Below are 113,613 nucleotides of genomic sequence, written 5' to 3' on the forward strand. Positions count from 1 at the left end.
TGGCAAGGGAGAAAAACGAAGGCCAAATTCAACAGCCTGGTGTGACAAGGCCGTTGAATATTCTACAAAACCACGTATAACTTTTGATGGGCTACTTATGTAGGTGATCTGGAGCCATTTTGGTCTCACTGCGTGAAATGTCTTAGGAGGAGATTATTTAAATAGCCTAAAAATGGAAAAAATTGACACCTTCAATTGAACATAGTTGACTTCCTGTAGGGTTTCAGGTATGGGTCCAGAAGAATTTTTTTGTACGTCTTACGATGTTACATGAGCCTGCACAATTTCAGATATGTAGATAAAATGGAGCTCCGGGGCTACGCAAAAAACATGGTATTTCACAATATTTCCAGGTTCCACTAGGTGGCGCTCTAACGTTTAGGGACTTTATGTACTTTATGAAGGCTTTCCAGGGGAAATTTGAGATGGTTCTGCTCAACCACCTTGGAGCTGGACCTCAAAGTGTCAAACATGACATTTCCTGCTTCCACTAGGTGGCGCTGCGACTGTCAGTAAATATTATCATATGTATGGGTTCAGGGGCGGACCATCATCCTACTGCAGAAGTTTGATCCAGATTAGATAATGCAGGTTTGAATGAGAGTCGATCAAAATTTCCTGGCGAATGGTCGAAATTCACTGTGGTGTCACAGCCATGCCCTCTGGTGAAAGCTCACTATTTTTGAAATTTAGATTACCCCCAGTGTGTAGATAAGACAAAACAAATATGAAGTTGATAACATCCAAAACCTCTGCGTTATTAGAGAAACTATAAGGGCAGGAAATCGCTAAACTCAGCCATTTAATTCAAAATTGTGGACTTCCTGTTGGATTTAGGCCATTGGACCCTGTGGTCTTTTTTGTTCATCTGGACATGTTACATATGTGTACCAAATTTCATACATGTACGTGAAACACAGCAGAGGGAATTGATCTAAAGGTGGTGCTGTAGAGCCATTTTGAACGGGCCATGCCTGAAACCATTAAAATACATAAATTTTCACCAAACCTGACGTGTGCAAAATTTCACAAGTTTTTCAGCATGTTTAGGCCCTCAAAAAAGTAATTCATTTGCCTAAATGTCCAAAGCAATTACAATAGGGCCTTCGCACAGGTTGAGCTTGGGGCCTAATAAATTCAGGTTCTGTGTTTAACCCTCAGCATGTTTCTACTGTTTGTGTTAAAAATGTTTTTGTACACACTACAATTTGATGTATTTTAATAACAAACATAAATAAATTAGGAATAAAAACAGATGTGTTAAATGTTATTAGCACAGTTTTTCCCGTTTTCACCCCTGAATCCCCTCAAACACTCTGGTCGGCATTTATCTGTAAGGTCACTGTTGAACTTATGAAGCTCCATGGCCGTTTCCTCTGAAGGAGGCTGGAAAACTTTGTGTTGCTGAGGGACAGCAGCTCACTTCTGTCTTATGACAGTGATACTGAGGTGGTTGTTGAGAATTTCCAGGAATTCTCAGTCTGTAACGCTGCTATTAGCTGCTTTTAGCCCTGTTAACTGCTGTTAGCCCTTTTAGCAGCTGTTAGCAGCTGTTAGCCCAGCTGCTGAAACTTTCTTTGAGGTGGATCTAATGTTGTGGCGACTCAGACACTTAGCAGATAAACTCTCATATATTGTGAAAATGTAATCAGACTGTTTATCATGGGAAAGTGTTTTTATTTTTTAGGATATTCAGCCTAACATTAGCTGGCATTATGTTAGCTTATAACCAGCTGTTGTTGGTTAGCCGGCTCCTGTCAGCTGTCCGTAAATGGGAGTCCCAGCTCTGATCATACCTGTCAAGTCTCCCGCTTTGGCCGGGAAGCTCCCGTATTTTACCCCTCTGTCCCGCCATCCTCCCGTATTATTATTTTTGTGTATTTTAATGTAATAATTTTTAAAAAGCATTCCTGTGGCGCTCCAAACCGAATTCTGTCACTAGCCTCATGAGAACTGCCACCTGCAGTAGCCTGGGTGGCAGTTTTCGTGAGGTTAGTGCAGACAGCTGGAACAAACCCAGAAAAACAACTGGACCTTGCCAACTTAGCGGTTTTTCAGACCCCCGTAGTGACTTTTTTTTCCCCAAAAAGCGACTAGCAACAAACTTAACGACTTTTTCCAGTGACATCGGCGACTTTTGGAGATAGACTGGAAACCTGAAATCCTCCGCTGTCGCCGTGTTTTGTGTACGTAAAGCCTTCATACTGCGTCCCTTTGTACACTTTAGCATCACCCAGACCTCACTTTGACTCCACCCCCCAACCCCCAGACCTCACTTAAACACAGAGCCTGCCCACCCGCTCCCTCCGCTCCCATCCCCGGTCCTCGCTTTGGCCTTTATCAACCTTTGAGACAGGCGACAGCGAGTTTTCTTATACAAGTTGGCAACAGTGGTCCAGATAAAGGAGGAGGGTTGAATGTAGCTAGCAGTCTCACCCCACAGTGTTTTCATTAAATTTGATATTCTAACATTAAACAATACGGGACAAAATTGATCGATGTAATGTGGTTCTAGGCAAAGCATTACAATTAAGTTATTTCATAAAGCTCATTGATAGTTCTAAACATATTTATGGTGTTTTTCTTCACTTTTTGTCTCTCCAAAGATGTTATTCCTCTCTCCTACAGCCTCGATTGCAACTAAATGCAAATGACCAGTTATGCAAATTAGGTGATGACATCATAGCGACTTCTATTTTCAGCGGCAGAAAATTTCCTGTATTTTTAAATACAGAACTTGACAGGTATGGCTCTGATCTGCCGAAACTTAGGAACTGCCATAATATTGGAAATAAATAAGCATGAGGTGAGGTGTAGATACTGATTTGTTCTCATGAATCGCATCAGCAGAATTTATTGTGTCAGCTTTATTTTCTGAGAAATGCTGTGTTGCATTGAGTTTAGCAGTGAAATAATGACACACCTCTCAGGTCATCATCAGTTACTTTGTTACTCAGTTTTCGTTTGTTTTCTAGTCAAATGTGGCTTTTATGTTCACTGAACGTGTTATTGTTCGCGAGAATATAATTCTCAGTTACTGTGTGTGAACCGAACCGTGGGGATTGGTACCATTGCAGTACTTGGCAAACATAAACTGTCATAAGACTTGTTTCCTCTGCGAGGAATCCTGCTAATGTTGGAGACCGCAGCATCATTAACCTGAACCTGAGAAGGTACGCTGCATATACCTGGACAAAGAAAAGCTTTTTTCCTGGAGGTTAAACTTCCGCTAAACATGCTCAGAGTTTCATGATATTACAGTTTCATTAACTGCTCAGTTCGGGTCAACGCCTCCGGCTGCTCCTTCAGGGTTTGGACCCGAGTCTGGTGCTCCTCTGATGCTACTTTTCCACCACCGAGGAGCCGGTGCTCGTGCCAGTGCTGGTGTCAGTTTCAGTGAACTGGCGAAACGCTTAAGAACGGGCCCGCGTTTCCACCATGTATCTGTGAACTGATCCTTTACGTATAAGTGTGAGCGGGTCCTCGTCTGGACATGGAAGCACAAACGTGGGAGAACACGCTCCCCTTTCTGTGCTGCAAATACGTTTTAGGGTCCAAACCAAACTACTGCAGCATCTGTGTGCAGCACAGAGGGAAACACAGACAGCGATTACAGCAAGACGACAAGTACGCACTTTGTGTCCTTTTATCTGTGATATGAACTGATACAAAGCAGCAAGTTCAGCCTTAGAGCCCAACCTAATTCACAGCCATGAAAATCGCTTCGCTTTTCTCCTGTAATACACATGTAATATGGTAGAAAACTTGATGTTGAGACGGCAGAGTCACGCCCTTCTGCTGCTTTCGTCATGCGTTCTTGGTTCGACACCAGCTAGTTTGCGGGGCCGGAGTTGAACCCATTTTTTGGCCGAGCACCGAGTGCGTTTGGAAAAACCGCTGAACGGTTCAAATACTGGCACCGGCAACCCGTCTGTGGAAAAGTGGCCTGAGTCTCTGTGCTGCTGTTAGACAGGTGTCACAGGTAACAGGTTTAACCCTTTACCTGCCTCTGTGTGTGTGTGTGTGTGTGTGTGTGTGTGTGTGTGTGTGTGTGTGTGTGTGTGTGTGTGTGTGTGTGTGTGTGTGTGTGCAGGGCAGCAGGATGGCAGACGACCTGGACATTGAGGCGATGCTGGAGGCTCCGTACAGGAAGGTGAGTGTCCATTTGTCCTCTGCTCCCAAGACCGTCAGCCGGACTCTGCTGTTTCGCCCGCTGCTGCTCACCTGCTGATCACCTGATCGCCTCACTCATCCGGTTGCAGAGCTCAGCAGAGCTTACACGCTTTCTAAAATAATTCATGAACAGTTTCATTGATCACGCAGTGAGCTGTAAGCTGAATGAAACTACATCTGCTCAGAGTTTACTTGTAGAACAGCTCTTCCTCCTTTACCTGCTCACAGGTTTAAGTTTATTGGAGAATCTGACCACATGTCCATTGTGTGTGAACCTGGCTCAGGGATCCAGACTGAGACCAGGACTCTGCAAGTCTGGACCATCTGCTGCAGGAGTCCCAATTCTCTCTGTGGCTGCAGGGCCAGACTCCACCTGATGGTGGTGCAGCAGTACCTGACAGCAAAGGTGTGTTTAACACCACAGATTTTATATGCAGTCCGACATGCTTTAGATTCATATTTAGAGAAAAGTTTTTATTTTCTGAGGGCAGCGAGAGGAGCTGCTGGTCTTAGTGAAGCAGACCTACTTTTTTATTACAAATGTTAAGCAGAGCACAGGACTTTTATTTTGATAAACCTGTAACAGGACAAATAAACACAACAATCTGTTTGTTATTCCCACACGTGAATATGGATAGCAGCTCCTCCTCTCACCTGGAGCTCTGAGCAAGCAGGCAGGTGACCACAGAGGAGGTTGGGGTGTGTCAGAGGTTAGCGTCTGAGGGCGTGGTCCGTGTTGTTAAAGTGTCTGTGTTACACTAAATAGCAGAAATCTGTACTTTGTCCTGGTATTTGTGACATCAAAAACAAACTAAAAATGATCACAGTCCAGCCAGCATCTCAACCAAAGTCAGGTCATACACTGCGTTTCCATTAGTATCTACTCAGCATGGGTCGACTTGACTCACCAAGGTTTGTAGGCATTTCCATTAGTACCTGGTACCAGGTACCTTTTTAGTACCCACTCAGCCGGGGTTCCAAGCGATCCGAGGCAATCCAAAAATGTGACATGGAAGAACAGCATGCCACTGATTGGCCAGGGAGTGTCTTTACTAGTTGAGTATTGAGAACGACTCCGTCACTAAAATCAACCCGCCATTTAAAAAATCCGACAGCAAGAAAATGGAGGCACGCAAAGCACTGGTTGAATGCCCAGACCGACAGTTTGCAGTGGTAGTTTTGCAACAGCAGAGCCATCTGAAACGTGCACACAGCATACATATTTTAATACTTAACAATGATAACCTTCATCCATTAAAACAGTGTACGGGGGACTCATGCATGAAGACGATAGTCAACTGGCCTTAGCTGTGTTAGCTTGCCTCTATCTCATCCATTGCTGTGCTGTGTTTTGAGTCGCATACAAATTACGTCAAGAGACTACTGCCTGCATTGCTATATCGACCCCACCCACACTGAGGTGGTACTCAATTGCAATGGAAACACAACACGACTGTGGCGAGTCGTGCCGAGTTGACCCGCGCTGAATAGATCCCAATGGAAACGCGGCAACAGGGCAGGAGGATAAGCAGCGTATTTCTGTCTCCCCAGCAACATCCTTCTGAGGGGTCCCGAGGATCTGTGTGTGTGGGGCGGAGTTAATAAACCTGAGAGAGCCCCTCAGTGTCATCACACAGCTGAGCTACCCATGAGCACTAATCATCCCAAAAACTGTTGATGTTCAGCTGAAACATGTCGTCACAGTTTTCCTGGATTTGAATGTCGCTCCGTCCACCAAAGGAAAGTTTTTTTGTTTTTTTTTAATGTTGGGTTTTATTTACTGAAACTTTGTTATTGTTTATAAAGGATCAAAAATATGAGGGCGGAGCACCGACTCCAGTTTGCTGACACAGACACTTTAACGGTATAGGACAGCTGATATTGCGGCCGGATCAAGTGACCAAAAACAAATCAGTGTCTCGAATTCCCGGCGATACCCCTGTAACCGCCCACTGCCGCTGTCATGCAGTAGCAGCTGGATGAGGTGTTTGCAGCTCCAGATGTTCAGGCACCGCTGGCGCCCATGAGCAGCAGAGTCCGGCTGACCCTGCTGCTGCTGCTGCTGCTGCTGCTGCTGCTGATGATGATGATGATGATGATGATGATGATGATGTTGATGATGGCGTCCTTCACAGACTGTCATGAATAAATGCCCATCTATCTCTCTTTGTAGACTTGCCTAACGATTTCTCACCTCTACTCCCCTGAAAGCCACTGTGATCTGTCTCACACAGAAGGTAGTAAAAGTCCCCATCATGCATTGCTGTACTGTGGTCCCCATGGTAACATGACTATGGTCCCCTTGGTAACACTGTCTCCTGGTTCTGATCCGCCCCCTCATTCCTCCCCTTCCCAGTGAGGCAGAGCAGAGGATTCTGGGAGTTGAAGTTGAACAGTGAGGAGTTAGCTTAGCTTAGCATCCTGAGCAGGGACAGCACAGGTCAGATCCTGGTCTGAGGGCAGGACATGGGGTGGGCGGGGCTTACCTGTGCCCAGGTGAGCTGTGAGAGTGAAGCAGCACTGCCCTTGCCGACGAAACGTCACGATTTAGAGTAGCAGCTCTGCAGGAAGTCTACAGGTGTGGTCTCACGCAGATGTGACCTCACACAGGTGTGCTTTACATGTTCCAGTTTAAAGGACCATACAGCACATTTATTCAGTTTTATCAGATTTTATTTATGTAGCACCAAAACAGCAGTCACCTCATCGTGGTTTATACGTTAAGGTAAAGACCAACAACCCTGTATGAGGTCATCAGTTGACGGTGGGAAGGAAGAACTCCCTGTTCAGTCATCAGATCAGGTTTTAGACGATCAACAGGTAGCTGGAGTTGCACGTTAGTAACTTATGAACGTTTAGTTTACATGAAAACTCTGCTGTCACTGATGAGTGCAGCGACATTTAATCGTCAAGTCGTGAGGCACCCAAATATCTCCAGTTTAAACCTCAACGGGTCCCTGAAGCCCCTGAGAACCAGACCAGGATCCAGGACTCAGACTCAGATCAGTGATCAGTGATTAATGAGCTGGGAGGAGCATGTCAGACTGCCAGGTGTGCTCCCTGTGCAGGTGAGGGTCTGCCTCGTGTCAGTGTGGTGGGTCTGTCATTGGTTCTGTGGTTCTGGTTCTGGGCTCAGTGAGTGACTAAGCATCCTGTCTGCTTCAGGGCCCCTCAGAGGAGTGTCCACACACCCGGAGACCAGCTGGACTCTGGAGTGTGTGTCTGCTGCCGCCGCCGGAGCATCACCGGCCGGCTGCCGGGCTGCAGCCACACACACTCTCACACACATACGCACACAGCCCCTCCCCTTCCTGTTTGAATGACACTCATTAAACTGTTCATATTCTCTCTTGTCCCCCCCACACTCCCTGACACCTCCTCATGCTGTTCTCTGTCGACCCCGCTTAGGAGGACGCCAAAACCTCGAGCCCCAACGGACAGGAGGAGCATTCCAAGAGGTACTCACCTGTCTGCACGCTCACCTTTTTGTCCTGATTGCTGTTTCAGTCCTTTGAATTTTTTTGTTTTGTTTTATTAAATGTGCATAATAATAATCCAGGGTCTGTCATCATAAACGGGGCTGGCTGTGGTTCATGAACTGTGTGCTGAGAGGAAAAGCTGCTGTTCTCTCTTCTTTTGGCTGCCTCCATCTATCCCAGCAGCCTCTGTCACACCAACCTTCTGCATGTCCTTTACTGTATCCATGAACCTCCGCTGAGCCTTTCCTCCTGCCTGGCAGCTCCAGTATATCCATCCTCAGCCTGAGCTGCCCCTCTGATGCACCCATTTAAAATGAATGGAGGCACCAGCTGATCTGTATTTTGGTGCTGATACAAACGTACTGTAATGCATAATTCAAGCAAGGTTTAAAAAATAGTTTGATAAGAAGTAAGAGACAAGGACTCCCTTAGATAATTTATTTTTAACGCCTTTTTGCATAAAAATGACTGAAAACCGTCATTAGTGACCTGAGAGCATGCTGGATGGGAACTGGAGCCATATTTAAACATAATCAGGTCAGTCACTAAAGAGTCTGATTCAGTCTTTAAGAGAAGGTAGAAATGCAAACCGGTGTGACTTTAGAGCGTCCCTCTATGGTTCCTTACATTAAAGCTTACTCGGGTGTTCATCCAGCAGGCAGGACGACCGGCTGAGTGTGTCAGGATCTCTGAGAGCTGCTCAGACCTGAGGCGCTTCAGACAGACAGGAATGCAGTGAGGACAAGCGGTGTTTTAGACCGAGTGACCGTCAGGCCGTGCTCTGATTTGCTGCTGTATGTCTGACAGGAAGAAGCGCAGTCGCAGCCGCGACAGGAAGCACAGCCGCAGTCGAGACAGGAAGAAGAGCCGGAGTCGGGAGCGTAAACGCAGCCGAGACAGACGGAGGAGTCGCAGCCGAGAGCGCCGCCGCAGCAGAGAGCGCGGTGGGCGCTACAGAGACCACCACAAGTAGTGAGTTACTTCCTATGTCACCTCAGGGGCACCTCCTGTCTGAGTTTAACCTCACACACCCATTACAGCCACTTCCTGGTCTTTTTCACATTAAAAGCTGACATAGTGAGGAAAGCTTTTAATTTGAAAACCATGGAGGAAATCTTCAGAGTGACATTAGATTAGTCACACAGGGTTTTAGCAAGCGGTTGGTCACCCGGCACTGCTCCAGGCTGAGAATTTCTTCCAGTCAGATCAGTCATTGGAAACTGAAATCATCAGGAAACACAGAGGCAGCGTGTCACTCATCTAAAACCATCTAATCAATCATTGAATCAATAAACCGATCAGTCACTGTGTGAGCAGCTCAGCACTGAGCTCAGTGAAGATGAACAATAGAATCTGCAGTAGAACTCTGTGTCTGTGTGTGTGTGTTTCAGTCGGAGGCGGTCGAGGAGTAAGAGTCCCTTCCGGAAGGAGAAGAGTCCAATCAGGTGAGAGCGTCGGGCGGAGTCTATCCACCTCACAGGATCTATAACACGTGTTGATAATGTTTTTTCTTCTTCCGCAGGCAGCCGATCGATAACCTGACGCCAGAGGAGCGAGACGCTCGGACGGTGTTCTGCATGCAGCTCGCCGCTCGGATTCGACCCCGAGACCTGGAGGAGTTCTTCTCCGCTGTGGGGAAGGTGAGCAGTGTTTACTTCCTGCTTTGCATCCTGTGGCAGGAGCTGCCACGGCAACAGCTCAATGTGTGTGTGTGTGTGTGTGTGTGTGTGTGTGTGTGTGTGTGTGTTTGGGGGGGGGGGTGTCGCTGCAGGTACCTTCAAATACTACGTTTCCACTGCCGAGGTGCCGGTGCTGGTGTCGGTGGAACCTGGTGGTCTAAAAGTTCCGCTCATCGTGCATTTATCCTGTGACACAGTGAAGCTTAAACCTCAGACAGAAAAATGTGAGAAAGTATTCAAAAGAACCAAAGTGTAGTCCGGTATAGAGAAACCAGTGATCAGAGCCTCTGTGCTATCCTTTAACCCGGCCTTTTCTAGCCACTGGTAGGATTTCTCACCCACTTCCTCTGTGTCAGTGGTACAGCCCACGCAGGGGCTCGGTCTTCCTCCAGCCAGAATGAGACCCAGATGCTACGTTTTTTTTATCTGCTTTTAGGAGACCAGAGATCAGAGCCAGTGACTGTGAGAACGTGGCTGTTCATTTTACTGTCGGCTGCACCGCGGTCGACACCCTCAACACCCCAGAGGGTTATTTAACCTGAACTCTTCTCAGCAGAGCTGCTGCTGCTTTTCATCCACAGTCTTTAAGAGCTTGAAAAAAAGGCAGATGGACTTCTTGGACATTTTTGAAGATGTTTCTTATCAAAGAAGTTCTTCAGTTCTCAAACCAAAAGGTGGAGAGTCCCAGGTATTTAAACCACAGTGAGGGCTGTAACCTTTGTAGGTGGTCGTTGACCCACTGTTACTTATGTGAACTTGAAAGGGAAAAAGCCATTGACCCCCTACATACCACTGCCTGTACCCTGGAGATGCTACACCCTGTACTTCCAAAGATCCACAGAGGAGGAGTCCCACTCGGGCCCATTGTTAGCAGTATATAAACCACCTTTTTTTTTCAAGCTCTAAAGACTGAGAACCTGGATGACTGAGAACCTCCACAGACATATTTTCATCCACAGGTAAACTAAACCAACTTGTCCTGTCTCTCTTCCCTCAGCCCAACCGGTCACAGTAGATGACCCCCCCTCCCTGAGCCTGGTTCTGCTGGAGGTTTCTTCCTGTTAAAAGGGAGTTTTTCCTTCCCACTGTCACCAAGTGCTGCTCATAGGGGGTCATTCTGACTGTTGGGATTTTCTCTGTGTTATTGTAGGTCTTTACCTTACAGTATAAAGTGCCTTAAGGGGACTGTTGTTGTGATTTAGTGCTACATAAATAAACAGGAATTGAGCTGATCTGTTGGTGGGCAGAAACTGCCTGCTGTGGCTTAAATACCAGACAACATGGAACGGTCATTAACATCATCAGAGCTCACCTCCACCTGCTGCATTACTTTAAAAAAGAGGAACAAGAGGAGCTCATTGATCCTCAGAAAAGCTACTGAAGCAGACTTTGATGTGGTGAAGGACTGAGGTGGCCCTGAGTGATGTTCAGCCTGATGCCGGAGCTCCTCTCACTGTTGCTGGACCAGCCGGCCTCGCCATCCCTGAGGAGATATGTTCAGGTGTGGAGAGGAGGAAAGCATCACAGTGAAACTTCAGAACCACCAAATCACTGTTCCTTCATCCAAATCAGAGTAAAGAGTTAAACTCCTGTGAACCAGGAGCTCCATTTGACCTCCTGAGGGTCAGAGCTGGAGGAAGTGCACTGCCCACATCTGTCGTCACTCAGAAGGTTCAGGATGGTTGGAAACTGAAGGTGGTGCATTGTTGGTGCATGTTGGTGCAGTAGGTGGAAAGATCTGTATGAGCAGCAGCACAGACAAATTCTGTCAGTCACAGCGTTCAGTTAACCAGATTCAGCACCAAAGTTTTTGATGACCTTCCTCTTATTGATCAATCGCTGCAGCTTCAGTGGCTTTACTCTGATTACTCTGACTCGTTGTTGTTGTGGAACTGCTCCTCTGTTCAGGTTAGGGATGTGAGGATGATCTCAGACAGGAACTCCCGCAGGTCAAAGGGCATCGCCTACATCGAGTTCGTGGAGGCCAGTTCAGTGCCTCTGGCCATCGGGCTGACGGGACAAAGGCTCCTGGGTGTTCCCATCATCGTACAAGCTTCACAAGTACGTGCACACACACTCACACTTATGCCGCATTTCCATTAGTACCTACTCGGCACGGTCCTGTTTTGTTTCCATTGCAAGTGAGTCACACCTCAATGTGGGCGGAGTTGATACAGCAGCGTGGTCTCTTGACGTAATTTGTCTTTTTTTTTTTTTCTTTTGTTTTTTTTTTTTTTAAATGGCTTTCTTGGATAGTTCTTGCAGTGGACAGAGACAGGAAAGCGGGAGGAGAGATAGCAAGACTTGTGGCAAATAGTGACAGGACTGGAACCTGCGCCAACCACTCCGCCACGCGGGATACATGGTCGCCTGCTCATGCTGTGAGCCACCCAGGCTCTTGATGTAATTTGTATGCGACTCAAAACACAACACAGCAATGGTTGAGATAGAGGCAAGCTAACATAGCTAAGGCCCGTTTACTATCGTCATCATGCATAAGTCCCCTGAACAATGTTTTAATGGATGAAGGTTATCATTAAGTATAACCCTATACCGCCCAACATGTCGTAATCGACTCCGTGTACTTCAAAAAGTGCTGCCATTTGCATATGTCCAGAAACAATTACTGTAGTAATACCCTATATTGGTTGTGAAGTGCAGTTTCTCAGCTTTCAGAAACTGTTGGAATTTTTCTGATAGGACAAACGGTCACGTTATTACGGTCATTCAAAGTTTCTTTGATCAGCCACCTCAGACTCGGCGTTAACCCAGCTGTTCACAGGTTTGCTGCAGCGGCGATCGCCCGGCAGTATAGGGTTATAATATGTATGCTGTGTGTTTCAGATGGCTCTCATGTTGCAGAACTACTGCTGCAAACTGTCGGTCTGAGCATTCAACAGAGCCTCCCCGTGCTGTGCCCCTCCATTTTCTTGCTGTCAGGTTTTAAAAATGGCGCAGTTGATTTTGCTGAAGGAGTCGCTCTCATGACTTATCTAGTGACACTCCCTGGCCAATCAGTGGCATGCTGTTCTTCTGTGTCACATTTTCCAAAAAAAGTACCTGGTACCAAGTACTAATGGAAACAAGGCAATATATACACACACACACACACACACACACACCCATGGAAACATCCTCACTTTGACTGTTTCGGGCTGTGTGTGTGTGTGTTCAGGCGGAGAAGAACCGAGCAGCTGCTGCAGCCAACAACCTGCAGAAAGGAACATCTGGACCGATGAGGTTGTACATCGGCTCGCTGCACTTCAACATCACCGAGGAGATGCTGCGGGGGATCTTTGAGCCATTTGGGCGGGTGAGACACACACACTCAGGTGTGTCTCGCTCACAGGTGAGGTGGTCCTCTGATGATGATTGTTTGTGTCTCAGATTGAGAGCATCCAGCTGATGATGGACAGCGAGACGGGACGCTCCAAAGGATATGGCTTCATCACTGTGAGTTCTCATTCAGTTACCTTTATTGATAAAGCAGTGATTAACACAGCACTGACGGCGAGGAGCCCTCTGTTCAAACCGGCCTCATCGCCATCATTCATTCGTCCCCCCTCCTCTGAGTGAACAACCTGTGGGTCACCTGCTCACGTTAGGTCAGCAGCTTCAGGTTAACCCGCTGTGATGTGTCAGGAGTCACGTGACGTTCTCTGTCAGTTTACAGATGCAGAGTGTGCTAAGAATGCTCTGGAGCAGCTGAACGGCTTCGAGCTGGCTGGTAGACCCATGAAGGTGGGTCACGTGACCGAGCGCACCGACGCCTCCACGGCTTCGTCCCTCCTCGACAGCGATGAGCTGGAACGCACCGGCATCGACCTGGGAACCACCGGGAGGCTGCAGCTCATGGCCCGGCTGGCTGAGGGTGAGACTGAGACCGCACCTGAGCACTTAACTACTGACATTACCTGTAACGGTGACTGTGTGTGACCTCTAACCTGTGTGTGGGTGTGCGCAGGTACCGGTCTGCAGATCCCTCCTGCTGCTCAGCAGGCTCTGCAGATGAGCGGCGCCATCGCGATCGGAGCCATGGCCGCAGTGACAGGTAACGGATGCTCAGACGGCTCCCGATGAGCCTGCTGCTCCGTCAGCGTTCACTGACTTGAAATCTGGTGGACTGTTTCAGCTGCCATGAATCCAGCCATGAACCCGGCTCTCAACATGAACATGAACTCTCCTGCTCTGAATCTCCCGTCTCAGCCGCTCGCCACTCACTGCTTCCAGCTGTCCAACATGTTCAACCCCAGCAGGTAAATGCACACCTGTCTGTGTGTGTCCACAGGTGAGAGCAGCAGGGTGAAGCAGAGTTTAGAGTGAATGCTGAGTGCGCAGGTGTGTGCTGAACCTGAAATGTGTGATAACTGCGACTCTGAGATTGTTCAGTGTTGTGTGCTCTTATTTTATAAAACATATTTTATATTCTAAAAACTGCTGACAGCTGAAGGAACTGCTGCAAACCCGTACGAAGGCTCATTTATGCAGAACTAACAGTGAATCAGTGCTGTGCCCTCTGAGTGTTAAACACACGGCGGCTCAGGTGTCCGGCCGGCTCTGAGGTGCTTGGAGAAACTGAAGAGGAGGAGGAGGAGGAAGAGGAAATGGAATGAGAGGGCGGAGCTGTGGGACTCACTGATCTGTGTGTGTCTGTGTGTGTTTCAGTGAGGAGGCTCCTGGGTGGGAGCTGGACATCCAGCATGATGTCATAGAGGAGTGTAACAAACATGGAGGTGTTGTTCACATCTACGTCGACAAAAACTCCACTGAGGTAAAAATGTGACCTTTGACCTTCGAGTCACAGAGCAGGAAGTACAAAAAGTTTTTAATTTCCTGCGATCTGAGTCAGTGAACCGCAGGTTCAGCATGTACTCGGTGAGCTCCTCGTTGCCACTGCGGGAATGTCCCGTCAGAGCGCCCCCTCTGGTCTCGGCTGGGCCGCTGCAGGTTAAATCTGTTCTATTGACTCTTCAGGGGACGTTCCATGCATCAATTTGTTTTGTGTTTCCACATTTTTCCACAAATCTGCAGCTCTGGGAACAGAAACAAGGTCGTTTCTGTTCCCAGACTGGTTTTCAGAGGCCGTCTGCTGCTTTCTGTTCATTTATCAAAAGAAAAGCAAGAGAACTGCAGAGCATCCCTCAGACCACCACATGGACCAGAATAACAGGAAAAAGGAAAACAGAAAGATTATGGCCAAAAAATGTTCCTCCTCTTAAAGAAGAAGAAACTCAAAGCCACAGATCAGGACTCTGGTCCAGAACGTCAGGGTGGGGTGGGCTTCTTCAGAATCTGGTATAATAATCTCAATAGTGTGGTAATAATCCCATAATAATATGGTAATAATCTGGTTATCATGCAATCTGGTAATAATCTGATAATAATCTCAACAATCTGGTAATAATCACAAAATAATCTGGTAATTACCTCATAATAATCTGGTTATCTTGTAATTGGTAATTATCTCAAAATAATCTCGTAATATCAAGAATCAAGAATGCCTTTATTAGTCCCACAAATGGGGAAATTGCAGTTAACAGAACATCCATCCAAAACAAAAACATAACACAGACAGGGGGGGACAGATGTCTGAGGTCATGCAGCCGTTTCTCAACGGCGCTACCTTTAGCAGAGAGACAGAAAGAGATACATTGGGATAGTTAGGTTCAAAAAAATCATCTCATACTGTGTTCATAAAGAACACCTTACGAGGTTCCAAAAAACACCTCAGCAAAAAGCATATTGCACATATAAAGCCGGGATAGCAGTATGGTGGGTAAGGTCAGGGTCAGGAGGGGATGCAGACGGAGACGAGAGGGTGGGGGCATTGTGGAGCCCAGATGCCAGCTCCCAGGCAAACAGTTTGCTGATAGTGATGGAAGTTCATCAGCAGCCCTGGTACACCAGATCCAGCTTCACAAATCACAGAGAGGGCTGAGGGGGATAGCGGCCTTCACACATAGCTCTGGAGAGATATGATTGCCAGCCAAGGCCGGCTAGGGAGCCGAATTCTGATAATGCAGGTGTTGTTTTGGAACAGGCTGCTTGTTTTTTCAACAGCCTTCAGTCTCACTGGGAAACCATTCAATAAATCCAATAATCCAAATTCATTAGTTACCGTCCTCACTGAGCAGAACCGTACCTTATCTCCAGATCGAACCCCTCTCACCTGCTACTCCCCAAGTCTACGGCTCAGGTTCATCAGGCTTTGAGTCTGAGTCTGTACCATTCTGGTCAGCCCATCCACCTGGGTCGGCAGCCTCTGCAGATGTCGAACTGCCGTCCAGGTTTTCTTGATTTCACGGTAAATCAGGTATCCTCCGAGCCCAAACAGAAAAGATACCGCTACCAGATAGCCAAATATGTAAGCGTCTTCCACGTCTTCCACCTCTAGGGCCGAGAAGCACACAGGTCTCCACGAGCTCCAAGAGTCGATGACGTATCCAACCGGGTCTGTTCCACTCGGACACGCAGGCTCCCCTTTCCCAGATCTCATAGTGGAAAAAATTCGATCCATGGTCTTGAAGGCCCAGTTTGCCAAATCCATATTGCTCTCAATCTTATTCTTATTCGAACAGTGTGCAAGAGACGCTCTCACAGCAAGCAGCAAGCAGGAAAGATAGGGAGGGCAGGGAGAGAGATAGAATGCGACCGTCCCCGTCAGAGGCTGGAGCAAGAATCTGGTAATTATCTCATAATAATCTAAGCTGTCGGCTTTAGTTTAATCATTAAACGTGTGGAGTTTGTTGGGCAGATGTCAGAAGCTAAAAGTTTTTATTTATTTTACTGATTCTGACTTTAATTTCTTACTAAAGTCATTGTTTTCCTTTTGTGTTTTTCAGTTTTGTGTGGTTTATTTTTAATTTCATTGTGATGACCTTTGGCCTCTGCTGTTTTCAGGGCAACGTCTACGTTAAGTGTCCATCGATCCCGGCCGCCATGGCCGCCGTCAACGCCCTGCACGGAAGATTCTTTGCTGGTAAGAGTTTCAGTCATGTGACCTGTCTGTGGTCAACCAGTCAGAGAGCAGCTCTGACACCCTCTCACCTGTCATTCCAGGTAAGATGATCACGGCGGCGTATGTCCCCCTGCCCACCTACCACAACCTGTTCCCAGAGTCCGTCACTGCCACGGAGCTGCTTGTCCCACCCCCACGCCGGTGACTCACCTCAACACTGCCCTCTGATTGGACACTGGACTTTAGAGCCAGCTGGTTGTCACACATGCTCAGTGTGGTTCCTGAGGTCTGCCAGCAGCGAGGCTGTTTGTTTGACACAAACAAGTTGCTTGCTCTTGATTGGCTGGTTCCTGACACCATCATTTCTTCCTGTTGTAGAGTATCCAAGCCCCCCCCCCCCCCCCCCCCCCCCCCCAGTATTGTCCAATGATTGAGCTCTGTGAGCTGCGAGGGGGCGGACTGATGATATGCTGTCAGCTGATTGGTTTGCTATTTAAACGTTTTTGTAAACGAGGTTTGATTTTGTAAAAAATTGTTGATTAAATTTTATTTTCAGTCATTCTGAGCTGCATCTTTTTCTGAGGGGAGCACGCCGATCCCTGATTGGAGAGAGGTGATGTTTTTGGTCGAGCTGGTCTGTCTGTCAGCAGGATAACTGAAAATTATGAACGAGTTATATACGGGGAGTACCAGGAACCCCTGACAAAATTTTGGTAGTGATCAGGATTCAGGAATTTGTAACAGTGTTCTTTACCACTGAGAGAGGGACCGTGTTCACGTCTGAGTCTGAATCAGTGTGGCCATCAGTTCGTCACAGCAAAGTTTGTTCACGATGAAAGGACGATTCCCGATCTGATGATCCAGAATGCTGAAAACTCTTTATGATGGAGTGTGACAGCATTGGCAGGCATCTGCTGCAGCATCAACAAAAGGAAACTATTTTTACGGTATTGATGCCAGCACTGGCCTCAGATCGATACTTTAGTTTCTCTCTCCTCCAAGTTCAGTAATCAGGAAGTAGACTTTGTGCCGCCCCCTCCTCCCTGTCTGCTGTGTTTTGTTGTTTTGCGATCACGTGACACAGTGGCACAGACAGTCGCTGTACTCAGTGAGGAAGAAGAGCATCGATATTTCAGTTATAATCAGAATCAGAATCAGAATCAGAAGGTTTTTATTGCCATATGGGTGAACAGGTTCACAGCATTAGGAAATTGCTGCGGTACTTCGTGCTTACAGAAAAAAACAAATAAGTATAAAAACTATAAGACAATATACAAGTATACAATTGCAAATATACAGAGATATTAGAGCTATAACTATAGCACAATATTACAAAATTACAAAATATACAGTGCAGAGACTAATTAAAAGATAAAAGAATGTAGACTATATTCCACTAATATGTACATCAGTGCAGTCAGACAGGTGCATAGACATAGGGTCATCAGCGTTTGTGGAGGGTGGTGGTAACAGTCTTAGGGTTATTGTTCATGAGTCCAACAGCAGAGGGGAAGAAACTGTTCTTATGGCGGGAGGTTCTGGTCCGTATGGACCGTAGCCTCCTGCCTGAGGGGAGAGGGTCAAAAAGTCTGTGCCCAGGGTGAGAGTGGTCGGCTGTGATCCGACCTGCACGCCCCAGTGTCCTGGAGGTGTACAGGTCCTGGAGAGATGGGAGGTTACAGCCAATCACCTTCTCAGCAGAGTGCACAACGCGCTGTAGTCTCTGTTTGTCCCTAGTGGTGGCTCCAGCGTACCACACAGTGATGGAGGAGGTGAGGATGGACTCAATGATGGCAGTATAGAACTGCACCATGGTCCTTGCTGGCAAGTTGAATTTCTTCAACTGCCGCAGGAAGTACATCCTCTGCTGGGCCTTTTTGACAACAGAGGTGATGGTGGGCTCCCACTTGAGGTCCTGGGTGATGGTAGTTCCCAGGAAGCGAAAAGAGTCCACTGTGGTGATGGGGGTGTCAGTCAGGATGATGGAGGGTAGAGGGGCTGTGTGCTTCCTAAAGTCCACTATAATCTCCACTGTCTTCTGGGCGTTCAGTACCAGGTTATTGTGGCTGCACCAGGACACCAGACGTTTGACCTCCATCCTGTAGGCCGACTCGTCCCCGTCTGAGATGAGTCCGATGAGAGTCATGTCGTCTGCAAACTTAATAAGCTTGACAGACTGGTGGTCAGAGGTGCAGCAGTTGGTATACAGGGAGAAGAGCAGAGGAGAGAGGACACAGCCCTGAGGAGTGCCAGTGCTGATGGTCCGGGAGTCCGAGACATTCTTCCCCAGCCTCACGTGCTGCTTCCTGTTCATCAGGAAGTCAAATATATGTCATTATAGACAAAACCGCTGCTGGAACTGGAAAAATAACCACATGAACCGTGAACATGTTTGAATATAAAAACTTTATTTATACAACAGAAGCTGATCCACAGTTCTTTGCAGCTGAGCGCGTTTAAATTCCAGCTCTCCGAAAATGTCTTCAAGGCATGAGAAAAACTCTGAAAGCTGTTGGTGTTAAAGTGGAGCGCAGAGATCCTTTAGGCAGAGGTGGCCAAAGTACTGCCATTCTGTACTTAAGTAGAAGTACAAGTACTTGTGTTAAAAACTACTCTGGTAAAAGTTGAAGTACTGGTTCAACTTCAGTACTCAAGTAAAAGTAAAAAAGTACAGGCTCTGAAATCTTCTCAAAGTAAGAAAGTAAAAGCAGCTCCTTGGAGGACGTTTCGACCTCTTTCTTCCATCTTCCTCCATCTGAGTGAAGTTATCTCATTCTTTGCTCTCCCTTAAAATACAGCAGCTGTTCTTTTAGCTGCAGACACACTGTGTGACAAACCGCGCACACTTTTTTTGTCCTTTACGTTTTCTGTCATTTATTTTCCTCACCGTTCCGGCGTGCAGCCTCTACGTAAAGCGCAACTTCCTCTGGCTCTTTCCGGTCTCCGAGCGAGCATTGCAGGAGCCCCTCCCTCTACCGTGTGGGGTGTCTGTCCCCCCCCCACCCTGTTGTTGCAACTTCCAAGAAAAAACCGCTTACAGTCAAAGGCCGGCTCCCGCACTGACCGGAAATGCAAACGTTTCTCAGACGCATTAAACCTAAAGTAACGAGCTCGTTTTGAAAATGTAAGAAGTAGAAAGTACAGATACTTGTGTAAAAATGTAGGGAGTAAAAGTAAAAAGAAGACAGAAAAATAAATACTCAAGTAAAGTACAGATACCTAAAAAATTTACTTAAGTACAGTAATGAAGTATTTGTACTTCGTTACTGTCCACCTCTGCCTTCAGGTGTCATTCCCACACCGCTCGGATCCAGCACATCACTGATGTTCTCAATCATGGCATGCTGCTCTTCCCTCCATCAGCTGTTAAATGTATCAGTGATGATGGCCCTGTTTTTACTTAGATATCACACATCACTAATATTTTTTCTCTGATTGGACACTGGACTGTAGAGCCCGCCCCTCTCCTACTGGTTCAATAAGACATTTATCTCTGAGTTTCTCCACACGTGGGCCACAGCAGCGAGCTGCAGGACATGAAGGAAATCCCACCACCACTCAGCAGTGACGGTTCACAGTCCTGATGTCCCCAAATATGAAATGATTGATCTTCAGCTCCAAAGTTTAACTGAGAAAACCCATCATGCTTTTACTGGTTACCATGGTGATGACAGCACTTCCTGTCTCGTGCACCTCCAAATTAAAGCGTGTCCTAAGCTCAGACGTGACCACAGCAGAGCTCTGTCAGCCCAGCGGGGGGGGGGGACTACACCTGTAAGCACAGATGTGACCGCCTGTTTCTGCTGCAGCCTGAACAGTGACAGCTTTGCTTCTTTTTTTTTTCATGAAATTTGTCTTCAGTTTTTCTGTTTCAGTGATTTCTTCTTTAAACTGTTTTAAAGTCAGGAAGTTCAGATCAGGTATCAGAACAAAGACGTAGAGCTGAAGAAACATGAACACCTGTTTACAGCTGAACTTCAGGGTTAATAAAGTTTAAGCGAACTAAAAGCAGCACACCTCACATCAGCCTGAGAAACAGAGAAACCACCATCATCTTCTCATACAGCCGTTTATACACCTGACAGGAAGTCCTGTTGTGTCTCGTGGTCTTTGTGCCTCTGAGATGCTGGGTCAGGGAGTGAGCGGGGGAGGTGGGGCCAGAAAGAGAGTGCACTGCAGTTCAGGTGGCTTCCTCTGAATGTTCTCCCTCAGACACCTCAGGACGTTACAGCAGAACAAACTCAGAGTGCAGGCTGATGAACGCTACAACAGATCTGAGCATGCTCTTGGTGTCCCTCCACACCTGAGGAGCAGCAGTTCAGTGTGAAGCTGCAGGTGATGTTTCAGCTCTGGGAGCACAGCGGTGTCGTATTGAAACTCACTATGTGCTTACGTGGTGACGTAATGAGTAACGTGGTTGAGAGGTTATGTACCTATGGCGGGCCGTTTTAACATAAAATCAGTTTCGTCTGACTATCCGTAATCACATTTAGATATCTAAAACGACATTTTGACCATCCAGAATGGTAATTTAAGATATCTGCATTTACATTCTGACTAGTAAGAACAATAATTCAAGATATCTTCAATTACATTTTGAGAGTCAAAATTCCTTTCAAGATATTTGAAATGATGTCACTGGATTCGTCATTTGACGGGTGACACATCCATAATTACAATTCAAGATATTTTAAATGTAATTATGATTCATCAAAATTACATTTTTAGTAATGTAAATGTGGTGAAACTGATTTTCTGTTAAAATGGCCTGCTATAATTTTGAGGAGAATGATTATAAGGCGGCAGCACTCAACACAACTGTTTCCCAAGTGAATACAGCATACGTACGCCACAGCTTTCCCAAGTTGTCCCAAAAACAAAGTGAGCCTGTGCAACAGTTTAAGACAGGCTGCAAAGACTGACTTTCAAGGAGATAAAGATAAATCAGACGCCATCCCAGCTAAATGCACTTCTCAATGGAGAAAGTTACTTATGGATGGTCCGGGTTTAACATTGGCTCGCACACTGGAGGTGGCTGCACAATGTGAACGAGTGGAGGAACAGCTGGCAGCGATGAGCATCACTGGGGAGAGGAAAGAAGAGGACACGGTCAGCCAGATTTCCACAACAAAGAAAGGAAAGTATTCGAAACCGGTGGTAAGGACTATTTTTCCAAAATGTGTCGTACAAACATGCATAAGAAGCAAAATGTGAATGTGTTTGAACAAGATGAGTATGCATTTATTGTGAAACACGATGATGTACCAGAGAAACTAACATTTTGTGTGGGGGGAGTTGAGTTGAAAATGCTAATTGACTCGGGTGCTACAAGTAATGTAATGGGGGAAAATGTATGGGAAAAACTGAAAGCTGAAAAGATAAAATGTTATTCATACATACCCAAAGAACAGAAGAACTTGTATGCATATTCCTCAACTCAGTCATTATCAGTTAAAGTTGCATTCAAATGTGAAATCAAGATGGAAATAAGATAGAGGAGGCCGAGTTTATTGTCATAAGAGGCAATGGTGAACCACTCCTGGGGAAAAAGCCTGCTGTAAAGCTAGAGGTGCTGAAAATAGGTGAAAATGTGTCAGCTGTCACAGATCTGAAACACTCTCTTCAAGAGCAGTACCCAAGTGTGTTCAAAGGAGTAGGAAAGTTGAACAGTAAACAAATTAGCCTGTTCGTTTATCCAGAGATGAAACCGGTAGCACAGCCATTGAGACGCATACCGTACCATTTAAGGGAGGCTGTTCAGAAAAAGATAAATGAACTGATTAACATGGACATTGTGAAATGTGTAGAAGGCCCTACACCGTGGGTAAATTCTGTAGTGATATTACCAAAGAAAAATGACAAAGACATAAGGATGTGCTTAGACATGAGAAAAGCAAATGAGGCCATAGTCAGGGAAAGATACCCCATTCCTACAGTGGATGAAATACTCCGAGGACTAAACGGCTCTGCAATCTTCAGTAAATTAGATCTCAAGTGGGGATACCATCAGCTGGAGCTGACACCAGAATCCAGGGAGATCACAACATTTGCAGTGCACAATGGAGTTTACCGATATAAAAGACTATTTGGTGTCTCATCAGCTAGCAAGCAATATCAACATGAGATCTCTAATGCACTAGCAGGCATTGAGGGAGTTGAGAACATCTCAGATGACGTGATCATACACGCGCCGGACCAAGAAACACATGACGAGTGCCTGCATGCTGTTATGAAGAGACTCTCTGAATGTGGATTAACATTAAACCCAGAAAAGTGCCAGTTCAACATGAACAGACTTGTATTCATGGGAATACTGCTGACACAAAGAGGCATCAGACCAACAGAAGAAAGAGTGAGATCTGTGATGGAAGCCAGAGAGCCAAAGAACGCTGCAGAAGTCAGAAGCTTCCTAGGATTGGTAGGCTTTAGCAGCAGGTTCATACCGCAGTTTGCTACGCTCTCAGAACCACTAAGACGTCTAACCTGAAAAGAGACTACATTTACATTAGGGCCAGAGCAAAAGAAAGCATTCGAAGCTTTAAAGGCTGAGCTAGCCTTTTTACCCTGTTTATCTCTATGTGCAGCACTTTGGTCAACCTTTGATGTTTTTAAATGTGCTATATAAATAAATGTGACTTGACTTGACTTGACAAAGCTGCAGAGAAAAGCATGTCATGGATGCCAAATCATAGGCAGACCTGATCCACCAGAACCCCTGAGAAGTACCCTTTTACCACTACGTGCTACGTGCCAATGTATCCTTGGGCAAGATACTTAACCCCAAGTTGCTCTCCGATGCAACCGTCGGAGTGTGAATGTGTGTGAATGTTAGCTAATTAAAAGTACTTAGCTTAATTAATCATGGAAGTGCTTGTATGAATGGCTGTGCATGGGTAAATGTAAAACGTGTTGTATAAGTGCTTTGAGTGCTCAGACTGAGTAGAAAAGCGCTATATAAGAACTAGTCCATTTACTATTTACCAGATGGACCTTGGCAAGATGTCACGGTAGACATACTTAAACCATTACCTTCAAACCATTCTATACTTGTACTAGTAGATTACTACAGTCACTACTATGAGTATGATGTGATGACGTCAACAACAGCAGAAAAGGTCATTGACAGTATTTTCAGTAGACATGGGTTACCTTTTTCCATTAAATCAGACAATGGTCTGCAGTTCAAATCTGAATTGTTAAGAGAATACTGTGCAAATGATGGAATCAAACATGTGAGAACAACACCAAAATGGGCTCAAGCCAATGGAGAGGTAGAATGCCAAAATGCATCCCTGATGAAGAGGATCAGGATCGCACAACCCGAGGGTTCAGACGTGAGCTGAGGAAATATGTTACTGCGTATTGTAGTATAGAACATCCAACCACAGGCAAAAGTCCAGCAGAACTCTAGTTCAACAGAAAAATGAGGGAAAAGTTACCGGACATAGGTGAGAAAAATACCGTTGCATTAGATGTACGCAATAGAGATGCTGAACAAAACGGAAAAGCAAAGATTTGTGCTGATGATTGAAGAAAAGCTCAAAAGTACTCAAACGTGGACGTGGGAGACACAGACAAAGTGGACAAGTTTACAACATCATTTAATGCTTCACCACACAAGGTTGTGCGCAAAACAGGAAACCAAGTCGTAGTTGAATCACCAACCAGAGATCGTTATTACTGGAACACGACACACGTAAAGAAATATGAGACAAATGAGACCATGGAAGGACATTATAGACAAGTAACAACTCCTGAAAAAGAAGAATGTGAAATAGACAAAGATCTTGACACTTACAGGCTCAGGGAAACAAGTGATATCCAGACCCCAAAGGATTAGAAAGACACCAGAGAGGTTTTGTGGTGACATAAATAAAGAAACAGGGATGACAGATGTAAGGGTTCTGAAAAGAAAAATGCTCGTAGTTATGAGAAATGTTACATGTGTTGTGGAGTAGTTAGAGAAAAGAAAAAACACTGTTAGAAAGCAAGACAAGAAGATGCTGGAAATAATGAAAATTTATGTATGCAAAGGTAAACTTTAATTTCAAGGGATGTCATGTATTGAAACTCACTATGTGCTTATGTGAGGACGTAATGAGTAACATGGTCGAGAGAGGTTTTGCGCCTGGGTAGGAGTGCCAAAGTTGGATGATGGACACTGTTCAATAAAGTAACTAAAACACAACGCTTTATGCAATGATTTAATTCAGACTGTTCTGCCTAATTCAGTAATAAGGTGGGCACACAACAAGCAAAACTTCCAGGAAGTGATCTAAAGCTGAGTGTGAGATCTTCTAAAGTAAAATCAGATCACAGTTTAGACGCTCGTGGACCTTTTGTCAGATGCCGTGTTGCCCCATCGCCTTCACAGTTTCACAGTCACGCTCCTCTGTGGTCACTGAGTTAGGGACAAATTGCAGCCTGAGCCATGATTGAATATGTGTTTAAGAACATGGATGGAAATGAAGTTTGGAGTGAGCATGGCTGCTAGTGATTGGTCAGCAGGGTGGTTACCAGAGAGTAAACTCCTGCAAGTGTTAGAGCTCGTTCAGGTGAATGACAGTGATGGTGATGTCATCACGGTACCTCCGGGCCAGATCCACCGGCAGACTCAGCACCTTAACAAGACGGTTCGGAGCCACTGCTCCATATCCATCATTACCCAGGGCGTGACGGAGCAGATGGGTGGCGCTGTTCTGGTCCTCCAGCACCGACAGAACCCGCCCCCTCCTCTCCAGCAGGAGGCGCTGCAGCCCGCCCAGTGTTGTGCCCTTGCCAGGAATTATGGGTCTCTGCTGCTGTAGGCCTGTACAGGGACAAACCACACAGAGGCAGGATGCTGTGAGGACAGGAAGAAGGACAGATTCATCTAAATGTGCACAGCTCTGTTCATATGTGTCAACCAGCACCACCTCTGAGTTTGTGAAACAGTCACAACATTTAATCTGCTTCATCATGGGAACCCCCCCCCCCAGCAGCCTAGGCCTATAGCAGCATAACTAAGGGAGGGTTCAGGGTCACCTGATCCAGCCCTAACTATAAGCTTGATCATAAAGGAAAGTTTTAAGCCTAATCTTAAAAATAGAGAGGGTGTCTGTCTCCTGAATCCAAGCTGGGAGCTGGTTCCACAGAAGAGGGGCCTGAAAGCTGAAGGCTCTGCCTCCCATTCTACTCTTAAGTATCCTAGGAACCACAAGTAAGCCAGCAGTCTGAGAGCGAAGTGCTCTGTTGGGGTGATATGGGACTATGAGGTCTTTGAGATAAGATGGGGCCTGATTATTCAAGACCTTGTATGTGAGGAGAAGGATTTTAAATTCTATTCTAGATTTAACAGGGAGCCAATGAAGAGAAGCCAATATGGGAGAAATCTGCTCTCTCTTTCTAGTCCCTGTCAGTACTCTAGCTGCAGCATTTTGGATCAGCTGAAGGCTTTTTAGGGAGCTTTTAGGACAGCCTGATAATAACGAATTACAATAGTCCAGCCTAGAAGTAATAAATGCATGAATTAGCTTTTCAGCATCACTCTGAGAAAGGATGTTTCTAATTTTAGAAATATTGCACAAATGCAAAAAATCAGTCCTACATATTTGTTTAATATGTGCATTGAAGGACATATCCTGGTCAAAAATGACTCCAAGATTTCTCACAGTGTTACTGGAGGCCAAAGTAATGCCATCCAGAGTAAGTATCTGGTTTGACACCATATTTGTAATATTTGTGGGGCTGAGTACAAGAACTTCAGTTTTCTCTGAATTTAGAAGCAGGAAATTAGAGGTCATCCAGGCCTTTATTGCCTCTTTTCCACTAGAGTCTCATATCCAATATCGCATATCCAAAAATAAAGGGTGCAGGAAACCAAAGAACCAATGAAAACAAAGAAGTCTGCACACCAGAGCGCTCCTGGAAAAAAATGTGATGTTTCAGGCCAACATGCCCTTTTCAGACTGAAGCAGGGCATGTTGGCCCGAAATGTCACATTTTAAGGTCTGTTCAGTTGAAATTTTTTCCAGGAGCGCTCTGGTGTGCGGAATTCTTTGTTTCTCTTTTCCACTAGTGCCTACTCAGCGCGGCTCAACTCGACAGGTCTCGGCACGGTCTTGTTTAAATTTCCATTACAATTGAGTACCACATCAGTGTGGGTGGAGTCGATATAGCAACACAGGCAGTAGTCTCTTGACGTAATTTGTTTGCCACTCAAAACACAACAATGGATGAGATAGAGGCAAGCTAACAGTAGCTAATGCCAGTTTGCTATCATCATCATTCATAAGTCCCCTGTACAATGATTTAATGGATGAAGGTTATCATTGTTAAGTATTAAAATATGTATGCTGTGTGTACGTTTCAGATGGCTCTCTTGTTGCAAAACTACTGCCGCAAAACCTTGGTCTGGGCATTCTACCGAACCTCCCAGTGGTTTGCGAGCCTCCATTTGTCAGGTTTTAAAAATTAGTCGAGTCGAGCCACGCTGGGTAGGTACTGGTGGAAATGCGAATGTCTTTAAGACATTCCTGCAGTTTAACTAATTGATGTGTGTCATCTGGATTCATTGATAGGTAAAGCTGAGTATCATCTGCTTAACAATGAAAATTGATGCAATGCTTTCTAATAATACTGCCTAAGGGAAGCATGTATAATGTAAATAGAATTGGTCCTAGCACAGAACCCTGTGGAACTCCATAACGTTAATGTGTGAAGAAGACTCCCCATTTACATGAACAAATTGGAGTCTGTTAGATAAATATGATTCAAACCACTGCAATGCAGTACCTTTAATACCTATAGTATGCTCTAATCACTATAATAAAATGTTATGGTCAATTGGGTTCTAAATGGGGGACAGACTCCCCCCTCAAGGAGGGAGACGATGATTACAGTTATCCCAAAAGAGGGTAAAGATAAACTGAACTGTTCAAATTATCACCCAATAAGTCTACTTAATCAAGACTATAAACTTTTTACTTCCATACTAACCAAAAGATTAGAACATATCCTCCCAGATATAATAAACTTAGATCCGACAGGTTTTATAAAGAAAAGACTAACCAGAGACAATATTAGGTGAACACTAAACGTGATCATATTATAAGGAACGACAAACAAGCAATTATACTGGGCTTAGATGCACAAAAAGCTTTTGATACAACAGACTGGTCATTCTTATTCAGAACCCTGTCCCGATTCAACTTTTTCAATAGGTTCTTAAAGGTAATTCAGGAACTGTACAACAAGCCTACTGGCAAGATCAGGATTAACGGGGGACTATCAGGAAAAATAAAAATTGAACAGGGCTGTACACAAGGATGCTCCATGTCCCCATTATTATTTGCCATATTTATTGAACCTCTAGCACAATGGATTAGGCAAAACACCAAAATACATGGCATCAAGATAAACCATAAAGAACAAAAGTTAGCCCTATTTGCAGATGACATCCTAATCTACTTGGCAAAACCTCAGGAATCCCTCCCAGAATTATACAAAATCTTGATGGAATATGGGAAGCTTTCGGGATATAAACTACTCCCACAAATCTCAGGTTTTAACTTTCAAATATTCACCTAATAACACTGTCAAAGACAATTTCAAAATAATATGGGACATGGAATCAATTATTTACTTGGGAGTGACCATCCCTAAAGACACAAGAAATATTGCAATTACAACCCCTTAATGACTAAAATAAAAAATGACCTATCCAGATGGAACCTTATGCCTTACCTGGGGACTTATGCAAAGACTAGAAGCCATCAAAATGATGATGCTGCCAAAATACTATACTTTTTTCAGACGATACCAGCAGAACCAGCTAAATCTATGTTCCAGGAAATTGATAAATTGATATCCAGATTTATCTGGCAAGGGAAACAGCCAAGGATTAGATTCAAGACTTTACAGCTGGCTAAAGATAAAGGAGACCTTTCACTCCCTAACATAAAAACTATTACAAGGCAGTGCAAATAAACCACTAATGGAGATGTGTGATCCCTCCTACATAGCAAAATGGAAAGAAATTGAATGTACAAATATCAGTATCCCCTTGCAAGCAATAATTGGTAATATAGACTTATTAAAAGACTTAAAGGAACTTAGCCTGTGCTCAGAAATAGCACTTAAGACCTGGTCGAAATTAGTAAAAGAAAATAAAGAATCCTGTTTGCTGATTAGATGGATAGCATACGACCAAGATTTTACTCCAAATAAAACCTTTAAAAAATGGAAGAGGTACATTGTCTAGATTATTAAAACCAACTGATAAGAGAATTGTAAAATATTGTATTACACTTTGTGATCAGGTGATACATTTTCTTCATGTTATTCCCAAATAAAAAAACTTGAATTAAAAAAAAAAATGTTATGGTCAACAGTATCAAAGCTGCACTGAGGTCCAACAGGACAAGAACAGAGATGAGTCCACTGTCAGAGGCTCTAAGAAGATCATTTGTAACCTTCACTAATGCTGTTTCTGTACTGTGATGAATTCTGAAACCTGACTGAAACTCTTCAAATAAACCGTTCCTCTGCAGATGATCAGTTAGCTGTTTTACAACTACTCTTTCAAGAATCTTTGAGAGAAAAGGAAGGTTGGAGATTGGCCTATAATTAGCTAAGACAGCTGGGTCAGTGATGGCTTTTTAAGTAGAGGTTTAATTACAGCCACCTTAAAAGCCTGTGGTACACAGCCAACTAATAAAGACTGATTGATTATATTTAAAATGGAGCCACAGTACCCAGGGTTGTATGCAGTGAGGATGTAAAACTCTGAAGGAGTAAACTTTTGGTAGCAAGAAAACGATGGAACTCTGAACTGGATTTAATACAGTAAAACCTATAAATATTTAAATGATCAATAACTGATCCCTCTGACCTGTCAGCTGATCGCCCACCAGCTGAATGACCATCTGGCGGTGCATCAGCTCCCACAGTCCGTCAGTAGCGAGAACCAGGAACTTGTCTGCAGGTCTGATGCAGTGTCGGGTGATTTCTGGCTCGGCGCTCAGGTAGGGCGGGGTCAGGTAGTGCTGTGGCATCGTCCTGACCACCTCGCTGACCGCGGACAGGATGTCCGGTCGAGTATCATAGATCTGACTCAGCATCTCCATGCTCCATTTAAAGCGAATGTCACCAAACGCTCTGAAGGGCAGCAGCAGACCCAGCAGACGGTCATGGCGGACCACTGTCCTCTGCTCTGACACCGGGTGCTCTCCCAGAATCCTTTGCAGCTCCTCAGGGTTCTGAGCGTTATGGTCATTGGTGAGGCTGACCGCAGACCAGAACCCATCCGGCTGCTGGAGCCTAGGATGGCCCGGCTGTCGCCAGGTTGGCCACGTGCAGGACGCCGTTGGAGATGTGGACGACACAGGCTGTTGCAACCAGACAGCACCGCCCGGAGGGGGGAGGTCAGAGAAACCCTTCCCCAGCGAGATACACCCGCCTATGGGCAGAGAGAGAGGGTTAACTTGCTGAAATAAACTCACCTGGAGTCTCTGCTGACTGAAACACACCTGCTCTCTCACCTGGGGGAGGTCAGAGACAGGTGCACCTGGGCTTCTACAGAAAGGTCGTAGTCAAGGCGACGGAATGCACTGACCAATGCTGATGTCATTCTGCTGTCATCCTGCAGCCAATTAGAGAAGACATAATGACATCACCACATATGAACTTTGTGCTGAAACAAAACAGAAAAAGCAGATTCTGAAAAGTCCATCTGCACCTGGTTCCTACGGTGGCCCAGAGGTGTCAGGTCAAATACAAAAGCCACAACACAAATACAAAATCTGCAACACAAATACAAAATCCGCAACACAAATTCAAAAGCCACAACGGAAACAGAAAACCACAACGGAAGTGACGCAACCTGCAACATAAGTAACAGTGCCCGTTGAATGAAACAACACGAAGAGAAGCTTTGCTTGCTGGCAGAGACGATAGTCGAGAGACGCAGCAGCTAGAGCACATGTGTCAGGCTCAGTGTCCGCGGGCCACATCTGGGTCGCGATATAATTTTATACGTCCGTAAGATTGATTTCATATGGCTATTAATGGCTAGCGGGTAACTTGCGCTCCCACCGTATACTTACAAATCCCACAATGCACTGAACAGCTGCCGCGCAGGCCAAGACCTGTGCACAAACTCATTTTCCGTTGCCAATGACACAATGATCAGTTATCAGCTGATAAAAACAACAATCATCACGTTTTTACACTGACATTTAAGCTAGCCTGACCCCCCCCCCCACACACACCACACACACACACACAAAAAAAAAGGCCAAATGAAAAGTGGAGAATGGATCTTTCGAAACAGGAGCCATGCAGAGGACCTGATTTGCTAATATCGGAGGTAAACCGTGTGTTTCTTTTCCTCGCCTACTATGTTTGATATGGGAGAAGAAGCAGAGGGAGACCTGCACAGGTGAGCTGACAGCGCATCACTGCGTCACACAGCAGACAGAACGTGTCATAAGCACCACAACACAGACAGTGAACTTATAAGTGGCAAAGATTTAAATCACTGGTAGTTTCGGATGAAATAGTTTATGAATTTGGTGACGTTCTTATCACACAGGTGCCATGAGCTACTTGAGGAAATCTGTCAAGTTCATGAAAGTAAAGGTTGAAGTCCCAGCAGGGCTTCGGGATGAAAGGTGGCTTGTGGGAGTCTCTCTGCGACACAATGAAGCAATTTCAGATAACTTGCGTTGCTTAGCGACTGTACGGTGCAAAAAAACGGAGACTTGATCGCTCAGAAACTCCCGAATTGGAAGCTATAACTTCAACTATATTCTATTAAATCGTCTCCACAGACTCCTTGAGTTGTTCATTACAGTTACCGTCTTTATTGAAAGTTATGAAAAAAAAAAAAAAAAAAAAAATTATGTTGCGTCACTTCAGTTGTGGTTTTCTATATCCGTTGCAGCATTTGTATTGTGTTGCGGGTTTTGTATTTGCCCTGACACCTCTGGGCCACCATAGGTTCCAGTCTCACCTGGTACCATGAATAGATTGGGGCCTACCCTCATCTGGTATCAGGTGTGACCAGGTGAAGGCTTTAGCATTCAGGCAGTTGTTTGTAGTTGGTATGGACCTGTACCATTCATGGATGTTGATTCTGTGATGTGTCAGGATGCCTGGTTACCTTCTCTTCGTTGTCCTCCTCCTCCTCAGTCTCCAGCCTCTCCTGCCAGTAGTTTCGGAGGCTGTGGAAGGAGGTCGCTCCTCCGTCAGGGCAGCTGAGGTCTTGGGGGTATTTGTGCCACTCCAGCAGTGGTGGTATAGCCCGTTCCTCCTCCACCGCTCGCTCCAGCTCCGCCAGGGTCCTCAGTGGGAGTGTTGCCACGGTGATATAGTAAAGACCCTCTGGCTGACGGCGTGGGCACAGGCTGGCCCCGCGTGACCGTCAAACACACCGAACAAGACGCCTCCACGGCCCGGCAGGCAGGTGGCGCTACTCTGACGGTCTTCACAGGGGAGGTTGGATGGCACATGTTGCTATGGAAACCCAAGACACCATGTGAGGCGGGTCCTCTGGGAAGGGTGTAGCTGTATTCATTTGCCTGGAAACACATGATCAATATGGTGTGTGATGTCACTGATTAACCACTTTGAGAGGTGGATTTTTCTCACCTTTAAGATTTGGTCGACCTGGCCGAACTCATCAGCCCTGCTTCCTGCCCCACCTTTGGCATCCTGCCTCCCACTTCCTGCTGGGTAATGGAGTCTGTGCAGTTCAGGCTGAGGGGGAGGAGGGGAGGACAGGAAGCAGCGCAGCTGAAACCTGCAGCGTCCAGCAAGGAGGACGGGTCGCCCCAACATGGCTGCTCAGCAGGAGGAGAACCACAGGGAGCAAGAAGCCTGGACCTGGAAGAGGATCAGAGCATGGTGGTCTTCAGGTCTGGTGCTGTTCAGGAGCGCTCCATCAGAGGGCCGCTCTGCAGAGGGAAGAGCTTCCTGCCTGTCCTACACTTCCTTTCACCAACTGTATATCCCATCTCAACTCATGGCCACGGGCACCACAGACTAAAGTCTGACCTTCCTACATAACCAGTGGCGAAGACCATTAGGGACTTCCATTAGGGAATGGGGCTCAGTGGAGCTGTTAGAATGTTCTTCCTGTATTTGATGAAAGGGGCCGAGACAGCAGATGCAGTTCTATTTTTAGTAAAACTCCTTTCTGTGTGTATCAGAAATGTCAGCATCACAAGTTGCTTTAAGGCATCCTTCATTTTGATTTGGGGCATGAAGCGAACAGCGGTCTCCTGATCAGTTTGTTTAGAAACATCATTTCCTAAACCCTTAATGGACCAATCAGCACGCAGCAACAGAAGGCCACAGTTTTAAATCAGCTTCACTGAGAGAAACACTAACGGAGCCGCCGTCTCCTAGAAACAGGTGGAAATCATAACTTTAGCTCACGCCTGTTAATGAGGTCAAACTCAGAGCGCCCCCTGCTGCATTCCCAGCTGAACTGCAGCCAGTTTCTTTGTAATTAAGAGGAAGTCAAACAACACTAACTCTGTTATGAGCTTCATCAAATCAAGAAAGACTTCAGCAACTGTTTCACATGAATTCTGATCACCAGAGTGACAGCAGAAGAATCAGTGAGCACATTCATTTCCCACACAGAGTCTGCGGGTCGGGCCCAACCCGGAAACTCCAACCTGACCTCCATCAGCTGATCGTCAGCTGTGCTGTCAATGTGAAGCTGAAACTCACCGTGTCTGTCCAGGTGAGTGCGTCGGCCTCGTCTTCCTGATTACTCCTCCTGCAGCTGCAGTTTTCTTCCACACGTGACCTTTGACACCTCCCATGATGCACTCATTAAGCAGTTACCCATAAACACTCACCTTCAGTCTGCTCAGAGTCTCACACACAGAGGCAAGGGCGTAGGAATGAGTTTACTATTGGGGGGGGGGGGGGATCAGGTGACCCTGAACCATCCCTTAGTTATGCTGCTATAGGCCTAGTCTGCTGGGGGGTTCACATAATGCACTGTTTCTCATTCACCTTATTTACTTTGTTTATACTCCCCTCTGCATTTAATCATTAATTGATATTAATCTCTGGCTCTCTTCCACAGCATGTCTTTCTCTCCTCAGCCCAACTGGTCGCGGCAGATGACCCCCCCTCCCTGAGCCTGGTTCTGATGGAGGTTTCTTCCTGTTAAAAGGGAGTTTTTCCTTTCCACTGTCACCAAGTGCTGCTCATAGGGGGTCGTTTTGACTGTTGGGTTTTCTCTGTATTATTGTAGGGTCTTTACCCACAATACAAAGCGCCTTGAGGCGACAGTTTGTTGTGATTTGGCGCTATATAAATAAAATTGAATTGAATGGACTACAGTTCAGCGTTTAACACAATCATCCCAGATATCTTAACCACCAAACTGATAAAACTGCAGATCCTCCTTCACCTGCATCTGGATACAGCACTTCCTCACTCACCACCCACAATCTGTCAGATGTGGCCCCCATCTCTCCCCCACACTCACACTCAGCACGGGTTCCCCTCAAGGCTGCATGCTCAGTCCTCTACCGTATGCCCTCTACACATATGACTGCACTCCAACTCACCCAACCAACATCATCATCAAATATGCAGAAGACGCCACCGTGGTTGGGCTCATCTCAGGAGGGGATGAGACAGCATACAGGGCTGAGGTAGGAAAACTGTCACACTGGTGCTCAGTGAACAATCTGACACTGAATGCTCTAAAAACCAAAGAACTGAAAATGGACTTCAGGAAGCACCAACAAGACCGCACCCCCCTTGAAATAAATGGTGAACATGTGGAAATTGTCACCACCTTCAGGTTCCTCGGCACCCACATCTCAGCTGATCTCTCCTGGACTCAAACACCAAGGCCCTAGTTAAGAAGGCTCAGCAGCGGCTTCACTTCCTCCGTGTCCTCAGGAAAAACCATCTGGACAAGAAGCTGCTGATGACCTTCTATCGCTCCTCAGTGGAAAGTGTCCTGACATACTGTCTGGGTGTATGGTACGTCAGCTCCACAGCTGAAAACAGGAAAGCAGTGCAGAGGGTTATCAGCAGCGACCCAAAAGATCATCGGCTGCCCTCTGCCCTCCCTGAAGGACTGATCCAGAATCAGCGCAGTCACAGGAGACCCCCCACATCCTGCCCACAACTGGTTTGACCTGCTACCCTCAAGACGGCAGACTCACAAACAGTTCTTCCCCCGGGCCATACGGACTGCAAATAGACATGACCCCCCCCCCCCCACCCCCCCCCCCCCCCCCCCCCCCACCCCCCCCCCCCCCCCCCCCCCCCCCCCCCCCCCCCTTCACACACACACACACACACACACACACACACAAAAAACACGTGTGAAATTTAATGTACAGTTTTGTGTATATTTTTTGGTGTAGATTTAATGTGTATTTTATGTACAGTAATGTCAGTTTCTATTTGTACAGTCAGTATTTTTCTACTTAATTATTTTAATTTCCCTATATTTTAGTGCAAAGAAACAGACTTTGTAGTGGAGCATGCACAATTTCATTGTACCATGTACAATGACAATAAAAGGCTATTCTATTCTATTAGATCCCATTCCTACTAGACTGTTCAAAGAAGTCTTTCCAATTATTGATGCTTCTATCTTAAAAATGACCAATCTGTCTTTATTAGTTGGCTATGTACCACAGACCTTCAAGGTGGCTGTAATTAAACCCCTACTTAAAAAGCCATCACTGACTCAGTATGCGATTTTTCCATAAAAATTTGAATAACATTTGGTCAATAGATTTAAGAGTTTGATTGTCTAAATACAGAGAGAGAGCACAGAGTAGGTAAGCCGTGATATGCCCTCCGCTTTAGATAATAATACTCGTCCTCTGAGGCTCAGATCTCTTTGGAGCCATAAATTAAGGCTTTTTTGGTTTTATCAATTAAGGGAGCAAAATTTAATGAACATCTTTCCAAATTGTTCTTAGAGATAATTATGCCTAAATAAGTGACACTTTTTTTTAACAGGAATATTACAGACAGTGCATTCTTTAACTGGTAGAAGTTCACATTTGTTTATATTCAAGCGAAGCACTGATACGTCAGAAAAGGTTTGGATTAAGCTTAAAGCAGGAGAAACTCGACTGGTATCGCTTAAGAAAAGAATAGTGTCGTCAGCTAACTGACTAATTTGGATTTCTTTACCAAAAACATAAATACCTTTCAGCTGATTTACAGAAACGTAGTCAGCAAGAATCTGAGTGGATAAAAGAAAGAGATAAGGGGAAATTGGGCAACCTTGCCTGATTCCTCGATATAAATTGAACCTAGGGGAGGTACCATTTTTTAGTTTGACAGAGCAGTTAGCGTTATTATATAATGTTTTAATTGTATTGCAGAAAAACGGACCAAATCCAAATTTATCAAGACAGCTGAAGATAAAATTGTGATGAATGGAGTCAAACGCTTTGTAAAAGTCTAAGAAGAGTATGACACTGTTATCAGTAATTAATTCTGAATAGTCTAGAATATCAAGGACGAGCCGTATATTATTGGAAATGTGTCTATTTTGCATGAATCCAGATTGTGTTTCTCCAATAACTGTATTTAATACAGATTTAAGTCTTTTTGCAAATACTGATGCCAGAATTTTATAATCATTATTTAAGAGACATATAGAATGCCAGTTATCAATGAGTAATTTGTCTTTTTTGGGCTTAGGTATGAGGGTAATAATCCCTTGATTTAAAGCGGGGGGGGGGGGGGGGGGGGTGCCTTTTTCAACGCTTTCTGAGAAAACTTTGGCGAGAAAAGGAGCAAGCTGATCACCAAATTGCTTGTAGAATTCCCCTGTTAATCCATCTGACCCAGGGGATTTGTTATTTTTTTAAATGATTTATAGAAAAAAGTATTTCATTAATTGTTAGATTAGAATCGCAACTCTCACGTTCAGAGTCAAGTATACGTTATGTATTAACAGAGTTCAAGAAATGTTCAGGGTTTCCGTTTGGGTGATTGAGAGCATAAAGCTTACTGTAAAAAGAGTAAACATAGTTAGCAATAATTTTGGGTCAGAGGATACTTGCCCTTCTATGTTTAACTCTTGAAGTGTATTGGATTTGGCACGATGCTTTTCCAATTGAAAAAAATAAGAGGAGTTACTCTCACCCTCTTCTAACCATTTTAATCTTGATCTTATGAAAGCTCCTTGTGCCCGATTTTTGTAAATTTCATCCAGTTTATTTTGTAAAGTGGCTAAATTTATGTTTTCATCATTTGACAAGTCTGAGGGACTCTTTTTGGAGAAGAACATAATTTCACTGATGATTTTGTTTCTTCAGCTTTCTTGGACTTTTTTATATTGGAACCATGCTGTCTTAAAAAATTTGCAATCTCAAATTGAAATAGTTCCCAGTTGGCCCCATATTGTTTTCAGTGTTGGCTTTGTCAAAAAAATAAGAGATTGTTCGGGAGATTTTTTGCTGAACTGAGTCTAATTTAAGTAGTGAATTGTTTAGGATCCAGTAGGCTTTCCGATTCTGTAACTGACTGATGCTACTTTCCCACCGCCGAGGTTCCGGAGCCGGAGCAAGTTCCCGTGCCAAACCCAAGGAACCGGCGAAACGCTTAAGAACGGGCCCGCGTTCCCACCGCGTTTCTGTGAACTGCTCCTTTACGTATGTGTGTGGACGGGTCCTCGTCTGGACACGAAGCCGAAGCGCACAAACGTGGGAGAACACGCTCCCCTTTCTGTGCTGCAAATACGTTTTAGGGTCCAAACCAAACTACTGCAGCACATCTGTGTGCAGCACAGAGGGAAACACAGACAGATTAGAGCAAGACGACAAGTACGCACTTTGTGTCCTTTTATCTGTGATATGAACTGATACAAAGCAGCAAGTTCAGCCTTAGAGCCCAACCTAATTCACAGCCATGAAAATCGCTTTTCTCCTGTAATACACATGTAATATGGTAGAAAACTGGATGTTGAGACGGCAGAGTCACGCCCTTCTGCTGCTTTCGTCACGCGTTCTTGGTTCCAGACCAGCTAGTTTGCGGGGCCGGAATTGAACCCGTTTTTCGGCCGAGCACCGAGTGCTTCCGCGGTGGAAAACCCGCCTAACGGTTCAAATTACGGCACAGGCTCCGGAACCCTGTTGGTGGGAAAGAGGCCTATGAGACAGATTTATTGAAATGTATATTGCTTTATGATCTGTGAGCGGAGTAGGAAGAATATGATGATGATGATGTTATTGGCTAATATATATCCAATCAGATACTAACCAATAGTCAATGCGAGACTGTCTAGATCCATCATTATTACTCCAGGTGAAAGTAGAGCCTGATGGAAATTTTTCTCTTCATAATCCTTTAAATTGTATCTCTGTATGAATGATTTAAGCAGAGTGTTTGAATCATGAAGGCCCTTTCACCCCTGATGCGTTGCGTAAAAACGACACGAAATTCTGAATCTTTCGGATGCGAACCTGTCGTGTAACCTACATACACACCGGACGCGTTGCGTTTTTGCGACTAAATCCTCCCTATATAACACACGGTGGAAAAAAAATGCAGTCGACATCAAGTGATGATGTAATGGTCCTGATGTTTCTAAACAAGAGAAGGAAGAAACAGAGTTTATGGGTTCATCCAACTCATAGGAAAGCAGCAGCAGGGAGAGTTTCATGGTTTGATCACGGAGCTGAAGCTGCATCACGGATGCTTTCACTCAAATTTCTGGATGTCAGTGGGACAGTTTGAGCTCTTGTTGGCAGAGTTGGGATCACATGTGAGGAGGCAGAGGATAATGTCAGAGAGCCGACTGACCCGGAGCAGCGTGTAGCTGTGTGTCTGAGGTAAAATATTATGATTTTATTGTTCCCACATCACTATATTCAGTACATCGGTTCTGTGTTTTGAGCTATGACCTCGCATGCTGCTAAATGCAGCGCTCTGATTGGTCAGTCCTGTTTGTTCGCTTGCGAAAGTCAGAAAAATCGAACTTGATCCGAAAAAATAAATGCCGCAAATTCGTCCTGTGAAATGACGCGGTCGGTGTGAACGGCTGCATTAAGAACAGGAGAGTCCGAAAAATATTTTTAACGCACGAAACATTCGCACGGAATTTATGCGTCCGGTGTGAAACGGCCTTAAGCTTGAGGTGGCCATTTGTCCAGTTGATTATCTAATATCATATTAAAATCCCCTCCAATTATAATAATTGCATCAGGAAATTTGTTTAGACCATCAGTCAGATTATTTTCTATCAGAGAGAGAAGCTGTGAGTTTTCACGTTTTGAGTTATACCCATAAATATTTATGGTAATCAAGATTTTATTGCAATATGACAATATCATGAATACAAAGTGTCCCTGAGTATCACACTTATAGAAAAGGATGTCACCTTGAAATTTGTTTTCTAGAGTAAATAATAATAATAATAATAATAATAATAATAATAATAATAATAAATTTTATTTATAGGCGCCTTTCAGGGCACTCAAGGTCACCTAGTAAGAGTAAGAGTGCCAGCTGAATGCTGGCTACCATGTGATGGATATATATTATTGACTCTTCCAAAAATTTATGTAATCACTAGTAGAATGTGATTCTTGAAAGAAAAAAAGATCTGTATTTAGTTGTTTGGAAAAAAGAAATAAAGCTTTCCGTTTTGTGGCATTTTTAACCCCCTGGCATTCAATGAACCTATAGATAAAGACAGTTTTATGAAAGAAAGATGTAAGTTTTGTGCGTGTGTGTGCTGTGTTACTTTCAAACTATGCGCCGATTAACAAATAAGGTGGAAAAGAATATATAGTTATTTTGAATTAACGCTACATATAGAGAACACTTACTAACAGTGTTTTAAAAGTGCAAATAAATTGCAGCATATTTAGATTTAACTTGGAGCTGCCAAACGAGTATGAACATATTTTAATGTTTCTGAACAAAATTACCTGAATAGAATGTGGGTTTAAAGTTTCTGCATATTCTTATGTCACTAGAAATTCTTATTTCGTGTCCTTCTGGATGTTGGTAGCAGAGTTGTCTAATTAGCGTAAGATAAGCTAACTGCTCCAGCTGCATTAGTCTTTTGTCCATATAGTCGGTAGAGAGACCGACTGATATACCGTTCACGCAGGCTCGCACACCGACGTAATAGGCTAACTTCCTTTCTTTCCTCGCCGTCTCGATCACCGGCCAAAGTGCCGCTCTGGCTTTCCGATCTATTGGACACAGATCCTCTGTAAAGTGAAGATGGCGCTCCTTCAATAAGCATCTCTGTAGGTTCGGGACGAGAACTGGAGGATGATTCCTCTTGGTCTGTTGTCATTCTCTCTCTTTTTCCTAAGCGGTGAACAGTATCAATCACATCAGGTAGCTTTTGTTTCCCTTCTGGAGAATGGCTTGACAGATCCTGATGGTTTCTTTCTTCACATCTTCTTTGGAGACAGTCTCTGGTACTCCATAAAGTTTCAGGTTCCAACGTCTGGAGTACCGCTCCACATCAATGATCCTTTTCTCTAACTCGAGGAGGGTAGCCCCATCTTTTTTTGCCTTATTTTCAGTCGTGTCGACCCTTTTCTTCACATCTTTAATTTCCTCAAAAGCAAAGTCAACAGATTTTTTGAGCCCCTCAATTTTTAGCGCGTTGTCAATGACCATCTTTTCTACGGTGTCAAAACGGGTGTTGATCAGCTTGGACAGAGTTTTAATTATGTCGGAATTGTTGCCGCTTTTCTCCTCACCTTGTACAATGAGGGCTTTTTTGTTGGCTGGTTCTTTACAAGGGGTCCCTGCTGGCGAGATCGGCAGCGGAGGGAACTCTTCTTCGTTCGGGAATGTCAGAGCTGCAGCATCAGCCATCATGGAGAAGTCGTGTCCCGCAGAAGTCAGGATGTTCCTGGAGGTAGCCGGCGGATTTTTGCTCACCTTAGAGGATCTTTTCCTGTCGAGAGAACACTGGTGCTGTTAAAAAGGGTTGGGATTCTGTTACGAACAATATTAATAAGTGTGTAGCGTTTAGTTGAGGATTTTCCAGTGAATCTAACAAGTTTGGCGCAACAGGTTGAAAAGGAGCGTCTGCTCAAGCCGCCATCTTGGTTGGCCTCTCATTTACACGGTGACACGTGAAATGATGAAAACGATGTAGTTCCCATGCCAGGCCACAAGCTGGCGTTAGTTTTTTCTTTGCAAAGCTTGTTTACGCAGGACGCGCATGAGTGGAGGGACACAGTAGGAAGCCAGAAAATCGTTCATTACTTACAAAACGGCCAGGGGGGCCAAGATGGCAGCGTGATAACACGTAGTTTGTTGAGCTCTCGGCACCAAACTTTAATATAAACTTTACATTTGTAAGCAAAGTTTATTCTAAATATACTCCTGCTTGAACTAAGTCTGACAACCTTTGGAGCCTTAAAAATGCCCAAGTCAGCCAGAAAAAGTGATGCCTGCGGTGAGAAACAAAACCAAGCTAGCATCGCAGCTAACGACCACAACTATAATGGCAGCATGGACTGCACGGTGCTTCCGTCGAATGAAGAGGACTTCCCGCCGCTGCCGATCACCCCAAGTAAGCCTCCTCCTGCCAAGAACCCCACTCTACTCAAATCCCATGACACAGACGTCTTTGGCTCGGACAATGCTGTCCGCACATTATCAAACCTGATCAACTCCAGAAGCGACGCGCTCGAAAGCTTGGTAGACACCATTCGCACTGAGTTAAAAGTGATGAACGAAAAAATGACTCTAATTGAAAAACGAGTGGAGAAGAATGAGGCGTCAGCTTTGAAATGCTTTATACGCATCGCTGACCTGGAAAGCTATGGCAGGCGGTGGAACCTGAGGCTGCAGGGACTTCCAGAGGACGAAAAGGAAAATGTACGTGCGGAAGTCATCAGTATATGTCAACAGGTGCTTCCATCTGAGAAAGAGAAACTTCTCGACGCCATAGATGTAGCTCATCGGCTGGGGAAAAGGCGCCATGACAACCCGAGGCCTCGTTGTGTTATCATCAGGTTTGTGTCCCGGCGGCACAGGGAGGAGCTGTGGAAAGCAGCGAAGCAGTGCCTTTCTACAGTCAAGAGGTCTGCGCTTCACGGAGGACCTGACCATGGAAGAAAGGGAGCACAGACAAAAACTGTGGCCCGAGATTAAGAAAGCAAGAGAGGAAGGGAAGACGGCCTACTTCGTTGGGGGGAGAGGTTTTATCAATGGCGCAGAGATACGGCCATAGTGGTGAAGAGAATCTATTTATCCTAAAGAAGTACGGCAGCTGTTTAACCAATTTTGTCAGGCTCATTTTGTTCTTAGGTTCGTCTGCCTGGAGTATAGTTAGCCACCATTTTCTTTAAAAAAAAAATAAATAAAAAAAATTAAGAAATAATAACGAGGGGGGATTAGAAGTCGTTAACACTGTTTATTCTATCCCTAATAGAGCTGTGTTTTCTAAAAAGAGGGGCTCTATATACATATTTAACTGTTTAAGGCTTTATTATAAATTTAAGGAACTCAAAAGGAAAATGAAGGTTTTACTGAGTTACTGTTCAATCACTTTTCCTGTTTAGTGTAATATAGCATATTGGTGCTGATCTCAACGTTGCACACTAAAACTACTTAAAGTTTACTCGAAGTTTTTTCTTTGTTTACTATTGCTTAATTCTGTTAAGTCTATCTCTAATATCTCTTAATGCTAGGGGTTTGCGTAACAATGTTAAGCGCAAAGCTTTATTTCTTTTTGCCAAGCAGTTCAGAACAGACCTTGTCTATCTACAAGAATCTCACTCTGTGCCAAATGATACCAACTACTGGAAATCGCAGTGGGGTAACTCCATTTGGCTCTCTCATGGCACAGAGCATTCAGCGGGGGTCACTACATTAAAGAACAGGTTTAATGGGGATGTTTTATGTACTAAGTGTGACCCTGCTGGTCATTTCATTTGCCAAACCATACAATGTAACGACCAGATATACATAATATGCAACATGTATGGGTACAATTCAAGACAGGAAAATAACAATCTCATTGCATCTATAGAGGATATACTGCTAAGCTGTTTATCCAAATTTCCAAATGCTAAGTTACTGTTAGGAGGTGACTTTAATATTGTACTTGATAGTGCCATTGATAAATGGCCTCCAAGGTCAACAAATAGAACAAATACAAATTTCACTGCATTCATGGATAAATTTAATCTTGAAGACATATGGAGAGTAAAATATCCTAATAAAAATGCTTTTACATGGAGCAATAAAACAGGGTCCAAGCAATCTAGAATTGATTTTTGGTTAATTTCCCAGGGTTTTAACAAAAATGACTGAGGTGGGCATACACCCCACTCCCCTCACAGATCATAAGGCTATATATGTTAAAATAAAATTATCCGTCTCTCAATTAGGTGCTCTCCATTCAGGATACTGGAAACTTAACAGCTCAGTACTAACGAATGAGGTGGTAAAGAGAGAGGTGATGCGTATGATTTCACACTTTTGGTCTAAAGCCAGAAAAGAGGAACAATTTGGCGTCAACTGGGAGCTTCTGAAGTTCGAGCTTGGTACTTTTTTAAGAAAATTCAGCAGTGATTTAGCCAAATCTAGAAAAATTGAGGAGTTAAATGTGGTGTCAAGGATCACTTGTTTGTCTAGTAAAACCCCAGATACATTGTCAGAGGGTGAAAGACTAGAACTCTCAATTCTGCAAACTAAATTAGACACACTGTATAATCTGAAAGCTAAAGGTGCCTTTGTCAGATCTAGAGCAAGATGGCTGGAGGAGGGAGAACAAAATTCTCACTACTTTTTCAATTTAGAGAAACACCACTCCAAGATTAACAGTCTCAATAAGCTAAATGTGAATGGGGTGCTTACAGATGATCATAAGATAATATCCATATACTGTAGTCAATTTTATGCAGAATTATACAGTTCCAAATTTTGCCAGAGGTCGGCTGATGCCTTTCTGAACTCCGTAACAGCTAAAAACATCTCCGAAGATGAGATGGAGCTGTGTGATGATCCTATTAGACTTGAGGAGGTTATAGATGCAATCAATCAACTAAAAAATAATAAGTCACCTGGCACTGATGGTCTGGTCTCAGAATTTTACAAATCTTTCACGGAAGATCTGGCTCCCTTTCTCTTTGAGGTTTATTTGGAAAGTATAGAAAATGAACAACTTCCTCCAACCATGACGCAAGGACTAACAACACTAATTCCCAAATCCAATAAAGACACTTCCCTGATTGATAATTGGCGCCCAATATCATTACTTAATAATGACTATAAAATATTTGCTTTAATTTTTGCAAGAAGATTGAAAATGGTACTGGGCTCAGTAATTGAAGAAACACAGTCAGGTTTTATGTCTAAAAGACACATAAAAACAATATTAGGCTAGTTATGGACATTATAGATTACTCTGATATTCTAGATGATGATGGATTTATTCTGTTCCTAGATTTCTATAAGGCCTTTGACACAGTGGAGCACCAGTTTATCCTACAGTCTTTGCATAAATTTGGCTTTGGTACTTATTTTTCTTCTGCTATAAAGACACTTTATAAGAACAGCAGCAGCTCTATTAAATTACCAAGTGGCACATCCCCCAGATTCAATCTTTCTAGAGGAATAAGACAGGGCTGTCCTGCCTCCCCCTACCTCTTTCTGTTGGTGGCACAGCTTATGGCATATCATATCAAAAATAGTACTGTGGAAGGCATCTCCCTCCTTGGCAGAGAACTAATTTTAACACAACTTGCAGATGACACAACACTCTTTTTGAGAAATGAAGGCCAGATCCCTGTAGCCATTAATGTAATTCAGGAATTTTCAAAGGCATCTGGTTTGTGCCTCAATCTTAATAAATGTGAACTTATGGCTATCAAGAACTGTACAAAACCTGAACTGTATCGCATTCCCATAAAGGAGGAAGTGCAATACTTAGGAATCTCAATAATAAAAGATCAAAACAAAAGAAGCACCGCAAATTTCAACCCAATTATACAGAAAACCCAAAGTAAATTAAATCAGTGGCTCTTACGAGACTTATCACTGAGAGGAAGAGTTTTGCTCAGCAAAGCAGAAGGAATATCTCGGCTAATATATGCAGCCTTGGCTCTGCATCTCTCTGATGAGACCCTAAAAGTTATTGATAAAATGCTCTTTAACTTTGTCTGGAAAAATAGGAATCACTATTTGAAGAAGTCAGTTGTCATGAATGCATGTGAAAATGGTGGTCTCTATATCCTGGATTTTTACACTTTAAACAATACATTCAAAGTTAATACTTTAAAGCAAATCTTTAGAAACCCAACTTCAATTTGGAATATTATTCCTCTCCATATATTGTCTAAGCTGGGTGGTATTGAGTTTTTTCTTGTTTGTAACTATGACATTGATAAAATCCCTGTTAAGATATCTGCTTTTTATCGCCAGGCCTTTCTCTCATGGTCCCTCATCTACAAGCATAATTTCTCTCCCCACAACTTTCTGATTTGGAATAACAAAGACATCTTATATAAACAGAAATCTCTGTTTTTGGAACACTGGTTTCAGAACAACATCATATGGGTTGACCAGCTATTCAATAGCAAAGGCCTTTTGCTCACCTATGAAGAATTTCTTAGAAAATTTAATATCCCTGTAACTCCTGGAGACTATGCCAGGGTATTTGGAGCCATCCCCTCTGGTGTATGTATGCTTTTTAAGGGCCAAAAGAGACTTGACGTTTATGACCTCACCTGTCTGTCTCCAGCAGACACGCCTGTAGGGAAAATTTGTCTATCTGATCAGCGAAGAAATAACAGAGCTATAAGAACATTATTTCTAGATAACCGCACAACACGACCGGATGTTATTCCATACTGGAATGGGTTTGTGGATGGGATACCATGGAGAAAGGTGTGGCTTCTCCCAAATACATATCTGATTACAAATAAAGTTAAAGAAGTCTCTTTTAAAATTATCCATAAGATATATCCTGCTAAATCTTATGTAAAAAGCAGATTCAAGAAAGATATAGATACTAACTGTAGCTTTTGTGATACATGTCCTGAAACTGTTGTTCACCTGTTTTGGTATTGCCCATTTGTTAATGCATTTTGGCAAGAACTGTGTGACTTTATTCACAGTAACATAGAAAAAAACTTTGTCTTATCGTGGAAGGCAGTACTGTTTGGTCTTGTTAAAAACTGTACACAGAGAAATAACTCTGGCTACTTGATAAACCTTCTGTTGTTAATGTCAAAATATCATATTCATTGTTGCAAATACTCTGGAAGGAAACCACTTTTTATTGCTTTTCACAATGAGGTCAAGCAATACATTCGGACAATCAAAGACTCAGACAAAAAAAGGCACTTCGAACCATTGAGGAATGTACTGCTTTGAATGTTTTCTTATGATCCTGAACCCCCTAGCATTCTCTTTTCTTTTTTGTTAAGTTAATTATCTCCTTGGACTGTGCAGTATGACTATTGTGTGTAGAATTGTTTTTTCTGAAAAAAAAAAAAAAAAAAAAAAACTTACAAAACGGCCAGTGTGAGAGGATTTGTGTGGACTGACGATGAGGTTGGATCACTGCTGCACACAATGCTGAATTACAAAATGGTAAAAGCACAAGAAGCACTTGTGAATCCACGAGTACTGTTTATCAATTTGTGCATGCAGGAAAAACTGTGGCCTTTGCAACCATAGTGCGCATGTGCGAGTCACCCGTTTTCAAATCACCCCGGTTTCAAGCGTTTACACGAGGTGCATTTCTGAAACGCTCCACTCTGGACCCCGTTTCCGAAACACATCGTTTTCACTCCGTTGTCGTGTAAACGGGGCCTTAGTGCCGTAGCTCAGACGCTGTCGGTGTGTTTCTTTCTTTAATAAATGTTTTAATAACAGCAGACTCCTCCCACTGGCCTCCTGTTCTTATCATAGCACAGGTACATTCAGCAGGTGATCTCCTACAGGAAGAGATCTGTTTTATCCTTCAGGTGAAAACAAACTTCCAGCTTCTTTCTCCAAATGCTGAAATACCGTCACAGTCACAATGTTTGAGTTTCACTAGAAGGACCTCTGTGTGTGTGTGTGTGTGTGTGTGTGTGTGTGTGTGTGTGTGTTTCTGTATTTGTGGTGTGTGTTTTCTGTATTTGCGTGTGTGTGTGTTTTTCTGTATTTGTGTGTGTGTGTGTGTGTGTGTGTTTTTCTGTATTTGCGTGTGTGTGTGTGTGTGTGTTTTTCTGTATTTGTGTGTGTGTGTGTTGTTTTTCTGTATTTGTGTGTGTGTGTTTTTCTGTATTTGTGTGTGTGTTTTTCTGTATTTGTGTGTGTGTTTCTGTATTTGTGTGTGTGTGTCGGGGCCGTGTGCAGACCGCGTGTGGCGCAGAGCAGGATCCAAACAAACCTCCACCGTTTCGGGGTCTGAGGTGAGTTGGAGCTCCGGCGGCTCGATCTGCTCTTTCCCCGCCGCAGAGGGCTCGCTGCCGCCGGCCAGCGGCGCCGCTCCGTCCCGGAGAAGAGGCGCTGCGGAGCGGATGGTGTCCTTGTTTACTCTGCTGTGGAACATATGCTAACCCGTTAGCAGGCTAGCTGCCATGACAGACTGTTTCAGGCCCCCCCCGCTCCGCACTCACAGCGGCGGGGAGCGCCGAGAAGAGCCGGAGCGGGACCCGTGCACCGACAGAGCCGGAGCCGGTCATCCTCCCTGGGCGTTCCGGCTGCTGAGCGCACAGAGGGGCCTGTTAACGGCGTTGGGCCGCGGTGAGCCCCGGGGGGCGATGCAGGTTACCACAGTTAGCCAGTTATTTGGAAAGGAGGACCCGGGAGGACCGGTGTGGGCTTCACCTTACCGCATCAGGAAGCTGATTGATCAGGGCTGCTCTAAACCTGTGGCTTAGTAAAATAGTCGGGAAGAGGTTCTCGTTGGTTCTGAGTCATTGATCTCGATGGAGACTGAGGAAACTCCTCAGAGGGTCAAAATCTGGTCTCACCTGGGGTCCTCTTTGTGCGCATTAAAAGCAGCTTCCACGGGTGTCCTTAGACAGCAGGAAGTCTCATGTGAGGAGCGCTGAGGGGTCAGAGGTCAGAGTGAAGCTGATGGGACGCTGCTGCTCCACCTGTGTGGGTGGGGCCAGGCTTGAGGAGGATTCGTCTCAGGTGTTCCAGGATTGTTCTGGGTTCCTTTTTAATCTTCTTCTGTGGTTTTTATTCTGCACCTTCATGACGATGATTAAATCTGAATCTCCTCTGTCTCCTGTCTGTGGCTCCGTCCGTGGCTCCAGCGTGGTCGTGGTGATGAGCAGTAATGAGTGCTTCGGCTGCGGCCGGACGGGCCACTGGGTGAAGAACTGTCCGAGCGGCGGCCGTGGGCGAGGGAAGGGTCGCGGCAGAGGAAAAGGTGACACCCACTGAGACACCCCATCATACATATTTCCACAGTGGGGGTGGGGGGGATTAAATAGCTTTATTAGTAGTTTTTACAGGTTCAGCTTCTGCAGAGGTGCTTTTTGTGAAGGAACAGGAAGCCCTGTAGAGAACAGCTGTTTATCTCTTTGTGCTGACCACGTGACACACCTGTTCACACGTGTCGTGTTGTTTTGCAGACCTGTTCTGTTACCGCTGCGGCGAGCTCGGACACGTGGCCAGAGACTGCGAGCGGACTGAGGACGGTGAGGACACACACTTACATGCAGCACAGCTTAATGACGGCGCCCCGCTTTAAAGACAGGTGAGCACAGGTGTGGTTTTCCTGCAGCCTGCTACAACTGTGGCCGAGGAGGGCACATCTCCCGAGACTGCAAGGAGCCGAAGAAGGAGCGCCGAAAGACAGCTGTGCGAACAGCTGTGCTACAACTGCGGCAAGGCCGGTCACATGGCACGTGACTGTAACCACGCCCACGAGCAGAAGTGCTATTCCTGCGGCGGCTTTGGACACATCCAGAAGTGCTGCGAGAAGGTCAAGTGCTACAGGTAAACTAACACTACAGGTAAATCTGCAGGTACAGGTAAACGTGTTCAGGGCCCTGATCCAGGAAGCAGCTTCAACAAACTCTGAGCTTCCTGTTCCAGAACAGCTGATCACAGTTGGTCCAATCAGCTCTGCTTATGTTCTGACAGACAGCTCTGATCCCAGGAATCACCATGGCAATGGGAAAACAAAGAGCAGCACTTCCATCTGCCTCCAGAGCAGCAGGAACATGACGATCCTGACGTCAAAGGCAGGAGGAACCGGCCTGCTGCTGGACTCTGATTGGATGACTCAGCTGTGAGCTGCCAGGACAGGAAGTGGTTTACTGAGGACACTGATGTCAGAGACCCAGAGAGCAGCAAACTCCGGGTCAGTTTGATCCAGTAAAAACTGTGTGCAGCAGTTTATGAGCATTTCAGTGATTCAGTAACTCTGATGGGCTGAAACAGCCTCGCTTTATCCAGGATTTCTGTCATAAACTCTGCTTTCATGTTCCACTGAGTGTTTCTAATGTGATTTAATGTCAGCGTCCCTGATGGATGACGGCTCTCTCAGCTCCTGTTAAAGGTCAGAGGTCAGTTTGAGCCCTGTCCATGCTGCTCACATACATCAGAGACATTTCAGGATCATTTTGGGATGACGAGACGTCAGGAACGCAGATCGAGTCGGGACAGGATAAGCTGCGCTGAACAGATCCAACATGGGATCCGGACGGTGGATCCGGGCCCGTCCGGTCTGAATCCATGATCTTTACCTGTTTTGGAGCAGTCCTGCTGCTTCCAGAGTCTGTGAGCCCTTCAGGTGGATCCGGGCTCATCATTTAATCTGTGAGCATGAATGTAATCAGATTACAGTCAGCTGCATTGTTGCTCACAGAGTCTCACAGTTACAAAGATGGAGACAGATCTGAGTGTGAGCTAATAATCAATCACTGATGGAATCTGTCCTCATGTATTGATGACTGATTTTAAAGCTTTCATGTAACAAAAGTCTGATTTCAGTGTTCGGATTCTCTGCGCTCTCACAGCGATTTTATGAACAAGCTCATGAAACCGAGGGTCATTCAGCTGGTTCAGGTGCAGGAGGAGGGGGAGGAGTCAGAAGGAACACCTGCCCATGAGCCCTCGTTCTGGAACAGAAAAGCTGGAGTTTGATCTCAGGGTTAAAAAAACTGAGAGTTGTAGCTGAAGCTGGTTCCTGAAACAGGTGCAGGTAAACACACGCAGGTAAACAGGGTAACTTGTCTGTATGCTCTGCAGGTGCGGGGAGATTGGCCATGTTGCGGTGCACTGCAGCAAGGCGTCCGAGCTGAACTGCTATAACTGCGGGAAGTCGGGTCACCTGGCGAAAGAGTGCACCATCGAAGCCACCGCTTAGCTGACCTCTGACCCCACCCCAACCTCTTCTTTCTCTCTCTGTTTGTTCCCTCTGATTCTTCTCTTGTCATTGGTCCAGAGGCCTGTCAGTCAGCCTCGTAACAGCCAATCAGAGCAGGCGGAGGGAGGTGGAGGGGCGGACTCTAAGAAACAACTTTCTTCTTCTGTGTTTTAGTTTGGTAGCGGTGTTATGATGTACAGAGCTTTGTTTAAATCTTTTCTGCCAGCCAATTGGCTGAGAGAGTGATGTAAAAAAAAATAAGCCCCTCCCCTCTGCCCTGTGGTTGAGGCTATAACAGAGGGATGGAAGTTTGTATCTTCCAAAGTTTATTTTTATTTTTGGACAACATCGAGTTTGAGCGTGATTGGCCCCACCTCCAGGAAACAGCCAATCATCTCACAGGATGAATGAGCCAATCGGGACGGGTTGCAGCAGACATTTTCCAGGTGTGTTTTTGTTGCGATTCGGGGAGCAACACGCCAACAAAAACCAACAATAAAATGACAAAAACGAGATTTCAGCTGCAAGAAGTCTGGCCGAATAAAATGAGAAAACCTTATTTTTGTACATTTGATCTGTGAGCTGCTGTAAAGGTGTCGTTTGGTCTGACTCAGACTGTACGTTTTACCTGACAATAAAAAGGTGAGGAGGATGAGGGCGGAGCCTGCTGTGGCTGTCTCTTCTTTCCACACAGACACACACAAACAGGTAACCCTCACCCCGTTCCCCGGAGAACGACTCATCGAATCAGAGGAAATGAGATGTGAAAAACCGATCACAGCTGTGACCCTCAGGTGAAACTCTGCTTTTCAAACGTGCCAGAGCACCCCACATAGAGCCAAAGGTTCAGAGCACACCTGAAAGCATCCTCTGTGTACAGCTTCTGAAGGCTGACCTGTCTCCTGTGATGCGTTTCAGCTCCTCGCCATCAGACATGTTCCACTATCAGCAGGACGGCGAGGAACCATCTGAGGTTCCTTTTTCAGTGCAGAAAGGTTCCTCCCAGAAGTACTTAGGTGCTAGTGGTTTAATTACTGTAGTTATTACTATTATTACGCGACTGATTTGCATCCCGATTAAAATGCGTATAAATGATGATACAGGAGATCAGCTCATCTCCACACCGGAGCTTCGATGAGAGATCACAGAAAGTGCAGGTGAATAATAGATTCATTATTTAACATCAGACACAGTAGAGTCATTATTTAGTTTTATTAATGAGAGTGCATACAGGAAATGAATGAAGCAGGTTACAGTGACAGAAAACACATGAATACATGTTTCAAATATTACACGAGACAAAATTCACAGTCATGTGATTTCTGTTTAATTTTGCATAAATGACCGCAAACACACACATTTCATTCATCAGTGTTTATGCAGTAAGAACTCCCAAAGCCACACCTGGACTTTATTCTGGCTAACAAAAAATAATAAATAAAAAAGAACCTGCAGCGCTGCTCATCAGCTGTTCGCTGTCTGAGCTTCCTGAGATTTAAACTGTTCAAAATGCTGAAACTGAAATGGTCCCATTTTATATGTATCATAGATTATAGATCAGAACCGATCATCTAAACCAGAAAACTGGTGTCCAAGCTGCAACTCAAACCCAGCGTCTGTCTTGAGGTTTCTTTCTCAAAGGTGATAAATGTCTGCTTGGGTGTGTGTGTGTGTGTGTGTGTGTGTGTGTGTGTGTGTGTGTGTGTGTGTGTGTGTGTGTGTGTGTGTGTGAGTGTGTGAGAGAGAGAGTCATAACCAGCAGAAATTTTGCTCTCATAATGTGATACAAATGCTTGATCCCAGAATCAGACTGGAATCAGAGAAAACTGCTCCTGTTTCCTGAGGATGGGGTCACGATGGGGGTTCGGTCTATTTTAATGGACTGTGAAAATGTGACTGCTTCTAACGCTGCTCTTGAAATAATGATTTGCTGCCTTTGATCTGCAGATCATCTTTAAAAAAGTCTTTTTTTCAGAAAAGACAAAAAACTGAACCAAACATGATGATTTAGGCAAAAATAAAACTTTGGTTAAAATATGACTGAGGCCATCATTGTGTTAGATTGTTGTATTTGTTCTGTTTGCAGGTCTCTGTATGAATCTCAGACTTTTAGCTACTGAAATACAGGAGAAATAAATAAGTCACACATGAAGAGCAGAGACCAACCCAGACCCAGCTGACCTCTGACCTCTGTAATCATCAGAACTGACCTCTGTACAATCTTTGCTCTGATTTCCTGTTTAGATGACAGGAGTCACAGTTTGAGAGGAAGCGTGTTTCTCCGACCTCTCTGAGTCTCCTCGTGGTGGCTTCTTGCTCCAGCCTCTGACGGGGACGGTCGCATTCTATCTCTCTCCTGCCCTCCCTATCTTTCTGCTTGCTGCTTTGCTGTGAGAGCGTCTCTTGCACACTGTTCGAATAAGAATAAGATTGAGAGCAATATGGATTTGGCAAACTGGGCCTTCAAGACCATGGATCGAATTTTTTCCACTATGAGATCTGGGAAAGGGGAGCCTGCGTGTCCGAGTGGAACAGACCCGGTTGGATACGTCATCGATTCTTGGAGCTCGTGGAGACCTGTGTGCTTCTCGGCCCTAGAGGTGGAAGACGTGGAAGACGCTTACATATTTGGCTATCTGGTAGCGGTATCTTTTCTGTTTGGGCTGGAGGATACCTGATTTACCGAGAAATCAAGAAAACCTGGACGGCAGTTCGACATCTGCAGAGGCTGCCGACCCAGGTGGATGGGCTGACCAGAATGGTACAGACTCAGACTCAAAGCCTGATGAACCTGAGCCGTAGACTTGGGGAGTAGCAGGTGAGAGGGGTTCGATCTGGAGATAAGGTACGGTTCTGCACAGTGAGGACGGTAACTAATGAATTTGGATTATTGGATTTATTGAATGGTTTCCCAGTGAGACTGAAGGCTGTTGAAAAAACAAGCAGCCTGTTCCAAAACAACACCTGCATTATCAGAATTCGGCTCCCTAGCCGGCCTTGGCTGGCAATCATATCTCTCCAGAGCTATGTAAGGCCCGCATCCCCCTCAGCCCTCTCTGTGATTTGTGAAGCTGGATCTGGTGTACCAAGGCCGCTGATGAACTTCCATCACTATCAGCGAACTGTTTGGCTGGGAGCTGGCATCTGGGCTCCACAATGCCCCCACCCTCTCGTCTCCGTCTGCATCCCCTCCTGACCCTGACCCTACCCACCATACTGCTATCCCGGCTTTATATGTGCAATATGCTTTTGCTGAGGTGTTTTTTGGAACCTCGTAAGGTGTTCTTTATGAACACAGTATGAGATGATTTTTTGAACCTAACTATCCCAATGTATCTCTTTCTGTCTTTCTGCTAAAGGTAGCGCCGTTGAGAAACGGCTGCATGACCTCAGACATCTGTCCCCCCCTGTCTGTGTTATGTTTATGCTTGTTTTGGATGGATGTTCTGTTAACTGCAATTTCCCCATTTGTGGGACTAATAAAGGCATTCTTGATTCTTGATTCTTGATTCATCACTGAAGCTGCTTGTAGCTGCTCTTTGAGCTGCTTTCACTGCAGAACCTGATGGTGGGAATCAAACCGACGCCTCCACTCAGAGGTTAGACCGACACAGGTCACACACCTGGAAATCAGGTTTGGTAGCGTGTGTGCTGACGTTTCATGAAACTTGCTTGTTATTCAGGAATAAGAGCACTTCCTGTTTGGAGCTGTTTGTGCGCAGTTAATTCTGTTACTGTTTATATCAAAGTTAATATTTTATGCTGTTCCCTTCACCAAGGAGGTTGTGGTTTTTTTGGAAGTGTGTGTGTCTGTCTTGGGGTGCAGAGGTCATGTTAACAATCCATTAAAACATTAAAATTTCCCTGACATCCACCACCGAGGTCTCCAAGGTCAGCTTCATTGATCGGTCCAAAATGGGCAAAAAGCCTCAAACTGAGAAAACATGATTCTTACAGGTGTGGTGTGTGTCATCAGCATATAGAAAGTACAGTATAAAGGTTTAAAATATCATATCACATTTGACCTCTGATATCGAGCTGTTTAAAACTGTTTCTTACTTTGTACTGACAGCACATTATAGACATACAGGGAATGATATACGAGGATCCTAAATATCAGGTTACATTTGACCTCTGACCTAGTCTTCAAGGTCAAATGAGGTCAAACCTTCATAAGTTGTCTTTTATCTTTAGAACGGCTTCAGATTCTGCTGCCTTTGTTTGTGTTGGGAGCGTTTAGGAAATGATACAGGTTTATGGGGATCCTAAAACTCACATTATAGTTTGCATCCCGATATCACCTTTGACCTCTGACCTCACTTTTATGTTTCATATCTGCCTAACCTTCAGGTTGACCCCAAACTCTGTTTTATCTTCAAAGTGGCAGGAGATAATAAAATAAAAATAATAAAAATAATTAGACTCAGAATCATGTCAAGTGTATTAAAATGTGGGCGAATAAGAAAAGCTGCACTTTGTTTTCACTGCGGTTCAAACTTCTTACAGTCCGATTAAAAGAACAAAGAAAACTAAATAAAAAAAATATAAAAATGTTCCTCAGAAGGGAGCTGCCGCTGCGGGGGGTCGCTGATGATGTTGTTGTAGCGGGCCGCTCGTCCTGCAGGGGGCAGTAGTGCAGACATGCAGCCGTCAGTGAGCCGGATGGGTCTGGGGAAGTGGGTGACGTGTTTCCTGTTCCTGTGCGTGCTCTGGTCGCGGTGAGCGGAGTTTAGATGGTCCGTTCTCTGGTTGTTGGATTAGAAGTTAAAAGCAGCGGAGATGGTGAGAACACGTTTCTGCTTTTAATCGGCTGTTTCGCTGACGTCACCGCTGCGGTCACGTTAATCAGTATTTAATATTAATCAGTAAACGCGTTCGGAGTCGTTTAGCTCATACACTGATGATCGCACCTCAGTCAGGCCACAGCGTTCACTCAGTTTCTCTGAGCTAAAATATGCAGATTTTTGAATGGAGTCTGGTGGGAGCTGCTGCCGCGCTTTGAGCGGTCAGACAGTGTGAACAAGCAGAACAGCACGTCTGCTCTGAAACACCTGGCCGTGCTGTTCACCTGGCTGTACTGAAAATGAATGAGCTTAGTTTGATTAAACCCCACCCCTGTTTTTAATCATGTTGATGTAGATCAGGGATCCTCACATCCAGTTCTCGAGAGTGAGTGTTCTGCAGGTGTTAGATGTGTCACTGCTTCAACACACCTGAGTCAAATATAGAAGTCATTAGCAGGACCTGCTAGTCCCGCTCCTTCCTGTCTCCTGTCGACTCACCTGTAGCTCGCTGCGTGTCAGTCTTTGTTCTTCTGGCGGTCAGTCAGGCTCCTCCTCCATGTGGGAGTGCAGCTTGTGGTGGTGGCCCTGGTTCAGTTCTGGAGGTGGAGAACTGGTTCCTCCAGGTTCCAGCATTCCAGAACCTGGAGGTACCAGGCAGACCAACATGGAGAGGCTGAGAGGAGGAGGTGTTTTCACCTCGTGTACATGATATAATGGATTCTTCTGTGAGCACCCACGTTTGCAGATGTTTCTCACTTTGATGTTCTCTGTGTGCAGGCGAGGAACGCCGAGAAGGCCATGTGAGTACTTCCTGTCAGGACTGCTGAAGACGAGCGGAGTCTGACAATTCTTTTCCTGTCCTCTTCCCGTTGTCCTTCTCTTGTCCTCCTCCTCTTCCCGTCCTCCACCTCCTCCTCTTCCCGTTCTCCTCCTATTCCTGTCCTCCACCTCCTCCTCTTCCCGTTCTCTCCTCCTTCCTGTCCTCATCCTCCTCCTCTTCCTGTCCTCCACCTCCTCCTTCCTGTCCTCCTCCTTCCTATCCTCCTCCTCCTCCTTCCTGTCCTCCACCTCCTCCTCTTCCTGTTCTTCTCCTCCTTCCTGTCCTCCTCCTCTGTGTGAGTAATCATGTCCCTCTGCTTTGTCTCTTAGGACGGCCCTGGCCCGGTTCAGACAGGCGCAGCTCGAGGAAGGAAAAGTCAAGGTGAGTTTTCTGCTGTCAGATAAACACCTGTCTGTCTCTCACCTGTCTGCCTCTCACCTGTCTGTTCGTCTGTAGGAAAGGAGACCTTTCTTGGCCTCAGAGTGCAGTGAACTTCCTAAAGCTGAAAAATGTAGACGACAGGTACTTGCACTGCAGTTCTAATGCAGTATCAGTAGTAGCTGTATTACAGGTGATAGTGACCTGACCTGTGACTGTTTCAGATCATCAGTGAGATCTCAAAGAAAGTTGCTCAGATCCAGAACGGTGAGTCCAAACGTCTTCATCCTCTACCTTTCTTTGTCTCCCACCTGTCTGACTCGCGTCCTTTTACCTGTGTCTCACCTGTCCAGCTGGTCTGGGGGAGTTCAGGATTCGGGATCTCAACGATGAGATCAACAAGCTTCTGAGAGAGAAGGTCACTGGGAGGTTCGCATCAGAGAGCTCGGAGGACCCGACTATGCGGTAAGGGACGCCCGACAGGACAAACACACTGATAACACAACAGCAGCAGCTGTTTTACTGCAGTGCCTGCACAAGCGCAAAGAGCGGAGCGTTATAAGAATGGTGAGCTCACGTGGAGCAGAAGGAAATGTTTTTCTAGCGTCCAAAAGTAGCTTTTCTCCCTGTAAGCACCATTAAACCTTTACTGGGAAACAGCTGGAGGGCCTTCATCAACCAGGTGATCAGTAAGTGAAGAAAAGAGAACTTTGTAGCTGTTTGTTTCACACAGGGGAAAAACTGCAGTACGGTACAATAGTTGCAACCCTAAACCATAGTAACTCCTGATAAAAACAGTTACTGTGGTGAGTCATGTGACCCTGAATATTTTTCTGTGTATTGGTGATGTGCTGTGGTTGATCCCGACTTGTTATTGATCGATCAGAGTGATCAAACTCAGCTGATGGCATGTTTGTGTCACAGCGCATCGGGCCGAAGATGTTGGACCACGAGGGGAAGGAGGTCCCCGGAAACCGTGGCTACAAATACTTTGGAGCAGCCAGAGACCTGCCGGGAGTCCGAGAGCTCTTCGAGAAGGAGCGTACGTATCAACCTCACTTCCTGTTTGATGTCACAGTGTCACACAATTGGTCCTCACAGAACATGTGATCTCCCAGCTGCCCCGGCGCGCGAGGAAGACGAGGGCGGAACTGATGAAAGATGTGGATGCAGAGTATTATGGCTACAGAGACGAGGAACGGTGTACTACTTCCTCTGGAGGCACAGTACGAGAAACAAGGTGGGATTAAGCATAATCCAGTCAGATTATAAAATAATCTGGTGGTTTTAAGAGGCAACGCAGTGAGATTATAATACAATGAAGTGGCTTATTAGATAATCCATTGAGATTATCTAATAAAGACCAGTGAGATTATAGTAGAATGCAGTTAGATAAAATATATTGGGATAATAATAATTCAGTCAGCTCAGGGGTCGGCAACCTGTGGCTCGGCTCTTTCAGGCTTATGCTGCGGCTCGTGGAAGTAAATTATAAGTATCCAATTGAAGTGCATTTTATTTTTGTCGGTTCGTTTTTTGTTGTAGTTCTAAATTGGAACATTATTGTGATCTTGAAATATTAAAATAAAATCATTTTATTTATTTATTTATTTTCGTTTCTCAATATATGCGTCACTCGCGGTAGCCGCTACCAGCTTCCGGTAGTATTTGCGACTCTTAGTGTTTTTTTTTCCGTGGAAACCGGGTTCAAATGGCTCTTTGAGTGTTAAAGGTTGCCGACCCCTGAGTCAGGTGATAATTTATTAATATGGTGAGATTGTAACATAAACCTGTCTGTTTATAATTTATTGGCATGAGATTATTTTTCTTCCATTGATAGTATAATTATGTAAGTTCATTATATAATCCAGTGAAGTTATATAATAGATTATATTTGCAGCAGATTCTAACATAATCCAGTGAGATTATGACACGCAGTGACATCATCACACAATTCTGTCAGATTATAATATGCACCGACATTTTATGATTCTGTCATGCTATAATCACTGATGTTACAATTTAATGCATTCAGATTATAATCTAGTACATTTGAAACTGAGTTTCTAATCCAGTGAGATTATCTGCACCATACTAAAATTATAATGCAGTGAAATCATCAAATAAGTAATCCTTTTATGATGCAGTGGGATTATAGGACAGTTAGTTTGAAGCTCGGTGGATTTGCAGGATGAGCTGCTGTCTATGAGAGAGAGGTCTGACCTCAGGGTGTGTGGTGTGTGTGTGTGTGTGTGTGTGTGTGTGTGTGTGTGTGTGTGTGTGTGTGTGTAGCTGTGTTGGAGGTGGTGCAGAGGTGGAAAACGGAGAAAGAATCTCGAGTGTCTGGAGACAAACAGCAGGAAGAGGAGGAAGAGGAGGAGAGCATCTACACCGTCCACAACGAAGAGGTGAACTTTCTCTCTATCTGCTGCACGCTCAGCCAATCAGCTTGTGTCAGCTGACCTCAGCACACCTGAGGGCTGCACAGTTCACACTCAGAAACAGAGTCTGATCTGAACCGTGTGATTCTGCAGGTCTTTCAGGTCACTGATGAAGCTACAGAATGTGAAACCTAAACAAATGAATACAGACTCAGGTGTTTCCAGGTTTTTGAACACTTTTCAAAATCTGTCTGTGCAGCTTGATGATGAGGAGAACCAGGAGGAGCAGGAGGGAGAGGAGGGAGGAGTCGCCTTCATTGCACATGTACCTGTTCCCTCTCAGAAAGAGGTGAGGCACACACATACACGTTTTCCTGTAATGTGAGGACTGTGATTGCCATAATTAATTCCAAGAACCTGAAGTTTGATTTGAATCTTAATTTCAAACCTGCTCTAAACTCTGTCCTCTGACGAAGAAGGCGCAGAACATAAAGCTGTTACAGCTGCTACGAGTCCTCACAGGGCTGAGGTTCCTTTCTAATGTTCCTGCGGTGAATCTGTGTGAAGCTACAGTGTGGCCTACGCCACTGCACAGCGTACCTGTGCATCATGGTTACATTTCCCAGAAGGTGTATGTCAGGTTACGGCATAAGGTTTCTGAAGGGTTTGTTCTTGTGAAGTAATGTAATTCCAGTGTAACCTGTCGGTCTGTCTGTCTCAGGTGGAGGAGGCTTTGGTCAGGAGGAAGAAGATGGAGTTGTTGCAGCGTTACGCCAGCGAGACTCTTCAGGCTCAGAGTCAAGAGGCCAGAACTCTGCTGGGACTCTGACCGACTGCCCCGCTTACACCCGTCTGTCTGCTGTTGTAAATAAAGGCTCATTTTGTATGGTTTCTTATTAAAAACTTCCTGCACTGCAGTTTGGTAGCTTTTACTGATCTGAAGTTTTAACCCTTACCAGAGCCTCAGGTCTGCCTCCTGCTGGGTAGCAGTTTGTTAAACAGGTTTGGTTTCTCATACGTCAGCAGGCTGATGAGCCCAGTCTTTGCTTTTTTCACACAGTGGTGAAACTGCAGACAACCAGAAGCTTTCACATCCTTAAAGTTCCTGGACCAAATGTTCCTTGGGTTATAAAATGTTTTCAGAAAGAGCATCACTTTTAACTTTGCTGATATTTATATAGCATCAAATCACAACAAACAGTCACCTCAAGGTGCTTTAGATTGTAAGGTAAAGACCCTCCAATAATACTGAGAAAACCCAACAGTCAAAACGACGCCCTATGAGCAGCACTTGGTGACAGTGAGAAGGTAAAACTCCCTTTAACAGGAAGAAACCTCCATCAGAACCAGGCTCAGGGAGGAGGGGGGGGTCATCTGCTGAGACTGTTTGGGCTGAGGGGAGAGAGCCAGAGATTAATAACTAATGATTAAATACAGAGTGGGGTATAAACAGTAAAAAGAGGTGAATGAAAAGAAACAGTGCATTATGGGAACCCCCAGCAGCCTAGGCCTATAGCAGCATAACTAAGGGAGGGTTCAGGATTACCTGATCCAGCCCTAACTATAAGCTTGATCATAAAGGAAAGTTTTAAGCCTAATCTTAAAAATAGAGAGGGTGTCTGTCTCCTGAATCCAAGCTGGAAGCTGGTTCCACAGAAGAGGGGCCTGAAAGCTGAAGGCTCTGCCTCCCATTCTACTCTTAAGTATCCTAGGAACCACAAGTAAGCCAGCAGTCTGAGAGAGAAGTGCTCTGTTGGGGTGATATGGTACTATGAGGTCTTTGAGATAAGATGGGGCCTGATTATTGAAGACCAGAGATGGCAAAAGTACATGTATTCTGTATTTAACCCTTTCATGGCTGAATTAAGAGAACCTCAGTCAAGATTTTTTCATGAGTGTTTTTATTCCTCTTTAGGGATGGAAAACAATGCAACTGAAATTTTGTTTATGAACCTTTTTTTCATAGATTTACAAACTTGTACACCCAGCTGGACACCATGTGTTTGACCTTTGAATCAGAGAAATATGTGTTTAACAAACAGAAAATGATACTGCATCCTTAGATCCACTGTCACTACTGCTAGTGTTGACTAATCCCGATCCCATTAATTACATTCACATAACAAAGAAACTACCCATGACTGGCCAGTAGGTGGCAGTGTATACGATGATGCACAAGCATCCACTGGCTTGGCTGATATGCAACTATAACAACAAAACAAATGCATATAGAAGAGAACAGCTTTTGACTAACTCCAATGTAGTGACTACTATACATGAAAGGGTTAAGTAGAAGTACAGATACCTGAAAATTCTACTTAAGTACAGTAACAAAGTATTTGTACTGTTCAAGACCTTGTAGGTGAGGAGAAGGATTTTAAATTCTATTGTAGATTTAACAGGGAGCCAATGAAGAGAAGCCAATATGGGAGAAATCTGCTCTCTCTTTCTAGTCCCTGTCAGTACTCTGCCGGAGCTGTAGGCTTTAACCGAAAACTGAGTTTTACTGTCATGATGTCATCACAGTAACTCAGGTGAGCAGGTCCCCCACCTCCATGCCCCCCTGCAGTGACTGTCTGACCCCCAGTTTGAGAACTGGATCTTCCTTTAACTCTGAGAAGCAGCCGGGGTCAGAGAACCAAGCCCGCCAGTACAGGAAGTGACATTGTTAGTATAATGCTGCATTGTAAATACTGAAGTTGCTGCAGTACTTCAGTCTGTGTCATCATGTGGCTTCAATCTTCCTGCTGATTGGTTGATTGGTGGCAGCATTCTACAACATGTGATTGGCTGATTAATGACCTAACGCTGCATGTGATGTCATGTGAGGAGAAAATTGCAGTCAGCCACATTCAATCAGCAGCTCTGAGAGTGTGTGTGAGAGAGATATTATCAGCTGGTGATTAAAGATCTACAAAGAACATTAAATGTCAGTAAAATGCAAAGACAGCAGCAGTTAATCATGAATCTGCTGGTTTCTGTCTCAGAAACAAAGATCTGAATGATTCTGGGTCTGAGTCGCTCTCAGTGCTGCTGCTGAGCCTTTAAACACATGAAAGCTTCTGTCCCACAGCCTGATGGAGGACACATGGAAATCAGGGTGAGATTAACGTGACTGATTGAACAGGTATGAACAGGTGTTCTTGGTGTGTTTCCAGCAGAGACGCAACAGCAGGTTAGAATCAAGCAGAACATTTACACCTTTCCTAAATCCCCACATTAATACACACACATTCAGTGACAATGAGATGCTTCATTCAGAGGTTTCAGTAACGAGCTGCTCATATAAATGTGTTCCCAGCAGAATCTGAATCACTGAGAACGTGCTGAACAGCTGATTTGAGACTCTGAGCATCACATGCTGCTGACAGGTTAGTTTTTATTCTCTCAGCTGCAGACTTTCTGCTGTTTGAGGATTTCAGAGTCAAGATTAAATATGAATTCAAACAGAGGCTCAGTCTGTGTACACATCTGATCTGAGGTCAGTGAGTACAGTGTAGGCACTATGTTCTAAAGATCTGATTGGTCAGCGGGCGGTGATTCCATACCTGTTGATCTCTAATCTGGATCCTAACCTGCTCCGGAGCAGTTACCATAGCGATTTACCCTGGTAGTACCTGAACCACCTTTGTATTAGTGAAAACCCAGAGTTCACCTGAAGTTACCTGGTGAGGCCAAATCCTGCTTCACAGTGCAGGCCCCGTCTGGTTCCTGAGGCGATCCTCCATCAGGACAGAGGCTCTGAAGTGCTGCTGGATTCAGGTGACTCCTCCTGCTTGTACAGGAACAGCATACACCTCATTCAGAGGAATTCTTAGATCTTAGATCATATGACTGACATCAATTATCTACTTAAAGCAGCAGGTAATCAATAAATCACAATAAAAGTGATCCAGGTTAGTTTGAGGGCACGCCCCCTCCAGCTGACACAGGTGAACCCTCCCTCACCACTTGTCATTATCTCTCAGGTTGTTTACTGTGTGCTGACTGCTGAACATCAACAAACAGAAACATGAAGATGTTTGTGGTGACATCATAGACCCTCTGCATCAGGCTCCTCCCCCTAGTGACATCACAGGTGTGTGGGTATAAAGAGTGATGAGTGGCAGCGGGACATACGACATCATGTGGTGTCGAGGCTTCCTGCAGCAGACGGTCCGACACGTTTCTAGCAGCAGACAGGTTGGTGTGTGTGTGTGGTGTGTGTGTGTGTTTTTATATCTTTGACCTCAAACTGATAAATTATTGATAATCTGTTGATCGTGTTTTTTCTAATTTGAAAACTTTTTTCTTGTTCACTCGTTACACTTTCAAATGCACTCAGAGGTCACATGATACATACTGTGTATGCTGTATACAAACTACTGGTTACAAATGTATATAGTGTTTTGATGTATATGTGTATTGATATATAATGTATATAGTGTTTTCTATTTTATTTTATTTCATCCTTCTTTTCTGTACTTGAGCTGCTGTAATATGCAAATTTCCCCATTGTGGGATCATTAAACTTTTATTTTATCTCATGATGTCTCACCTCTGAAACACAGTTCAACCCTCACCTGTCTCACCTGTCTCTCAGGCGGGTGTCCTCTTTGATGTGGATGGTGTCCTGCTCCGCGGGGGTTCTGTGATCCCAGCTGCTCGGCGAGCTTTTGGGAAGCTCCTGGACAGAAACAACGACTTCCTGTTTCCTGTCATCTTTGTCACCAATGCAGGAAGCTGTCAGAGGCACCACAAAGCCCAGCAGCTGTCTCACCTGCTGGACGTGCAGGTAGGGGCTCAGACAGGGTTTTACTCATGTTTGTGTTTGAATGTTTTCAACAGACTTTCAGTTTAATAGCATTTAATTACTGAACTTCCTGTTTTTATTCCAGCTGTTTATTGATGATTATTGAAGCTTTATTGTAGGGTCTTTACCCACAATACAAAGCGCCTTGAGGCGACTGTTTGTTGTGATTTGGCGCTATATAAATAAAATTGAATTGAATTGAATTATAAATAATTTAACATAGTCAGGTTAAGCAAAAAATATAGAAGAAAAAAATACAAAACGTGTGATTTTGAGAAGATGAGACTCTGTGAGGCAGGTCGAATCTGTAACATGACACCTGTCACAGTTCAGATCCTCCCTACCTGAGCTTCTCAGCTCAGTGCATCCATTTCTCAGGAAGCATCTCTGCTCTGAGTCTTTGTGTTAAACTCACCTGTCAGTGAGTGTCCTCTCTACCTGTGTGTGCATCTCAGGTGATTCTCATGCTTATGGTCCAAGTGCTGCAGAGACAGGCAGAGGGTTTGTCCGTCCTCACAGGACTGCCTTGTGTTTTAATGTCATTAAGTTGTAACTTTAAGTGGTCCCATGAGGACATCAGAAAGAAGGCAGGCTGAGATTACAGCTTGGGGGGGTAAGGCAGTCAGTGAGTGCAGAAGGCTTTACAGATGATATGAGCAGAGGAGAGTGAGAACAGTCAGAATTCTGCAGAAACATACAAACCTCTTAAAGAACCTTAAAGAACGTGAGTCTGTAGAGTCCCCTCACAGTAAGAACTGGCTGCAGATCAGTGCTGTGAACTGGTTCCTGATGGATGAAACCAACCAGAACTGAGCTGAGGGACACTCAGAGATCTCACAGCATGTGACAGTCATGTGATCACTGCAGAGCGACGCATGGACACAGAGACGTGCCTTCATATTACAACCATCTTCCTCCTCTCTGCTGGCATCTCCTCTTCATTACTTCCTGAATCCTCCTAATTTGAATTTAGTCATGGGACCACTTAAAAAGTTATAACTTAATGGCATTAAAAGACAACAGACTCCTGTGATGACGAATAAACCCTCAGTCTGTTTCAGCAGCAGAGCCACACCTCAGACTGCGAGCATGAGAAACAGTATCAGAATCATCTGAGAAGGTCCAGGTGTAGCTCACCAGTTTGAGCAGGTGACCTGTATCAGTGTTAATTTCGTTGATGAAATATTTTCGTCATAGTTTTCGTCGATGAACCTTTTTTTCATGATGATAACGAGATGATAACTAAATAAAAACTACCTAAAATGACAAAAACGATAACGAAATTAATTGACACTTTCATCAACAAATGAAAACGAGACGAAAACGCTTGGCGGGGACAAAATCCATTCAGAACTGATTTAATTTTGTGACAGGTCGGGTGAAGTTAAGAAAACATCCAATCAAACGCACAGATGCACAAATTTGCTCTAAACCCGGGAAGACCAAACTAGCCTGTGATTGGTCGTTACTTCCGATAGAACTAAGTGATGTAAACAATGTCAGCAGGGAGAAAGAGAAGAGCCGATGTATGGACACATTTGTCCTTTGACGTTGTGACAAACTAAACGATGTGTAAACCACGTGGGGCGACTATCTCGGGTAAAAACACAACAAATATTAAACAGCATCTGCAAACCAGTCACCCAGATCTCCATGCAAAGGTCAGCATTTTAATGTCATGCAGGGTAAAGTGTTTTTCCCAGTTGTGTTTAGAGAAAATCTCCACCCCGCGGTGGATTAGCCTTTATAATCTTAGTCCTGAACACTGCCCTGTACCTTTCAGAGCGTCCTGCTGTAAACGCTGGATTATCTCAGTAAGGTGGTGTTAATGATCAGGTGTGTGGAAGCATGTTAATATTATTATAATATGCCATAACTTTGAGTAAATGTTTAATTTTGTGTAAGTGTGTATAATGACTAATTCAAGGGAACTGAAGAAAAAGCATTTACATTTTACACCCTTTATATTTTAGTCGACTGAATCGACTGTAGATTTAGTGACTATATTCTTACACTAATTAGTCGACTAAAACTAGACTAAAACTAAAACTATTCAGATGACTAAATTATGACTAAAACTAAATTACATTTTCATCAAAAGACTATGACTAAAACTAAATCAAAATTTGCCGTCAAAATTAACACTGCCCTGTATGCCGTAATGCTATTGCAGAGGTCTGGGGCAGTGACTGGATAGAAGTCTAAGAGAACCCTAACCCCTCCTGCTCACCTGATTTCAGTAAACTCTTTCCTGAAGAGTTTATGGTCTCAGTCTCAGGTTTCAGGTCTGACTGAATAAAACATGAAGTTCATTTTGGAAATTATGGTTCTATTAGTCACAGAGGAGAAGGAAGCAAGGAGGAATAGGGTGGGGCTATCTGCGACTGAAAAATTACTGTCGGGGTGGCTGTAGCTCAGTAGGTAGAGCAGGTCACCTACTGATCGGAAGGTCAGCGGTTCAATTCCTGGCTACTCCAGGCTACATGCTACTCCAGGCTACATGCCAATGTATCCTTGGGCAAGATACTTAACCCCAAGTTGCTCTCTGACCATCCTGTCGGAGTATGAATGTGTGTGAATGCTAGTTAATTAAAAGCACTTAGCTTAGTATAAACATGGAAGTGCTTGTATGAATGTGAGTGCATGGGTAAATGTAAACATGTTGTGTAAGCGCTTTGAGTGCTCTGACTGAGTAGAAAAGCGCTATAAAGAGTAAGAGCTAGTCCATTTACCATTACCATTTACCATGAATGTACAACGTCTCCTATGGTTAATTTTTTAAGACTGTTTTACACTGAAGATAAACATCTCAGTTAATATCACTAATTAATGGAGGCACTTTGATAACCAAGCTACGTAGCTCTAGGTCTACCCAATTAGCTTCACCCTCTCTGTCAAATATGGCCACGTTTATAAGTTTGATGGACAGTGGCTGCATCCATCTTTTATCTACAGACTGTGGACTGGACCACCAGTCATGTGATCGCTTTCTCTCTCTGTCTGTAGATCACCCCAGAGCAGGTGGTTCTTTCCCACAGTCCCTTGCAGATGATGAAGAGTTTCCATGATAAATGTGTCCTGGTGTCCGGACAGGGGCCAGTGGTGCACATCGCCAACACGTATCCTTATCAGGGTAAAGACAGGAACTCATCCTGATCCCCACAGAAACCGATCAGGTTCATCTGAACTTTACAAACGTCTCCTAACAGTTTCCTTGAATGATGTGAGACACTGTGAGCTGCTGGTAACACATAAAGAGGAGTTCTTGATCGTGTGACTTTAAATGTTTGAATGTGATGAAGAATCTGAGTGTTACAGTCCTGAACGCCTCCTCCAGTTTGGGTTTTCAGAAGGTGGTGACGATGGAGCAGCTCTCAAAACACCACCCCCTGCTAGACATGGTGGACCACAGCAGGAAAACCACACTTCCTGTGAGTCCTGCAGACTTTAAACAAACAGTTTCTGATTTGTCAGGATGAGACTTTGTTGTGTTAGGTAAACACAAAAGAACAACAGTAATCAGTAAGATAGAGCACACTGCACATGCTCATTAGCATTCCAAACTTATCCCTGTGTTTATTTGATGATCACTTTGTTTGTTTCAGTCATCACCTCTGCTGAGTCTTCCCCAGATACAAGGTGAGACAGCCTACACACAGGAAGTGGAATGGCTTTCCTAGAGCACCTCTTAACTCTGACCTCCTGTGTTGCCATAGCGATCATTCTTTTTGGGGAGCCAGTTAGATGGGAGACCAATCTGCAGCTGCTGATTGATGTACTCCTGACCAATGGCAGGCCAGATTGTGTGTACGAAGCCCATCCTTCAGCACAGTTGCCTGTCCTCGCCTGCAACATGGACCTCCTGTGGATGGCCGAGGCCCCATCGCCACGGTAAATACCCCACACTTCCTACTGGCACTAAGGTGGAGGCTGTCCTGGTGGAGGCTGTCTGACCCTGCTGCATTGCTGTAGGTTTGGTCACGGGATGTTCCTACTGTGTCTGGAGTCGGTCTACAGGAAGCTGACGGGCCACGAGCTGCAGTACAAGGCGCTGCTGGGAAAACCCAGCCTAATCACATATCAGTATGCTGAGCAGATGCTGCGGCAGCAGAACTGCAACCGCAGGCTGAACACCATCTACGCTGTGGGGTAACCAACCCACCCATAACAACACCTGTAATAACACTGGTAACACCACATGTAACAATACCAGTAACAACACCTTTAACATCTGTAACATCATCTGTAATTACATCTATAACACCATTTATAATAACACCTGTAAAACCATATCTAACAACATATGTAATAACACCTGTAAATATCCCTGTAACAGCACATTCAACACGGTCATTAACACCATCTATAATACCTGTAACATTACCTTTAACAACATCACATAATTCACAAAGAAAAAACAATACAGCTTCATCAACTGCACCAAAGGATAGAACAATTAAATGTGGATTATTAAACATTAGGTCTCTCTCTTCCAAGTCCCTATTAGTAAATGATTTAATAATTGATCAACATATTGATTTATTCTGCCTTACAGAAACCTGGTTACAGCAGGATGAATATGTTAGTTTAAATGAATCAACACCCCCGAGTCACAGTAACTGTCAGAATGCTCGAAGCACAGGTCGAGGAGGAGGATTAGCTGCAATCTTCAATTCCAGCTTATTAATTAATCAGAGACCCAGACAAAGTTTTCATTCTTTTGAAAGCCTGACTCTTAGTCTTGTCCATCCTAATTGGGAAAATCAAAAACATGTTTTTGTCAATTCAATAACCACATCACTGACGATAGGGTACACTCTTTATTCGTTGCCATCAACAAAACTACAAACTCCCAGCACCCCCTGTGCACTCCTCACTCCACCCTCCGACACATGCGCAGTAGGATAATACAACTTAACAATCTCCCCTCTTTCTTTAAAGAATACAGAACAAATTAAAACAACATTTTAACTTTACTTATTTGAACTTAATCTTTAAATTGCCACTCCCCCTCACTAAGGGCTCTCAGCAGTCCAAGTGCAGATGCTCCCACTTTTGTTAAGCAGTTAGCAAGCTGCTCTTTGGTAGATGTCCATATGATTTTTTGAATTGTCCCTGATTCCATAAGTTCTTTGATGCCGCTGATCTCAAGTCGAAGTCTCTTTTCAGTTACAGATTTTGTAGACTTTACAGCATCAAGAAAGGAATGGTTGTCTGTTACACAGATAATGGGCAGAATGTTGTGTGTGCCATCACCAACCATGAGCTCTGAATAGAGTGTAGCTAGAAAGACAGCACTATCAATTCCATCTGCAAGTGCTAAAGTCTCTCCAGCTAACGTGCTTCGTACCACTCTCTTGATCCGTTTTGACTGCCAGCATATAGGTGAAAATTTTCCATCTTCTCCCATCAGCATGATGAAGTGTCCACCTTGTGTTCCTCCATCCGCGAGGTTTCCCATAGAGGAATCACTGAACACCAGTAACTTGTGGTTTTTGTTGTCTCCCAGATATTGGAACTTCAGGGTAACTTCTTCGGATTTAAGTTTTCTGACCAGTTTGTTTGCACAGTGCAATGTCTGGATGGTAGCATGTTTTGTATTTGACGCCAAGATGGATATGTCACACATGATGTCAGGTCTGCTCTGTCTTGCTACCCACAGAATCTGTCCAATCTTGGATTTTAACATATCCATCTCTGTGTTTGTTAAAGGAGCCTCCCGCTGTGGTGCTCTGGTGGGATTTATAAGAACGGGCTGTAGGTTTTTTATGTATGCACGCTGTTGTACTTTTATTTCATTCTGCAGAGAATGAACCTCCATCCCAATGTAGTTGAAGCTGTTATGTTCTTCTCGTCCAACTTGAAAAGCAGCTTTCAGTTTGGGAATAACAGCTGAAGAGAACATGTCTGACCCACCCCATACAAAGTCATCCACATGGCATGCAAGGACTCCTGTCACCTTACAGAAGTCATCTTGCCAGTAGAAGACAGCTGGATCGACTTTTGACACAGTGCCTCCCAGTTTCTGCATGGTTTCTCTCACCTTGTTGTACCAGAACAAGGAAGCATCTGCCAAGCCATACACACATTTGTTTAGCTTCCATACAAATCCTTCACTTTCTGCCTCTTGAGGTGGACGGATATACATATCCCGGGTTAAATCTTTACCTTGCAAGAAGGCTGCTTTGATGTCCATGGAGTTCATTTTCCATTTATTCTGACATATGACGGCTATGACCATCTTCAGGGATTCGGAGGAACAAGTGGGTGAATCTTTAGGAAGTTCTTGAGTGTTTATTTCTTCAAAGCCTCTTGCAACCAGTCTAGCTTTGGGTACAATGCCCACTTGTGTTTTCTTGAGTGTGCACACCCATCTCGTTGATATGCATTTCTGACCTTCATCTTTTTCCTCTGTAAATACATTGTTCGTTTTCCAGTTGTCAAGTTCAGTTTGTTTGGCATGTGAGAAAATATCCTCATTCACCATTAATATTTCATCTCTGTTGCTGTCGGTGTTTGACTTGACATTTTCAACTATTTCAAGGTTGTTTACCTGTCCCATATCAACTGATCCTGTGGATCCAGCTTTTTCCTCTGGCTCACTGTATTCCAAATTGTACCAGTTTCTGTGTTTCCCACTGGCCTTTCCTGCCCGGCTGGTTATTCTTCCAGAATATTTTTGTCCTGTTTCTTTGTCTGTATATTTAACTACTTGTCCAGCTTTCAGTTTCAGTTCTTCACTGACGGTTGTTGAGTGTGCCAGTGGGAGATCACCCTCTCCAGGCTGTACTGATTCACAGGAGGATTCGTTGTTTTCTGTAGTGCGATGTGGTCCATCCCTTGTCGATGTCACCTCTTCATGTTCGCTTTCAAAATCAAGTCCTGCTGCTGGTGTTTCAAAAGTTTTTTCTTCCGTTTTGGTCAGATTTTCCTTCTTAGTTTCTTCCTGTTTTTCTTGTGTTGCATTCACTTTTCTTAGCTTAGACTGGTGTACTCTGACATATGTTCCACCATGCCTGACAAATATTACTACGCCATCTTGGCCAATAACCACGCCTGGACCTTTCCACTCTTGACAGTCTGTACGTTTATAATAGACTTTGTCTCCTGTTTCATATTTTTCATCCGTGGGCCGCAGCTGTTTTCGAAGGGCTCTTCGTATCCTCTCAGAACATTCAGCCTCAGCAAAAGCCTTTCTCATGCATGCAGTGTTGCAGTCTGATGACCCATCCATGTGTTGACATTAGTTTCCAATGCTGGAGGTCTATCAGTTAGGACTGAAGGTAGGTTTGGGTTTTGTCCAAAGACAGTTGATAGGGGCTGTAGCCGTGTACATTGTGCATGCAGTTTTTTGCCATCAAGCCCAGTCCAGAGCCATTTTCCAGTCACATTTGTTGTCTCTCTTTACCTTAAGTAACATTTCAGTGAGATCTGATTGTGTCTTTCAGGAGGCCGTTGCTCCATGGACTGTATCCTGCTGTGGTTTTAACTTCAATGTTAAAATGTTCAGCCATGTCTCTTATTTCTTCGTTGTTAAATTCACCTCCATTGTCACTGAATAGTCTGCGTGGTGGACCATGATGCTTATCAGCAGTGAATAAAGTGCTTCACTATCTCTTTGGGTCTTTTCGTGGTGATAATACTTCCTGCACTGAACCTTGTAAAATGATCAATGGCATGTAGATACCACCAGTCCTGGCTCATGCAGGTCCACAGCTACGGTTTCATTATATGTTGCAGCCATGGGTAAACCCACTGCAGGTTTGTGTTTTGGTTTACTGTATCGAATGCATATTTCACAGTTTTCTACAATTTCCTTCAGGATTGTAATGCTTCCTCATCAATGTTGCCTGAGCAGGACAGGAGTTTTTGCAATCTGTCAACTGAGGCATGTCCAAATTGTTTATGCAGCTTAGCAGTACTGCTTTTTTTCCTTTGTTGTCATGTTTTCTGTCACGATGAGAATTTCATCTTCATCATTTGATGTCTCGTTTTTTTCAATCTGACTTTCATTGTTGTTCCTTTCCTTTCTTAAGTTTACACAATAATGTCCAGAAGATGTCAGTTCGAGTTTTACAGGTTGGTCAAACATTGTTGCCTTGTCTTGAGCAATGTCCAAAACGGCACTTGCTCTCTTCAATGATGTTTTGCTCAAAAGCATCGGTATATCTGCTGGAACCACTTCTGTCTCTATTTTGCATCTAGTTTCTCCAATTTTTTGCTGGAATGGTCACTTTTCTTATGGATTGCACAATTTTTCCATCCCCAAACCGAAGGGTTTTGTACTCTTTTCATCTTTAATTTTTAATAATTCTCTCTGGGGTAGTCCACTTACATAATCTGCAAGCCATTTTTCACCACACACAGTTCTTGTACAGGCAGTGTCAATCACAGCAGATCCTAAAGCTTCTACCATGAAAATGTGTGCATCAGAAAAGGATTCGTTTGAAAACAGAGCAATGTTACATTCTTCCACATCATCTTTTGATCCCTCAACATTTGTTAGTTTTACATGTCTCTTTTGTTGGGGCAGTCTTTGCCCAGTGGTAAGTGCTTTGGCATATTGCACATTTAGTTCTTCTCCCAGTATTTGTCAAGTGGATTAGTTCCTGCAGCTATTCTTGGGCTTTGCTCTGAGTTAGAACTCCGTTCACGTTGCCTGTGTATTTGGTGAAGAAGGTGGCGTCGCCCTCTAGTGGCGAACAGCCGTTATCGCCAAAAATTCTTTTCAAGGCCGACTTCATGTTTGTAAAAGTAATGGTGGAACAGGCGGTTAGAGCTAGCTGTTTGTCTTTAACGTTTAGCCCTGCGGTGTCTAGGAGCTTGAATGCTAACACTGCATCTGGCAGTTCCATTTTGAACTTACGTAACTTGTTGTATCGTCGTTCAAATTCGATAATGTAATCCATCATGGATGTGTCGCCCTGTCTGTTGATCCGATCAAACTCGGTGTAAGCCTCGTACTGTCGATCCTTTTCTTCTTTTAAAAACACTGAGTCCAGCTTGGGTCAAAAGAACAGTCATTCCCGTTATCGGCGTTAAGGTCTTGCGCCGCGATTTCCAGCGCGCTTTCCCTCGCTCTTCCTGATAGCGACAGGGTAACCGCTAGAGCCTGCTTCTTTTTGTCCAAGTCTGTAACGAGTCTCCAGATTTCAATCTCATTTTTCCAACTTTCGTAAGACGTCTTCTCATCGAACGATGGAGGAACTTTGTAATTCCCAGCAGCGGCCATCCTCTGCTACCAATGTCAATCCAATAACCACATCACTGACGATAGGGTACACTCTTATTTCGTTGCCATCAACAAAAACTACCAAACTCCCAGCACCCCCCTGCGCACTCCTCACTCCACCCTCCGACACATGCGCAGTAGGATAATACAACTTAACAGTTTTATTTGTTATTATCTATCGTCCACCTGGTCCTTACTCAGAGTTTCTGTCTGATTTCTCAGACTTTTTATCTGATTTAGTGCTCAGTTCAGATAAAATCATTATAGTGGGTGATTTTAACATCCATGTAGATGCTGAGAATGACAGCCTCAACACTGCATTTAATCTATTGTTAGATTCAATTGGCTTCTCTCAAAATGTAAAGGAGCCCCACCCACCACTTTAATCATACTCTGGATCTTGTCCTAACATATGGCATAGAACTGAAGACTTAACAGTATTCCCTGAAAGCCCCCTCCTGTCTGATCATTTCTTAGTAACATTTACATTTACTTTAATGGATTACACAGCAGTGGGGGAATAAGTTTTATTACAGTAGAAGTCTTTTTGAAAGTGCTGTAACTAAGTTTAAGGATCTAATTCCTTCATTGTTATGCTCTTCAGTGCCAACACAGTGCAGAGCAGCTACCTAAACTCTGCTCCCAGTGAGGTCGATTATCTCGTCAATAGTTTTACATCCTCACTGCGTATAACTTTGGATACTGTGGCTCCTCTGAAAAGGAAGCTTCAAATCAGAAGTGCCTGACTCCGTGGTATAATTCACAAACGCACAGCTTAAACCTTTAACAATACTAGGGCCCGTATCCAGGCCCAAAAGAATATGCCAAAAAAAAAAATCCAGGATTGTTAAAGGGTTAAAGCAGATAACCTGTAAGCTGGAGAAGAAATGGCATCTCACTAATTTAGAAGATTTCATTCAGGAGGTATAGCAGGCCATCTACTAATCAGAAGGTTGGTGGTTTGATTCCTGGCTGCTCCAGTCTCCATGCTAAAGTATCCTTGGGCAAGATACTGAACCCCAAGTTGCTCTCCAATATAACCGTTGGAGTATGAATGTGTGTGAATGTTAGATATTAACACCTAGCTGCAGAGGAAGTGCTTGTATTAATGGGTACATCCAAATGTGTTGTATAAAGTGCTTTGAATGTTCAGCTAGAGTAGAAAAGTGCTATATAAGCATTTACATTACATATCTTCATGTTCGGCTACTTTCAGCACTGCTGGTATTTGTTTAGACTCTCTGTGATTGATTGCCTTTGATTATAAACATTTAATTATAAATTCTGACGGTGATTTAAACAGCATCTCACAGCCCACCTGCAGTGATGTCACGGTCAATCAGGGAGCCACGGCCCACACCAACTGTCTTCTTCTTATTCCCTAGTGACAACTTGATGACGGACATCTATGGTGCTAACCTGTACAACCGTTACCTGACTCAGCAGCATGCCTCTGTGATAACCAAAACTAGGCTAACTGCCAGGGAACAGGAAGTGAGGTGATGGTAGAGGAGGAACCGATATCTGCGTGTCAGTGTCGCTCCATCCTGGTACGTACAACCAGTTGGTAAAAAGAAATTAAGGTGACGTATTGTTGGTTTTAATGTATTTAAATAGAGTGTTTAAGCTGTTGCAGCTGTAACACTGAAATTTCCCACTGGGATCAATAAAGTATTTCTGATTCTGAAGTCTCTCTGACCATAAATTATTAGTGCCTTTTTCTCATCATTTAGTTTTCCATAAGCCACAATGTTCAGAAGTACAATTAAATAAATAAAAATTAAATTACATGTAAAAAACAAAATACTAAATGTAAGCTGTTAGCTCTATCCTTTTAATTCAAAACATATTCCAGTATTCCTGAGCTTCTTTAATTAAAATTACATATTGCTGGATGTCGTCACGGCCCTGTGACAGGCTGGCGACCTGTTCAGGGTGTACCCTGCCTCTCGCCCTATGACAGCTGGGATAGGCTCCCGCCCCCCCGCGACCCTGACCAGGATAAGCGGAAGCGAATGGATGGATGGATGGATGGATGGATGGATGTCGTCACTTACAGTCCTAATTTCTTGGCACGGATACTGGAGTTTTTTTCCCATTGTAGTTAGTTTCTGGTCTTGGGCTGACAGATCAGGTGCTCCTTCACTCTGCTTTCTTCTTCTTTGTAGTCTGTTAGCCTTTTCATATCAACTTTGTCCAACCCTTTTTCACTTGAGCCACAGTGAGCGCCTCAGAGGAACTATATTCAGATACTTTTTTTAACTGTCATCACTCCTGGCTTCATCCTGCAAACACTCTTTTCAGTTTGGCTCTTTCCTGCTTTCTTACCTGAGAGGTGCAGGCTTCTCTTACCACATTGTCACTACTTTGGGTGCTTCACCTGGAGGCAAAGGTGCCTCCATATTTAGAGAAATGGGGGTGTGGCAGAGAATGTATGAAGACTACACAAGCCTGTTGGTTCAAAGCTTCGGCTTTACTAACAAACCCACAGCAGTTAGCTTCCAGCACATATTAGTTAAAGAGGCCAATGAGGTCTTATTTTTAATTTGAGCGGCAGTGATTCAGTCCTTCACAATAAAAGCATGTGGACATGAGTTCAAAATAAGAGTGTGATGATGCTCATCTTTATGTGTTTACATGTCTACCTGTCCTAAGGTGCGCACAGGTGTCTACAACTCCCGCTTCCCACTTCCTAGAGACCAGAGCAGCAGCATCACAGAGACAGTGTTCCATGGACACAGAGACATGGTCCTGGAGCCCGATCTGATGGAGCCCAGTCATGTTGTGGAGGACGTGGAGGCTGCTGTGGACCTGCTGCTGCATCAGGAGGGCTCTGACCTCTAACCTTCACAATGAGAAACTCCAACCTGCCAGTTCTCAGCAGTGCCCACTGCCTTTAATCTGAATTGGTGCTAAATAGATCTGGAGGAATGCCTCTCTCCCCTGCTCTGATTGGTTGTCTTTCTGTCAGGTACCTCTGATGTTAGAAAAAGCCCTGCATCAGCTGAGTGGACCATCAGTGTGTTGAATAAATCAGTTTATAAACCCCGTGAAGTGTGTTTTGATTTTTTAAGAAGATATCATTACTTAGGCTGAGGGGGATAAGTTTTAATGATTATTAAAATGAGCCCACAGAGAGCAGCTTTTCTCTCCATCCAAGTACAAACATGTCCCTGTTTTGCTGTAAATGACTCTCAGGAGGAGATTCTTACAGTCAACGGTCAGAATAAAGGTTTTATAATAAAATTTGATTTTTAATAGTTTGAAATATATTTTTGAATTGTATGCAGAAACACTCCTGCCTCCAATCAGGTATCTGTAAACATACAGGGAGTCTTTCCTCCTTATTTAAACTCAGCTCCATCCATGAAGTTTGAATGCTGCTGATAATCTCACTGTGAAAGCAGCTCCTCATGAAGGATGAACTATGATCATATCAAACATGGCTGGTGTTAACCCTGATCAGCTACCCCACTTAATGCACATCATAAATAACTCACGTGACTCCTGAAACACAGAGTGATGATTCATGTTCTGCAGTATGTTGTAGAGGCCAAAAAACCACCTGTCTCCACTCCATGTGATCAGTGATGAGCACATTCAGCTCCTCTGATAGAACTGAGATCAATGAATTCATCAGGACAGGGATGGACCCACTTATACATCCTGTTACAGGCAGCAGTGTTCAGCCTCCTCACAATCAGCGTGTTTGACTTCTACCTCACTGAAATGAACCTTAGTGTGTTCTGGTTGTGATGGGTTTTATTTCTGTTACGTGCTGCAGCAGTGACAAAACAATGGATCTACATGTCGGTGAAGAGTTTTGCTAGACTAACTATTTGTTCTGTCATGAGAATTCATGCGCTTTTCAACATTTGTTCCACATGACTTTTCTCCCAGGTGGTTCGTGCCCCTCCATGGGGGCGCTCCCCACACTTTGGAAACACTGCTTTAAATAGTGTGAATAACTCAACCATCAACCTGCAGGCCTTAAACAAGGAGCGTCACCTCAGCTAATACAGCTTGGGATATTGATGTCGCCAACACAATGCACACAATGACCGTAATAACGCAAACCGTTTGTCCTATCGGAAAAATTCAAACAGTTTCTGAAAGCTGGGAAACTGCACTCCACAACCAACGTAGGGTAGTAATATGGTTTTATTACGGTAATTGTTGCCGGAAGTCCGCGACCGGCAGCACTTTTGAACTACACTGAGTCAATTATGACATGTTCGGTGGTTATGGGGTTATACTTAATGATAACCTTCATCCATTAAAACATTGTATGGGGGACTTATGCATGATGATGATATTAAACTGGCATTAGCTATGTTAGCTTACCTCTATCTCATTCACTGTTGTGTTTTCAGCAACATACAAATTACGTCAAGAGACTACTGCTGACGACTCCACCCACACTGAGGTTGTTTCTCAATTGCAATGGAAACAACCCGACCATGGCGAGTCGTGCCGAATCGAGTCGACCCGCGCTGAGTAGTTACTAATGAAAACGGCTTTTGACCTCCTCAACATGGCGGCAGCAATGGGACACCTCGGGACAGGAAGTAGGTCGGCCGCTGCGCCTGCGCAATGGCTCTGCCCGGTCCCTGTAAAGATGTCTGAGCAGGCGGGGAGGGAGCGGAGCGGAGGACCCGAAACAAGCGCGCAGAACCCGCAACTGTCCGCAACTTAACCGGTCAAGGTAAGGACACACGGCCCCGCACAGCAGCTCCGAGCGCATCGAGCCGCTGCGGAAGGTGTCGGCTCCCGGCTGGAGCGGGAGAGCGGCTCGCGGGGCGGCGCGGTCGGTCGCGCGGAGCAGAAATGTTGGTGAGGGCGCGCGGCGCTGTGGCAGGGGCGTGTCCGCCATCTGTGAGCGAAGTGGCGCCTGAATAGCAGCTGCGTCTCTGAGCGAGGACCGAGGGGCCGCGCCAAATGGCGGCTAACCACCGAGCAAACTGTGCTGGAGCTCTGCGTCTGCGGTTTACCGGGCACTCGGCCCGCTGTGGCTCCACCGCCGCACGTCCGTGTCAGACCCGGGCTCCCAGCAGCAGCCGCAGCCTTTGTTGTCCTCCTCCCCCCTCTCTCCCTCCTCCCTGTTTGTTTGGAAAGCATTCAAGGCGCATGCGTGTAACCATGGCGCTCGTTTCTGCTGTAAGAAAACATAGTCAAACGTATCGACGGTGCGCTTTATAGCGTTCCGCACTGTCCTCGCTGATCAATCACTGTGATCGGTTCGATAACGCATCGGCCGTTTGCCGCCGGTCGTTTTTAAAGGCCGGTGCAGTCAGCCGCCAAAGGGAGCTCGACCTGTCACCGTCACAACCCGAAACCTCACACCTGAACTCCTACACCGAAATCACATGGAACACCTGAACTCATGCTGCTGATTTATTCCAGTCTTTAACGTGTCACACCTGTAGGCACAATGATTAAAGTAGCGGTTGATCAGAGGTGTAACGTGTGTGACTCTCTAATCTCCGCTGCACACCTGTCTGCTCTGACTCAGGCTCACCTCTGTTTTATTTTGAAAGTCTGCCTCTTCCTATGCAGGCAGGTGATGTCATTCTGACTGTACCAGCCCAGATGTCCAGTGACAGCCAGGGATCGGTGAAGGGGGAGGCGGCCATGGTGCTGGCTCCCTCCGCCTCTGCCTCCTCTCAGGGACCACCCCTTTCTCCGTCCACTGCCTCCAAAACACCTGAGCTCCCAGGTACACTGTCTGCCTTTCACCTGTCTCTCTGTCTTTGTTGACCTGTCTCCAACCTGTTCTCTCTCTGATGACCCTCTCTCTCTCTCTCTCTCTCTGACCCTCCCTCTCTCTGTGATGACCCGTCTCTCTCTCTCTCTCTCTCTCTCTCTCTCTCTCTGTCTCTGACCCCTCCCTCTCTCTCTGTGACCGTCTCTCTCCTCTCATCTCCTCTCTCTGACCCGTCTCTCTCTCTCTCCTCTCTCTCCTGACCCGTCCTCCTCTCTCTCTCTCTGATGACCCGTCTCTCCTCTCTGACCCGTCTCTCTCTCTCTCTCTCTCTCCTGACCCTCCCTCTCTCTCTCTCTCTCTTGACCGTCTCTCCTCTCTCTCTCTCTCTCTGACCCGCTCTCTCTCTCTCTCTCTCTGACCCGTCTCTCTGTCTCTCTGACCCGTTTGCCTCTCTCTCTCTCTCTCTCTCTCTCATCTCTCTCCTCCTCTCTCTCTCTGACCCGTCTCTCTCTCTCTCTGTCTCTCTCTGACCCTGTCTCTCTCTCTCTCTCTCTCTCTCTCTCTCTCTCTCTGACTCTCTCTCTCTCTCTCTCTGACCGTCTCTCTCTCTCTCTGACCCGTCTTCTCTCTCTCTCTGACCCGCTCCTCTCTCTCTCTGACCGTCTCTCTCTCTCCTCTCTCTCTCTATCTCTCTCTCTGACCCGTCTCTCTCTATCTATCTCGCTCTCTGACCCGTCTCTCTCTCTCTTCGCCCGTCTCTCTCTCTCTCTCTGACCCGTCTCATCTCTCTCTCTCTCTCTGAACTCCTCTCTCTCTCCTCTCTCTCTATGACCCGTCTCTCTCTTCCTCTCTCTCTCTGACCCGTCGTCTCTCTCTCCTCGACCTTCTCTCTCTCTCTCTCTCTCCTCTTCTCGCTCTCGCTGATGACCTGTCTCTCTCTCTGACCCGTCTCTCTCTCAGATGAGCTGGTTCAGGCTGGATGGTCCAAGTGTTGGTCTCGGAGGGAGAATCGGCCGTATTACTTTAACCGATTCACCAATCAGAGCCTGTGGGAGGTGCCGGTGCTCGGCCAGCATGATGTCATTGTGAGTATCACTTGCAGTTATTGGTTAGTTACTGATCGCTGCATTATTGATTGGTTATTGATCTGTGTGTCTGCAGTCTGATCCTTAGGCCTGAATGCGGCACCTGCAGAGGGTGGGGACAGTAACCTTGGTAACGGCCAGAGGAAGAGGCGGACCTCCGAGGAGCAGGGGGTAGGAACCAAAGCTTCAAACGCGCTAAGGTAAAATTGGGTGCTAGGTTGGTTCGGCCAGAGAGATACCCTGCTGTGATTGGCTGACTCAGGCCTCTTCTCCACCGACGGGGTTCCGGTGCCAGTATTTGAACCGTTTCTCGACCGTGAATGCACTCGGTGCTTGGCATAAAACAGGTTCATTTGGGCACTCGTACGTAAAGGAGCGGTTCACAAGGGGGGGTGGAAACGTGGGCCCGTTCTTAAGTGTTTCGTCGGTTCAGTGAATCTGACACCAGCGCTGGCACCTCTGTGGTGGAAACGTAGTATCACTGACCCTCAGGCACTCTGACATGCTGTGACTCTGAGGTCACCTTTTCCTATGCCTAGATCGATCACCTGACAGTGAAACAGCCAATCACAGTAGGGCATGCAGAAGGACTCTCAGGTGAGTAGTGCAGAGGGAACCCGACAATCTGTGTCTGTTGTCAGGTGGAGCCGACCACGCCCATCTCTCCCAGCACCCCGGGGTCAAGCCTTGGAGCACCGCTACTGAGGACAAAAGGCCCAGTCAGTCACCCCCACCACACCGAGCCCCGCCCCCGCACCATACAGACCAACCGTGTGAGTACTGAGGCCACTCTGCCTGTCCGTGTTTTAGTGATCTGATTTATTGATTGATCAGTGTTTGCAGGATCTACTGGGATCTGGATGTGCAAACTAATGCCGTGATCCGAGAGCAGGCCCCTGCCAACCACCTGCCCCCCACCCCGAGATTGAGTTGCAGCGAGCGCAGCTCGTCACCAAGCTGAGGCAGCACTACCATGAGCTGTGCCACCAGAGGGAAGGTATGCCGTGCCATGCTCTGAACACACATGCAGGTCGTGTACAGGTAGCTCCTCTCCCACCGCAGGTGACAGGAGGAGAGTTTCCCGAGAATGAAAGCTTCTGCAGACAGGGTGAATGAAACATGGAGGTCAGGAGTCACTATCAGCTGTAACTTTATTTAGACTAACAGTCATGTGAAGGTGCATCATATCAGCAGGTAACGCCCTCAGAGAGCAGTAGTCCTACTGGTGTGCTGGTTAGAAGTGACTCAGGCTCCTCCCAGCAGCGTTGAGGTCATTGTCCTGTCCGGATGTTCTCTTTAGAATAACTCTTCATGAGCTTGCAAGTAGTCTCCTCATCTCCATCGATCCCCTCTCAGGTGAACCTTACCTGATTCAGGCTTCAGCTGATGGAATGCTGATGTCATCTTCATCCTCTTCAGCCTCCCCTGAGCATACAGGTCCAGACACATATGATATAATCTGATCCTGGTTCAGTTGATGCAGACCCTAATTATGAGCACAGTACATCAGAGGTTCATAAAAACCAGACCTGCTGCACAGCCTAAAGCTGCAGTCAGTCAGGCTCATTTTAGTAAAATCCATCATGATGGGGAAGAGAAATCACTTTATTTTAGTTCCACTCTGAACTGACCTTTAACCTGAGGGTTCACTGATGGGTCTGACAGGTATGGTTTGAATGTAAACTCTGATCAGGTGTCTCTCAGCTGTTTGTTCTGTGTTTCAGGTATTGATCCACCCCGGGAGTCTTTCAACCGCTGGCTGCTGGAGAGGAAAGTGATTGACAAAGGTCACGACCCCTTGCTACCCAGTGACTGCGACCCTGTCATCTCCCCGTCGATGTTCAGAGAGGTCATGAACGACATCCCCATCAGGTGACTTTAAAATCAGTCTCACGCATTCAGGGAACTGGCCAAAAGGGCTGACACAAGTGAGAGTTCACGCCTCCTGCTTCCTGTCATATGACCTCTGAGTCAGATGGTTGGTGTGAGGAGATGGAGATATTTATTTAAAACAGGAAGTGGATTTTATCCATTTTAACTACGTGATGATGCTCATGTGATGAATTATGGAGAGTAGTTTTCATTCAAAATGAAATAAATAAACAAATAAATACTGCTATTGATAAATTATTAATAAATATTCCATGAAATAAATAAATATCCCCATGAAATAAAACTAAATATTTTTAAAAGAAAATTTTCTTATTTTATTTACATTTATTTCAAGATTTATTTATTTATCTATTTATTAATTTCATAATGGGTTTATTTTGTGACACTTTTATTTTGTAAAGCTACTTTATGTATTCAGTGACTTTTATTTTTAACCCCGTTTTCATTTGAAGCTCTTTTTATGTCATGTTATATTAAAATGAGGGGGCGGAGTTTTATCTGCGGGGCGGCGCTGGTCAAGGTGGCGGACTTGGACCAGAGCGGAGGATAGCGGCCAAAAAATTTGAAAAATGACTGTTTCTGTGACATAAAATAAACTTTTAAGATGTGTTTTCAGGCGAGAATGTAAATGTGTAAACCTCAAATATCAGCTCGTTTTATCAAGATATCACTTAATTGCAAAAAGTGCTCCGCTGTTTTCGGAGCTGCCGTTGCCGCTACCAGCAGCTCGCCTCGCTAGTCAGCTGAGCGGGCTATTGAGGCGAGCTTTAGCCGACATCCTTTTCAAACCCCGCTGGCTTCGCCACTGACTGGAAGTTAAGCACAGTTATCTTACTCAGATGATCTCTAACAGCTGATGTTTGGTTTGTTTCAGTGTTTCATTTGTTCCCAGCAAATCGGTTTGCCTGAAATTAAAGTTAAGCGTCATAACTGGTATTTAATTCAACATTAATGTCTCACTTAATATAGTTGGAAATTAATCATTCTCTCAGCTGTACTCCTTGATGTTGAAATGTGTTATGCTTGTTTTAACAGCTTATTTTGAATTAAGAATTTAAAATTAAACCAAAGGAGAAAATGTTTGTTCTCTGTTTAACCAGCTGCTTTTCCACAGCTGCGCTTCGCACTGTCATGGTTGCTAGGCGACATGAGCTACGCTGAGGTGGGGCAGGTGATGCTGATATGAAGGCTAGACCGTCCAATTTCATAGCCGCTCACTTCCAGCCTTCGCGGTCTTCGTGGGCCGCGAAGGACCGGTCGCCGCGCTACCATTCCCCAGGACGGTTAGCAGCTTCTCTCAATAAGTCTGAGATGCTTCTGTTTTCAGACATTGTAAATCAGTTGAATAAATTTAGAAAGATCAGAAACTTCTGCCAAAGGCTGCCAAAAATTGGCATCGATTCTTTTCTTCTTCTCCTGTGCGATATTTTGCAAGGAGTTTCTGTTTTACTCCTCTGGGTCGCTGATGTCTGACCAGCGCCACCCCACAGATAAAACTCCGCCCCCTCATTTGAATATAAGAACACGAAATAAAAAGAGCTTCAAATGGAAAAAGGGGGTAAAAAAATTAAAGTCACTGAAATACGTAAAATAGCTTTATAAAAATAAGTGTCACAAAATAAAACTCCATTATGAAATAAATGAATAAATAAATAAACAAATAACTAGATAAATAAATAAATTAATTAAAATAAAAAAGTTAAAAACGCTTTTAAAAATATTTTATTTTATTTCATGGGGATATTTATTTATTTCATGGAATATTTAATAATTTATGAATAGCAGAGTTTTATTTAATCATTTATTTATTTCATTTTGAATGAAAACTGCCCTCCATAATCAATGAGCATTTTAGTGGTGATGATAATGATGCTCAGCCCTGTGATCCCACAGACCATCAGGGAACAGTTTCTGTTATCATGAAGATATTGATCAGTGATTACGTATAGATTACTGATTGGTTATGTATTGATCTGCGATTGGTTTGTGTGTGGCAGGTTGTCCCGGATTAAGTACAAAGAGGAGGCTCGGAAGCTTCTCTTTAAATATGCTGAAGCTGCCAAGAAGATGATTGACTCCAGGTAGGTTCCAGCTGACCAATCGCAAATCCTCCTGAGGTTGCCCGGTGCTCTGATCTGTGACCTCTGACTTGTCACCTGTGCAGGAATGCAAGCCCGGAGAGCAGGAAGGTGGTGAAGTGGAACGCTGAGGATACAATGAGCTGGCTGCGCCGAGATCACTCCGCCAGCAAGGAGGACTACATGGTAATCTGTGACCGCTGAGCTTTGTGTCAGGTGTACTGATTACCCAATCACCTGCAGATCAGCTGTACAGTAGTGATGGGTCGGTCGCGAACGATCCGGCTCTAAGAGCCGGCTCTTTGAAGTGAACGATGGGAGCCGGCTCCCGATAGTGAGCCGTTCTTTTTTTTTTCTTTTCGTTCTTTTAATTTTTTTTTTTTTTTTGTGGAAGCCGAACGTGATTGGTTAAGATGAATGGTAGCATATGATTGTCTACACTGAGCGGGAGGGTCCACGGACACACTGCGCAGTGAGTAAACAAACACCAGAGAGGGAGGGGCTCCTGCAAAATGTGCTTGGAGACAGGAAAGAGCCAAAGGAAGTTGCGCGTTACATAGAGGATACACGCGGGAACGGTGATGAAAATGAGTGACGGAAAACGTAGTAAAGACTGGACACATTTTAACTTTATACCTCCAAACATGTCGAAGGAGACACAGCCTACCTCAAAAGTGCCGGTGTTTGTGGACTTCCGGCAACAAATATCATAATATCACGACATGACTGTGAAGTGCAATTTCTGAGCTTTCAGGAACCGTTTGAATTTTTCAGTAGCACGAATGATCGCAGAGTTTCGGTGAAAAGCCAGCTGATCAAGTTCCTTTGACCAGCTGACTCTGCAGCGACCTATGTCTTTATCAGCTGTTCGCGGCTTGTAAGGTCAGGAAACCTACGATTCAGCAGCGATCGCCTGACGTTAAAGGTTAATGTGATAGACAGAGTGTAGACTGCAAATTTAAAATTTAATATCGAGCAGGTTCCACAAAACAACCTGCACGACATATATGAATTGTTCATCCCTCAGTGTAATTAGAGGAACAAAACAGGGCAGGTCATCAGGCAGGAGAAACAGGATCATGTGCTCAAAGGCCCTTGTTTTTTTTTATTTCTAATCTTTTGTTTTATAATTTGTATTTGGAGCACTCTATTATATGTTGAGTATATAAAGAAATGTTTATATAGGCCTTATGTTGTGTTTTTACATTAGTAATTCATTTTACACGTTTTTAAAAAAAATTAAAATTTAAGGAGCCATTTGGGAGCCGAAAGAGCCGGCTCTCTGAATCAGAATACTTTATTGATCCCAGAGGGAAATTTCTGTTGTTACAGCTGCAACCGTTTCATTTAGACGAGTAAACCAAAACCACAGTAACATACACTAATGCATAAAAATATAAAGACTAAAGAGATAATTTGAGTATAAACACATCTAAATCTATACACATATGAAACTTGTGAGTGCAAAAAAAAAAAAAAAAAAAAATTTTTTAATAGGTGTCATTATATATATATATGCACAGTCCTTTTGTACAATGTATATAGTGTATGTACAATGTATGTGGAAATTAAACAATTTTATGTACAATTGAATACTGATAAGTGAATGACACTGATGAACCACAATGTCACCTATTAAGGGAGGAGTTATAGAGTCTGATGGCCACAGGTAGAAATGACCTCCTGTGGCGCTCTGTGGTGCATTTTGGTGGGATGAGTCTTGCACTGAATGTGCTCCTGTGTCCCATCACTGTGTTGTAGAGTGGGTGGGAGCCATTGTTCATAATGGCCTGCAGCTTAGACAGCATCCTCCTCTCCGACACTGCCATAAGCGAATCCAGCTCCACTCCCACCACATCACTGGCTTTGTGGATCAGTTTATTGAGTCTGTTGGCGTCTGCCGCCCTCAGTCTGCTGCCCCAGCATGCCACAGCATAGAGGATGGCACTCGCCACCACAGACTCATAGAAGATCCTGAGCATAGTCCGGCAGATGTTGAAGGACCTCAGGCGTCTCAGAAAATAGAGGCGACTTTGGCCCTTCTGGTATAGGGCATCAGTGTTCTTAGCCCAGTCCAGTTTGTTGTCAATGTGTACTCCCAGGTATTTGTAGTCCTCTACGGTGTCCACACTGACCCCCCCCGATGGACATAGGGGCCACCGGTGCCTTGTCTTTCCTCAAGTCCACCACCAGTTCCTTTGTCTTTGTCACGTTGCGCTCTAGATGGTTCCGCTTGCACCATGTGACAAAGTCCTTCACTGAAAAGAGCTGGAATTCCCATCACTACTGTACAGTTTACATGTGACCGTTACCTGTGTATCCACAGGACCGTCTAGAGCACTTAAGGCAGCAGTGCGGTCCCCATGTCACTGCTGTTGCCAAAGACTCTGTGGAGGGAATCTGCTCCAAGATCTACCAGCTGTCTGCAGAGTACAGCCGCCGCCTGCGCCAGACACACCTGAGTCTACTGCAGGACCCCCCCACAGGTACACATACTCTGCAGGCCGTGCAGTACACACGCCTGAGCCTGCTGTCCTGTGTATTATTTTCCCCACGTACCTAGATGTGTGACCCCTCTGTGTGTTGTCTGTGTGTGGCTCAGAAGCGTGTGCATCCCCGCCGCAGTCCCGCCTCGTGTACTGTTACCCGGTACGTTTGGCGATCCCGTCGCCGCCGGTGCCCCGTGTGGAGCTGCACTTTGAGAATGACATGGCTTGTTTACGCTTTAGAGGAGAGATGGTCAAAGTTAACAGAGGACACTTCAGCAAGCTGGTCAGTATTCCATTGTAATCTGATTACTTTAAAAGCAGTGATAAGAGAAATGAACAATCGGAGTAATCTCTTTCACCTGTCGTCCCTGTACCTGTCTCTGTCGGTCTCTAATGTGTCTCTCTCTCACTCTCTCTCTCTCACCTGTGATCCTGCAGGAATTGTTGTACAGGTACAGCTGTATAGATGACCCTCGCTTTGAGAAGTTCCTGTCCAGAGTGTGGTGCCTCCTGAAGAGATACCAGGTCAGCTGACTGTTAGCCAGTTAGGTTTGAGATGCCTCCTCAGCTGCTCAGAGCTAAAAAAGGTGTGTATATGTACGCAGGTGATGTTTGGCAGCGGTGCTAACGAGGGGAGTGGCCTGCAGGGCGCACTTCCAGTGTCGGTGTTCGAGACATTGAACCGTCAGTTTGGTGTTTCTTTCGAGTGTTTCGCTTCACCGCTCAACTGCTACTTTAAACAGTTCTGCTCTGCCTTCCCCGACACTGACGGCTTCTTCGGGTCTAGAGGGTAAGGTGGCACGCCAACAGACTCACCTGCAGATACAACTGTCTACAGTACATGTCCCAGTGTAACAATCTCATGTGTGTTTCAGGCCCTTCCTCTCCTTCTGTCCGGTCAGCGGCTCATTTGAAGCGAACCCACCATTCTGTGAGGAGCTGATGGACGCCATGGTGACACACTTCGAGGTAAGCACTAGTCTGTTTCGATCTCTGATCTTGTTTCTGTTCTGGTCTCTGATCTGGTCTCCTGCCTCTGTCAGGACCTGTTGGACCGGTCCTCGGAGCCTCTGTCCTTCATCGTGTTCGTGCCTGAGTGGCGTGACCCCGTGACCCCAGCTCTGACACGCATGGAAGGAAGTAGATTCCTGCGTCACCAGTTCAGCATCCCCGCCTACGAGCACGAGTACCGATCAGGCAGTCAGCATATCTGCAAAAGGTACTCACACTACAGTACTGTAGTACTAATGCAGGGGTCTCAAACTGGCAGCCCGTGGCCCCGCCTCCTACTTCCGGTCCGTGATTTGATGTCAAAAATAACATACAATTTGGCCCTTTAAGTTAATTTTTTGACATTTCGCTTTCCCCTCCAATTAAGAGGAGTTATTAGTGCAGGGGTCTCAAACTGTAATATATATATATTAGGGGTGGGACTTTAACGCGTTAATTTCGATTAATTAATTACGGGGAAATTAACGCGTTAAAAATTTTAACGCATTTTAATCGCACTTTGCACCGTGGAACGTTTTTCAGTGCGCGAGTTCCCGGCATACAGATTATATCGACGCACAATGTCCAAATTAGGGGCCGCATCCTGCGAAGGACCCGGCCCACATTATTCGCAGCCCACAAAGGCCGGAAGTGAGCAGCTAGCCTTCATATCAGCTGCCGTCACCTCTGAGTAGCTCATGTCGCCTAGCAACCGTGAGTGTGAAGCACAGCTGTGTAAAAGCAGCTGTTAAACGGAGAACGAACTTTTTCTCCTTTTTGTGGTTTAATTTTAAGTCTTTAATTCAAAATAAGCTGTTAAAACAAGCATAACACATTTCAACATCAAGGAATACAGCTGAGAGAATGATTAATTTCCAACTATAACAAGTGAGACATTAATGTTGAATAAAACTATCCAGTTATGATGCTTAACTTTAATTTCAGGAGTTTATCACAGGAGCACTTCCACCCTTCATTGGTCTGTGTAGTAGACTGGTGGGAAAATAAACAACATTTAGAAGTTTAAGCTTATGTATATTGATTCATTCATCAACCAAACTTAAATTAATATTTCTCATGTCAAATATTGAAATGCGATTAAAATGCGATTAATTTCGATTAATTAATTACAAAGCTCGTAATTAATTCGATTAATTTGTTTAATCGAGTCCCACCCCTAATATATATATATATATATATATATATATATATATATATATATATATATATATATTATACACACACACACACACACACACACCATAATGGTGATTACAGTGATTGTGGAGTATTCTGATTACTCTGTAATATTCTGACTACTGCGTGTACTTTCAGGGATGACATGTACTACAGGGCTGTACACGGTACCGCAGTTCTGTTCCTGCAGAACGACGCGGGCTTTGCAAAGTGGGCGCCGACTCCGGAGCGTCTGGCTGAACTGATGGCAGCGTACCGCCCCTCCTCCTCCCGTACTTCCTCCCTGTCATCACCTGGTCCTGCTCACATGGCTCCTGGAGACAGAGACTCCGCCCCCAAAGCTTCTGATAGGACACAGAGTGGCGTATTGTCGCCCAGTGGCCACGACAACAACAACAGCAGCGGCAGTGGTAGCGGCAGCGGCAGTAGCAGTCCTCGAGACAAAATGGGCACCGTGTAGGTGGGGCTTGTGGCAGCAATGCCCCCTCACCTGTTGAACAGTTGTTTAAAGTTTCTATGTTTTCTGACTCGTCTCGTTCTGATTGTCCCTCACCAGCATCTGTAGCACCCTCAGCTATATCCATAATACCCCCTTCCATCAAGGGGCGGAGCCTGAATCAGCCCCGCTCCCTACTGACTTCCACCCCGGCTGTTGATTGGTCGAAGCTCTGGAGCTTTTTTTTTTTTGTTGTTTTTTAACCTTCTGCTGATTCATGTCCAGCTGTGGCTGCTGTTGCTTAGCAACAAACACCACAGCCAATCAGTGAGGAGTGACTTTGAGCTTCAGCAATAAACTTCTCCCTCACCTGTGATGTCATGTGTGACACGGCCACAGGAGGACTCTGGTACCCGCACCCACAGGGCTTTCTGATTGGTCTATACGGCAGCTACTGTTTCTATTGGACAATTTTTGGTTTCATTTTTTCAACCCAGCGACATCCTGCTTCCGTTCCCGTCCTCACGACGTCCTGGCCTATCAGTGCGTGACCTTCTCTGGCTGCAGTGGTTTGTGGAAAATGGATTTCACAGCAGATGGAGGAGGTGGACCATTCACAGTGAGGTGGGGGAGGCGGAGTCAGATTCAGACAGATGCCTCTGAGGGCGGGGTCACTGCTGATGAGGGGGCGGGGCCTCATGTAATCTGAATATGATAATTTTCCAGCTGAGTTCTTCATTAACACCTATTTCTTTCAGTTGTCAGAAAAATTAAATTTTTTATTTAAACTTTTTGGGAGTTTTCTTTGTGATTTTTTTTAAATATAAATGTTTTAGACATTTTTTCTTTTCTGTGCTGTGGCTCCTCCCATTCTGTAACCTGAAACTGCAGCAGCTGTGTGCTCTGTGATTGGCTGGCAGTGGTCCCTGTGGGCCGGCAGCAGTGTAGATAGTGTACAGTCTGGATGTTTTAACTTAAAGCGACAACGTGAAACCAAAGTGACAAAGCTGCGCCACACAGACTCCCCTCCTCACATCATCATCTGCTGTGCATGAAATGTTTTGGAGAATTTCCCAACCCTCAGCGCGACCGCCGCCATGTTCCTCATGTTCTTCTTCCTGTTCTTTTTAGCATCATGTGTGTGTTCAGGTGTTTTCGAGCTCTCTTCAGATGGGTTTGTACCTCTGCGGCTTCACTTGTCTGTTCATGTGACACCATTCAGGACACTCCGTCATTCATCACGGTGTTGACATGTGATGGTGATGTAAAGCACCGCAGGACGTCCTTGGAGGTGAACTGTCTTTATTACCATCGTGTGCGGCTACAGTGACCGCTGTCGCACAAAGGTGATGAAGTCTAAACCGGCACTGCAATCAAATGTTTTTGCCTTCTTGCCATTTTCTTGGTGAGCCAAACAGCTCTCAGAGATTTCATCATAAACGTCCTACCCTGGAACAAATGAACGAGGAAAAACATTAACGTGGTGAATTTCGGACCCCTGGAAAGTTTTTACGTGCAAGCACAACCGTCAGGGCGAGTTTCCTGAAAACTGATCGGCGTGCTCAGACTGATTAACATGGGGTTTGAAAAGGAACCCAGAACCAGGGTTTTGCAGGTGATCTGAGCACTGGCTCCACCCTCCCTGCACTCACTGCTCTGAAGGTGGGGCCAGCGGCTGATGTCACAGTGAATACTGAGCTGTGATTGGTTGTTTCTCCAGCAACGGTGAAACACACAGACCACACGATTCTGTGGCGATGAAGTCGGGATGAGTGACAGCTGTGGGCACATACTTGGTTCCTCATGCGCAGGCTCCAGCTGTTTGTCAGAAGGCGGAGCTTAAAGTGCTGACAGTGTTTTCGTGTGATACTAAGCTAACGGAGCTGTAGATGTTTGCATTTTTCACCTGTCTCGCCACCTGCTTCACCTGAGTCTCCATTACACCTGCTGAGTTCGATCAGCTCCTCTCTGACTGTTCGTGATGTAAACACTTGTTGGCTGGCGGCGGCTCGCTGAAGCCTAGTTGTAAACAGGAAGTGGTCCGTCCTGTTGGTTGTCCCCTCTCAGCAGGTTGTAAATAGTGTCTGTCCTTCTCCAGTAAAATCTGAAACCAGTAAAACCAGTGCAGCTCGTTTTTCTTCTCGCACAGTCACGCGCCTCACACAGGTGCTGATCAGACCACAGTAGATATGTTAAGTATGTATACTTATATTAAATACTGTCTGTCTGTGTTTTCCTGGTTTGTGTGTGATGATCATTTAAAGCAGTGGTTCCCAAAGTAAAGAGTGCTGCCACCCACTTAACCAGAAAATCCCATCCCCCCCAGTCACCCAATAGCCCCAGCCTATGACCTTTTCCTGGCTAGAAGCCTGTCTTCACTCTCAGAATACAAGAGAAAGTGATGGATTTCTTTGAAAATTTGATTAAAAAACATAAACAACACAGCCTATTGGCAATAAATTGCTAATACTACCCAGTCATATGTAAAGTGTTAATGTGTGACCCACCTGCCACTGGGACACAAACTTTAATACAAGAGCAGTAAATTTAAGTCAGCGTAATAAGTGATATCACAAACTAACCACCTCCTGTTACCAGTTTTAATTCACTTTTTATACAAGTAAATACATTTATATAAATATGTCACTATGCATACTTGTAAGTAATTTCAGACTGAATTTCTGTTCTAACTGGCCCACCTGCAGTACCGCTGCGGCCCACACTTTGGGAACCACTGGTTTAGGCCTCGTTTACATGACAGGGTTTCCAGTGGAAACTGTATCATTTTGCCATTTTCGTTTCAGAAAGGTGATGTGTTTATAGGGCTGCAACTATTGATTTAGTTTAGTAATCGAGTATTTCTATCAATTATGCCAGGCGTATTCAACTACATTTTTCTATGGGCCAAATTGTCACGAGGCTATTTGCCAGTGGGCCACATATTTCTCGGGACACTTACTCTTGTGCATACTTATTGGTCCAGTTGTCGTTAAATTTTTTATTTTTGCTGTCCACCTTATGTCTCTTCTTTTTTGAATGGCACATGTTTTCATCAGAAACTACTGTCTGGCCTCCCGCCAACTCCTCAGCAAGGAAAGTAGCTATTGGATGTCCTAAAAGTCGCTATATGACATCATCACCTAATTTGCATAATTGGTTATTTGCAATCGAGGCTGTAGGAGAGAGGAATAACATCTTTGGAGGGACAAAAGTGAAGAAAAAAATATGTTTAGAACTACTAGGGCTGGGGATTATGGACCAAAATAATATCTTGATATTTTTTACCTGAATGGTGATATACAAACTATATCGTGATATTTTTTTCTTCCCAAAGGTATAAACAAAAAGGCACCTCTGCGTCAAAGCTACATGTCCCAAATGTCACACAGACACTTTTATTAACATTCAGCTGTAGATGTACATGAGAAATTGCTCAAAATAAACCACTGGCATATTTAAATAATAATGCTCCCCAAATAAATTAATGCTTTTTTTCTCCATAACAAAAGACTCACAGCTGTGCTATTAAAATGTAAACATAAAAGATACAGAGCAAAAATAGCAAAAGGCTGACTGATTCTTTAAAAAGCCAGTCTGCAGTGAAGCAGACTTCACCACAGTGTTTCCTCCTGTGTAAGAGAACAAACATGTAAACAGACTGAATGAACAAACTTCCATCCTTCAGTCAGCAGGATTTGTAAATCCATAGACATATATGCTGACGTATCACAGCAACGCTCTCACCCGCTCAATGCAGAATTGTATCCACTGCCTGCATCATGAGGACATGATCAGACTCACTTCCGCTATTAAGGTCACATGACTTATGGCACATACCAACAGTTCGGTACTCTTGGGGGTCCAGGCGATGCCAAAGCGTCTGAATGGATGCAGTACGAAGGCTGTACGTACACAAAACACGGTGGTAGCGGAGGATTTCAGGTTAACAAAAAACTCTCAAAAACATCACCGAGAAAACTCGCTAAATTTGTCGCTAGTTGCTTTTAGGAAAAAACTCGCTAGGGGGATCTGAAAAGCCGCTAGCTCTAGCAACAAAGCCACCAAATTGGCAACACTGATAAAATGCCATTCTTCTTTTTCTTCTAGAGTTTAATGGCGGTTGGTAATCTATGGTGCTTTACCGCCACCACCTGTAAGGAGTGTGAACTACATGCCGTGCTTACAGTTTAGTCACAGCTTCTTTTAAAATTTTTATTTAATACAAGTAAATGGGCAGTGGGCTGGTCCAAAATGACTGAGGGGCCGGTTCTGGCCCTTGGGCCGCCAATTGAATACCCCTGGATTATTCCATTGATTACTTGAGTAATCAGATAAGAAATACTTTTATGTATTAACAGTTCATCTGCATATTTTAACTTCCGTACTGCAGTTTTTCCCTGTGTGAAACAAACAGGGTGGATGGAGCAGCTACAAAGTTCTCTTTTCTTCACTTACTGACCAGCTGGTTGATGAAGGACCTCCAGCTGTTTCCCAGTAAAGGTTTAATGGTGCTTACAGGGAGAAAAGCTTCTTTTGGACGCTAGAAAAACATTTCCTTCTGCTCCACCTGAGCTCACCGTCTCTATAACGGCTCTTTGCACTTGCACATACAGACTGCAGTAAAACAGCTGCTGCTGTTGTGTTATCAGTGTTTTTGTTGAAAAACTGGGGGCTGCATGAGTGTAATGTTGTAATGCTTTGTATTCACAAACATCCTCCTAAATACATTTCTATTGCAGGTCTATTTTTAGTCACTAACCAGGGATTGAAGTATAAAAAAATATTTTGATGGGGAAGGGGTCCTTCTGGTACCGAGCGATTGCTAGTGCTAATAATGGTGCTTGCTATCAGTATGTCTGCGGTTATAGCGATTCGTTCTGGGAGCTGAAGTAGAGAAAAAAATAACAACAACATAAGACGACAACACGTATGGAGAACTGTAATGCTTCTAATGTGGGTGAAACGCTCCACTTACACAGAAACATCTGAGCAGTGCAGAGTTTAAACAAAGCATCGAAGCAACAAATTTGCTTCAAGGATTTTTTTATAATCCAATTATTCAAGTTACTCGAGGAATGGTTGCACCCCCTATGTGTTTACAAGGAGGCGGGTCAGAAATGATCTCCATTTACACGGAAACACAAGATGGTGAAAATACTGCAGTTCCTATTGCCAAACCACAAGTTGGCGGTGTGGCTATAGGAGTCGTAACCACAGTGTGCATGTGCGAGTACCCCCATTTCCAAAAGCAGCATTTTTTGTCCGTTTATATGGAAACGGAGGCTGGCGCATTTCAGAAACGCTCCACTCTAGAACCCGTTTCCAAAAACTCATTTTCACTCCTTTCTCATGTAAACAGGAGGCCGAAACGCATCAAGACTGTGCTGTTTTCATTTTGAAACGTGTAAACGGGTCCTTAAAGAAAATTTACGTACACATCAGTTTTCAGTGTGACGAGGTCATCTGTTCCTTTTTTGAGCAATGTATTTACAGAAAGCAACTTTTAATCAGAGTTCAGCATCAAGTCAGGTAAACCTCTGTGATACTGATGTGGTCAGTAAGTAGCAGAGGAGGTTGTTAATCAGTTTCAACTGCTTTGGTGTTCATGAGATTAACAACTAGAGGGGCAACAATGAAAACATCCTCCAAAACAGGCATGGTTTTACAGGTGGAGGGCACTCACATTTTTTCCCTTCTCATCTTTCATGACTCTTTTTCACTAGTTTTGCATTTGGCTAGGGTCAGTGTCAGTGCTGGAGAAGCCATGGATAATGTTATGCTGCCTGTAACATTGTTCAGCATGGCCGGCTCAAAGTTTCAAAGCTTTATTGTCATACGCACAGTGAAGAAACATTGTTTCCCTGTACAATTAAATTTTTACTTTGCTCACCACACTGGATGTCAAAATACCAAAAAACAGATAAAATTAAGCATGCATTAAAAATAAATATAACTGGAAGAATAACAAGTTATGTACATTGTGTATATATCCTATGTTGCAACAGTAAAAATGGTCTGAATATACATGTGCAGCTGTATGCAGACAAACAGTGACAGTCAAGTGCAGTAATGTCTTATGAGGGAGTTACCAGCTCAGCTGTTTAGGAATCTGATGGCTGTGGGAAAGAAAGAGTTCTTTAGTCTGGTGGTCCTGCATTGCACACTTCTATACCTCCAGCCTGAAGGTAGAAGTGTAAATAATCCATGTTGGGGGTGGGTGGGGTCTTTGATGATGGAGACAGCTCTCCTGTGGACTCCGTGATGGTAGATGCTCTACAGAGAGGGTTGTGCAGTCCCGGTTGTGCAGTCTCTCTGCTCATTTGCGGTCCTTCACAGTAGCACTGCCATACCACACAGTGATGCAGCTGGTCAAAATGGATTCAATGATGCATCTGTAGAAGTCACTGAGGATTTTGGTTGACATGCCAAATTTCCTCAGCTGCCTCAGAAAATACAGCTGCTGCTGAGCCCTCTTTAGCACCTGTGTGGTGTTCAGTGTCCAGGAGAGGTCATCACTGACGTGGACCCCCAGATTCTTAAAGCTGCTCACCCTCTCCACCTCAAGGTCTTGGCTAAACAGTGGTCGATGAGGTCTCCTCTCCTTTCTCGTGTCCACTATCATCTACTTGGTCTTGTCTGTGTTGAGGGTGAGGTTGTTGTCCACACACCATGTCACCAGACTGTTCACCTCCCTCCTGTAGACTGCCTTGTCTCTGCCAGTGATACAACCTATCACAGCAGTGTCATCTGCAGTCTTTAGGAGGATGTTGTCGGGGTGTGAAATAACACAGTCGTAGGTGAACAGAGTGTAGAGGATAGGACTGAGGACAGCCCTGCGGGGTACTGATGTCAGTGGTGATGCTGCCTGAGGTCCTGTTTCCAGTCCTGACAGACTGGGGCCTGCCAGTCAGGAAGTTCAAGAGCCAGTCACAGAGGGTGGGACTTAGTCCAAGAGATGACAGCTTATGGGTGAGTTTGTGGGGAGGCATGAAGGGCGGTGGCGATCATCTTGGTGGTGGGTCAGTGATGGTCTGGGAGGGAGGGATGCACAGACCTCTACAGACTAGGCAACAGCCCCCTGACTGCCATCAGGTATCAGGATGAGATCCTTCGACCTGTCAGACCCTATGCTGGTGCAGTGGGTCCTGGGCTCCTCCTGCTGCCTCATGTGGTGAGGGTATGCTGACTGACCCCCACACTCACCTGACCTAAATCCAACAGAACACCTCTGGGACATTATGTTCAGGTCCATCCGACACCACCAGGTTCCACCTCAGACTGTCCAGGAGCTCAATGATGCCCTGGTCCAGGTCTGGGAGGAGATCCTCCAGTAACCATCCATCATTTCATTAGGAGCCCCGATGCTGTCACGCTGCATACGAGCACGTGGGGGCCACACAAATTACTGAGCATATTTATTTTTAATCTTTATTTTTATTTGTTATGTATGAATGTATGTTTGTGTGTGTGTATACACACACACACAAACATACGTACACCTACACACATGTACGCACATGCATCTACAGACACACAGTTGAGTTATCTGTTTAATCTCACCTGTTCCTCAGGTGGAGTCCTGCCCTATGGCCCCATCCACATGTCGTTTTGCCGTTGTCATTCCCAAAAAGTAACATGTTTACATGGAGAAGTTTCAGAAACGATCTCCGTTTACACGGAAACACAAATATGCTGCAGTTCCTATTGCCAGGGCACAAGTTGGCAGTGTGGCTATAGGAACCGCAACCATAGTGCGCATATGCGAGTGTCCCTGTTTCCAAAAAGAATCGTTTCATCTGTTTCGAAACGGAGGTTTCAGAAAGGTCAGTTTCTGTGTAAACGGGAGGCCAAAATGCATCAAAACTCTGCTGTTTTCATTTTGAAACGGTGTTGTGTAAACGGGGCCTATGAAGCAGGTTTAACATATCCAGGACATCTTTCATTATCTGGTTTCTCTTAGCCTGACATTGTCAGTCAGGTTTACAAGAAGTTGGTCCTCAACTTGAGCATGTTTACATCAAAAAGGTGGAGTTTGTGACAAATCATAAACGTGGACAGGTGTACTGTCAGCAGATGTGTGCGTGTGTGTGTGTGTGTGTGTGTGTAGGTGTGCGTGTGTGTGTGTCAGGATTGGTGATGTTGTTCCACATGTGTAAATGTGCTCAGGTCTCAGGTCTCAGGTATGGGTGTTCAGGTGTTCCAAACGCTGGAAGCTACAAACTGAAGCTGCTCACCGCCAGCTGAAGTCAGGCTGAAGCTTCGTGAAAAGCACATTTTGACTCTTATTATTTCTTCTGTTTGAAGGACCTCATTTGATTTTAGAATTGAGTAGAATTCTATTCTATTCTGACTTTACTTACATGATATTTATGTAGACGCTGAATCTTCGGTTCCTGTGAACGGGCCTGATGTCCCGGCTGGTTTCTCTCACTGGTCTTTAGACTGTTTACCGTTTGGTTTAAACATTTTTATGTGTAAGAATGGACCGGTGTGAGCTGCTGTGTCAGGTGAGCAGAGATCGCAGGTGAGGGGGTCAGACTGACCCACAGACAGGAAGCCTGAGCTGCAATGAATGAAATGGGAGATTTTCCTGAAAATACCTTTCATCAACATTTAACACTCTGAGACGTTACATTTGATGACTTTGCGTCTGAAATAAAAAAGCTGAACAGGTGAGACTTCTCAGACAAAGGTAATCTGAAAAGTGAGGGAAATGAATCAAGTTTGTCAGTGTGGGTGGGGTCGTCTGTGAGGTCATCTGTGGAGCAGATAAAAAACTACACATCCCAGAGCAGGTGGAGTCACCTGCAGGTGGAGGATGCTGAAGCTCCACGCCTCAGAGGAGAACTGGATGCAGGTGATGAAGCTCATTCATGGTGGCTCTGATGTTCCCGTACTGCTAAAAACAGTCAATAAAGGAACAACAGAACGTTTCATCAGTGGAAGGCCAGCATTAGAAAAGCTTCCGCCGACTGATGCAGCACAGCTGTCGCTCCTGCTGAGCTCAGGATGAAGATCAAACTGAGCTTCCACAAACTCTCCTGCAGCTCGACAGATGTTTCACAGCTGTCTGAACACCAGCGGAGGAGGAGGGCAGTAAGCTGGACGTCTGTTTTTTTTAACCACTGGCTGGATAAAAAAACACATTTTTAGTGTTTGATTTGTGAGACTCATGTTTGGGTTTCTGAGACGGTTTCTGCCGCTGACCTGAGGGTGACGTCAGGTTTTTCTTCAACTCTGAGCATGGTAACTGACCCTGAAACCATCTGAGAACAGCCACAGATCTGACCTCACAGTGCGAACAAAGACCAGAGAGGTCACTGTGGACTTGGGGACTGCAACAAAAAAACCACACACACATATCAACACAGAGATCAAGGAGAGAGTCTCCAGCTTCAGGCTTCACCATTACAGAACAGCACCTCTGCAGTCATAGGTAAAAACTCTTCATTTCTTAAACAGGCTGAGGTGAGCCAAGCTCCCAAAAACTGCTCATCAGCTTCTACAGATCATCACTAGGAGGATCCATGCAAACCTTCAAAGGCTGCACACCCCAGACATCACCTGTTCAAACTCCTCCCATCAGGCAGGTGCTTCAGAGTGACCACACACAAGCAACTACACTGAAGCTCAGCTTCTTCCCAAGAACTGTAACTCTGCTGATCTCAGCCATGTTCAGTCCTAACATGCAGGGTTCTTCTGTCCAGTCTGATTGTTCAAACACATGCTTGTATTGTATGCAGTGATGGCATAGTTACAGATGCAGCCACCTAATGTTGCCGCATCCAGCCAGACGTCGGCCAGCTGAAGTCCAGCTCCCAGCTGGCCCACGTCCGGCTGTCGTCGGGCTGGAAGTCCCCCTCCTTCTCCTGGGCGTATCTACTTTCCAGCATGAACACACCCCTTTCCCTCAATTGTAGACTGTCACCAAAAGGTGGCGCCTTCTTAACAAAACGTTGAGTTCTGTGATTCAAAAAAGTTTTGGTGAAGTATCAAGTTTTGAAAACCTAAAATAGATGCCTAAAATTTTTGTCAGTATGACCTTTCACACATTTCCATTGCGAATCACCAAAAGATTCCTTTGTTTCACTTCATCTTTTAACTAAATAAGTAAATAAATACAGTAGGTTAAAAAAGAAGCGGTGCTGCGCTGAGCCAACCCGGTCTCACGGCAGCTCGTGCAATAGTCACGAAATTTAATCTATTGATTCGTGGCTCATGAACACGAATTCCCTCTTTTTTTCGTGTTACTCGGCACGACTTCTATTCTGCCTGAAATGCAGTGGGATAAAGTTCGTGCCTCTGAGCACGGCTTCTAAGCTGCAGTATAGTTTTTTTTTTTGCCCCTGTCCCCCTTTTTTCCCCCCTTTTCTTTTGAACTGGAAGCTCAGAAGCTGAATTATGCCTTTAATTGCGATCCTTAAGCGCCACTTTTCCTTTTGACATGAATTTCTCCTTGTTTCATTTAATGTGGGGTGCTGCTTATGGTTGTAACGATGACATTTGTGGGGCTTTTTAGGTCTAAATTTATATTTACGTGTTTATGGTTAGTGCTATATTCGGTGTCCAATTTTTTCTGTGAGTTCCGTGGTCTGAAGCCGTTTTCCCTCTGTGTTAAATCCATGAACCAACGATGAATAAATAAATGAACTACAGTACCCATCACCCCATCGGCCGTAACCATGGTCACGCGTATTCCCGTTGCTGTCCAGCTAATTGCATTAGTTCACCCGCTTCGGGTGTTATCAGGTAATTACTGACTTTATTAGCGGTTTTCAGGCCTGTAGATATGGGCCAGCAAGGGCCGTCTGCACCTCGTAGTCAGTCGAGAAGGTAGTTATCGTTCTAACGGAGGATCACTGACAGAGAAGGACTACAGACGAAGGACTACAGAAGAAGGACTACAGAAGCCATGCTCGCTGACTTCCGGCGGATGCTGCAGTGTTCAGGTAAGAGGATTTCAATGGACAGCGTTTATATAGTGATATTATTACGGCCGTGAGTTCAATAAGCACTTGAAATTAGATTAATGTGGTGTAAGAGAGCGCTGATATCCCAACTCTGAGATGCATTTGTAGAGATTATTGCGGGTTTTGCCGTCTTTGAGACGCTAGCTTAAATTTTCTGTGCAAATGTTAGCGGATATCGTAGGAAAGCGTTCACTATTTAAACAATGTTATGACAGAAATATGAGCTTCTGGACTTACTAGTTAAGTAAAATGATTATTTTCAGCCACAGATTCCAAATAAATATCCTGATGAGCTTCAGTGCATCCATATTCAATATCTGCGAGTACAGTGCTTCATTTAATCTGCACTGAACTGACCCAGGCTTATCACAATGTAAAATAAAATGATACTGGTCTGAACACAGTTGCTGGATCAGGTGACCCTGAAGCCTCTCTTAGTTATGCTGCTATAGGCCTAGACTGCTGGGGAGGTTCCCGTGATTTCTTTATATTCACTGTAAACAAACCTTATATTAGCAAGTTTCTTATATTCACTATTTAAACAAAGAGCAGTCTGTTTATACTTCAGACTGCTGGCTTACTTGTGGTTCCTATGATACTTAAGAGTAGAATGGGATGCAGAGCCTTCAGCTCCTCTGTGGAAAGAGCCTTGAGGTGACTGTTGTGATTTGGCACTATACACATAAAACTGAAAGTCTGGCTGCCTTTAATCCTCTGTGACAAACACGAGGATCCATGAAACCTGCCAGCACCTGAGAATGAGCTGAAACTTGCAGTGTATTACATTCCCATCATGGAGAAGCTTCCAGACTCTGGGAATCCTGTCAGTGAGCAGGGACTGATTCACTGTCCTCAGCTTTAAACAAACCCAGTCTCCATCTCAGGTTTTGACTCAGCCTGCTTTGGAGTCACTAATCTAGAATCATCAGGCTACTTACTTTCAACACCATAATTTTGTTACTGATTCAGTTTATAAACCTGTTTTGTGCTGCAGCAACAATCAAACATGTCCAGTTCATACATCATTGTAGTTTGTGTCTTTGCTCTTTCAGAACTGAATTGGAAATCCAAAGGTGCTGGAAAGCTTCTTCTCCAACCCTCAAAGCCAAACTTCACCCATGAGAGCTGACAGCATGCAATCATTTTGAGAAGTGACACTCTCATAAATAAAGGTGAGCAATGATACTTAATGTGTACTTTTTGATTATCATGTTTAAAGGTTTGTCATTGCTCACAGTGGCCTTGTATTCATTAGGCATTTCCAGAATAGTATCCAGCAGTTTCTTGTGAGCTGAGCTGAATCATTTTTCTTTTAATACATGTTTAACATTCACTTGAGTATTACTTGTTATACATAACTGTGGCTCTGAAACAAAGGCTCTCCTGAAGGAGAAGAAGAGAGCCTTTAGATCAGGAAATAAGGAGGAGCTGAGAGCTGTGCAGAAGGATCTCAGAAGGAAAATCAGGGATGGAAAAAACACCTACAGAAAGAAGATGGAGGACCAGCTACTGCAGAGCAACACCAGTGGAGTTTGGAGAAGCTTGAACTCAAGTTCAGGCCACAAAGCAAGCCCACTCTGAGACTTAGAGTAGAGTGGGTGAACAACTTGGACCACTATAACTACCAGCATTTTCACACTACTCCTTTTTCTACCAAGCGCCTCCAAATGGCAGTTTACATCTCATTAGGCCACCTTTTGTTATGTACACGGGGCCAGTAGATCGGAATGTGTGTGGGATGGGTGTGGGGGTGGGGATGGGTTACCACTGATGACCCAGGGTCGCCAGGTGTATAAAAAGCCAGGTCACAACACATATTTCACCTTTAATAAGAACAAATTTGTAATTGAGATCCCAGATTTGGAAGAGATGTTTTGTGTTCTCCGTGCTTCAGGTTCACAGCAGATGGAAGGAAACTCAAACAGCCACTAATGTAGCCATTGTGCTGACTGTAGACTGAGGGATCTCTTCAAATTGTTGTATTCCTCCTCTTCCTCGTCACCCACTGCTTCAGATCTTGCTGTCACTATCAGACTGCAGCAGTTATGTTATTTAGCCATGAAACATGTCGTCACCCTCCCTTGATTTTTTTCAGGCTTTTCAGAAAACACAAAAAACTGAACCGAATGTTGAAAATTTAATTTAGACAAAAATAAAATTTTAAAAATGTCTTTGACCATTTTTTTAGGAGGGTGACGATATATAACCTTGTTCAGCCTGTTTAGGAATGCACTGAGATCAATAACCTAATTTCCAACGCAGATCTGGAGAAACAGCAAAAACCAACAGGACCCTACACAGCCACAGATGCTGCTCCAGAGCTAGAAGTTCTAAACCATAAACACCAACCTGGGAAACTTGCTAAGTGTGACAGGTCCAACATAACTCCAGATACAGCCCAGCCACAGGGTGAACCAAATCTTTCAGATAATGACAACAGAGAACCAAACGCACCTCCCTCCTAAACTCACCAGCCTGCACCAACCTGACATTTCTCCTCCCTGAGTTAAATAGATGAATGGAAGTTAAGTGGTTACAAACATAAAAACCACGGGTCCACAGACAGGAGCAGTGAGCTGAAATCAGCACAAAGCTACCTGAGAGGCTGTATTGAACTACTATATATAATTTAATCATTTGTCCTGACTGGTTTCACCTCAGATGTTCTTTCTCCTTTTGGTAGATTTCTCCCACCTCTGTTTTGATGCCAAGAAGAAGAAGAAGCTGCTTCAGAGAAGTGGGCTTCATGGTCTCAGTGCACAGCAACATGTGTTTTCACTGCCACAATCAAAACATTGAATAAAATCTATGTATTGTTGTTTGGAAACGTGTCATATTACTGCATTCTAAGGTGTGTTATTAAAGAAAAAAATGAGTTCTATATTTCTGGTTTGATGATATCCGAAGCTTTTGATTCAAAACGTTTATTTTCCACTGCACAAAATATTTACTGTTGCACATTTATTTCTCATAGGGATTTTTTTTTTCTTTCCATATTTCAGTCTCTGGTTCTTGAGAGTCATGGCTCTGTCTGGTCTCTGACAGAGATCCTTAAAAATATTATTGGAAAGTACCTATTAATTTTACTTTCAAACAGCTTTATGTGAATGTTATCTTTTCATTTATAATTTTTAATATATTGATCACAGTGTAGTGTACCGTAGAGGCATCCAAAAATGATGAGACTGGGCTGCTTGTGTGTGATTTGGAAGGTTTGTGTCTGTCTGTGACTCTGCAGAGGTTAAAGCTGTGATCCAGTCTCAGTCTCTGACTGAAGGTTGCTGAGACTCTGATTAGATACACAATGTGAAGTTCACAATTCTCTAAACAAATAAAATGGTAATGACAAACATGAACATCTGTACTTATTTCAGAGACATGAATGTTTACAAACATAATATTTATTTTAAGGATTGGACTTCATAAAGCGCACTGATGTTAGAGTGTGTGTTCATATTTAAATCATTTTGTAGGCTGAAATTGTAACGGTGGACCTGAGATGGTCCAGAGAAAGTAAACACATGTTAATTAGAATAATAACAACAGACTGAGACAGACAGCTGTGAAATGCGCACACAATGACGTCACCTCATTCACTGCTAGCTACATCGTATCATTCATGATCATCTATGTAAACAACGTTTAAAGAAGCCGCCACAGCTCTGCGGCTGTAACTGTTTCAAATCATATATTTTTGCTCGTTTGAACTCTGAGGATGTTTTTAAAACGGTCTTAAAAGGCTGTTTCTATGGTGGTTGTCACGGACGCCTCAGTAGCTTCTTAGGCTAACCTGGCGCGTCCGGTTCCTGCTGCTAGCTGTCTGCCGCAGGAAGGCTGCGTCCCATTTCAAAGAGCCGCCGCTCCGTCGTAACTGTGGCTCAAACACCACTTTATCCTTTAAGAAAAGGCCTTTTATAGCCATTTTGGTCGCAGTTTTGATTATAAAATAAAAGGGAAAATATAAACAAACAAAAAGCTTAACATTGTGAAGACTTGGAAGAACAATGTGACACTGATGAGAGGATTAGGCTTCCCAGGTCATTGCCAGGCCAAACCGGCTGGTGATCAGAATTATTTTAATTATTTTTTTACCCAGTTTCGCTGGCGGTGCAGCGCTCACAGCCTGTCCGAGGTCCCGGGCTGAACTTCAAGCCCAGCCCGTCCCTCCAGACAATACTCACCGCTCCACTATAATGACCGCTTTACTCTCATCTTTCTATTGTTTTTAATGGACAGTTCCGCTTACAATTACAGTTCAATGATGTGAGGATCCTTGGTACAGTATACAGCGGGCTGCAAATGAATGCGCTTCCACTATTACTGCTCCTCCTGGTGGATAAACAAGACATTACCACCATTTTCCCCAAATGCTGCTTAGGGGCGTTCCCACCAGTGGCCGGAATTCCTACGTCATTAGCGGGGGATCGCGTTTAGGCCGAGGTTCGGCCACGAATCGGCCAAGGACCGGCCAAGGTCGCGTCACGGATCGGCCGGAAATTTTCAGTGGCTGCATCTGTACCTTGAAAAAGTAATCTGATTACTCCTTTTTAAACTAACTTAGTTACTTTACTGATTACTTAATTTTAGAAGTAACTAAGTTAGATTACAAGTAACTTTATTAGTTACATTCAACAGCTGCTGGTGTTGTGTCAAAAATGATTGTATTTAAACGGCTGTAAATGAGTTGTTGACCTATAATCTGTGAAATGTGTCAAACATCTCTCTCATGAATGATATCAGGTCATTTTGAGTCAGAAACAGCATTTCTATCACAAGGTAGAAGCTGCAATCAGTTTTTGGCAAAGTGACTTTTACATATTTGTTTTTTTTTATCAAGGTAAAAACTGTCATTGACATTAAAAATGCCTTTTTATACAGAAATCTGACTCAGAAGGCTGCAGAAATCACAACAAATATATATTCTATAATGATATTTGAAGTGGCCAAAAAGCTCTGGATTGATTATAATGCAGGTACAATAACACAGACTCCTAAAGATTGTTCAAAAACAGGTTATTTCTTCATTTTATATATAAGCCCTTCATAAATCATGCTGACAGCACTCTGTTTACCAATATAAGCAAAGACATTAACATAAAAACTCACAGAAACATTGGAATCACTTTTTGGCTAGGGTCAGTGTCACTGCTGGAGAAACACCGGCAGCACTCACCACCACCACCACCCCTCAACATAAAAATGACAATCAGGAATCGAGGGCGAGTCAGTCGTGTTTAAGGGCAGCATTTCCTCTACTGCATACTGTCCGACCAACTTCTTCAGCTCCGCCCCACTTACTGGTTTTGTACCAACGTCCAGCTTTTGTTGTTTGGGTGCTGAGGGGCTCCTGCATTAGCTGCAGCTCTGCTTCACCACCTGATGGGACTCGCTCTGTAAGTGTGACTGTGCTGCAACTCCAAATGTTTCTTCAAACCTGACGTAGTGTTTTTGAAGCACTTTGTCACCAGCACAGAGTGCACAACTAACCTTGATATTGTCATCTTTAGCTGACATAGACTCACAATAGTTCCTGTATTTCTAGCTAGAAAACACGCATTTCTCTCCTCCCTCCATTGTTTACGTATGTGTCACTGTGCTGTTATTGTCCTCATGCTGAAAACAGGACGCGATTGTCGCATCGGTCAGACGTCACTCCCCGAGACACAAGAAGAAAGCAAAAATATATGTTTGTACTGAGGAAAATGACAAAATAGTAACGCACAGTGACTTGGATAAGTAACTTTAATCTGATTACTGGACAGCAAAAAGTAACGCGTTAGATTACTCATTAATAGGGATGCGCCGATCCAATATTCAGTATTGGTATCGGTCCAATCCTGGCCTAAATCACTGGATCAGATATCCGAAAGAAATAAAAAATGCAATCCGATCCAACCCATATTGGCTGCATTACAGTTTTCGGTTGTCGTCTTCTTCTTGTGGGTCTGTGGTTGAACAAACCAGCTTAGAGCTGCATTACCGCCACCTACCAGTGTTGCCAAGTCCGCTTATTTTAAGCGACTTTGGGCTTGTTTTTTCTAAAGTCGCTTGCAAATCTCATGAGTCGCGGGTTGCGGTTTTTTGGGCTTGTTTTTGAACGTGGAGTTGCTTATTTGGGCTTGACTTTCTTTCCGAGTGAAACTCCTTGAATATCTCTCGGCAACCTATAATAAAGCAAAAGAGAGTGGTAGGTAGTTTGTCCCTTCCAAGCCCCCGTTTCCTGTTTATCACTCCTGCTCAAGTTGATCGGGCACGCACCCAAACAAACACTCCTAACAGCCCAGAATGAGCTCCAGTAAGTGGGGAAAATATAGAAAAAAATATAATAAAGAGTGGGAGAAAGAGAGTGCACTTACAGAATGGATCCGAGCTCAGATGGGAGACAGTGGTGCTAAAAGTGGGTATGCAATATATGCAATGCAGTAGTGATGGGTCGGTCGCGAACGATCCGGCTCTAAGAGCCGGCTCTTTGAAGTGAACGACGGGAGCCGGCTCCTGGTAGTGAGCCGTTTCTTTTTTCTTTTCGTTCGTTTCCTTTTTTTTTTTTTTTTGTGGAAGCCGCACGTGATTGGTTAAAATGAATGGTAGCATATGATCGTCTATACTGAGTGGGAGGGGAGGGTCCAGGGACACACTGCGCAGGAAGTAAACAAACACCAGAGAGGGAGGGGCTCCTGCAAAATGCGCTTGGAGACAGGAAAGAGCCAGAGGAAGTTGCGCGTTACATAGAGGCTACACACCGAACGGTGAGGAAAATGAGTGACGGAAAGCGTAGCAAACACTGGACACATTTTAACCTTATACCTCCAAACATGTCAAACGAGACACAGTGTACTTCAAAAGTGCCAGTGTTTGTGGACTTCCGGTCACAAATACCATAATACCACTACATGACTGTGAAGTGTAATTTCTGAGCGTTTGAATTTTTTCGATAGCACAAATGGTCGTGGAGTTACGGTGAAAAGCCATCTGATCAAGTTCCTTTGACCAGCTGACTCTGGTGAGACGCTATGTCTTAATCAGCTGTTCGCTCCTTGTAAGGTCAGGAAACCCGCAATTCAGGAGCGATCGCCTAGCGTTATAGGATTATTCTGATAGACAGAGAGTAGACTGCAAATTTAAAATTTAATATCGAGCAGGCTGCACAAACAACCTACATAGGTATACTGTATATGAATTGTTCATCCCTCAGTGTAATTAGAAGAACAAAACAGGGCAGGTCATCAGGCAGGAGAAACAGGATCATGTGCTCAAAGGCGCTTGTTTTTTTTTATTTCCAATCTTTTGTTTTATAATTTGTATTTGGAGCACTCTATTATATGTTGAGTATATAAAGAAATGTTTGATATAGGCCTAATGTATGTTTTTACATTAGTAATTCATTTTACACTTTTTTAAAAAAAATTAAAATCTAAGGGGCCATTTGGGAGCCGAAAGAGCCAGCTCTTCTTTGGGAGCCGAGCCTAAAGAGCCGGCTCTCTGAAAAGAGCTGGAATTCCCATCACTACAATGCAGAGGGGCGCCGCACAAGAGGGGGGCGCCAAAGCGATGTGGCGAAATTATTTCTCTAGTCGCATTTTCTGTATTTAACAGCTGTGCATATGATATGATCAATAACAGAGGCACGGTGCTGATTAGGCACCCCCGTGCTCCTTCACCTCCCCTCCTCCTGTCGCCCCCCTTATACACACACACGTTTTTTTGGTTTGTGATTGATGGAAAATAAAAGCCTGTAATAGAAGTCTTGTATTTTATAAGACCATGAATAAATGAGATCTGCTCGCCTGAACACAGTAAACATTGAGAGGATGTGTGTGTGTGTGTGTGTGTGTGTGTGTGTGTATGTGTGTGTGTCCGCATACACTTCAGAAAGTAGCTGCGATCCTTATAGGAGACGTATCAAAGGCATTCTGCAGATTTTGCAAGTGTGAAATTTTTGCTCGCCATGCTAATTTAGTTCAGCATGCTAATATAAGATAAGATAAGATAAGATAGTGTTTATTTGTCACATGCACAGTTATACACAGTACAATGCACAGTGAAATGTATTTTGTACCTGCAACCATATATACACACACATATAAATAAGAAGAATAAAAATTAAAAAAAAGTAATTCACACTATACACTATACTCTATATACTATACACTATACACACTTTTATAAATTATAATATTTACATTGTGCAATAATGGTCCAGTTAGGGCTCAGAGTTGAGCAGACAGATGGCTTGTGGGTAAAAACTCTTCTTCAACCTTTCAGTCTTAGCCCTCAGGCAGCGGTAACGCCGGCCTGATGGGAGCAGGGAGAAGAGAGAGTGTCCGGGGTGGCTGGGCTGTTTTAGGATCTTCATGGCCCTCAGCCTGCACTGCTTGGTGTAAATGTCCTGCAGGTTGGGGAGGGTGGTTCTGATGGTCCGTTCAGCTGAACGAACCACCCTTTTTAGAGCCATGAAATCCTGCTTGGTGCAGTTTTCCATCCAGGTGGTGATGCTCCCACGCATGATGCTCTCGATGGTGCAGGTGTAAAAGTTCCTGAGCACCTTGAGTGGGAGCTTGAAGTCTCTCAGCCGCCTGAGGAGGTAGAGACGCTGTCTGGCCTTCTTCACAGTGATGTTTATGTGATGAGTCCAGGACAGGTCCTGTGAGATGGTCACTCCCAGGTATTTGAAAGTGTCCACTCTTTCCACCTCAGCACCACTGATGACAAGTGGATGGTAGTCCCTCTGCTGCTTCCTGCTGAAGTCCACGATCAGTTCCTTTGTTTTGCTGACGTTGAGCAGGAGGTGGTTCTCCTGGCACCAGTTCTCCAGGCGGGAGACCTCTCTCCTGTAGGCTGTCTCCTCATTGTGAGAGATTAGTCCCACAACAGCAGTGTCGTCAGCAAACTTGATGATGACGTTGGACTCTGACGTGGCCTCGCAGTCATGGGTGTACAGTGAGTACAGCAGAGGGCTGAGCACACAGCCTTGGGGGGATCCAGTGTTGAGGGTGAGGGAGGATGAGGTGAGGTGACCCACTCGTACCACCTGTGGTCTGCTGGTCAGGAAGCTGTGAACCCACCTGCACAGGGATGGGCCCAGGCCCAGGTCCAGCAGCTTAGAGACCAGCCTGGAGGGAACTATGGTGTTGAATGCTGAGCTGTAATCTACAAACAGCACTCTCACATAGTTCCCCTTACCAGTGTCTATGTGTGAAAGGGTCTTGTGGAGGAGGAAGGATATGGCGTCATCTGTGGATCTGTCTGGCCGGTATGCAAACTGTAGTGGGTCGAGGGAGGTGGGCAGTGAGGAGGTGATGAATGTCTTGATGAGTCTCTCAAAACACTTCATCACCACAGAGGTGAGCGCTATGGGCCTGAAGTCATTGGGGCTGCTGGGGTGTGGTTTCTTTGGGACAGGAACTATGATGGACTTTTTAAAGCAGGTGGGAATCACACACAGTTTCAGTGAGAGGTTGAATATCAGTGTAAACACAGGTGCCAGCTGGTCAGCGCAGGTCTTAAGGACACGTCCACTAATACCGTCTGGTCCAGCCGCTTTCCTGGTGTTTACACGTCTAAACGCCCTCCTCACGTCGCGCTCCGTCACAGTGAGTGTCTCCGCCCCTCCGGCCGGGAGCGCAGCGGGCTGTCGGCTTCCCGACTCAAAGCGCGCAAAGAAGATGTTGAGTTCATCAGCCAGAGAAGCGTCGGCACTCACCGGGTGTGTGTGTGGTGCTTTGTAGTCCGTGATGGTGCGTAGTCCCTGCCACAGTCCCCTGGGGTCAGACTGTTGTAGTTGCTGTTCCAGTCTGCGGCTGTAGCGATGTTTTGCCTCTTTCACCGCTCTGCGTACGTTGTATGATGCAACCTTGTAGTCCTCCATGTTCCCAGAGGCGAGGCCGGAGTTGTAGGCAACGGTGCGGGACCTCAGGGCGTCGCGGACAGATTTATCCACCCACGGCTTCTGGTTGGGAAAAGTCCTGATGGTCCTCCTAAGTGAAGTGTCTTCAACAACTTTCCCAATAAATCCCACAACAGTTTCCGTAAACTCCTCGATGTCTCCGCCCGCGCTGCTGCGAAACATGTCCCAGTCGGTTGAATCCAACGCACCCTGCAGAGCGGCCTCTGTTTGATCAGACCACCGTGTCACTTCTCTCACAGCAGGGGGTTCCTGCCTGAGCCGTTGTTTGTATTTCGGCATGAGAAGGACAGAGGTGTGGTCAGACTTCCCAAAAGGCGGAAGAGGCTTTGCTTTGTAGCCATCTTTGAATGCAGAGTAGCAGTGGTCTAGGGTCCTCTCTCCTCTGGTGGGGCAGTCGATGTGTTGAATCAACTCCGGTATTACCTTTTTCAAGTTTGCACTGTTAAAGTCCCCGGCTACGATGAGAGCCGCATCACGCTGGTTAGCCTGATAGGTGGAAATAGCCTCATGTAGCTCGGATAGTGCAGTGTTTGTGTCCGCCTGAGGTGGAATATAGACGGCGCTGAAGATGACCGAAGTGAACTCGCGGGGCAGGTAGTGGGGACGGCATTTCAGGGTTAGGAGCTCCAGGTTAGGTGAACATGATTGTTTCAGGGGGACAACATTCCTACTGTCACACCAGTTGTTATTAATCATTAGGCACACACCTCCTCCTCTTGATTTTCCAGACTCACTCGTTCTGTCCGTGCGATGAACACTGAAGAACTCCGACGGCTGTACGGCGTGGTCCGGTATGAGGGGAGTCAGCCATGTCTCCGTGAGACAGATGATGTTGCAGTCCCTTATGTCCCTCTGAAACTGTATCCTGGCCCTGAGTTCGTCCAGCTTGTTATCCAGTGACTGGACATTAGCCAACAGGATGCTCGGCAGTGGCGTTTGGTGCGCTCTGCGCCTCAGCCTCTCTCTTACGCCCACTCTTTTCCCTCGGGGCCTTGTCCGTGACCTGGTCCGTCCTTTGTTTGAGCTGGCCCACTGGAAACGCAGTATCTCCTGAGGCCAAGTCGGGTCGGGAGAAAAAGGTGTCAGAATACAGCCAGAGTGCTGTATTCTGATATTAAAAAGAGTCTGTCTGTCATACGTGATATGACACAGAGCAGGCGGAATTATAAAGTCCAAAATTAGAGCTAAACCTAATATATACAAACAAAGCGTAGGAGCAGGTACGACGGCTGCTGACCTCACCGGCGCCATCTTAGAGCGCATAGCATCTGTTTACAAACAAGACAATTTGATAAGCAGCAGTCCAAGGCTGCCAGGGAGCCAAATTCCTGATTCTACGACTTGTTTTGGTACAGACTGTACTGATTAAATTGTTGACAGCCTTCAGTCTTTCTGGCACCTCTCTGTGGCAAAAAAAAATCCAATTCATCCTAATCTTCTTGGTTCGTTCCTTCGCCGTGCAGAAACAGATACATACATCTCCAAGATCTTACCCCTCAGAATCAGCTCCAGATATACAGAGTCTGAGTTTGAGTCTGTACCCTTCCCACGTTCCCGTCATAAGCAGCCTTACCAAGGCCAGACAGCTGCCTAGACTTCCTGAATTGCAACGACAAGCCAGGTATCTCTAGGTCCAATTCAGAGAAATCTCAGTGTCAATAAGTCAAATGTGTGTGTATTCCATTGACAATACGGCCAGGCACATCATCTTCCACACCACACAGGAATCATAATGTAGCCAGCTGGAATGTCAATTAGTAAGAGGGAATAGGGTTCTCCTTCCCCCAATCTCCGTGTTTATGTCAACAAGCGATGGTGTGTGGACGTTCAGGTGGTGGAGAAACACTGTTGTACTGACATCGAAGTGTTGATGGTGAAGTGCAGACCCTTTTATTTACCGAGGGAGTTCAGTGCTGTGTTAATGCTGGCTGTTTATATCCCGTCGCGAGCCGATCGGACCACAGCGCTAGGAGTACTGCACGACATCATCAGCAAACATGAGACCGCTGTAACGTCTGGGTTGTGTTCGGTGGTGAAGAGGAGGCGGCGAGCAGCCAAAAAAACGCACAAGCACACTGGCACTGAGAATTTCAGTATTGCCCTTTTAATAAATGTAATCTTCACAACCTTATGAAGCCCGGTTGAACGGCTGCTACATAAACACACATGAAAACGAGCAGTGTTCATACAACCTGTAACGGTACAAAAAATAAGGAAAAAGGAAAAGGTCCGCCTCAAGCCAAAATGTCCGTCTGCAAAACACATCTCCCGCGCTCTCTACTGAGGGGCGGTGGGTGCACACTGGTGACATCATCAACACAAAAAGACCAGACTGTCGTAAAGAGACATCACAATTACGACTGTTACACCGCCCACCCAGATGCTGTGTTTGTTGTTGCCGGGGATTTTAACAATTGCAGCCTCAGGACTGTTCTCCCTAAGTTCCATCAACATGTGAGCTTTCCCACAAGGAATAACAACATTCTGGATCACGTGTACAGCAATGTGAAGGATGCATACAAGGCTGTGCCCCGCCCACATTTTGGACAGTCCGACCATATTTCTGTGTTCCTCTATCCAAAGTACAGGCAGCTCCTCAAACAAGCCCCCCCAGCAATTAAAAGCATTAAAGTTTGGAGTGAAGAGACTGATCTGCTGCTTCAGAACTGCTTTAATGCCACAAACTGGGATGTGTTTAAGAATGCTGCTCTGAGAGAGGACAGTTCTGTGGATTTAGAGGAATATGCATCAGTGGTTACCAGTTATATCAGCACATGCGTTGATGATATTGTCCCCACCAAATGCTGCAAGATATATCCCAACCAGAAACCATGGATGAACTGTGAGGCACGCTCCATGCTGCATGCACGCTCAACTGCATTTGCCTCTGGTGACACGGAGGGCTACAGAAAGACCAGATATGACCTACGTAGATCCATCAGGGAAGCCAAGAGGCAGTACAGACTGAAGCTGGAGGGATATTACAAACACTCTGATTCCCGACGCATGTGGCAGGGCTTGCAACACATCACTGACTTTCAGCAGAGGAACAGCAGGATCACAGCCTGCAACAACGCCCTACCAGATGAGTTGAACCAGTTCTATGCTCGCTTTGACACCCTCAACTCCATCCAACGTAGAGAGATCCTACTACCGGAGGCAACACAGAGCTCTTCACCCACTGTAACATCGACTGAGGTGTGCAAGGCCCTGAGGAGGACCAACCCCCGAAAAGCACCTGGCCCCGACAACATCCCTGGCCGTGCTCTGAGGGTCTGCTCTTCAGAGCTGGCCGAGGTTTTTACAGATATTTTTAATTTGTCCCTCTCCCAATCATCTGTGCCCACATGCTTCAAGTCCACCACTATAGTGCCCCTCCCCAAGAAAACCAACACAACCTCTTTGAATGACTATCGTCCCATTGCACTCACTTCACTTGTAATGAAGTGCTTTGAGAGGATGGTCATGTCCCATATTAAAGGATCCATTCCGGACACATTAGATCCCCTGCAATTTGCATACCGTCAGAACCGTTCAACTGATGATGCTGTTAATGCAGCCATCCATACAGCCCTCTCACACCTTGAAAATAAGGACACTTATGTTCGAATGCTGTTTATAGACTACAGTTCAGCTTTCAACACTGTCATCCCAAGCAGGCTGGTTGAAAAGCTGTTCACCCTCGGAATACCACCCTCCCTCTGCCACTGGGTCTTGGACTTCCTTACAGACAGACCTCAGGCAGTCAGAGTTGGTACCAGGACATCAGAAACAAAGACAGTGAGCACTGGGACCCCACAAGGCTGTGTGCTCAGTCCTCTCCTGTACACCCTCTTCACCTACGACTGCATCCCCTCCCAAAGCAACACCTCCATCGTCAAGTTTGCTGACGACACCACCGTCATTGGGCTGATTACTGGGGGAGAGGAAGCAGCTTACAGGGAAGAGGTGGCCCAGCTGGTGTCCTGGTGCCAGGAAAATAATCTCTCCTTAAATACAGAGAAGACTAAGGAGATGATTATTGACCCGAGGAAGAGAAGAGACCAGCATGCTCCATTATTCATCAACGGGACTCAGGTGGAGAGAGTGAAGACTTTCAAATTCCTTGGCACCCACATCAGTGAAGACCTCACCTGGACCTACAACACAACACAGACTGTCAAGAAAGCTCAGCAGAGACTCTTCTTCTTAAGGAAACTGAGGAAATTCGGATTATCCCCCAAGCTCCTCAGCAACTTTTACAGATGCACTGTGGAGAGCATCCTGACAAACTCCATCACGGTGTGGTATGGAAACTGCACCAGTCAGGACAGGAAGGCTCTCCAGCGTGTCATCAAAACAGCACAATTCATCTGTGGAGCTGCCTTCCCATCACTACAGGACACTTATAATACCCGGGTAATAAAGAGGGCACACAACATCATCAAGGACCGTACCCACCCACAGCACACACTGTTCACACTCCTGCCGTCTGGCAAACGTTACAGGAGTGTAAAAGCAAGAACAACCAGACTAAAAAACAGTTTCTATCCACAGGCCATCAGGCTACTGAACCACTGACTGATTACCAAACTGTGATTACCTGCCTTTCTTTCATCTGTATATATCTGTATATATTGCACTTGCTTTATTATTTATTTATTTTTATTTTCTACTTTTACTTTCCTAATATATTAGTTCTTAAATTTTATTTTAACTTAGTTGCTTATTTCAATTGTTTGTAAAGCAGTCGCAAGTAAGAATTTCATTGCTCAGCATAACCACAGTGTTTTGCGGTGTACATGACAATAAACTTCTTGAATCTTGAATCTTGAATCTCATGGTGAAAATTTGATCAAACAGTGGCGTTGAGAGACCAGCTGACCAGATCCATAATTATAAATTCCAGTTCAG

At 44.8% G+C, this 113,613-nt stretch overlaps 6 protein-coding genes across 7 annotated transcripts; 5 read left to right on the forward strand and 1 right to left on the reverse strand.

Annotated features, from left to right (window-relative positions):
- Window positions 1–4,088: 4,088 nt before the first annotated feature.
- On the forward strand, window positions 4,089–16,698 carry LOC115780342 (RNA-binding protein 39-like). 2 transcript variants are annotated; one of them, XM_030729482.1, is made up of 14 exons: window positions 4,089–4,153; window positions 7,582–7,631; window positions 8,460–8,624; window positions 9,044–9,097; window positions 9,175–9,292; window positions 11,240–11,392; window positions 12,507–12,644; window positions 12,719–12,784; window positions 12,998–13,202; window positions 13,296–13,382; window positions 13,464–13,587; window positions 13,997–14,102; window positions 16,232–16,310; window positions 16,391–16,698. In XM_030729482.1, exons 1-14 carry the CDS (start codon window positions 4,103–4,105, stop codon window positions 16,492–16,494), a joined length of 1,500 nt encoding a protein of 499 aa, XP_030585342.1. In that variant the 5' UTR covers window positions 4,089–4,102; the 3' UTR covers window positions 16,495–16,698. The 2 variants fall into 2 exon arrangements, with proteins under 2 accessions (XP_030585342.1, XP_030585341.1); XM_030729481.1 differs by lacking the exon at window positions 4,089–4,153 and adding an exon at window positions 4,412–4,579.
- Window positions 16,699–23,862: 7,164 nt separating this feature from the next.
- Window positions 23,863–32,274, reverse strand: LOC115780481 (pyruvate dehydrogenase [acetyl-transferring]-phosphatase 1, mitochondrial-like). The gene is given in 11 exon segments (XM_030729690.1): window positions 23,863–25,098; window positions 29,161–29,586; window positions 29,589–29,612; window positions 29,615–29,660; window positions 29,662–29,702; window positions 29,705–29,727; window positions 29,810–29,910; window positions 31,432–31,646; window positions 31,649–31,777; window positions 31,780–31,849; window positions 31,920–32,274. Coding segments are annotated over 11 exon segments (1,533 nt in total). The 5' UTR covers window positions 32,109–32,274; the 3' UTR covers window positions 23,863–24,829.
- Window positions 32,275–46,508: 14,234 nt separating this feature from the next.
- cnbpb (CCHC-type zinc finger, nucleic acid binding protein b) lies at window positions 46,509–50,249 on the forward strand. Its single transcript, XM_030729583.1, is given in 6 exon segments — window positions 46,509–46,669; window positions 47,525–47,640; window positions 47,846–47,911; window positions 47,998–48,062; window positions 48,064–48,212; window positions 49,470–50,249. Coding segments are annotated over 5 exon segments (501 nt in total). The 5' UTR covers window positions 46,509–46,669; window positions 47,525–47,537; the 3' UTR covers window positions 49,588–50,249.
- A 4,003-nt stretch (window positions 50,250–54,252) lies between these two features.
- Window positions 54,253–58,867, forward strand: isy1 (ISY1 splicing factor homolog). Its single transcript, XM_030729582.1, is given in 14 exon segments — window positions 54,253–54,369; window positions 55,149–55,171; window positions 55,521–55,572; window positions 55,648–55,713; window positions 55,794–55,836; window positions 55,923–55,982; window positions 55,985–56,034; window positions 56,494–56,611; window positions 56,688–56,698; window positions 56,700–56,767; window positions 56,769–56,809; window positions 57,862–57,977; window positions 58,210–58,299; window positions 58,672–58,867. Coding segments are annotated over 14 exon segments (849 nt in total). The 5' UTR covers window positions 54,253–54,366; the 3' UTR covers window positions 58,780–58,867.
- Window positions 58,868–61,589: 2,722 nt separating this feature from the next.
- Window positions 61,590–75,024, forward strand: LOC115779942 (haloacid dehalogenase-like hydrolase domain-containing 5). Its single transcript, XM_075074365.1, is given in 11 exon segments — window positions 61,590–61,712; window positions 61,919–62,132; window positions 62,533–62,724; window positions 65,749–65,861; window positions 66,080–66,173; window positions 66,348–66,381; window positions 66,459–66,633; window positions 66,715–66,891; window positions 73,360–73,454; window positions 73,457–73,524; window positions 74,630–75,024. Coding segments are annotated over 10 exon segments (1,221 nt in total). The 5' UTR covers window positions 61,590–61,712; window positions 61,919–62,048; the 3' UTR covers window positions 74,819–75,024.
- Window positions 75,025–76,531: 1,507 nt separating this feature from the next.
- pcif1 (phosphorylated CTD interacting factor 1) lies at window positions 76,532–90,003 on the forward strand. Its single transcript, XM_030728850.1, is given in 20 exon segments — window positions 76,532–76,679; window positions 77,531–77,690; window positions 78,639–78,767; window positions 78,840–78,938; window positions 78,941–78,963; window positions 79,405–79,441; window positions 79,444–79,473; window positions 79,476–79,536; window positions 79,607–79,668; window positions 79,671–79,760; window positions 80,488–80,635; window positions 82,654–82,737; window positions 82,821–82,920; window positions 85,061–85,220; window positions 85,337–85,506; window positions 85,662–85,748; window positions 85,829–86,013; window positions 86,099–86,192; window positions 86,267–86,442; window positions 87,549–90,003. Coding segments are annotated over 19 exon segments (2,184 nt in total). The 5' UTR covers window positions 76,532–76,679; window positions 77,531–77,563; the 3' UTR covers window positions 87,871–90,003.
- Window positions 90,004–113,613: the final 23,610 nt, after the last annotated feature.

Source organism: Archocentrus centrarchus, chromosome 5 (genome assembly GCF_007364275.1).
Source record: "Archocentrus centrarchus isolate MPI-CPG fArcCen1 chromosome 5, fArcCen1, whole genome shotgun sequence".
Classification (NCBI taxonomy): domain Eukaryota; kingdom Metazoa; phylum Chordata; class Actinopteri; order Cichliformes; family Cichlidae; genus Archocentrus; species Archocentrus centrarchus.

Excerpts from the sequence above, each read along its gene's own strand:
- LOC115780342 (XM_030729481.1), top strand. The coding sequence starts at position 4,430 with ATGTCCATTGTGTGTGAACCTGGCTCAGGGATCCAGACTGAGACCAGG. Across the intron at positions 8,625-9,043 it reads TACAGAGACCACCACAAGTA|TCGGAGGCGGTCGAGGAGTA; the intron begins GTGAGTTACTTC and ends TGTGTGTTTCAG. Across the intron at positions 12,645-12,718 it reads TCTTTGAGCCATTTGGGCGG|ATTGAGAGCATCCAGCTGAT; the intron begins GTGAGACACACA and ends TTTGTGTCTCAG.